Source organism: Anopheles marshallii, chromosome 3 (genome assembly GCF_943734725.1).
Source record: "Anopheles marshallii chromosome 3, idAnoMarsDA_429_01, whole genome shotgun sequence".
Lineage (NCBI taxonomy): Eukaryota > Metazoa > Arthropoda > Insecta > Diptera > Culicidae > Anopheles > Anopheles marshallii.
Window position 1 is genome coordinate 84,064,177 of NC_071327.1, and position 136,904 is coordinate 84,201,080.

General features: G+C 44.7%; 23 protein-coding genes and 1 non-coding gene across 24 annotated transcripts in view; 11 read left to right on the top strand and 13 right to left on the bottom strand.

Moving 5' to 3' along the window:
• Positions 1–3,071: 3,071 nt before the first annotated feature.
• LOC128712173 (vacuolar protein sorting-associated protein 35) lies at positions 3,072–5,934 on the bottom strand. The gene is made up of 6 exons (XM_053807068.1): positions 5,875–5,934; positions 4,578–5,776; positions 3,842–4,511; positions 3,567–3,781; positions 3,306–3,489; positions 3,072–3,233 (listed from the first exon to the last, which is right to left on the bottom strand). The coding sequence occupies exons 1-6, from the start codon at positions 5,932–5,934 to the stop codon at positions 3,072–3,074; spliced, it is 2,490 nt and encodes an 829-aa protein (XP_053663043.1).
• Positions 5,935–7,781: 1,847 nt separating this feature from the next.
• On the bottom strand, positions 7,782–9,630 carry LOC128714127 (tubulointerstitial nephritis antigen-like). Its single transcript, XM_053809002.1, has 7 exons — positions 9,468–9,630; positions 9,218–9,395; positions 8,835–9,127; positions 8,590–8,773; positions 8,330–8,529; positions 8,093–8,250; positions 7,782–8,006 (listed from the first exon to the last, which is right to left on the bottom strand). The coding sequence occupies exons 1-7, from the start codon at positions 9,619–9,621 to the stop codon at positions 7,782–7,784; spliced, it is 1,392 nt and encodes a 463-aa protein (XP_053664977.1). The 5' UTR covers positions 9,622–9,630.
• An 18,024-nt stretch (positions 9,631–27,654) lies between these two features.
• LOC128711491 (uncharacterized) lies at positions 27,655–44,496 on the top strand. Its single transcript, XM_053806369.1, has 7 exons — positions 27,655–27,700; positions 39,013–40,630; positions 40,695–40,889; positions 40,968–41,133; positions 41,409–41,705; positions 41,782–41,998; positions 42,077–44,496. The coding sequence occupies exons 1-7, from the start codon at positions 27,655–27,657 to the stop codon at positions 44,494–44,496; spliced, it is 4,959 nt and encodes a 1,652-aa protein (XP_053662344.1).
• A 1,369-nt stretch (positions 44,497–45,865) lies between these two features.
• LOC128712238 (epsilon-sarcoglycan) lies at positions 45,866–47,571 on the bottom strand. Its single transcript, XM_053807134.1, has 5 exons — positions 46,825–47,571; positions 46,512–46,759; positions 46,326–46,388; positions 46,066–46,209; positions 45,866–46,001 (listed from the first exon to the last, which is right to left on the bottom strand). The coding sequence occupies exons 1-5, from the start codon at positions 47,569–47,571 to the stop codon at positions 45,866–45,868; spliced, it is 1,338 nt and encodes a 445-aa protein (XP_053663109.1).
• Positions 47,572–51,811: 4,240 nt separating this feature from the next.
• On the top strand, positions 51,812–55,097 carry LOC128713752 (oxysterol-binding protein-related protein 2). Its single transcript, XM_053808618.1, has 7 exons — positions 51,812–51,861; positions 53,371–53,493; positions 53,564–53,777; positions 53,840–54,180; positions 54,253–54,478; positions 54,557–54,909; positions 54,992–55,097. The coding sequence occupies exons 1-7, from the start codon at positions 51,812–51,814 to the stop codon at positions 55,095–55,097; spliced, it is 1,413 nt and encodes a 470-aa protein (XP_053664593.1).
• A 1,457-nt stretch (positions 55,098–56,554) lies between these two features.
• LOC128713289 (PAS domain-containing serine/threonine-protein kinase) lies at positions 56,555–63,117 on the bottom strand. The gene is made up of 6 exons (XM_053808150.1): positions 63,109–63,117; positions 62,657–62,910; positions 61,004–62,591; positions 59,053–60,931; positions 58,823–58,981; positions 56,555–56,907 (listed from the first exon to the last, which is right to left on the bottom strand). The coding sequence occupies exons 1-6, from the start codon at positions 63,115–63,117 to the stop codon at positions 56,555–56,557; spliced, it is 4,242 nt and encodes a 1,413-aa protein (XP_053664125.1).
• Positions 63,118–63,597: 480 nt separating this feature from the next.
• Positions 63,598–64,972, top strand: LOC128714482 (nuclear receptor coactivator 5). Its single transcript, XM_053809356.1, has 2 exons — positions 63,598–64,088; positions 64,162–64,972. The coding sequence occupies exons 1-2, from the start codon at positions 63,598–63,600 to the stop codon at positions 64,970–64,972; spliced, it is 1,302 nt and encodes a 433-aa protein (XP_053665331.1).
• A 1,277-nt stretch (positions 64,973–66,249) lies between these two features.
• On the top strand, positions 66,250–69,765 carry LOC128713342 (cell division cycle protein 27 homolog). The gene is made up of 4 exons (XM_053808201.1): positions 66,250–66,273; positions 66,576–66,651; positions 66,723–66,870; positions 66,933–69,765. Exons 1-4 carry the CDS (start codon positions 66,250–66,252, stop codon positions 69,763–69,765), a joined length of 3,081 nt encoding a protein of 1,026 aa, XP_053664176.1.
• Positions 69,766–72,899: 3,134 nt separating this feature from the next.
• LOC128713290 (serine protease inhibitor 42Dd-like) lies at positions 72,900–74,114 on the top strand. The gene has a single exon (XM_053808151.1). The coding sequence runs from the start codon at positions 72,900–72,902 to the stop codon at positions 74,112–74,114; it is 1,215 nt and encodes a 404-aa protein (XP_053664126.1).
• A 391-nt stretch (positions 74,115–74,505) lies between these two features.
• On the top strand, positions 74,506–75,930 carry LOC128714892 (serpin B5-like). Its single transcript, XM_053809774.1, has 3 exons — positions 74,506–74,557; positions 74,696–74,757; positions 74,872–75,930. The coding sequence occupies exons 1-3, from the start codon at positions 74,506–74,508 to the stop codon at positions 75,928–75,930; spliced, it is 1,173 nt and encodes a 390-aa protein (XP_053665749.1).
• A 1,779-nt stretch (positions 75,931–77,709) lies between these two features.
• On the bottom strand, positions 77,710–78,943 carry LOC128713291 (serpin B10-like). Its single transcript, XM_053808152.1, has 2 exons — positions 77,914–78,943; positions 77,710–77,843 (listed from the first exon to the last, which is right to left on the bottom strand). The coding sequence occupies exons 1-2, from the start codon at positions 78,941–78,943 to the stop codon at positions 77,710–77,712; spliced, it is 1,164 nt and encodes a 387-aa protein (XP_053664127.1).
• Positions 78,944–80,583: 1,640 nt separating this feature from the next.
• Positions 80,584–80,655, bottom strand: Trnaq-cug (transfer RNA glutamine (anticodon CUG)). Its single transcript has one exon. It is a non-coding gene; the product is annotated as a tRNA-Gln (tRNA).
• Positions 80,656–81,917: 1,262 nt separating this feature from the next.
• LOC128713292 (protein extra-macrochaetae-like) lies at positions 81,918–92,920 on the top strand. The gene is made up of 2 exons (XM_053808153.1): positions 81,918–82,351; positions 92,899–92,920. The coding sequence occupies exons 1-2, from the start codon at positions 81,918–81,920 to the stop codon at positions 92,918–92,920; spliced, it is 456 nt and encodes a 151-aa protein (XP_053664128.1).
• A 2,171-nt stretch (positions 92,921–95,091) lies between these two features.
• On the bottom strand, positions 95,092–102,920 carry LOC128713293 (syntaxin-1A). The gene is made up of 8 exons (XM_053808154.1): positions 102,897–102,920; positions 102,473–102,653; positions 102,325–102,398; positions 102,058–102,241; positions 101,902–101,975; positions 101,630–101,767; positions 99,672–99,782; positions 95,092–95,169 (listed from the first exon to the last, which is right to left on the bottom strand). The coding sequence occupies exons 1-8, from the start codon at positions 102,918–102,920 to the stop codon at positions 95,092–95,094; spliced, it is 864 nt and encodes a 287-aa protein (XP_053664129.1).
• A 14,523-nt stretch (positions 102,921–117,443) lies between these two features.
• On the bottom strand, positions 117,444–118,164 carry LOC128715645 (GTP-binding nuclear protein Ran). Its single transcript, XM_053810556.1, has 2 exons — positions 117,736–118,164; positions 117,444–117,659 (listed from the first exon to the last, which is right to left on the bottom strand). Exons 1-2 carry the CDS (start codon positions 118,162–118,164, stop codon positions 117,444–117,446), a joined length of 645 nt encoding a protein of 214 aa, XP_053666531.1.
• Positions 118,165–120,198: 2,034 nt separating this feature from the next.
• Positions 120,199–121,175, top strand: LOC128713295 (N-acetylneuraminate lyase A-like). The gene is made up of 3 exons (XM_053808155.1): positions 120,199–120,260; positions 120,321–120,709; positions 120,778–121,175. The coding sequence occupies exons 1-3, from the start codon at positions 120,199–120,201 to the stop codon at positions 121,173–121,175; spliced, it is 849 nt and encodes a 282-aa protein (XP_053664130.1).
• Positions 121,176–121,215: 40 nt separating this feature from the next.
• On the bottom strand, positions 121,216–122,567 carry LOC128714613 (protein CLP1 homolog). The gene is made up of 2 exons (XM_053809486.1): positions 122,466–122,567; positions 121,216–122,385 (listed from the first exon to the last, which is right to left on the bottom strand). The coding sequence occupies exons 1-2, from the start codon at positions 122,565–122,567 to the stop codon at positions 121,216–121,218; spliced, it is 1,272 nt and encodes a 423-aa protein (XP_053665461.1).
• A 286-nt stretch (positions 122,568–122,853) lies between these two features.
• On the top strand, positions 122,854–123,379 carry LOC128713000 (uncharacterized HIT-like protein Synpcc7942_1390). The gene is made up of 2 exons (XM_053807865.1): positions 122,854–123,150; positions 123,218–123,379. Exons 1-2 carry the CDS (start codon positions 122,854–122,856, stop codon positions 123,377–123,379), a joined length of 459 nt encoding a protein of 152 aa, XP_053663840.1.
• A 293-nt stretch (positions 123,380–123,672) lies between these two features.
• LOC128712999 (E3 ubiquitin-protein ligase HACE1-like) lies at positions 123,673–124,632 on the top strand. The gene has a single exon (XM_053807863.1). It carries the CDS (start codon positions 123,673–123,675, stop codon positions 124,630–124,632), a length of 960 nt encoding a protein of 319 aa, XP_053663838.1.
• Positions 124,633–124,773: 141 nt separating this feature from the next.
• LOC128712159 (spliceosome-associated protein CWC27 homolog) lies at positions 124,774–126,351 on the bottom strand. The gene is made up of 2 exons (XM_053807053.1): positions 126,310–126,351; positions 124,774–126,246 (listed from the first exon to the last, which is right to left on the bottom strand). Exons 1-2 carry the CDS (start codon positions 126,349–126,351, stop codon positions 124,774–124,776), a joined length of 1,515 nt encoding a protein of 504 aa, XP_053663028.1.
• Positions 126,352–126,559: 208 nt separating this feature from the next.
• Positions 126,560–127,622, top strand: LOC128713296 (THUMP domain-containing protein 1 homolog). The gene is made up of 2 exons (XM_053808156.1): positions 126,560–126,615; positions 126,689–127,622. Exons 1-2 carry the CDS (start codon positions 126,560–126,562, stop codon positions 127,620–127,622), a joined length of 990 nt encoding a protein of 329 aa, XP_053664131.1.
• A 107-nt stretch (positions 127,623–127,729) lies between these two features.
• On the bottom strand, positions 127,730–130,552 carry LOC128711584 (kinesin-like protein KIF23). The gene is made up of 4 exons (XM_053806466.1): positions 130,542–130,552; positions 129,741–130,466; positions 128,261–129,671; positions 127,730–128,194 (listed from the first exon to the last, which is right to left on the bottom strand). The coding sequence occupies exons 1-4, from the start codon at positions 130,550–130,552 to the stop codon at positions 127,730–127,732; spliced, it is 2,613 nt and encodes an 870-aa protein (XP_053662441.1).
• A 482-nt stretch (positions 130,553–131,034) lies between these two features.
• LOC128714196 (glycine receptor subunit alpha-2-like) lies at positions 131,035–133,317 on the bottom strand. The gene is made up of 10 exons (XM_053809072.1): positions 133,295–133,317; positions 132,971–133,068; positions 132,818–132,885; positions 132,477–132,724; positions 132,326–132,408; positions 132,099–132,251; positions 131,786–132,024; positions 131,523–131,705; positions 131,265–131,443; positions 131,035–131,191 (listed from the first exon to the last, which is right to left on the bottom strand). Exons 1-10 carry the CDS (start codon positions 133,315–133,317, stop codon positions 131,035–131,037), a joined length of 1,431 nt encoding a protein of 476 aa, XP_053665047.1.
• A 2,304-nt stretch (positions 133,318–135,621) lies between these two features.
• Positions 135,622–136,904, bottom strand: part of LOC128715469 (potassium voltage-gated channel subfamily H member 7) — a 23,282-nt gene continuing 21,999 nt past the window's right edge. The window contains exons 24-27 of the mRNA XM_053810372.1: positions 136,362–136,656; positions 135,929–136,291; positions 135,745–135,856; positions 135,622–135,660 (exon numbers count right to left, since the gene is read on the bottom strand). Coding sequence (XP_053666347.1) covers positions 135,622–135,660; positions 135,745–135,856; positions 135,929–136,291; positions 136,362–136,656 — 809 coding nt within the window. The remainder of the gene's footprint in view (positions 135,661–135,744; positions 135,857–135,928; positions 136,292–136,361; positions 136,657–136,904) is intronic.

A 136,904-nucleotide genomic window follows, 5' to 3' on the forward strand; every position in this document is an offset into this window, starting at 1 on the left:
CACATGTTACAATGCAAAGTAAGTTTCGTCAAAAAGCTTTCGATTTGCTTTTTCTTTACTGTTTGTTTTGTTATTTCAACTCCAGCTAATCCAAATTGATCAAGATTTTATGTGCTTCTTATGCACATATACCTATCGATGGTACTGTGCTGATTTTTATATGATTTTCCTTCATATGTTTATCTGTAAACCGCTACTACTGCAAGAAAAAACGGTCAGGAATCACAGTGACAGTATCTGGTTTGATGAACCACCATCATCACTAGCATAAACAGTGAACAATAAAAGAGAATTTATCTTAAGATCAACGAAATGAAGTGAAAAAGATCACTACAAGCAACAAGGAGTAGCGTTCTGGTTGAGCGGGAAAAGTGCCTTTTCTAAGTTGCCCCGTTTACGTTATAATTGAACGACCTCGTTTAAGCTTACTCCTAAAGAAATCCCGCTGTACACGATGAATTGGTTGATTTTTTAAAAACACCTTCCGAAAGGAACGTTATTTGTGGGCATAAGATATATAGATTTGAAATTTACCGGGGTACTACAAGATGATGGAATCGCATACAACGAAATGCGAATAAATCGTAGCTTTCAATTGATGGACGGCTGATAATCAAATCGGCATACAGAGACACATACGTTGTTAACAATGTTTCAGGTTTTGCTCAGTCAAGGCATCGACTACGGTGGACTTGGCATCTCACTTAGCTGCTGACTTAGCGTGACCAAAAGCGTCATTTTTCTCCAATAGTTACAATTCTTACTCGTTTTATTGTCCCATACGTTCGCATAAAGCGCACACTTAGGGATTTCAAAGTTTTGTTAGAACGATAGTAAGTTTTGCATTCGTCCAAGTTAATCAACACATCGCGATAGACGAATTAGACATATATTTCAACAAAATATATATGAAACAAAGGGGCGTAAAAACGCACAATTGACCAAACACGAATCATAATACACCAGAAGTAACTGTAGGGAAAGTAATAACATTTTGACAAATTGCAAAATTGATTGATAAAATTGATAACTGGTCGTGTGTAGTTTTACCAGCGACGCGCACATTTGGAACGATTTCTGGCGCAAACATCATTCGAGTTCCAGCTTCCTCCAGGGTAGTTTATTATACGTAGTGTTAGTAGGGTAATCGGATGAGCGTTTTGAAACAATTACACATGCACATCAGTACCATTTCCTAGCCCGAGTCCTGCCTTGTTTTTTGTAGAGAGTATTACATTGAGAAGAAACGAATCAACGAGCGGTGTAGTTTTTTACAGTGGAATCAAACCGAAAAATAAAGGCGTTTCCATTAGTAACATTAGTATACACAGACATAGTGCGATGAATCAGTATTTCATTATAGTGTATATCGAAAACGCATTGACGAAATGGGTGAGAATGCCAGTAAAAAAATCCTAGAACGCAATAGATTTTTTTCGATAGAATTTTTACACCGTACCAAGGTTTAACGACGATCAAAAAAGCGTTTACAAGTGCTCGCACTACAAACATAGATAAAGCGTGAAAAATAGAGAAAGAACATAAGCAGAAAACGTACATATTCAACCCAAGACGCGTTACAACACGGGGCAAATAGGCCGTTCTCGAATGAGTGTAGTGCAGTAAGGCTGCAAAGGTACAATAATTCGGCGTTAGTACGCGCCAGTCTTATAATATTGACACAGTATCAAAAGCAATTGTATAATATGTATCAGTGGAAGTTTCCTTGTGTCTCCCTTCGATCCTTTATCTTGGCGTGTTTAGATGTACGCACAATGTATGCACAATATCAAACATCATCATTCCCTTTACGCGTCCCATTATCAGATTGTAGTAACTTAAGTCATGGCGTTTCAACGTGTTACACAGTAACACTTGCGCATCTTAGGTCGAAGAGAAATTTCCCACTATCGATGAGTTTGATAAATTCCCTGCAACTCCTTTTTGCTCCCATCTCGTATATTATGGTTGAAATCTGGACATCTTTTCCCGACAATTTCCCTATCCAATTCCAGTTCCCTTAAATCGTGCTGCTCAAGAAAACGCCACGAATTAAGTTTGCAAATCTAATATGGCTCGACGTGTTGTAGTTCTAGCTTATTTTATCATGTGCCCCCACGCTTTTCCGGACCGCGTGTGCGTGGTGCAGTGATTAACAATAAGCTCCATAGGTACTTTCTATGTCGAATTTGCGGTGACTGTGGTGTAAGCAATATTCAACGTTGTTGTTTCATTATCAGATGCTTAGGGAGTTCTCTTCATATTAACTATAATCAGTTTCTCTTTATGTTACGTCGTATCGTAGGACACTTAAGAACGCGTAAGGAGCGCAATCAAATACAGCACATCATTTGGGTATCTGAATGTGATTTGCACTTACATGTGGACAAACGGGACAGTGCACAGATTAGTATGAATGCGGATATACAAACATATATTCATTGTCGTCCTTCCTGTGTGTGTGTGTGTGTGTTCCAGCATGTCGTCCGGGAAGAGCAAACAGACAGACGAAGGCGGAAGTAGTGTGTTTGATAGTACAGACGCAAAGGCGTATGCGAATTTACGAGTGCGAAGGTAGCTAGGTTAGGCAAGCAATAGCACAACAATGCATATTGTTCGATGCGAATGAATCGTGTTGGGTCCAGCAGCAAAGCAAAAGCGAACATACGAACCATTTTTAATACAACACATCATGGATTCTTGCTGTTTCTAAAATAAAGTTTAAGGTGTAAACTACTTCATTACATTAAGCAATTCCGGTGGTAGTCTTTTCAGATATTAGATTTGGCCCTGTAAAGAACTTAGAACTTACTATGAAGAACTTACCTATGAATCAAAATAGAAGCCAAAAAAGAATCTTGCAGGTTAAAGAAAAGCTTTTGAGAATTGTTTTGTATATTGCTATTTAGTTGATTATTGTAACAGCATCGTTATGGTAAGTTCCGTATAAGTCTATTACATGTCTTCAATACACTGTTTAAATATGTCTAATATAGATGATCGCTTTAACGTCGCGATACTTGTGTGATATCGCGCACACGAGGAACGGATAATAAAAAGAACATTGATGTCTAATTCAACGTAATGCCAGCAAACGACGCTTCTAGTCCAGCGTCGGTCGATTCCATCCGACTGCGAATGTGTGCCAACGTGTTCTGATAATGCATTTCGATTTGCTTGGTTTCTTCCGTGGGTTCCAAATTTGGTAGCTCTTCGTTGATTTTCGCTATCAACTGCAGAGGAGGGAGAATTTGCCATGTAAGTTAAGTGCAAACTTGTGAAGAAACCTTTCTCTCGCCACTTACCTGATTAAGCATTGATACGGTGATTTGCGTATTTCCCCGGGTGAAGTAGAAAATGTAATGATTTAACAGCTCCACGTACAACTGAAGTTGCACACCCACGTCCAGGCACTGTGATGCAATCTTGGCCGCTTTTTTCAAACATTCCAGCGTTCGTTTTTCGTCACGCAATTCTTGACCACCTTGCCTGCAAGAACAACAAAAAAAAACGTTCCGTTAAACTGTGACATCTTGGTGCCGTACATCTTTTTCGAAATCACTTACTTTCCACTCCAGAACAGACTGGCACATGTGACCACCGCTCGACATTGGTCGGGTTTTTTAAGCAGCTTCGATGCGGCCAGAGCACAACTTGTGCGCAAAGGTTCTGCATTTTCTTCTGAAAAGCAGGTCATTTGTTCGACCGTTGAGATGATAAGCGTGATGGCAGCGAACTGGGACTTCGAGTCGGAAATTTCATCCTCATAGAGAGAAAATGCCTAAAAAATGTTAAACCAGTGAGCAAAATGCCATTTAAAAATAGCCAAACAATCGTTTACCTGTGTCATAAAATCGTACGCAACGGCTTCATGATTGGTGTAAGCGATCTGCCCGATGCACAATGCACCCTGCAGGTACAATCGCAGCGCCAGCTCGGGCAACTCCGATTTCGCCAACACGGCAATCGTGCTGTGACAAAATTGTAGAATCTTCTGGCACTTTTTGTCCCACATTTCGTCTTCCGCCGCAATCGATTTGTATTTGTACGCCAGCTGGTATGCTTGGAACACGAGAGGCGGTAAAACGTACCGAATGCGTTGCTGTCCTCCCAAACCGAAGTGCTTGCGGGCGGCAATCAGTATCTTGTACTGCGTGTCGGGATCGTCCGAGCGTAGCAAATGCACGAACCTTCCAACTATTCCCTGATCTTCGGCAAAGTCTTCCATGTTGACACGTACGTCCGCTGGTTGATCGTCTTGATCGCGAATCAGCGGGGCTATGATCGCCAATACGCTGTCGACCTGTTCGGCCGTGGGAACTAGCGTCTCATTCTCGAGGATGTTCATCACGATGAACAGGGCGAGTGCCTTTCGGGACGTGTAATCGAATTTTTCTAGCAACGGCGTAAAATATTTCAACTGCAGGATCGTCAAAATGTTGTTATAGAAATCTATGCATAATCGCAACAGTCGCGATAGTTCCTGATTAACCGACAAGGAATGTGAAATACTGCAAAGAAGGGTTTACATTATCAGCAATTCATATTGCAATAATTGTCTTTCGTATAATACTCACTTGGATAGTTTTAAACGGTCTAGAATTTGTGCCGTAGTTTCGAGCACTTTATCCACGTAGTCCACCCGATCGGGATAAACCTTCTGTGCCAAACTGATCAGTGCTACCTGTAGCGAGACCGTATCCTCCATCGGCATGTCTGTTCGAAGCTGAACAATGTTCGCTATCTGCGTGCTGAACACCTCAAACAATTGTACCTCGGCCGGAATAGCGGAAATTACTTCCGTAGTTCCCGCCGATGTCTGCGTGACCTTGCCGTTGCGCTGATTGTACAGTGCCAGCCGGTCAATTAGCGAAATGATAATGTTTTTCACATTCACGCCCGGTTGCAGCTGGGCGCATGACTTCAGGAACGGGTCGAGCGTCTGCAGGTGGAACTCGTCCGGAAACACTTGTATAATGCACTCCATAAGGTACTCCTGTGCGATCGCATCACGACAGCTGACTACCTGCTCTAGAATTCCGGGCAATATGAGCCGCTGGTAAATGTCGAGCGTAGCCGATTCGAGCTGTGACAGTCGGACCAAATTCGTCCCCACTAAAATCTTTAACTCTTCGCGCTCCTTCTCGCGCCGTGCCTTTTCACTCGAATGGCCCTGATGCTGGATCCGCACCCACAGTTTGTTCATTTCGGCAAAGTTGGTCAGTACAAAATCGATCGCATCGATCACTGTGCCCTCGTTTTCATCTCCCGAGGCACCCACCATCATCGTGTCCGGCAGGATGTTGCGCGTACATTGCAGCAGATAGTTACGCAGGAATAAACCTCTCAAGGGATGCTGTACGCCGCGACACATTTCCACCAAATCTTTCAGGATGCTGCGCTTCAGCGCACTGTTCGTCTTAATATACACGAGACCGACCGTAATGAGCAGATAAAGCCGTGGAACGATGTTGCCCGCGTACTGTACGTGCTCGTAGAGATCCGGCACCTTACGGCCCTTTTGAAATTCGTCCAACAGGTAGTGCTCGAAGTGCCGCAATTCGTCCGTAATGGCCATGTACAGCTCGTAGTAGCTTTTGGGCGATAGTAGCGATGTTCGCAGTTCTCCTAGCATCGTTGAGGCACAACGCATGGCCTCCATTAGCCGGTCCTTGTCCAGAAAACGTTTCATCTGGAACGATTGTGCCCGGACCACTGTCATCGCTTCACTCAGCAGCTTGTCCTGCTCATCGACAGAGTTTATCGGTGTTTGAGGCTGTGGCATAGATAAAGTGTTGCGATTAGTGCTTGACTATCACACTGTAATGGTGAATTGGAATAGCGATAAAATGAGTCACAGGATCGTAGAATAACCTGAGCAGATCGACGATACAGTGCCGAGTTGTCGAGATTGGCCGAATTCCAAAGGTACATGGTGCTAGAGCGGATTGTTTACTTCTATCCCTATTTACACCCGGCAGGGGTTGGTGTTGTTTTCAGCGAATGGTGACAGTGTGTGCCTCCGGGGGAGGGCGGTTTAATGGCTGAAAAGGTGATTATTACTGATTTGCACTTACCATTATTTATTATCTTGCCACTCTTGATTATCTTAATTGCTTCTTCTGCGATTGCGGTTCTTATTTTCCTACGTTCTGTAGCTGTCAAATGAGACCTATCAAACTTCGGCAAAAAGTCATCTTCGGCTCGTTTCGTTGTACTCGACGAACGCGCGTTGAGTTCATACATGATTTAACGAAACAGCATAACGAATGTGATCTAAACGAGGTTTCGTTAAATTATAATTCGATTAAAAAAACCGTTAAAACAACAAAATGAAACAGTATATCATTAGGAAAATAGAACACGATCATTAATTCAATAATATGTTTCAATAATCTTCTTCCTGTTTTTGGTTCACTCATTGCTGAGTCGTAACGTCCTGTTGACATGCCCAGATTCCAGGTGTATTCTTAATCGTAGTAGATTGTGGAACCCATATTTAACACGAATCTCTATGACAATCATTGTTTCTGCTTTTGTCCGAAATTACGATCAAGTATCGAATTTTTAGCTCAAGATTGTCGCCGTCATCTAATACTGATGGTCCCCAGACATGTCCTCAGACATCGTGTCTGAGCCTTCAGCAAGCAGATGCTTTGTCTTTGTCGCATCGATCCTCGATCTAATCTTTAAGGCTTCGGATTGATCCAACAATATTGTTGTAAGGGCTGGCTTATCCACATGTTAAAATAAAGCAACTCTGCAGTGGATAGTTTAATTACTTTATTATAGAAACAACATCTTCACATGTATTTCGTTTACACAGTTTCGATACCATTAAACATGAGAAAACTTAACCAATACACACACAAATTCCTTACGAATGAAAACAGCAACAATGATCCAAAACGCGGGTGTGTTAGATTCTTGGGTGAAAATTTGTTTGATTCACAAAGTTTGGTCGATTTGCTACCGGCTGACAAAACGACAATTTCGAAGAGCTACGGAGAGTTCTCTTCTCCCGGGGGGCTAGTGAAATTCGTTTCGATAGAAATATTTGTTCGAAAGGAAACAACTGTACAGTATCATACATTCAACTCGTGTACCTTACGCTATTTCTTTTTTTTTAACCAATCTTGAACTTACAGAATAAAACAAAAATATGTATGCTTTTGTTTTCGCTATCTCCTAACATGTACAACTTGTTCCAAAACCGGGGTAGAAACGGGCCGCAATACGACGCAGTACGTGCGCGATACTGAGAACAAGGAAGATTTCATTAAACGTTACATCAACGTTTGTGCACGCTATGAACACCATCAAAAGCAGTTTTGGTTAATGTTACAAATAGATTGCTTCAGAGCAATGGCAGCTTTTTATGGCAACCGATACTAGCGGCCATTCCGGTTTGTCGCTTAACTCACTCCTTCCGCCTCTTGCTTCCTCATAGTAGCGCTTTGGCTTTTCGTTGGACTAAACTAAATGGACTAATTTTGTCGAAGTTTCAGTAAAGGTAAAATTGTCGCACACGTTCGATGACCGACAAGCGCTGCGCTAATTGTAATTTCGATCTCTTGTTTCTGTATGGCTTCGTGACCGGAACGACGACTCGCATGCTCTTTCTGTCTTTAATACTGTGCATATCTTCACAGCTAGATATGGAAAATGAAGAAGTTTGTGCTAAGTGTTTGCATCGAGAGCAGGACAAAATACACGCATCAATGATCACGATAGACGTTACGCTGCCGGCAGTTACGGGAAACTACTACCGGAGGATCACTCTAGCCACGGCCGTACGGTGGGTACCGGCGACTGGGGTGTGGAACGTAACCCGTTCCGACAAAGAACTCCTGCAGATCGCCCACTTTGCGTATTGCCTGCACATGTTCGTGCACGTACGGGTTGGAGCTCAGCACGTAGTTCTCGATTCCACACTCGTTCGATCCACGTAGAATGCGGAAGCGTCCATTCTCGCCCCACCATTGGCCCCAGGAGTTGATAGCAATCTAGCAGGATAGGACGAAAAAACGAACACGAGCATGAGATCGATTATTAGCAACAGCAACACACCGGAGTCCGCGTAGCGCATTACCCAATATTTCACGACCTCGTAGCCAACGCGTTCCTCTCCCCAGCCGATCAGACGCACCGAATGATAAGCGGAACGTTCATCGGCAGGAGTGGCCGCAGCCGAATGACGGTAAATTCCACTTCGGTAGGAGAAGAAATCGCGATACACTCGCATGATGGCTGCAAGGAGAGGAGATAAGGAAAAAGTAAACCTTCTGAAACAAATATCCCCCAAAATTCAAAGCACAGCCAGACTCACCCTGCACCGTTCCGCGATCCTTAATTTCAGACATGATGTCAGTTTCGTTTTTCAGACTGAACGCCGGTCCCATTCTGTACATGTCGGTTCGGTTCACCTTAACCGGCAGTTCGCAGTTGGCCGTGATCAGTGTATCGCTGGACCGGATTTTGCACACGTTTTGTGCCGCAACATAAGGATAGCATTCTTCGTTGACCACACTGCAAACGAAAGGAGTGTTAGAAGCACCACGTGTGACAGATGTGGTCCGCATTACGTACCCAACTTTACGCAGGTACTGCCAGGCCGTGTCCAAGTGGCCTCCCTTGCATCCAAGCTGGCGGCGCACACAAGCGAGCATCTGCTGTGGAGCGAGTTGAACCATTTCGCGTCCCTTCGAGAGGATGGCGAAACGATCCGATGCCATCATTGCCGTGGAGAATGCCCAGGACGAACCGCACCATCCTGAGAAGTTATCATATTAAGACGCACATATTAACCGCACAGACCACTCCGGAGTACTTACCTTGATCACGAGCCTCTGTAACCAGTCCAGTCCAGTGCTCACTTGCGTCGAAATGCTTCGGTAAGGAGCCACCTCTGTTGCTGAGCTGCTTCATTGACTTTACACGAAAATTGGGTTCCATTGTGCCAAGACGAAGCACCTTACCATCGTCATACGTGCGTCCCCACCATTCGCTATAGTTGGTAGCCTTCCATCCAACGGACCGCTCCAGATGGTTCAACTGGCGAAGAAGATCTTCATCTACCAAGCACACATCTTCCGTACAGGTGACAGTACCGTCGTAGTTGCATTTACTACAACGAGCGGAAAATCAAAACCAAACCCCTGTCATCAATTGTTCAACGCCCCATCGCCCCACAAACCTCAAACACAGCTTAGCTTACCAAGTATTGCAGTTGTCCACTACGGTCTCGCTGTACGGTGTGAAGTAATGGTTCTTGTGTACGCACGATGTGGCATTTCCCGGTTCGGCGATGATGCCTAAGCACACTTCCTCGTAATCCGGGCAACAATCTCCGTGATCACCTCGTTGGCAGAACTCATCGCAATAGCAAAGCGTTGCTACAAACAGGCGACATGACGTATGGACATTAAGATCAAGTAACAACAGACGAGCAGAACCTCACAACTTACTGGATATTGGTTGTGCGCAACCATCCTGACGGTTGCGACAACAGGCATCGTAGTTACGCGCCGCACAGTACGGCCCAGGAAACTCTTCACGGAAACGGTTGGCTTGGACCCCGGCAAGGGCTGCAAACGCAAGAAGGAGCAGCAGATACTTCATTCCTGCTGTGTTGTCAACTGCAACAGAGAAAGAAAGATCAGTTAACTTGGATGCCATAGTTAATCTTTCCTGATCGTATCATCTGATCAAATGGCCCGCCGCACAGAAACATTATACAGCATTTTGTGAAACTTTATATCCAACATGGGCACATTTTGGCTAAACAAATGCAACTAATTAGCATCCCAATTCTCGTAATGTTAGCGAATCTTCTGAGGAACAAAGCAGAAAAAATAGCGTCATATTATCGTTTACGCATGTTGTGACGTTTATTAGCAAACGGTGTGCTAAACGCAACTGAACCAACTTATCGGCCCAGCCCTATTTTTTGGGGATTTTCCCAAAAGCTCTTCAAACAGTTGGGCGAAATGCTACTGTTGGTGCCAAAATGGTGGTCGAAAACGGTGAGCTAAACACTGAAGCCATCTCGTGAAGTAGTGAATGTGAACGATCTTTAGTACGGTAGCACAATTGTCTTGTCAGCAGTGTACACTGGCGGCGACAGATGTACTCGAAAAGGCCAAATGTTGACATTGTTTCTAACGAGAAATCGCAATTGAGCTGGAAGATGGCACGAAGAAGCACCGTGGAAGTTGTGTTGTGCTCGACGTGGACGAGAATGTTTCGATTCCGTAGTAAAAGACGGGCATATTCGCATTACTGCCCACGTCCGTTACGTAGAGTACCGGGGCACTCGATCGGTACTAAAAGTGTGTCAATTAGCTGTCCAACCACAGCAGTATTCAGACTGGCGTCCCAAATGTCCTGCCGAGCGAACGGCGATGACCCACAGCTGTACCATATCGTCGAACCAACCCCGGCTCGTTCGCTCGCTAAGCAACAGTCTCAGCGTAGAATTCGCATCAGTAGCATATCTTGAGCCGTTTTATTTTTTTATCCTGGTCGCAATTCGCTGGCCCTCGTCATCGGTCTCATATCCGGCAACTAGCTACAACGCATCACATTCCAACACACAGGTAGAGCGCGCGAACCGATCACCTCGAGTGCGTCGAAAGCGAACGAAAACAAATGAAACGGAATGCCAACGACGGAGGGAAAAAATGGCAGTGGCTCAATTTAACACCGGGGTGAGTTCATAAATGTGGATAAAAATAAACATCATCTCATGTTTGCATGCTGCGCGCGCGAACCGCCGTTCGACGATGGCTCCCCGATGCCGAAGAAGTGGGCATCCGGTAGGTTGTTGATTAGAGACACGGTGGCTTCTTCGGCGCGAATGTCTGCTTTTCTGCGGTCCTCTCCTGCTGCTCTCCGTCCGTCGTGGTAGGTGCCGTTTTCGGTATCGAAAGCACTACACTGCGCTACGCTCTCCATACGACAGGATGACCACTTCCAAACTGGGTGCCGTCGAGTAGGTACTGGCATTGACATTGACAGACAACTCATATACCGCCCGGCGGTTGCTCCGATCGTAATCGCGATGCCCCCATACCGTTTAGCCAAATTTTGCTCACACTCAGCAGAACGCAAACTGCCGCCACCGCGCGCGGCCACTCGGCACAGTGAGCGGAGTAGGTGGTGGAGGGTGATGGTGAATGTGTCATTGTCCGAAACGACGCAGTTTAGGCGGAATGATATGTGAGAGTGTGTTTTGCAAACCACCCGAAAGTCGCCACAAAACTTGTTTGCTTGCGTCGGAAGATCAGCGACCGCGCATTCCACGCGCTTGTTTGATCACGGCGGCAGGCAGGTTGCGGGTGATGGGTGCGATAATTGCATCTGGTCTCGCACTCCTACCGTACCGCCAGAACTGCACTCGAACCAACGACAAACACACGAACAAGGTGTGAAATGTGACAAACCACTGCTAAGCGATGCATCGTCAAACAGCCTTTTGCAGATTAGCCACCGAAGGAGGACGTGATGCGTGTTGGTATAATTGGGAACTTTTTGGTGCAAACTGTTCGATTGCATTAATGCAACACAATCAACGCTAGTGGAACGCTACGGTACGATTTTCCGGCATTTCATTAATCATTCTACGATCACCCGGTTGAACGACTGATCGACTGGCTTGTTTTTTTCGTCATGTGAATTATGTCGATCCCAGCCCGTTCTTGCACATCTGCTAGACGCCCCCGAAAAAGCGACACGAAACACATTTGGTGTTGCATAACTTTTACACGATCACACACAATGTCGAGCACGTGCACGCATTCACCCATAGAATGGGCCTCCCCCCTTACTATACACGGGGCGTTGCACACACACGGCTCATCGTTTCGGAAACTTAAGCCGAAATGCACCTACCGCGGACTGCAACAAACTACTGCCACACAACACATGCACAACCTGCGCTCGTACGGTGCGGTCAAAGAGATTAAACGGCAGGACACACACGGTACGGGAACAGAATGCTGAATCTTCACGGCGGAGCCAAGAACAGTTCGTACGGAGTCTTCGCCGTTCGCGTCCAAACTGACATCCGCTGCGAGGAAGACGTTGCCGACGACGGCTCTGACCGACGCTCGCTCGCACACACATACTTGTTGTCACCGGCTGCTAATGATGCAACCTTATCACACTCCGCGCTACCATCCGCCCTCGGGTGTGTGGGTAAGGTGGAAGCTATCTACTGTTTCACGCTCCCGGGTTTTATCTAGCTTCACTCTAGCTCCAAACGCATGCTACGGGCTGGTCGCGTGCGGGTGACATTGGACAAAAATCGGTTTTAATCTGCTCATTAGTGTCCAAGGGAAATCCCTTGACCAATGATTAGCCTAATGAATCCTTTCTTCTAGCACCACTGTATGCGCCACGTGGGGGTGAGGGCGTTCAACAAGCGATTCAACGAGTTTGTGTATAATTCCAAATGGCCAGTTCCGGTGACGAATTACGCGGCGAACATGCGTTTACGCATCTGATGGTTACCGCTCTCGAATTCGTTAGAAATCGCGTCTTGCAGCTCGATGAATCACACTCCAATAGCATCGCGCTCAAGAAGTGCATCAGTTGTTGTTTGGCAAATCGGCCCATTAATGCCGACCGCACTCGAACTCCAAGGCGATTAATCGCGCTCTGTGCATTTGTGGGGAATTATTTCCGTGCGATGAATAATCCTGTAGCCGCCCAAGGCATGAGCAGTATCGCTTTCTTGGAAGGGTGAAAACGTAACCATGGAGAGGCCAACTGCCGGAAACACAATATGGCCGATCAGTGGATAATAAATTTTGGGACCCAATGCAAACAGGCGTCGCGCTTTGGTGAATAATGCGATCGCTTCATATCACCACACGGGATAACGATCCCTTTCGCTTTACCTTTCACTTTAATCCGCAAGGATAATGGTGTTTGAAATATCAAGGACTCGGATCGATGTCGACATTAAAATTCGCCGTCGTTTTCGAACACAAAAGCAAACCGCCAGTGAGATGTCCGTACAATATCCCGACACCTCGTGTACACCTCATTGTTTTACTTGAGAAAATAGAGGCTTTAAGTGAGGAGGTAAATATACATCAGTTGTCGCGGTACTGTTTGTCATTTATAGAGCAGTACATTTCCTTGTTTATTTGCTCGTACGATAACGCGTGTCCTAGTGTCGCGTGGCCATTCTGTACATAATATTTGCACTACAAGTTCCCGTCTGTCATTGCTAACTGAGCGATTTGTGGTCGGGGAAGGAAATGGAATGGCATTTCGTGCGAACAACTTAGCTCCGGTATGTGAGGCGTGTGATGTGCGATTTGCTTGACTCACCAACGACACACTAAGCTAGGAGCACGAACCGGAATATCCGCAGGCTATCGGGAGAAAATCAAAACCAGTGGCATGCATGTGTAAATGGTGTTGCTCACCGCGAGGCAAAGATGCTTGTGGGAGTAGCGCGTACGTATCAATTACAGACTGTCACGCCTGCTGAGAAGTTGCTTAGCAACTCTGGTGCTTGCAGATGAATGCGTGAAGATCACAGCGGGCGCTGCTGTCCGTCGTTTGCGAATTGATTAATTTGGGTATAAATTGTTGCCAACGTACTTCAACTCGTACTCGTCAACCGGTGGTACGTGGAAGAAGCAGTTGAAAGGACTTTTAAACGCACCTCGGATCATTTTTCATTTCAACGCAACGAGTATGTGCGAATGTCCCAACAGTCAGGTGATAGAGTCAGAGTCAGATGATGATGGCCTGGATCGGTAGTGTGGCCGTCTTACAGTGGGAATTGTAACCAGTGCCACTTTCACCACGATAAGAACTAACCCACCTCCGAACGGCAAACACCTGATTACGATCGGCCTTCACGTGAGGTCGTTCTCGAGCTGTCGTGTGTCGTGTAGGTTGCCATTTTTTTTACGGGCGTGTTCATCATGTTTCTTTCACTTAACAATATTGTTAGCAATCTCCGTTACCACGCATTCCTATCCCGAGCTCGACGACAATGTTCACGTGCCGCACCCCGGGTTGGTTGTTTCCTTTTTGCAAGAAGACCCCGACCTTCGCCGCTAATTGCTCACAATTTGCCCGATCTTGATAAAAGGGCGCGGAAGCACGGGAGTCCCACACCCGGCGGAGAGGGGCGATCACATACAATCAGCTGTGTGATGATGATCTGACCGCGCTATCGCCTACGAGGAGACCTTGCTTGTATTAGGTGGACGACTCAGTTGGGCTTGCCTGATTGAGACTCCGAGACCGTACCGTACCGTCACTTCACAATCAGCTGACGGGAACGATTTGTATTCCTGCTCTGTTTCTTCTGCACCAGAACGCAACCATATGCAATGCGTTGTGCTCTGGGCGGTAAATAAACCACTCGACTATCGGCGCAGGCCAACGTGCGACGGGTGACGGCGGACGTGGAAGGGCGTGGAAGCACAGCTAGCAATGAATCGCGCTACGGAATTTGAAGTATTTTAATTGATGGCAGATAGCAAATGGGTGGTTTGCTTGACGGTTTACACTCGCAAGGTGTGTATGATGTTCTGTATCTCGGTGCCCGATCTTCCGCCCTTTCGACGACGCCTCGATCGCTCGATCCCGTACGGACGGAACACGATGCCAAAAATTGTGCGTTGGGTAGGGATTGAATTGTTTCTATTTTTCCAAACCCCACACTCGGGGCTCGGAGGAAAGTGAAACGTGTGGCGAAATTATTATTTTTAGTCGCTTAGTACTTACCTTCCAAGCCTTCGCAAGGCCAAAGAAAGGTTGTTGTTGTGTTTTATAGTGAATAGTTCGCCCACAACTGATTAGAAAACGGAACGTTTGCCCAGCGACCCGACGAACCGTACAGGTACACGACCTGCTGTTGCGCACTGCCGTCCACAATGGCACTTGATTCATTTCGTGTGGTTTAATAGTGCAAACAACAACAAAAAAAACCGAAACATTCATCCCATACTGCGCGGTGTTTGGGATCTGTGATGATCGTATAAAGATATTTTAGGACGATTAGTCACCTCTGTGCCTCCCATAGAGCGCAGCACCCCACACTCATTAGCAGTACATCGTAAGGTACTTTTATCGTTACTGTTAGGCTAGGGAAAACCATTCGGAAAACCATTGTGTGTGTGGGATCGGGGCAAAATTAAAAAGCAAAAAGGCAAAAGAAAAGAATATTTCTGCACCCCTACGTCAAACGGAACGAATTAAGCGATGAGTAGCCACGCCGGAACTGCGCTTTCTGTGCCGTCGTCTGTGCGCTCACTTTGCTCTACGTCGTTGGGTAGCTAAATTTCTTAATGAAAGTAACATTTGGCAAAACGTTGCGCGTTCAGCTCCGTGGGTGGGGAAAGGGGGGGGGGAGGGGGGAGAAACACTCTCAGGGTCGGGTTCCGAATGGGTTGCAGTGTTTACCATCGAAAATATTTGCTCTTTGCCTAGAAGTAAACAAACAAAACATGGCCCCAGTCGGTCCGCGTTTGCCCGCCCGCCCGTCGATTGGCGGCAGTAGGTGGGCCAGCATAATGATGTAAACGGTGCGCGCCTCCGGGTTGTGATTAAGATGGAGAAAAAAGATGGTCGATATGGATGTATCAGGTATTAGAGAAACCTTCTTGGAGGTAGATGAGAGGACGGACGGGTTGGTGCAGGAGCTCCCAGCCGAGCTGTGAGAACAGTCCATTAAAACGAAGCCAACAAGGGGTAGCGTTTGAATTTCTCGTTGCTAATCAGTTTTGCTATTGCGAATTTCCCGTGCATGGTGGATCTTTCTAACCCTCAAAGACGACAAACAGGTATCTCCCTTGGGACATACTTGCGTTAAGATCACATCGTTTGACCAAAATGTTGTTTATTTTTATCCGCGCGCTTAACTAAACTGTGGTTCACAATCTGCACCTTTACGCGGGAAAGCCTCGGAGGGCCACCTAGAGGTTAATGGCGTGTAAGAGCGGTCCGTCCCCACCACCTGCCCACCCACAACATGTGGTGGAGGATTGATGGAAAATATGGTCGCGTGTATCGTGCGATCGCTGCTCAATAGCAACGCGCCCGCGTTGGCCTACTGGCGCCGGCATGATCCGCAGTATAATGATCGTTCGTCAACAACCGCAGGAAGCATCGGAGAGAAAGTCCGAAAAGGACACTCACCACCCACGGACCACCGCTTGGGGGTGGTTGTGTACGGCACTGCCTTACACAACGCCAGCACAGTGAAAGTGCAGCCAAACGATCGGAAGCATGCAAATGCCCCGCGAGGAGCGCACAAGAGGCCATAAGGCATCCGTGTCGGAACACACGACATGTACAGTGCCCCAGTGCAGCGCGTTGTGCACGATCGCGTCACGATTCTACTGCGGTGCTCATACCGACCGCCGGTAATGGTTAGGTGTTGTGCGAGAAGAGTGATTGAGAGGCGTCGCGATACCGAAACCGGAAGGCATTCCGGCCAACGATGGCGGGCTTCAGCGAGCCGCACATAAATCTTGCTGCGCATAATATACTTTATCCAGACCACAGTGCATCCGCGAATGGTGGTGGTGGTGGTGCATTGGTCATGCTGTATCGTGGAGATGATTTAGTTCCACGATTCTGCTGGCATTCGAATACACCGCCCGTACTGTCACAAGGGGCGGGAGGGGGGTGAGGGGACCTGCTGAATTGTGCCGCAATCAGCTGTGGATTGGGCAGACAATTACGATTGTTGTGATAAACAGCAACATGGAAGGCTTATATGCTGCCACGATTCCACGATGGGTGGATGGGCCGGCTGTTTGCGCGTATCGCAAGCGGAAAGCTTGATCGATGCGCCTGCAGACAGAATGCGAAACAGCCATTAAAACATTTCCTTTGCACCGCCCACCAATCAGCGCCGTACACCGTTTCGTTACGGAAAAACTAATCCGCTCACTCACTCACTATGGAACCCAGGATGAGCTGTGGATCCCGGGAATATGTGTGTAGACCGAGTGCTGTACAATATTTGCTACCGGTGAGCTACGTAGGAAACGCGAGATGATCACGCAGACAATGGTCGGGATCGGGCGTTCTGTGCGGGCCCGTCCTTGCACCTGCATTTCGTTTCGCTAGCCACTCGAATCATTAATTTCCGTCAAAAAGGAATCGTCTTCGAGGAATCGTGGTTTGCGGAAAGCGGACCTTAACCCTGCCCCACATCGATCGATGCCGGAATGAATTCCGTTCCGAGCTTAAACTAGCGAGCGGGGCCCGTCCCGGGTGTTAAGTGATTTATGTGTTTTCGATTGAATCGATGAGCATCGTCGTGTGTTCTAAATTTCCACATCCACCCAGACGCACGATCGCAATCTGGACGCGCAAGTCGCACAAAAGTACACATCATCATCATCCTACGTCGAAATGTTGAGCGTTTGGAATTTTGCGGTACTTCGCGTCTAGTTCTTTGATTGATAAGTCTCAAGAGCGGCCACCAATCATCGCACAGAAGTATAAATAGAGCATCCATGTTCGGACACACCGTTCTCGGAAGCTTTTCTCCGCCATTATAGCACATTCCATCACGATTTCTAGGAACCGAATAATTTCTGGCTGCGAATACTGATGGATTAGCGCTATAAATCTCGCAATTCGGTTGAAACTTGGCAAAAAGGTCCTAGCAAGCTATGCACGCTAAAATGGAATGTATTGCATGTGTCATGTGACCCATTGCTCAAAGGGTCCGTAATGTAGCCGGACTGGCTGAAACAATACGGTAAACAACCCTTATCCCATAAAATAAACACATTGCATTACGATTGCACGTAAGTTTCGAGGAGAAAGAAAAAAAAAACTCCCATGGCAAATCCCTATGCGTTTTGCTGACTCAGCAGTCCCATCTAGAGCCTAAGCTCGGCCGTTCTTGCCAGAGTTTGCTCAGTCCAGTTCGGCCGGCAAAACCTTCATCAGGAAGTCGTAAATATAACGCCCATGACTTGGTTCCATTGCTTAACTCTCGCGGGAGGCATTAGAAAGTGGTTGCCACGAATGTCTGGCGGGTTGTAGTACAACACACACACACACACACACACAAAAGCGCAAACTGCCAAACAAAACAAAGAATGCATCACGGCAAAATGCGTGAGCCCCCCACGGATTTGACATCAGTGTTGCTCCGTGATGTAGAATTTATTTCGACGATCGGACGATTTTATTTCGACCCACTTGCACGAGATCGTTTTCACGGCAGTACACGGCGTAAAACACTAGACATTTGTTCGGTGCGTTATGTTTTTATTGCATCAAAGATCGATGGTTTGTGAAGGGGTTACTAGATCGAGTTTGAGGTGTCCCGTCTCTAACGATCAATTTGACCGCTTTACGCGCCCATACTGGAGGAAGCTTCGGACTTCGGAATTGATTGCGATAAAACGAAATTTGCACATTCAATTTATGGCGTTCGGAGGACTAGCCATAAAAAGCGCTGGCCATAGAGAGGCTCTTCTGTTCGGCTGCTAGATGATTGGAAATGGTGGATGAGGTCGTAAAATTAATAGAAGTGATTGCGAGATCCCACTACCGAAACGATCGGACCATTGGTTCGAAAGGCAAAACCCGCAAATAAAACCGACAGAACTACGCAACACCTGACTGATAGAAATGCGATAGCGATCTACAATGATCAGTCGAAATAATACGCTATGTGATTGGTAATTCCGTAAGCAGTTGGACTATATATTGTGTCCAGCTGGAGCTCATGAATCTGGTTGGAGGATATGTTACGAACGCTGGAACTTCTCCGGAACGAACTTTGGAACTTTGGTTCTTTGGAACCTTTGGACAAGAATGTTTGGACGACATTGGCGAATTTGTTCCAAGAAACTCCATGTCTTTTTTTTGCTTTATCTGGTCCACCGATCTTAGGAGAACCGTGGTAAAGTATTCAATCCCATCATAGCAACGCGTCGCGCCGGAGACTCCGGGCGGCATAAATAAACAATCAATTATCATGTCACAACTTGCGGGGCGCGAACTGTCCGACCGGCGCCTGGCGTCGGTCGTTCTCTAATATGTGCCATTTTGCTAGCGATCTTAACCCGCTCAGCACAAAGTGACCATATTTGTACCTATTAACACCCTTATTGACACATAATCAAGAACGCGCCAAAGGCCGTACGTTTTAGAACGTTTTGAAAAATGGTCGTTTGTTGTTCCCCTGTGTATTTTTTTCTCTTGTTCCTCCTCCTTTATTCCTTCCCGCATTCACTGATGCGTACTGATTGAGGAGCATCCGCATGTATTAGAAAATGAAAGCATCCACCGACTCGGTACACATTTCCTCGTAGCCCTTTGACACATGTGCACTCGGTAGATTGTTTGCTTTTAATTAGGGTGCCGATGCTGCTGGCGCCGATACTGCCCTTTAAGCAGCTGTAGAGAATTATGGCTACGTGCGCGACAGGGCCTCGCCGCGAAATCGCATCAACCAATTGTCATAACGTTTTCTAGGTCGATCCCCCGATCACGCTGTTGGGGGAGTGGAAGAAACTGCGTCATCCGGCATTAATCATCTCCACGGCAGGATACTTCTCCCTGCGAGCGTTGAAAAGGATAGGTGGTCATGAGCGCACTTGAGCACACAGTTGGGTTGGGTAGATTGCAAGTTAATTTATCGTATGATCAAATGGCTTTGCTATTCGCCACCCTCGCCCGGTCGTCTGACTGCATTACCTGTCACGATCATCATGTTTACGGCGATGATCGCGTCTGCCATAAATCAATTAGGCCATTGAACCACCACCAACATCGCAGGCCTCTGATGTTGTGTTCTGCAGTTCGAAATCCGCACCCGCGCAACGGTTGTCCAGCAAAACAAACAATTTTTCACCATTTAGCCCGCTGGGTCGCCGGATTCGGTGCGAACGGTGCGCGGATTCAATGTCAGCGAGCGCAAGATTTATCGACGCGTTCGCCTAATGACCTTCTGGTGGGCCTAAAAAAGGGCCGCCGTAAATCATAAGAACCGGAATTGAAGGCGACGGGTCCCACAGCCCATATCAGCTGCTTTCCATCGATGTTATCATCGTTACAGCGTGATGTGTGTGGTTCTGCTATCTATGAATTGGCCATTCAATCAGCACCCGATAGATGGTGATAGATTGATGCTAGCGTGTATTCTTTGATTCGTTTACCAACCAGAGATGGCGTCGCGTCGTTACTTGCGCCGATATCCGAATGGTTTGAGACAGAAATAGCCGTCGGTGGGGAGAAACGAATTCTTAACCTTAAGCTGTTCTTCCCGGCAATTGGATACGGCTTACCAAATAGTCCAGAAGCGTAAAGCTCCACGGCAAGGCACGCGAGTGTTACGAACGAGGCGGCTGGCAAACTAGAGCGAGATGTGATGCAAATAACACACGCGCAAAAACCATCCACCGATCCACAGGCGACACCGATAACGATGCAGCTGTATTACTAATCACTTGGAAAAGGGGTGTCATAAGGCTTCCGCACATCTCGCGTTAGCTACCAGGCCTCGATCCCATACCGATTGCATGACATCATAATTTTCAAACCGCTGCAACCCAATAAACCACTTTCCAGTCGCGGAGCTATAAAACCATGGCTTCGAGGGGGCGAGGCGCTCGGTCCGGTGGACGGGTGTCGGGCAACGGAATTAATAATTCATCGCGGAAGGTGGCCACCAAATCGATGAACAGCTTGGAAGCCAACAAAAAAAAAGCACACAATGATGCCCGATGTTGTGCCCGAGAAGTATTTTTTGAAGAATTAGACCGCACGCAAATGTGTGCGCCGGGGAACGGCGCTTATCATAAACATTTATTCTGATCTGCCCATGTCCCACCGGGCGATCCCGGTCAAGTGGTGTGTATGTTTGGGATTGGAATTTTGAACCCGCGCTCGAGCACACGCAGTAGTACGCGCACCGTCCAACTTCTCACATGGTGTCAAAACATGAAGATTTCCATGTTTCGCTGGTGCAGAGCTTTGGCAGTTTACACCACAAGTGGCGCATACAGAGAGATGATCAGTTTCACGCTAGCTCCCTTGCGATTAGGCGCGCAGGAATGTTGTACGACGCCTGCGGTACTTCCAATTTGCCGCCTCGCTCGTCCGACGTCCGGGTAAGGACAACAGGGGGACCCCGGGAAACAAAACTTTCCGGTACGTGGAACGATGAGGTGATCTATCTTGGAACATGACGTGCGCGTGCTCGGACAATCGAATTCACCAGCAATTGACATCAATCAAAACATTCCAATTCCAAATCTTCGCTGTAGGTCGTTCGCGGTTCCATCGCCCAACGTCCCGATAGTGACCCAATTTTGGCAACAGCAGTACTCGTATATCCTCTTTATTTGATCACCCAAAATCGACGATATCGGTGAAGCCGATACAGCCTGGCCATGCACGTAGAACGACCGTGAACAGCAGCTTGTTGCGCTGCCTTCTGTTACAGCCCCACACCCTCTTACGCGGTAGTTCGCCGACACACGGATCGACCACAAGGCGGGTGTTTCATAAACGGAGGACCATTTTTCATGCCTCCTCTCCATGGCTGGTAAAACTAATGGCCATTAAAATTAACTTGTTGTACCTTCCTTGCCTTCAATAAACATACGCTCCCAGATACAGCCGACGGTTCCCCTCGACTGTCCCTTGGCGCTGCTCAGGAAGATTCGGCACAAGCCGCTAAGGCATTCGGTCGTGAGGGAGGCTTAATGTGAAATGCTTGTTTGAGAATTTTGCCGATTAGAATATGACCTTTTTTAGCGGACTTAGCTCATTGTGGACGCTGACGTTGAAGGGAGCGACGCGTACCTGTGGCAAGCCTACAGCCAACCTACCATAATGATCATGCTTAAGCTGGCTATAAACCGAGAACCGGCGATGTTTCAGCGATCGATCATCGATCGCTGTGGTCGATTCGATACGATGACTTTGTGGCTAATGATACAATCTTTCAAACCGGACAGAGCAAATGCGGTGGCAGAATGCTTATCAAGGTTGGGGGTTTGGACGTAATTTTTGAGCCTCCGTAATATGATTTGGATAAAAACACGTACGAAAAGGCTTCAACCAATGCGCATTCATTAGCAGCGTGGGTTTAGATAGATTTTGTGTTTTTTCCACACGTTAAATACGATGACGGTTCGTAAAAGTTCTCCAATATAATGGCTGCAGGTTGCAACTGTTCCCGCTTGTGGGGAGATAATTGCAAATTTGTACCGGAGGCGCTGTTCGCTTATCTTGCTTTGCCACATTTTGCCGATCATGTCATGCATATAAAAATAGACTGTTGGCTCAATTGATCTTTTCGGCTTGTTTTCTGCGCTTGAACGACTTAATTGGATGCGCGCACAACATCGCACTGCTGGTACAAATCGGTACTCTCAGTGGCCACGACGAATGGGCCAATCGATCGGCAACTCCACAGTACGGATGCTTGCCAGAAAACAACAACCGAGAACCGAGTGTATGTAAATCAAATGTACTATTTTACACAAGTCGCCCATTATTCGGACGCACTGCGCACATTCCAGCCCACCATCGTGGACGACGGTTCCGGCAAAGATTTGAGTGAGTCATTTGAAGTCCTTAGAAACTGTGAGTGTTAAAATTTAAATAATCCACCGCTGGCGGAATGTAAAGTTCGCAGTGTCTGTGTTTTGATTCTTTGTAAATAAGTGAACGAACAGGAATTCCGTGCCAATGGCATGGATTGTTTAGCATTCAGAAGTGTTTCTGTTGATCCATTTGCTAAGAAAACATAATGTCGTGTCCCGGGGGTGATTTTCTTGTTAACGACAGCAGCTTCACTAAATCCATCCATATCGAATGGCCAAGATGAGTCGCAAGTACATCCTGCACCATGATAACCTCACGTACGTTTGCTCTCAACATTGGTTTCCCCAGGAAATCGGAAGAAATTTCGTGGAACTGTGCACCAATTCATCACATGAGTAATAAATGAGGCCCATTCATGGTACTCTTCGGAAGCTTGCGAACTTACCGGTTCCGCAACCGCATAGATAACCTAGCGTAGTTTGTACAGCCACACCACTCCTGAAGTCCATGACTTCAGCACAATCGGAATGCAAAACGCACACCCTCGCACACGCGGAACCGCATGGCACCGCGGTGGCGTCATACACCTTTAAAAATAAGACCACCAGTGTCACCACAATCGCATCGATTGTCAATGATTATGGCACACACAAATTGACCTCACAGAATTCCCTTGTGGAATATCTCTACGGCCAATTGAAACCGTTCCGCACCACCCCCCCACCCCGGTTCCCGGCATGCCCGGAACCAATCGCTCGCGATAAGTCGAATGTTACGAGTCGGTGGCCCAAAAGTATCTACTAGTATCTAATCAAATTTGAGCAACCTGTGTGCTGTTGTGAGCCTCAATCACACGGAGGCCTTCTCGTGCATGTGGATTATGGACGAAAACAAAACACCAGCGAGCGCTTCGTCTGTCCGTGATGCGTCTTATGGCGAATTTCGGTGATCAAACCCAAATCGATTTGCCACGATGATGCTGGTGTGAACATTGCTATTGCCTTGCCTCGGCCATATCCAAAGCTCTTCTGATCGTGCCCGATCGCGCAGTGTCTATTTTTTGCGCTGCTAATTCGAATTCCGGCTGCGAAATCAAATGAAGCAAAAGAAAGAAATAGCTATTTTCAGCCGAATAGCATATCGATCTGTAGCTGCATATTATTATTCAAAGGTTAACAGAAGTTCGATACATGCGCATGAAACTGAGTCTGGTCGGAGTCATGAAAACTGGCGGAACTGGCGCGTTAAGTTAGTTTTCTTTCTCTCCTGAAGATGTCTCGCGAAAGGTAACGAAGAATGTGTTGTACGAATAATGTAATAGAGGATCGTTTTACAAGGTTGCATTTCTTTATGTACTCGATACTGATCGTAATCCAACCTCGTATTAAGATAACAAACAGTGCTCAAGTAAAAACTAGCGCTCTTCCTTGCTTACGGACGGAGTGCTCGTAATCGAAGATTGCCCCACCTCGCTGTGCGTCGGTTCTCGATTCGACCATTCTTCGTGCCCGTTTATCTTACCGTTCGGTCCAACAACGGCACAATCGAAAAACAAAAACGCTAACCCACCTTTCTTCGCCGGTTGCGTACGTTACCCAGGTCGTTAGATTATTTACAAGCCAAAACACTGGGGCACCAGCAGCACCAGACATGTTTGAATTGCACATTCCAAAGCCTCGTGAGGTGTTCGGGCGCGCGCGAGCGCGATCATCCACACACCACGCATGTGTTTGCTCTAGTTGGTGTTGTTGTAGCGGAGACACCACTTGCACGAAGATGTGTGTGCATCGAGAAGAGGCCCTTGGCTGATGCGCCGTTCTGCCCTCCCGTGTCTTATCTTATCGTACATTTTGTCAACCGTGCGTATCACACTAACTCTCTTCCAAAAATGAGAATTAAAGATATCGTCCAAAACGCCACCATCAATGTCACCATCTGCCGCGGTTGTCGGAGTGAGCAGGTTGCGGTGCTTGCTGTTGTTGGTGTTGGTGTTGGGGAGAACTCGCGTTCCAGAAACTGCATGGTTTAATTTCGGCATGCTACATGTGTTTCCTGGCCCATGCCAGACCGTGCATTCGATCTTGGGAAGCGATCGGGGAGCGTTGGCGAAGAGCAAAAAAAACAAAAAATAAACAACACACTTTTGTCGGAGCACGACGCGAATCCTTGGCCACGTGGGCGAATCTTTGCGGTGCGAAGCACTCCGATACCGGACGGTGTCTTTTTGGTAAGGCTACAACAAAAAAAACACCACTGCTAGGATATAAGTAAGGGGGTGGGGGGGAGTGGGGGGGGAACAACAAACTTGATCATAATGCTAACGAGGTTCGAGTTCGAGGTTCGATTGTAGCAAACTTCTTGATTCGCCATCATTGGCACCCACGCATGGCACGAAGTGTTTGAATCATTATACACTGCCGTACACTGCACACGATCCACTTCCGATAAGACCAATAAGATTAGGCGCGTCACGCAAAAGCACGGGCGGAAAACGCAGTGCGCGGATGTCCAAAATACAAATCTCGGTGTGTGCCGATCGATAATAAACTACAAGCACTCAATCTGTTCTCGGCCGTCGGTACGGTTCCATTCGCTTGTGCTGCTATCCCACCTCAGTGCGGAACCTGTGGACACCGTGTCGAATTTCCGCTTACGGAAGGAAAATGCTGCTTGCTAGGGAAGAAAACACACGGCTACTCACACGAAACGTTGCTGTGTAGAGGATGGCGCGCAACTGACGGTACGTACGAGTCGCGTATCGAGACACAGGCGCACGGGCGGCAACGGCAAATCGGCAAACTAAGCGTTTATTTCTCTTTTGTTTCTTTTTTCCGCAAAACACCGCACACAAAACTAAAACCGCAACGGTTAAGGCCCGACAAACCGACGATCACGGTAGGACGATGCGACTAGGAAACGGATCGCGTTTCTAAACGCCCAACTTGAGCAAACTCACGAACCGCCACGCAGCGAGTACTACGGCTTCCTTTGGTTCGCTGTCCGCTGTTGCTTTACTTCCGTCCGTCGGGACTCTGGGACTTCTGGATGAGTTTCGAGTCTCGCCGAGATGAATGCGCGTACTGGCGCTTTCTGCTCGCTGCCAGCTGTTGATATTGCCTTGCTGCATGAACAGCAGCGACGACAAAGACGACGACGACGACAGCGATCGGAGCTTTTACTCTTTCCGCCCTCGCGCGGTGAACGCGTTCTTGCAGACGCGCAACGACCACTTTCGAGCATTTTGCGGTTCGCGCACACGCGCGTACATTACTAACCGCGCACAAAAGTGACGACATTGCACACACACACGTTTGAATGTTACTTGTCACTTTAAACACTTGTGAATTGTGGGGTTGTTTGAAGTTGTCTTTTAGAGATATTTGCACTTACTATTGCTTGTTAAAGTACGAAATCTTGGAGTGTTGGGTATTGGGTGATGTTTTACCGTAAATTTTACGATCGGTTGAGTGATGTGTTATTGGGTTAGTTTGGAAGATATGTAGCAATTAGCATATAAATACGAAAAATATGTTAGTGAATTGAGCGAGTGCTGAATACCGTTCCCAGAGCTGCGAGGCGATAAATATGTTGCGCACTATTGTCCGCTGGGAATTTCAGTTCAATTTCATGCACGCACAGTTGCATACATCTGGGCGCTTTTGAGTTGACCGTCATTTGAATAATGCAAAGCATATTTCCAAAAGCCAAAACTGATTTGAGCCAAAACTATTAGACTGTGGGAAAGATAAAAACTCTTCAAAATTAATTTCAATATCATTTGATGCCAATTACGTTGCAATCAAACCGAATATCGTAAACGTATTAATTTAAATACATTGATTGTGAATTTATTCCATTATAATCACCTGTAATCAATTGCAATCATTTATGGAAATCCATGATCGATATTCAACACGAATTGATCGTCGGTGCAAACCGATCCGCCAACAAATACGCAATTGAAACATTTCAAGAACTGTCAAAAATCGGTGCCTTCGTTTCCCAAGCAACATTCATTTGTTACGGTTCATCGAAAAAAAGAGATCTAAAATATAATTTTATATTTAGCTGATTAATACTTTGTTTCACATTATTTCGAGTATTGCTCTTCATAATGTTTCACATTTATTTCAATTGACATTAACATTCGATGAAGAATAATAAACAAAAAATTCCGCACTGGATGGTTCATTTTGCATGAACCCTCGGTGCTGGTGGTGGTGCTGGGGTTGTCTGAAACTGAAAGATCAGTGCAGCATCGGTGATCGTCAACAATAGCAGCACAGCAGGAAAACAAAGCACATCTCTTTTCTTTCGCATCGTTCTGCTGTTGCGTTTAGCTTTTCGATCGTTTTTCCCTTGCCTTCCAGCAATTCACTTGTTTGGGCAGTGCGCGCGATACACCGTGTCGATGAGTGCGTGTCGCGGGTTTAATTGCACGAAGTGTTGGTGGTGGTTCCGTTGCTAGTCGGTGTAGAGATAAAGATTTTACTGCCCCGTATGGTTGATGCATAGGACCGTGTAACGCGTGACAACTTTGTCGTTTACATTTGCTGCTTCTGAGCATTGAATATTCTAGTGCGCAGTGATCTCGGCAAAGTCGTCTTGCAAGCTCGCGAGATGTGATGAAATGGTTGCGACATAGCGAGTTCCTGGTTCCAGATTCAATCTCCGGAATCCCAGAACGTTGTCTAATTCTGCTCCCATATTACACTTCATTGTGCGGTAGGGCCGTGGTCCATTCGAGGGGTAGGGGGAATGAAATTTGTGTAGTGACGAGTGAGCTACGTTTAGTTGAATGATCGTATTTACGTTGCAATGTGCTGGAGAAGGCAGTGCGTGCGCTATAAATGCAATGTTATCTAAATGCTATTTGCTACGGCAATCAGCTGTCCAATAGTACGGAAACAGTTGAAGTGGAGTGAAGCAATATACTTGCACGACGACCATCAGCGTTACCGTAGCAGCAGTTGGACCGGAGCAGTTCTGAGGCAGTGCATGGATTCGGTGTGGTGCGTTTAGCGTTCGAGCACAAACACACCCACACCCTCAATACACACAAATACCACCCCCCCACCTTGGAGCCCTACAATGGATGTGGAATCGGACGGATCGGAACGGTGGGAGGATTTTTTCGGTAAGTGAGCTACGTGTGATGTAAAATTTACATCCTCAACTTTCGATGCATCACCGTCCCCGGGGCGACAAACCAGTGCAAACGATGGAAAATTAAGCATTTAGAATCATATGAATCATTCCGCCCTGGCACCGAGCTTCACTCTAGCCTTGTGAGCTAGAAGCGCGAAGCAAAAACACGCTTAAATGCCGCTCGCTAACCCTCGCCGCGATGCACTAGAGGAGAAGGAGAGCGAAAGATGCACGTACAGACTCTGTGCCTGTGCGCGAATGAGGGAAGCTGACAGAAGGTAGCGGACGAACTCGAGTTCGATCGATCTCGTGCAGTATCTTTGTGGGGGCCCGCGAGCTCCGGGTTCTCCGTCCAACCAAAACGGTGTCGACGAGACTCCGAATGGTGAAAAAGCAGAACGATCGTGCGCTCCCTTGCCTGCTGCCGGTGACGGTACGGGCTCCGTCTTCTGAAAAGAAAAACCTGTTGAACCGTTTCGTCTCGACCCCTTCGTCTGTCACCGACTGCACAATATCTTTCGACCCGGTGCGAGATGTGCCGGTGCTGTGCGGTTTGCTCGTGATCTCAATTTTTACACATGGATCCCAGCACACACACACACACACCCCACTCAACCGATCGCGACCATCGGAAAGGGGCCGCGCCAGTTTCTGCGGCAACAACATTTACCCGACCGGTAGCTACCCCCGCGGGTGACGATTGTTGTGTCCAGATTTCCTTCCCGGGATGCTCTCCAAGTAAACGCCCACCGCCCAAGATAGACTTGGCTTGCCGGAGTTCAAAAACCGCGGCCCGAACTCTTCCGTGTGTGGCTTGGATGTATGTGCTCGCGCACTGGACTGGTGTGCGGGAAGCGCCCGAGTGAACAGCAAACAAGGTCAGCCGGTCAGCCGGCTATAAATCGCGCATATGATGTCTGTAATTAGTAAAAATCAAAACCGCTGGCTGTACTCTGGAGCAGCGGTTGTACTACGCACGTTCACTCGATTGATAATCGGCCAGACGACGAAGATGTCGTCCTTCGTCGGCGAATGATTGATGATCATCCTCAATCGCCCCGAGGCCATCGTTTCGGACACACTCTCTGTTGTCGCCAGCTTCAGGCTGCAGCCAAAAATGTATTCCTTCGCATAATGGTGGTACGCGGATCACAAAGAAGCAAGTTGTTCATTTTATGCCGAAGAATCCATTTCTCTCAAGTGCTGCGATCGAGATGGTATTAAGAAATGAACAGATGCAAAAAAACAAATCCTGCCGTTTTGAAAATAAAACATGACATCGCGGGTCAATATCAAGCCACCAAAATGCGTCGAATCCATCACCTCAAATGTTTATATTTTCGTACCATTCCATCATCTCAGCTGGATTCCCAGAAGTCTCCAGCCGATCCAGTGGAACCGCAGAGTTGCGCCAAAGCCACTCGAGACAACGTTTATCAACGTGATCGTACGGTAGAAATTGTGTTTGCCTGCGATTTACTTCAATCGTTGGGACGGAAGAAGGAAAAGCTTGAGTCATTTTCATACGGTGCTGCGCATTCAAGAGGATCGCTTATCAGATGATTTGTGATTGGAGGGCTGCTTTCTTCGGTGCCAGACAATCATATCCACTCCACCCTTAAAACTAACACACACACACGGTGCGTCTTGGGGTCGTTGTTCAGTTGCTGGGTGTGTTTCTGGGCTGTATCGTGCGGTACTCGAGTCGGGTTAACGTAACTGAGGTCTTGTTTGCATTTCCGGCTGTTCGATTAAAACCATCGCATCGCATTCGACAGTGACCACAAAAGCTGATAGTGGTTGTACAAATTTCGTCCATAAACGACACGCAACAAGAACTCATGTGAGGTAGAAAGGCAACGGTTACATAATGATAGCGTTCATCGGTGTGCGATAAGAACTTAAGATTTGGGGTTTTTTTATGTATTGGTCATGATCATGTTACTAGAACTCCAGGTAATAACAGTGTATCATCCAATTGTCGACGGTCTGGTTATTGAATAACTTGCCAATTAGTGTCCACCATAGACGAGAAGGACAATTTCGGGGGATGAAAGAAACGCACCCCAGTCACCAGGGTGTCAAGAATGTCTACGAGCGATAGAGATAGAGAACGAGAATCGGCTGTCCGCATCGGCTCCGTTTTACTAGTGCAATATTTACAATCACATGGCCCAGACGGACTACCGCATGGTGTGTTCTGGCCGTCTGTTCTCTACCGTGACGGCCATTCAGCCCAATCCGAACGCGTCCCATCAGCTCACGTTGTTTGCACGTCTCTATTTCCGGTGACTTTGCGTACGTCCGGAAATGTTGTCGCCCGCATGAGATAGATGCTGTCGAAAAAACAGAAACCCATCAGTCGTGGGATTTCGTAATGTAAACAACGGCTCCACGATCTTCAAGGGGAACATTTGGTAGGACTTCTGATGCTAGTGTCGCAATATAATATAGGATCCCGTACCCCAAATCTCGTAAAACGGCAAAGCGGTGTAGCCATGGAGAAGGGCATGCATCATGATAAATGGCCAGTGTTTCACTGCCCTTCTGTGCGTGATGATGGGATGACGAGGAATTATGCTAAATAAATGACACTCTAATTATGCTTGGGCGCGTGAAAATCACTATCCTACAGGGGCGGGCCGTTTATCAACGCACTTCCACATACGCAGCGGAACGAATATTGAGCGATTAAGTGTGGTGAAACCAGTAGCACAGACGACAATCTCTAGACGTACTCGCATACATCGGTCGTCTACACTCGGAGGGGCCACATGAATGATGGGAAGATCGGGAGAAGATCGAGTGGCGTGGGGTTGGTCGATGGTAATGCATGCACAATCATAATCAGATTGTCGCACGAGCACGAGCGAACACATACACAAAAACGGTCCCACGGATCTTCCCGAGCGAAATTATGCAAGCGCGGGGACAACGACTCAGTGGCCAAAGTCCGCGCCAAGTCCACCGTTGCGGCTGTTCGACGCCGCAAAGCGTGGGTTGCATTTGCAATACGTCGCCTCGGTTTGCGTGGCCCATGCTAGGGATATGCTTTCGGTGGGTTGTGGTCGCGGTGTGGCGCACGTCCACTGGCCACCGAGTAGGGTTTCTCCGTATCGGTTTTCTTCGCCGCGTGCGGAACTCCCGTCTGTTGTGTTGTGTTGGCCGACTGGTGACCGGGGGTTCCATTACCATCGATCGTCGATCTTGGCGCCAGCTGTTTCAAAGTGATAAATAGCCCGCTTAATTGCAATGTCGCACAATGTTAAGGAGGAGAAGTGTTTATCGCAAAGGTATCGACAACGACACACACTGCGTAATAAAGCTGGCTGTTGGCTTTACTTTTATTGCCGCTGTTTAATTTGTTCCCTGCTTGCCAGCAGCTAATTTAGGAAATGTAGGTCCAAGAACACAACTCCATTGATGTTTGCTGATCATGTCTCTAACGATTATTTTGTAGAATCGGTTTAAAGATAATGAGATAGTTTTTTTTTCTATGCCGACGTTTAATAGATAGCAGAAATGTACACCTTTAAAGGTTGGATCGTCTCATTTGGAATGCTTTCAACTAGAATTCCAATACCTGTACTTGTGGCAGCAGTTAAGTAACCAAAACTTAATGATCATGCATACAGACTGCCCCCTTCCAGAGGCTCCCCCGGGGCATACGGGAATAGACGAACTTGATAATGCAGATTCATTCACCGGTCGAGCGAAAACGAATCGACCCTCATTCGACGTCCGAAGTACGACGTCAGCTCGAGTTTTATGGTAAATGACTCACGATCGCGGCATGCAAACGAACCCATGGGGTGGTAAATTCACGCCATCTGATATTCTATGCAGTTCCGTTTGCCCCACGCTTCGATCACCACCCTGCATTTACCTCCTTCAAAGTAGATTAAGATTGATGCAGGCATGCACGAAGCGGCGGCGTCACCATCGGTGCACTACTAGAAGCTAGTTTATGCCAGTGTCGCGAAAAAAGGGCCAGAGATCTGTTATGCGGAGGACAGGAGCGTGTTCGATGGGTTTTGTCGCGACAAGCCATTGGAGCCCGTGACCAACACTGGCAAACTGCTGGTTCAAGAAAGCGTCGGACACAAACGTCGAACACTGAAGGGAAGCGCACTGGAAACATGTGATACATGATGCTGGCGCTGCCATGGAGAAGAAGGAGTGTTGGCAGTAGTGGTGTAGTAAAGAAGGTGGCCATGTACACACTGTAGCTAGTATTGGTGCTATGTTGTGATTCTATCGCCGAGGGAGTTTCAATATGTCACCGGTGCCGCGGAAGTTACACGGGGCACAAGTGTGTGCGTTGAGCTTTATTAGGGCTCCTATAGCAACTGCTGCCGCCTGCTTATACAGACCCGCCGTGTTCTGTTTCAAAAAAAAGGGGGGAAGCTGTTGATCGCCGGAAAGCCACGATCGACACATACGCGCGAGGGAGTAAACGTGTGTGCGGTGCATTGTATTATGTTTGCGTTGCTTCCGCGCATTTGAGCCAGCCGGTGCGCAACGTTAAATTGTTTAAACGTCACCCTTAACGATTGCGCTCGTTTGCTACCCTTATAGCGCGAAGCGGAAGCAGAGATACAGCAGCTAGAAAGAGTGCGGTACGTGGCTGAATGAATGCCATTTGCAACGGCTGCACCCCATGATCATCATCATCATCATCATCATACCGCAAACGCAAAGTGGAGTGAGAGAGAAAGTGATGTTTTAGCTTGAGAGTGTAGTTTAACCTCCAACGCGATCGCATCTCCTTTCTGCAAGTACCTGTGCTGTGTTGGAACAGGGCAACTTGGAATTTTTGCATGGCAGAATGGAACGACATGGAACATCGCTGATAAGAACATGGGCGGCAAAGTTGAAACGCAAAGGCAAAGAGGCCCATCTCTCACGGATCTCTGCACAACATCGGCGGCGGTGTTGGGTGATCCTCCAATTTCTCAAACATGATTTTTACAAAGCGTGCAAATTCATTCTTGCCCGATTCAGCCTGCAATAATGAACCGTGACATTGTCAACTGTCTGGGCCATGCAAATTAGATTAGGAGGGAATAACCCAACCCGCCACTTGGTCGTCTGCCATTCAATTTGTATGATGTCTTGTGGTACGGTAGAAATACTTTTGGAGTGCAGTGATTTCATCAGCGAATTGAAGAATGTAGAAAAGCGTAGCTTCCCTGCACCATCTGTTGTAATCGAAAGTCACCGTTCCCTAATTCCGGTTCTGCTTCGCTGACTACCGAGTAATCCATCCACCCAGCTGCAGATATCCTGCAGTATAGCAATAGCGCAATGTGTAATTTTGTTGGAACAAAATGTTATATTGGCGGGACCGGTAAGCTGGTAGATGAATTTACGACTGACAGTTACGTTCCGTAAGGTTACTACACATTTACATTTACAGACAATGTCCCGTCTAACGGGTAAGTTCTCCTGACTTTAAATGCCATTATCATCACAGGGTTAAAAGCATACATTCGTCATCCTACCCGTCTCTTGGACCGTCTGTACCGTCGCTTGTTCAATGCTCAAGAATGCCCAGATTGTTGTCTTAAGAAGCGTGATTTATCGCTTTTCGAAAGCTCGATCCTCTTCTCAGTGGTGCTTGTGCGCTGTTGCAAGTTGAGCGGGCGAACGTTTCACGGACTGAAGAATGCAACTCACAGTGGCGACCTATTTATGCATCAGCCATATTACTGACGAGAATGATTTCCCTTTTAGCATTTCACTCGCGCCCATTGTGTCCTGTTTTTGCAGGGCCATTCTCGGGCAAACCTACTGGTGTAACAGAATATTCTGCAACAAAGGAAAAAGGAAAAAGCTGTACGAGCTAACATTTCACTGGAAACTCTTTTTTGCACCCTTGCTTTCGTGGTGCGTCGGACATATCAGAATGTTTTAATAATTAAAGCACACGAAACTTGCGCTTCCCGCACATTACAGTGCCCAGTGTGCTTCTTGTGTGATGTTTTGGAAGTAATTCTCTACATGGGGGTTGTGGTGTTTGTGTTGGTCGCGTGTTGTTGCGACGAACCCAACACTAGCCGATGCGCTGATAAGAATATAAATCATCAGCGCCATACGGGACGGTAATGTTTGCGGGCGTCAACGATATGAGTAAGCGACCGTGGTCGACACACTAGTCGACGTTTAGTGGCCGTGTCAGTACTAAGATACGAACACACACAAGTACGTGCCACAGTATGACACCGGAACCATAGCGCTAAAGCCGCCAGTTGACGGTGGTCGATGCGAGTGGCATCGCGTGACGGATAGGCCTATAGGTAAGTTTCAGTTTCCAGCGTGCCAATTCGGAGACACTGCCAGCTAACCAACCGAAGGCTGCACCGAGCTGCTAACTAAAAGAAAAGGGTGTGAAATGTGGTTGGCCGTTGTGCGTGTTTTCCATCGACTCACGACGCCATCCATCGATCGCAGTACCACCAGTACAAGATGTTCTTGTTTATTGCGCATGCAGACAGAGTCGTGGAGAGTTCTCAAAACAACTTAAAAGCAAAACATTGATAACAATGTGAAGCAATGTCAAAAACATTGGACATTGTGAAACAGGCTTCGCATTTCCAAAAGGTAGAAAAATCAATCGACGCTGCATTAACTTCATGGATATCTTATCGCTATCGGCAAACGCAACAGTTCCCATAGATGTGCATGTTTTGGTACAATTGTGAACAGTGTTGTACGTTGTCTCTGTGTTGTACAGTGGAAGGCCACAAGCCCTCTGTGGCGCTAGAGACGTTTCGAAAATATATCGGTGCAATTCTTATACTTTAAACGAGCGTACCCATTTTATATCAGGTGGCTTCCGGAGCAGTCAGAAGTCCGTCTTTAAAGCAGATAATTAAATTAGCTCGCCAGTCGAAAGTGTTGTGCCTATGGCCGTTGTGTGATTTGTATATTCGTATCGCGTGTGTGTCACAAATTGCTGGTAAGGAACGGAGGGGGGGAGATGCGACACTTTGTTTGCCATTTGTTATCGTCGTCCGCTATAAGGTTTGCGCCTATACTGCTACTGTCTGCCTGTATTGTCCCTCCGCTCAAGAAGACGCGGATATAAAGTTCCCGGGGAATTATGTAAAAACTTCAAACCCCCCTACACGGACAAAACCGGAAGAGAGTGCTGCAAGTGCTTCGAATGTTGATTTAATGAACTCGTTTTGCCCACAACGGCACCCGCGCCTCCATTTGGAAGACGACTTTCCATTGTCCGGGCCTGCAAACTGGAAGTAGTTTCGGACAGTTTCGATAGCTGACTAATGAAGGAGCGGCTTGTCAGCAGACACATTCGACACCGGGTCCAGATGGTCCTGCGTCCTGTCTTTCACGCATCCACAAACCTCGTCAACAACAGCATCTGTTTAATCAATTCCAGCGCGCGGGGCTGGAATTCTGGAGGTGTCCGATGCAAAGTTTGACATGCCCAACATGACACGAAACACGGTGAATTAGTTCATCGCTGCGGCACATATCAATCAGTGAGCGGCTTAAACAGATCCACTGCACAATCTGTGTGTTCGCGTGAAGAAAGGGCGACACCATGAAAATCACCAAAACACACGACGACGGCACGGCACGATCGAAAGGAGACTGTTCCACCGGGTTTTGGGGTTTTTTTTTTCTATTTTCGCCGAAAGCAAGGATACAACACTACACCGTAGCGATAAAACCAACCTCACCCGCCTTATATGGTACTTCGCCAATTTATCATGCGCTCCGACGGTTTGTTGGTGGAGCCTTTTCGGGGGGGCGCTACGTTTATTGCTTGACCTTCGGGGTCCGTTTTGCCATTGAATGGAGTCATCATCATTGGCGGAGATGGTAGCAGCCGCACATAATTACCCAAGCCAGCCACCCAGCGTCCTTTACTCAATGGGTTTGTGGTAGCTTAATCGAAACGGTTTCGCATTGTGTAATATCGTGACCATAGCCTGATTATCTCCAATAACACTTTCCCTATGGAGTGCTTTTGATGGCTCTCGAAAACAAGTGCAGTTGCTCTGTTTGTTTGTAAAGGGCAAGGGTGGTGGGAGACTTGGACAAATGGGACCGGTTTAACGATATAAATTTTTAACAATTAAAACAAGAGCTGCACAACAAAACTCCATTTTCACGTGTCCTTGCGTATTGAAAATAATACACCATGCGCTATCGGGCTTACGTGATCAAGCAATAATATTCAAAGAGGTTACGACGGTTACGACCCTATTTGGTAGGAAAGCGAACAAACTCAACATATTGTCGAAAACCTGGACCCAAAAGAAAAAAAAAACACTCCAACATAACTGTACTGATAAAAATGCACCCCGTGAGCAGTCAGGGAGTCATACAATACCCAGCGATGCTTTTTAAATGCATAGCTTAAAGAAAGCCATTTTTAGTCACAGATGGGGTTTAGAAAGAGATCTTTAAGGTTTTCCCTCACTTTATCTGTCGTTGATTGCGTGATGATGGTTATGTTCGGGCGGTTAATGACTACGAAATAGCCACATGGTGTATGTGCACTCCATCGAAAGTCCCCCAACATCTGTGGCCTTTTTACACGAAACAAATGAGCGGTGGTTTGTAAATGGATTGATCTTTGGAAAAGTAATGATGAGTGTTTTACGATTACGTACGGAACACTCGTTTCGTGCCTTGCTCTGTGTGTTGACTTTTTTTGCGATAAAAAGAGTTTACTTCGGTCAGACTTTTGGTCTTCTGACTTTGAGTACTGTGATGGACGAGATTTTTCTTCATACCCCAGGGAGCCATCTGCATCATGACCGAGAATCGTCTTCCTTCTTGGACATTTCATAATATATTGCGATGCTGCAGTTTCGGGTGCTTGTGTTACGATCACAGTAAAAAGGCGACCTCAAATTATATAGCAAACCATTAAAAGGTACTACATAAATGCATTCGTCAACTCCCCAAAATACGCTCAGGGAATAAATCCTCCAAAAATGGTGGTGTTTTTTGTGGAATTTTAAGTGTGACTCTCGCATGGAAAGGGCTAGAAAGAATCGTGTGATAGAGGAAGTGGAAGGCATCGTGTGAAAGCGGTAGTAATACTATTAATCATCGGCTAACAACAAATAAAAACTATATGATTTGATTTGTCATGATTATACGACCATGAGTATATGAGCTGAGGTGACTAAAACTTTATACCATAGTTCTTCAAGCTTGGAACTTCCGTTGTACCACGCTCATTGCCCTGGATCGTGATAGTGGTTAATTTCAATATTTTTCTAATGAAATCTAAAAAGTTTTGCACATTATATCCCCTCGTCCGTTTAGCGTTTAGCGTTTAGCTTATGAGTCTCGTTCTCTTTCAAGACCCCATGCAAGTGAACACACTAGCTCACTAACAAATTATCGAGCCGGAACTGTACAAACAAACAACATCTTCCAAGAGGTCTAACGTCCCAATGAGTGTTCGTATCGAACCGATCGGGTGTTCTGTATTTGGGAGGGAGAGATACATTAGATATGTTGTCGTGTTTTATTCTTAACCACTGCGCCATGACAATGCCCAGCACGTGCCTGTGATGATGGTTAAGTGGAGTGCGTGTGTGGCTGTGCTTCTTTTAAATGGCAACATAATGCACACCCCCGATCATGATTCTTATGCGTTTCCGTACAATGATGATGCGCCGGCACACCGCACCGTTCCATCCAAGCAATTCTACCGTCTGTAACCTCCAACCTCAATATGCCCTGTCGTCTCGCAACTCTGGATGCTCGGAAGCATTATTGGGCGAGACTGGTTCGGATCAGCTATTTTAAGCTTTTACACTCTCACGTCACGACAATCGTATGCTGAACTTATGCGTGGTATATGTATTTATGGTAAAAGACAGTCGTTCAGCCGGGGGGGGGGACCGATATCGTGGTTCGGGCTAAAAACACATTATGCAAGTGTTGAAAGAAATAGCCCCCAGCTGACAGTTGGACCACCATCAAAGGGATTCCATTCTTCACTATCTGCAGTGCGCAACTACCTTACAGCAACTAATGAAATGAACGTTTTCGTGCGTATTACTCGTGGAGTTGGGTTTTCATTTTAATGGCACCCCCGTTTTTAATTTGTCAGGAAACGCGTCCAGCTGAAAATGGGAGTGATTTTTTTTTTTTGTTTTGCTGCTTCCCACTTCATTTAGCATTTCGATAATCCTCGTTTAATCTTGCGACGGCGGGTTAATGTTTTTTGGTGGGTTATGCGCCATTCCGTCCAGCGCCGCCTCCGCGACCTGCGTTATCCGCCACCAGAGCTGCCAGCGTGTGGGTTATGGGCGTGTGCAGCAAGCTGCATGACTGTAAGCGACATTGACATACACTCAGAGCGCGTTATTTACATACAGTTCACGCAACCGGGAACTCCGAATGCATCGTGCAGCTGCCGTGGTGTAACGGTGACACGCGGACGGTCGTTGTCACCGTGATGGTTGAAACTTTTTGGTGCTGCATTTCACGTGGGAAGAAAGTGAATTAAAGAGTTAAAAAAACGGCTCCTACAGGGTGAGACAAAAAGAGGGAAGGTTGTGTTTTTTTCTTTTTTGGTAATATAAATTTCCATTTGATGAATCGAAAGAGACAAATACATACCCACTGGCCACGAGTACTGAGTGTTTCTTCCTTGTTTTCTTCGTCACACGACATATACATAAGAGTTCACATATTGCCGACTGTAAGCCCCGCCACAGACTAAAGGAGGACGAGACTCGCACGTTAGTGAACGACGATGAGAGAAAAGCTTGATCCATGAGGGCACACCACTTTTCTTTACCCGGCCACCGGCCACAAGCGGAGAATGAAGGTGTAAGAAAATGGTATAATGAATGTGACGTGTCTACAAAAATAAATATCAATAAAGTGCCGAAAAACGCGTGTTTCTGACCGTTCGTTTCGTCCGCTTCGTTGTTCATCCTCTTCGGGGAGACATAAGGCGTAGATGAAAGTGGCAGCGAGAGAAATAGTGCAAACGATGAAAGAAGCTACAAATTATGCATCGGTACGCAACAACTTATAAGACACACAACACTACGTGGGCCTACTCTGACCACCCACTCACAAACAAAAATCTATTCGACATTCGAACCACTTCCCGATAAGATGCTCGATATTACGTTTAAATGTTGAACAAAACACCTAAATTTATCAATTTATCTTCTGCTCCAGGTAGACTGTATCTAGTGGTTGACCAAAGAGTTCAGGCAGAACGTTCGATCCCACATGATTAACTCGCTGACTGTATAAACTGTACCTGTTTGTTTGTTTGCTTTGCAGGAAGCAGCACTGACATCGGCCCATCGGTACTGGGCTACTTGGATACCCTAGCCAATAACTTCAGCGAAGAAGCTAAACAACTAGTCGAATCATCCAACAACAAACCCCAACCAACACCGCCCGAAGTATTTCCACTGAAAAGCGTTGCTCATGTGATCGGGCACGAAACATCCGCTGCCATATACAACAACGCAGAGCAACCACGACCGACTGACTGTAAAGCAGCTAGTAGTGAAGTACCCCAACGTATTAACGTATTCAGGTCAGCTGCAGCTTCCTCCAGTTCCGATTTAAGCACTGGACGCGTGAAAAAATTTTCCGAAAAGTTCTTCAATCTGGTGTCACCAAATGTGCAACGGATGGTGTCCAACACAGCGGACACGAACGGCACCATCGTAACTGGTGGTAGCAACGACGAACAAACGGTACCATCCGTACCATTCGTTCGCAACCATGTGCAGTCTGCTTCATTTAACGCCCCTAGTCGAAAGCCTTCGAGACACCCGACGGCCACTGTACCATTGCAAGTAATTCATCACAAGCAGCAGCTACCGCTGTCGAAAAATATCGCCAAACTTAGACACGTGGATAGTGAACTGATCGATAATATAACCTCTTCTGCCGAACGGCAAAGGCACCAACGGACGGCGACTGTCCTGCGGGAAAGAACAGGCTTTGGAGACATTTTAACCACTGCAATGGAAATGCTGGAGACTGGAACCGCAGTAGACAATAATGGAAACATTGCTACCGAAAAACGCCTTACTCCAGCAGTGGACGAACTTCAGAACGTATCTGCATTGCAGCTAAAAATTCAGTCACTTACGGTAGACTTAGAAAAGGGCGATTCTTCCGTCGTATCTCCCAAAAGATCGACGGACAGTGATCAACAGTGCAGTCCTGTTGTAACCCCAGTGTTCGATCCTACCGAAGGTAGTGGTGTTGTCTTACGAAATGAAACAAACGGCAGCATTAAAATGGAAGATGCTTTCGTAGAAAACTGTGTCGATACGACGGAGCATCGAAACACCGTGGTGGAAGCGGTCAATTACTATCCCAACTTTGGTCGAGACGTACCGGCAACCGGCGGTCCTGACGATCGATTGACGACGTTGGCCGATGCGCGGGCCAAATTGCTCGATAGCAATAAAAACTGTAAAGTGTCTGTTCCTAACTCACCCAAATTGACAACGCGCGTCAACATTGAGCACTGCACGTCTACGTCGACGCCAAGCTTGGATACTACCGCCAGTGGATCACCGTACTCTAGTAAAGCGTCGCTGTTAATTCCACCAAATACACCAGTGCTAAGCTCGAGACCACTCTCGGCGTCATCCATCTGCTCTTACTCGTCCAGTACCAGCAGCTCCGGCTCGGAGCATCATCTGCCCGGTGGCAAAGGTAGCGCGCCAGGTTCGTATCAGGCCAGCGTGGAAAGTTTGGCCGATCACAGTGAACCCGAACACAATGGTAACGCCTTGCGTCACTGCGAAGGGACAGGTGAACTAGGGCCGGTCATTACCTTTGTTGCCGGTATGACGATGTGCGAACGTGCTGTTCGGGAGATCATCGATTCCGAAAGCAGCTACGTGAAGGACCTAGGTCAGGTCATAAGAGGGTAAGTTGTGAGACCACGAACGCATTCCACAGTTATTCCAAATTTCATACTCACTTATGCACAGCTATTTGGAGGATTGGAAAGAACGGGCCTGCTTGAAGCACGATCAACTGAAGGTGCTGTTCAGCAACATTCAGGAAATTTATGATTTCAACTTTAAGCTACTTAACCGACTCCGTGAAGCGAAGGGTGATCCGGTTACGATATCCAACTGCTTCATCGATCTCCATGCGGAATTTAGCTGCTACACTACATACTGGTACGTTTACAAAGACGTTTGACGAGATGTTTGTCGAGATCCGACACGTGTTAATGTTGAGTTTTTTTTTTTTTGTAGCACTAGCTATCCGGAAGCCATTTCACTATTAACGACACTGCTACAGGCGACGCATACGAATGCGCTGCTTGTGTCAACTCAGAAGATGTTGAAGCATACTCTCCCGTTGGGCTCCTATTTACTGAAACCAGTGCAACGGATTCTAAAGTATCATCTACTGCTCGATGTAAGTATGCGATCTACAATAGAAGGCTACTGGTAGGGTGTGAGAGTGGCGGATTAGACACCGCTTTGAAGGACGTTTGCATTGATTGGAGTAAACAGGATTGCAAATGCGCGATCACTCAAGATCATAAATCATTCGGTTTAAAGTCTGTGCAAACAATGATTACTTCGTCTATTGCCACTACTACTACTGCCGCCAGTCCAAAGAAGAAAGAATATAAGATTCATTTGTCATACTTGACCACTTTTCTTTCCATCTTCTTCCTCCCTACCCAGAATCTGCGCAAGCACTACAACGATCAACAAGTGGCGTTGGCCCACGAGCTGATGAAGAAAGTCGCGCACAACATCGATCAGGTAAAGACAAAGCTGGACCAGGCGCGGTTGGTAAAGGAATTGGCGGGTATTCTGGACGGGTGGCTCGGGCCCGATCTGTCCGTGTTGGGTGATCTGTTACACGAAGGTCGGTTGATGGAGCACTCCAAGCCTCGCATCGTGCTGCTGTTCCAAACCATGCTCATCATAGCAAAGCCAAAGGAGGACAAAAGACTTCAATTTCGCGCTTACATACCGGTGCGTGGAAGTGTGCCTTTTTAATGCCCATTGGAAGATCACTTGCTTACGTTTTTGCTTCTCGTTTGGTTTTCAGTGCAAAAATTTAATGCTGGTGGAGCATCTACCGGGCGAGCCGATCAGCTTCCGTGTGATCCCGTACGACGACCCGAAGGGTGCACTGCAGTTGACGGCACGAAATCGTGAAGAAAAGCGCCTATGGACGCAACAGATTAAGCAAGCGATGCTACAACACTACACCGACATACCGACAAGGGCCAAAGAGCTGGTCTTACAGCTTGGAGATGAAGATGGTGCGTTAGCGCAAAGGATTCAAATAGTGATCTTTACCAACACACATTAACCTTTTTTTTCGGATGGTTGATCTGCAGAACGATTTACAGATAAGCAGTACTGGAAGCGGCCAGCAAATAACTCCCCGATACCGGAGTACCTGGAACGGCGTCAGCAGTTTCGCCGCAGTGAGATGCGAATGAAATCGAAGAAAAATCTGCTGAAAAAAGATGCTCCAACAACAACCTCCGTCAACGTACTATCGACTCCATCGTTCCGGTCATATTCTAACGATTTGGAGACCCCTGTATCTGCAATTGTACCGATCGCCAAACAACAGCACCATGAGTCAACTACCGAGGATTGCAAATGTGATGCAGTGAAGCAACAACTGAAGGAGGAAATAAAAGCGCGTCCAGCAGCATCTTCGACAAAGTCTTCACCACCGCCAAAACCTGCCCGAAGCCTATCCGAAACACGCAGTGGACCGGCAGATGATGAGGAGGAACGTTTGCTGAAATCGTTGTACGAGCGAAGAAAGCTGTCCGTACCGACGAGACGCGGTACGAAGGTTAAGGAGAGCTTTGCCAGCATTCGCTCGTACAATAGCACCATGATACCGAAACGGATCAGTGAAATGCGCAAACGTCGACCGAAGACTGTAACGAGTAGTTCGACGTTTTATACAGACCTGGAGATCAGCAGTGAGACGGGTTTAACGGATCCGGAAACTGCTGCTGAACTTCCGGCTGTAGAACTTGCGGGAAGCAGATCGAACGATGATGAACCAACGGCTGTACCAAAGGTAACCGACACAGCCATACATGTCGTCGAAGATCGTCATCAACCCACTCCGCCGCTGAACACTAGATCGTGCTCTATCGATGGCAGTGGATGTTGTACTGAGCAGAAAAAAGATTCAGAAATCATTTCCCAGCTCATTTTGGATGTGGAGCAGTTCAACAAAGTCCTGAACAAACCGGTGATGAAAAAGAAATCGTTCGATGCATCTAGTTGCACCCGTCCGATCGGTATGCTGAATCCCGACCGAAAACCTGAACCGCCAAGTACGGAACCACCGTGTGATGAGGAGCTGGGCGGAGAGACTACTGCCGCCCGAGAGAATAACTCAGCTCAAAGTCCTAAAGAACAGTCACGAAATCTTGCACTAGCTGGATTGGACGAATCGGAACCGATATACGAATCGTTGCTCCGCAACGTTCACGTACCGTACAAGTATGCTCCGCCATGTTTGGCAAGACATTCATTGCCGTGCGGTGAAGGTTCGAGTAGCATGGTTTGCAATGGGGTAACTTCGGGTCAAAAAATAACCGACAACCAGCTGGTCAGCAGAACACGTCCCGAATCGGACTATGTCACGTTGGCGTATTCGGAACTTGGTCTACTGAATGGGATTGTTAACGCGGATGCGGTGAGTTTGCATGTTACGAAAGCTGCCGGTCAACACAAAACACCTCAGCTGCTCCGTAACAGTGATACCAACATAAGCTACCATCGGGAATCGAACGGTATTGGCAAAGAATCGGATGAAGAGGAAAAGTCGTCGCAATCTTACTGTTCTCCATCATCACCCAATGGACCAGACGAGTCTGGCTCGCTGAAGCAGGCATTTCTCGAGCGGCAAGGTAGTCTTAGCATGAAGACAACGGCCCACAAAAGCTTCCTGCAACGGTTCATCTCTCTGCATGCTTCAACCTCGACGTCCATGGCGTCGGAGAACACGCTGGGCAGTGAGGGCAATCTGCTGCATTCGCTGCAGCGCAAACTTTCCGAACCAAATGGTGGTGGTGGTTCGTTCGGTCACATCTACAAACAGGGCAGTATTGATTTGGGATCACGCATTGCGCATTTGGACTACGCCGATCCGAAGACGCTATTCTTTCAGCCTTTGTCTGCGTCTGCGTCCGCTACGTCGACCACAGCTCTCTCGGTTGGAACTAGTGGAACGAACCAGAACGTGCTCATCAACCGTGCATCGATGCAATCGGTGAATAATGATCAGCAACGGGACTCGGTGCTGGCATCGAGCTCCTCCAGTGACAGTGTGTGCGAGGACACCAGGAACACAGGAATGTTGCAGACGCAAGAATCCATCAGCAGCAACGTGTATGATGATGATGATGAACAGTGCTGCTTCTATGAGCGTACGGTAGAGGAGTGTCTCGAGCATGATTTCCGCGATTCGGCCGTTTATAGTGGCGATGACAATGAACGCCAACGAGCAAATATCGGCACATCATCCTCCGACCAGCATCATTTGTACGAAGCCCTGTCTCCGGTTGCCTCTCCACGTACGAAACAGCGTTCCTCCGTGGGAGAAGGTTCTCAGCGGAATTCTGGACCTCCACCCCCAATCCCAGCCAAACCGGCGCATCTCGGTCAATGTAAACGGCAACCGGTGGCTATCATTTCGACACCGGCTACTACATCAAAACCGGCAACCAACACCACCAACAGCCGAGGCTGGGTCTTGCAACAGGTGCGGCGATTTCAGTAACGGCCACGTCAGCCAGCAGAATGCAATTTCAAAAGCTGGGATTTGCATTATTACATGTTTTAGTGTAAAAATAAAGTGCCTCTACGAGCATCATGTATTTTTGTTAATAACGAGAAAGAGAATGTGTTGCTATAGCAACGGTTTTCAGCAACATGGGATATTCGATCGAAGCAGGCAACTTTTGCCTTCAGATTTCTAGAACCGCTCTTTCTTGGAAGTTGCCAAAGAAATGTAATTTCAATCAATTTAATTGATGTAAAGAAATGGCCGTGGCCCTAGCCGCCGGACCGGTGTGCTTTGGGGTCGTCTATGTGCGCGCTTCCACAAGTGCAATAAAGATTAGTAACAACGCTGCTAGTAGAATTCTTAGTGCGCAAATAGTGGGTTACGAGCAGCACTAAATACTTTTTCGTAGGAATTAACCAACTATGTATGTTTCAACATTGTATTTATCGGTAGTTTCATGCAATTTTTATCATTCAATAGATTTTAACATGGTACCATGCGCAGGCACAATTTCTGCGAACGCTTTAACTTAATGTGCAAAACGGAAAGTGGACATTGTGCCCCGAAAAAATACGCATGCGAGCAAGTTTTATATGCGATATTTTAATTGTAATTTATTCTGTTCATTCATCATCATCATGTATGGTAGTAGAATATGAAATAGAAAATGAACTAAAGCAATAAATAAAATAAATTGGATGGAGTTTTACGAATGTATTTATTTTATTTGTACGAGAAGCACTAGAGAAATGAAGCAATCACAGAAATTTCAATTTGTCTGATCAAATGGAGTACCAACTCGTGTGCACACGTAGAAATGCGATACAAAATAGACTTCCCGTTCATAGCAAAAATGTTCCGTTATTTTATTTTAAATCCTACAGATACGAACCGTTTTAAGATTTCTAATCACAGGACAGCATCCAACATAGAAGGTGACATCCACTCCTCTCCATAGTGCATATAGCTGTGCCTGTTTGGTGATTATTAGCCATTAGTGTAATTAGTATTCGAATGAACCGGATAGAATCCTACGCGATGTTATTTCTTTAAACTAGTTTTCTAACAGAAAGAAACAAACCAACAATTGTACTCTTGTATTTGACTATTCCTACTATTACTAAAGTATTACTTTATTATCATGTTTTCCTTTAACTGAATTTGAACGATTAATACTTATCTAGGCGTGAATCGTTATTCCTCACGGGGATTTGCTAAGAATATGCTGCTTTGCTTTTCGCCGTCGGTTCACAATCATTGTCGCTCGCCAAACCTTTTGTGCCGCGATTGTAAGACAAATGCCATTGTCGACGTTTTTTGGGAGTGAATTGATTTAGCAGAACAGAACGCGTGGTTCCGTTTGTCATATCTCAAAGTGACCGTTGCGCTTCAGCGTTGGTGAGTTGGCATTACCGGCCAACTTGTATGGTGGAGGTTTCGGGCGCATGTACATGTTGCCGATGTGGGTCGCTCCATCGCGATAGTAACTTTCCGTGGGACTGCTGTAAGCAAAGATAAGTGATTTAGTACGCTTCAACGTGTGTCGCCGTGTGCGATACTTACCTAACCGAGTGTGCATCGTCGAATGGTGCATCTCGCAAACTTTTCAACTTTATCGTGGAGTTTATGTCATCATCCGGTGAGTACTGGACCATCTGCACGTTTGGTGCGATGGGGCTGTATTCGGTACGAGAGGATTTTTGCATCCTGACCAAATGGGAAAGTAAAGGAAGATACAATTAGATCTAGCAGACGTTTTTTTTCCCGGGACAGAAAACAATGCCAACATCTTGGTTCGCTTTCGTCATGTCATGTTCGTTTACCTAAGGAAGTCAGTGCAAATGTAGAAAACATAATTGAAATAATATTCTGAATCGTCGTCATGCCTGTGGCGCAAATGAAACATACGAAAAAAAATACAGATTAATGTTCACAGAAAACATAAAATGCAAATTTAAAATGGCGTCGAAAATCAAGGCTGAAACCATGGCGTCGGTTGCTATCCTTACAGTTTTTCGTGCTGAAAGCAGAGGATGATGGTGAGACCGCAAAGTAGCAGTGCGAATATCATCCCTGGAATGGCAAACGATATGGCGATCTCGTCGCTGTAGTTGCGCTCTGGTACTTCCGACTTCAGCGGGGCATCCCACTTGTCGGGAAAATGGGACACATGTTGATGATCCTTCCGAACTCCGGCATGTTTGTGGCTTTCGTTCGGATGATGTGGTAACGCGGTTATGTCGTCCTCCGTTGTGACCTGCAAAGTAAGAAGATTCCATGTGGTATTTGCTCATCTCTGCCACCACGAAACTCGCAACGCACCAGTCGAAATGCACACCAATCCAGCTTGAATCCCGAATTTTCAAATGTTGTCTGCACCGATGTTCGTTTATACGTGCAGGAAGATATTTTGTACAGCGGTTTCACTTCCTCCTGCAGCTCAAGCATCCTTGGCGAGAACTCGGTACTGCTTCCGAGATGCACCACCACACCCTCCCGCTGCTGAGGTCGCAAGGGTAAACGGGCACCCAACTTGACGGCAGAATCCATAAAGATAACGTGCAGATCGGAACGGCTTTCCGGCCACAAATCGTTACGGAAAATGTTTTTCAAATTTTCGATACGCCCCGGATCCATCATGTGGACCCAGTTCAGATTGTCGATTTTCATCTGGATGATGTGCTTCGCCGGTTGTTTCCGATGCACGGCCAGTATCAGCACGAGCCGCTTTGTTTCGTAAGTCAATCGATTCAGGGCGATGATTTCGATCGGTACCCGCGTGTCAGCATTCCGCAGTGGAGGTGTTCCGTACAAGAAGCCGGAATGGTATTCCGGGCTGTACATGTAGCGTACCCACGACGGTAGATCCGGATAGCCTTCCAGAGCAGATCGGTAAAGAAACTGCTCGCTCAGTCCTTCGTACGTCCAGTTAAACATACGCGGTTCGATACGCAGAGAAAACAGCTCCGACACGGAAACATCGTCCGTGATGTAGGTCGTTTCCTTCCCGTGAGCCAACGATGCGGCCATCAAGAAAATGCTCAGCGTTTTCAGCACTGTTGCCATCATTCCACGGTACAGATCAACGCTCCGGGCGTTCAGTGGCCTACAAGTGCAAAATAACGATTCCGAGCGAGGTTTGGACAATAACTTTTTACTGGTTGATTCTTTTAGCTGATGCCATTCTACGATTTTTCGTCAAACAACACAACACATCCCCTGGTGATTCTAAATTTGCTCCTAATTTGACACACTTTTATTGATCAGATGTATTTGGGATTAATCAAAACCTGCGCATGCGCTCCTCTTCCATGCTCTTTGGTTCGGGCAAATTCGAAAAATGTAAAGATGCAAACGATGCTTTGCAAAACCCGCTGTAAACATGTATCAATTATAAAAACAAAAAAAATGATCTTTCACATCCATTAAAACGAAATGAACAAGTGCATTCAAGATGCGAAAATAATATGAAAATAAGATAAAATTCAACGGTCAACTCAAATCCAATACATTTTCCGACACGTGTTTCGAACATAAGCCTTCCAAGTATTCAACCCCACATTTTGCACTCTGACATGACAGTGATTGACAGCTAGGGTATAAGCGGAAATGGAAGGAGAAAATAAAACAATTCCTTTCGTACATGCGTGCCGTTTGGTGGACACCGGCGGCGGCAAAATCAGTTGTTGAAAATGGAACGATTTAGATTACGGGATGCCATCTATCACCAACCAGGCTAGCGCATCTGTTGCATCTCCCTGTTGGATCAATAGTGAAATGGATCGAAATACCTACACATCGGAGCGGTGATTAAGGTTAGGTCGGTTCCCGGCAAGATATGGCGCATTCCGGTAATGGCTTGGTAAGCCATCGAAATGTTAAAATTTTGACCAACAGAACCGGGAAATGGAAATCACAGGTAAAGGCTCTAGTAACTATACATCCAGCTCATTAGATTATGTGATGATTAAGATAGCTTTCTAATTTTCTGACACCTCAAATGAATTCCCTTTGATTTGTAATGCTTAACGCCTGAAGTATTATGATCAACTTCCAAAGAAGTCGCAATTAGGCCCCAATCCTATAAAAAAACCTTTGCTTTCTCCCTATAGATGCTGACATAATACTCACTTGATGTGCGGCGTTCTTTCATGAACATGTTCAACCCACCACAGACGCTACTAGGGACGGTAAGTCATTGCAGATACAGTTGCTGGGTTCAGTTATTTCCCAGTTAAAACGTGACTATGCAATGGAGACGTTTTCTTACAGCCAAATCGTTATTACTTCTATGATGATCATAACTAGCTATTTTCTGACACCTCTTATGAATTTATAATGATTCATAAAGCTATTACAAACTACTGAAAAAAATAAACGCACTATTGTTTCTGATTATATAGGCCAAACTTGGTAAACTACAATCTTGCTTTTGTACATTTCAGACATTGAACTTCATTGTTGGAAAGGAGAAACAAATCCATATCAAAAGTCAAAAATCAAAACTATTGCGGTGTGCGGAATTCAGACGGCTACCAGAATAATGTAGCCCGGAAAGCTTGTAGCGCTTTCTCCAGAATCCGGAGGAGTTATGGTTAACAGCGTCGGTTATTGGAGACTACAGGTAAAATGTGAATCTTTTTTTTTTCCTATCGTCATAGTAAATTCTTCCCTGATGATCGTTACTGGCTATATTTCTGACACCTCTTATGAATTAAAAATGATTCGGAAAGCTAATGTGAAATACTGAAATAATATAACACACAACTGTTTCTCGTTGTGTATGGTTTTACACGTTTAACTACATTTTCATTTTTGTTATTTTCAGATGTTCTGCTTTACAACTGTGGGGGTCTACACTGTACGAAGCTCAACAGAATTGGACCGTTGGATTTCGAAAATGAATACACTCCAGTTTACTTTCGCCTATCGGCACAATCTTTCCATTAAAAGATGCTATACATAAAAACTATCCTCTCTCTCTCTCGATGCTCCCCGGGACAATCCCCGGCCATCGGGATTCGCAATTTTTAAAACTTGATAATAAGAACTACTATTTATGCTACAATCTCCTCGAATCAAGCGTTTCATTTTGTTTAAATATGGATGATGAAAATAATGAGATTCCTGTATGGAAGAGATGAGAGACTACGACCATAGAGCGTGGGCGCATATTCACTAAATGCTCATTATAGCGGGTGATATCGGTAAAGGAGAATTTGCTGCTCATTCTAAATGCCCCGCTCGTGTTTTGCGGTACATCAGCTGCAAACAATTTCATTTTAAAGTGAATTGTGACGTTCCCAGTGTACTTTCGACAAAATATAAGGATTTGATCGCAAGATATCAACACAACACGTAACTGAACGTGAATACGGAGGCAAGGACCAAACAATAACCTTTGCCCAGAGGACCTACGTCTTCCAGCTCCAACATGAAGTGGTTACAGGTGAATTTTTGAGTACTAAATTTAGTGCAACAGACAATTAATAACCAAGTCCATAAAGCAGCTTCGCCATCATCCGTATGCGTGGATCCAAAATCACATTCCTTTACAAGGCATAGGTAGTGTGAAAAAGAATAGGGATGGAATTTGTAGGGCGTTGGTGGTGTTGTATACACAGTTCGATGGCCACTTGTTCACAGGACTTTGATCGATCACTGGAGAAAGAGAGATTAGCATACGATAACAGCGCGCATGCGTGCGATTTTTCCGCCACACTTTCCTTATTGCACACATACACCCGCGCAGTTATTTCCAATTGCTCGTCCTTACCAATACACGCTCAAAAAAGGTCTTCATAAGGATGAGAGAGAAATTTTTGCATTCCGCACATCGTCAGTGGCAAAAATTCGGCAAAACGCACCGATTAGACATTAGCTCGTGATAGTGAATGGAAGTGGGTTACTACTGGTGGTGTTCCGAATAAATAGGTCCCCATGGCTAGTGGTGTTTTGCTATTGCACATTCAGTTTCTGACGAAAACAATAGCGATACAGTGGAAGTAAGATCATTCAATCATTTGGAACAATTTGGTGAGACAAACGTAATATTATTCAGACTGAAAATGTGACACGGTAGCCTTATTGTATGGCAAGTGCAAATCCACGGATACGGAGGATTCGCCGTTCCAGGCTTAGCTTGCAAGCAAATGCATAGAGTGCTAGGATTGTATGAGGCGATTGTAAGTGCTACACATACACCCTTTTTGTCGTTGTCACAGCATTCGATCCCAATGCGAAACCACCACCCCATCGCCGAGATCGATGAGAATTTGCCCCATGCTTGACGTCTCCATTGCAATTGGTAGCAAAAGCATAGCCTACTGAACATGACATACGTAGGGCTATCGCAACTTCAACCACCTCACATCTCTCCACTCTGTCTTGAATGTGTTTTTTTTTTAATTCATTTCGTTCATCATCTTCATTGTTAACAACTCTCACTCACCTAGTCTCTTCGTGTATCCTATACTGATTGTATATTGTTTGGTGTGTCCATATCGTAACCGTAATCGGCAAGTCGACTGCTCGTTATGGCTGTACGCGCGTCCGTTACAAGTTCGTGTTGATATCTCCTTCTCTCCATTATATACGCGCGCACCACCCTTTTGAGGAAGTCTATATAGAATGCAACATGCTGCCGTCAAATGCAGCGCACAAATATGGCACAAAAACGTCAAGGTCGATTGCATATTTTGTTCGATAACTAGTGTTTCTATCCAGCAGTATTATTCTGCGATAATAAACTACAGTTTGTGCAAAGCTATTGTCTTTTTGTTCCTTTATATTTTTGGTTTATCAACAGGCCCATTTTCCCATTACACGCTACGTAGCGGTGAGATAAAAATAAAGTGCAACATGCAATACCTAGTTATGTTACGGTTTTGTTTTAGTTTTGAAGCTGCTGCTGCTTACGATTCTTGGTGTAGAATTTGTTTGGCTTACACAGTTCCTCAAGTGTGACAAGAGCAACCACCAAAGCACACACACAAAAAAGTATGAACGAACAAATAATTTGAACTATTCTTTGTTTTAGTTTGCATGGAACCGATAGTGACCAAATGAAAGCGTCTATTGGACTAGAAACATCGAAACACGGAGTATAAGAGCGAGTACGCGCGTAAATCAAGTTACCGAAAGTTCGAACAAGCGCAACCGAAGCGTTGATAATAAGAGGAGCTAATTACGAGTGGGTTGTCGAATTGTTCAGAATTTAAAAAGGCGTTTGCGTATAGATTTGTTTTTACCATTATTTTGGCATTTTAAATCTGCTCATATACTGGTGAGAAAAGTCGCTCAGCTAAATATGGCAGAGAGAGTTGTTAATGAAAAAAATGGCCAGTGTGACAATCTCAGGTAAATATGACGTAATGATATAACAAACTGCTTGTAATGTACCGTTCTTTTGACTAGCTCGCAACCGAATTTAGCTGCATAAGCTATCTCTTTACACAATATGCCCTCGATATACTACTACTCCAAAACATAATAACCCTTATAGCTAACAATATACATATATGTATATCCAGATACAATTGCATTGACTTCATTGTTAATACTCCCAAACAGAGCAGACTTTTTGCATTCACACGCATCTCTAACGCAAACCACCCAACCACCCATCCACCCCACACATACACACACACCGAAGAAAAGCACGCTTCCCGGGTGTTGTTATGGTTTTCCTGTTTTTCCCTTGTTCGTTACGATTTGTTTATGTGCTTCAATGATCAAAGATATATAAACGCAGAAAAGTAGTTTCTTATCGATGTTTCACTATGGACTTTACGTTTTAATTCATCATGTCCCTTGTCTCACGATCTAGTCGAAAACCAACGTGCGGCTTCCCTGTACCTAGTGCTGTTTGTGCTTTCTTAACTGAATGTAAAACAAATTAATGTTGTGTCAGTTAAGTGAGCAATTGAGCAATGCGTCAGCTATCGAGCAACCGGCGGTGAGTTCTGGCTCAGAAGGAACAGTCGTACAGCTCGTCGCTCATAATATCGTTTCCAACCATTCGTTGAAGTCTCCGTCATTTATAGTTTTACCTTTCCGGCTTCAAAGATCTACTTGGTGGAGGTTGGTGATTCTACTTTCACACTTTTGAACGAAGATGAAGCTATCCTTCATTTCATTGAAATAACCACCGTCGTTCACCAGGACTTTAGCGCTGACCCAACGATACTTCCTTCTGAGCGAATGAACTCAACAGCTGACTCGCCGATAGCTCGTGTCAGCTAACTCTCGCTCGGCTCTATCAAGTATACGGTCTCGACACAACACAAAACTGTACTGAATGTTGTAATTCTATGTGTTTTTTTAGATTTAAATCCGTTAATCCCTGTTCCTAACACATACATTCGCCTTCAGTACCACCAACCTAGCCGACGTAAGCTACACGATCAATTGATCTTACATCTACACATACTGCTGCAAAGCTAGCTATTAGAGACAACATCGGCTCGAAACGAAGATTTCTAAATGATCGTAAAGGCATTGTATAGAATAAATCAACATCTAACTTATGTAACGCATGTCTAAAGAAGATAAGACAGCAATGTCTTCCTCCTTTGCGGAATGTATAGCAAAAAGAGTCCATAACAAGCATGAAAGGTTAAACACTTTACTAACCAAACGTTGATTTGTGTGTGTGTAAACAGGCAGTAATACCGAAAAAATAGACACTACCTCCACTATCAACAGTATATCTACGTTTGAGCACTACACATGTTTTCGATACGATTAATCGCTCTTTGCCATTATCACATTTATCACATTACATCGCACCATACCACCATGAGGCGTCTGAGCTCTGGTGCCGGGTAAAGCGGTAGTATAGCATCATTCGCATTCATGTACTTCCAGAACATCGCTTCCGGTTCCTATGTTTTCGCGCAATGACTTCAACATCTGGTCAGTACTAAAGAATTGTATCGGAAAGGAACTTAGCAAAATCACAATGCCGGTTGTGTTTAATGAACCGCTAAGGTAAAGCACTAGGTTCGACTGTTCTGTGCGGCTACCTGTTCAACTACTCATTCCTGTACGATTTGTCCAGCTTTTTGCAGCGTATGACCGAGTACATGGAGTATGCAAAACTGCTACGAGTGGCTTCCGAGCAGGCGACTCCACTGGAACGATTGAAGTACGTCTCCGCGTTCGCGGTCTCTGCGCTGGCCTCCAACTGGGAGCGCCTTGGGAAGCCGTTCAATCCGTTGCTGGGTGAAACGTACGAACTCACGCGCCCTGAGTTTCGTATCATATGCGAGCAGGTAAGTTGGGCGGTTGTACCGAATACAACATTGGATCGGTCACACACTTTATCGTCCTCCAGGTATCCCATCATCCACCGATATCCGCATTCCATGCCGACTCGGAAAGCTTCCGATTCCATGGTTCGATTCATCCGAAGCTGAAGTTTTGGGGCAAAAGTGTCGAGATACAACCGAAAGGTGTCGTGACAGTCGAGTTCCCAAAGCTCAACGAGGCTTATTCCTGGAGCAACGTGAACTGCTGCGTACACAACGTGATCGTTGGCAAGCTGTGGATCGAGCAGTACGGAATGATGGAGGTCGTTAGCCACCAGCACGGCTTGAAGGCCACACTCAACTTTAAACCCTCCGGATGGAACAACAAAGATTTGCACCGCGTGGAGGGATACATCACTGACCGGAAGTAAATGCGGCTCCGGCAAGGCGGAACCAAATGGTGACTAAAATTGATCGATGCATGTTTGTGTCATTGCAGCAAACGCAAAACGCATTTTCTCTACGGCAAATGGACGGAGTTCATCAAGTGTACGGACTACGTTTCGTACGAGGAATACACCAAGGAAAATGCTCACAAATTCAAACGTAACGCGGACGAACGTAGCAAGAGTCCCAACGAATCGCCGGGAAATACTCCCCGCAAAGTGCTGTCCAAGCTAAACAGCTTGAAGATGAGTTCTTTCAAAAGTCTTTCGATACAAGAGGTAAGCGGACAAATCTGCGACTGCCACGTTTTTGACCGTTAATGATGGGAGTGCTTTTGTTGCATTTTCTCTCTCTAGCCGGACGACCCACCGGAACCATCCGAAGGAGATATTCCCAAGAGTGATTCCACCTATTCGATCGATATTCCAAACTCCGTCACACTTTGGGAAGCCGAGTCGCGTCCAGCGAACACGGCCGAGTACTACCAATTCACCAACTTTGCGATGTCCTTGAACCAGCTGGAGGACCACATGAAGCAACCGCGTGCACTGTGCCCGACGGACTCCCGTCTTCGGCCCGACATCAGAAAGCTAGAGCAGGGCGATATGGATGGTGCGGCGGCTGAGAAGACGCGACTTGAAGAAAAACAGCGCGAAAATCGCAAGAAAAGCAAAAAAGGAGGACAAGAGGAACTGGTGATCTTTCCCCGGTAAGTTGGGTAGTCGATGCAAAACTTATGTTTTCTTTGAGATTATTACAAACTAAACCATATTGCCTCGTTTGTTTTGCAGCTGGTTCAACCAGACCATCAATCCGCACACGAAGCAGGAGGATTGGATCTACAAGGGAGGCTATTGGGATCGAAACGATGACAATCTGGAACTGGATATATTTTAAATGCTCTTCCAAACTATGTAACGGTATACTTCATGTAACGAGACATGAATACAACAGGCCCAAAAGCGATCGTCTACCACTATCCTTTAAACACTCACGATCATGTTCCGTTCCATTTCCTGCAGTCAGAGCGAAGCATAATGAATTGAAGAACTGGAATGAGTGTGAAAATATTCTTTGCATTGCTTTCCTACTAGCTATACTCGTTTACCCCAATTTCCGCTCAAATGCAGCTACATTAAGTTATGATAAGAAAATACGACTAAAAAGCGCGTACAAGCAACAATGTACATTTCCGGGAACCAATACGGAAACACTTGGGACAATATAATTTTAGAATGTAAGACGAACCATTATCGTGGGAGAATGACGCTGAAGCTGTATTTAAAACCTACTCTCAAACCGCAAAAAAAAAAACAAACAGTTGCAAACGGGGGACTAGTTATTGGGTCAATTAATGACATATTGCAAAAAGGGTCGCTTCAAAACGGGAACGATTTGAGCAGCATGCATAATATTTGTTTTGCGATTTCAAGTAGTGGCAACCAGTTATTCTGTAGCACTACCTACAAGGTCAGTGAAAAGCAGTAGACAGAACGTATGCTTGCAAAGGAGATGGACATAGAGCATAGAGAGTCTTAAGCAAGGTGTATCGAACTGTAGTAACTCATTAAACATAGCATGGTTTGTTGAAATGTCTATAAAAAAACAGGAAAACTGTAACGTAAAGTTACTAAAGAGTATCTATTACTAGAAATGTAAATGTATCTCTCAACTACGCTGAGAAATGTTACACTGTATAAGATTAATAAAATCTACATAGCCACTGCACTCTAAGGCTTTACTCATGCACTACATTCGAAATGCTCGACAGATTGTATGTACTTGGTTGTACTTACTCTTCGCTGTTTTGAAATCCAAAAACATACACCAAGAGTCTACTATCAACTTCCTACTGATCATCATGATCGAACGAAGAACAGCGACAACGTTTGGTTTTGTTTTCTTATTTACAACTTGTTAGTGCCCCACAATTTTAATAACATTTTCTTGAGTATTTTTTATACATTTTTAATCATCCACAAGTGTTTTGTAACAACGGTATAAATTATATCTCTTCTATGTAACGTGGTACGTTTCTTTTGCAGCGACGATTAAAAGATAATGTAGAAACAGCATACAATTGGCGGCATTGTCCTAACATCACCAATTCCAGCAATTGTGCTAATTAGTCTACACAGCATGATTAGCATGACTGTATTTGTTTGGTTTTTTTCTCGATGTCGCAGCTGCGTTTTCCTCTCATTCTAAAGACCAGCTAGCTCTAATGTGAATGTGATTGTGCATAGGTGAAAGAATTCAGATAGTAACACTTACTATAACTAAGTATTCACACGTTTCCGTTGTAAAAGGCCGTATTTGAACGAGTCTATAGCTATTGCGATAAAAAGCATTCGTTAACGGTCATCGATGTCCTCCTCTTCGAATGTGTCATTCTCATAATCGGTATCAATCGTGTGATTGCTCTCATCCATCCCCGTTTCGTCTTGTATCATCTGATGCAGAGCACTACTATCACTATTGCTCTTGTCACCATCATCATCGTGATGGTACTGTTGTTGCTGCTTTGTTTCCATTAAGTTTTGCCTCACCATCGCCAAATTGCATTTCGTTCGTTTCGTGGACGTTGGCACTTCATCACCCTCGCTTAGCTCGTGTTGTCCGGGCGGATGATGCTGCATTTGTGTCTGATCTGATTTAACAATGATTGAAATAATCTGTTTTTCTTTATCAAGGCGCGCTAATACATCTACACTTTCGCCATTGGAGTAGCGAGAGATGGTCAATTAAAAAGTACACGGAATCGTGAAAGCCGTTCCGGGCCCAGAAAATAAAGGATAATAGAACAGAGAGCCGAACTGCATTGGACAAATTGTGACCAGGACATGTAGAACACACATTTTTAAATTTAAAAAACAAATCAAACTAACATACGATTACAACTCAAACTACATAAGTCAAACTAACACCGTAAGTTGTATTATACATCAAGCAACGAACAAAGGTGAACATAGTATTGGGGAGTTGAATTTTCATCCGCGTTCCTTATTTTGAACTCTTGTGGAACTAGAGTCACTGTAATACTATCGATCCAAAGCTGTAAAGCAATTGTTACCTCCTTGTAATACATCTTGCACCAGTTCCCTTGGCAAACGGTATCATTAGGTTAGATATAACTATTTTACTCTTTACAATTAGTTCCCTTCGATCGTTATGATCTTGTTTTCAATCCAGACGAATTTTGCAGACTGCAGTTTTAGGTCCAATTGAATTTCTTTCTCAAACACACATGTATATGCGCACTACGAAAAATTGCCCATCTGCAGTGCTGAAAAACGAAAAGGATCCACGCATAAAAAGTTTCCACCAACGCATCATCGGCCAAAAAAGCTAACCTGTTTTGTAGCAAAAAAATAATCATCAAAAATTGTGTCGTTGCAAATTGTTACGCCTTAAACTATTGCTGGGTCGGCGCAGAAGAATGCAAGCAAATGGCTGTTTCGTGGTAAAAAAGATCACAGATTCGCAGGACTTTAGAAAACTGCAGATATTTCAGTATACTAAGTAGATGCTTCAAATACGCCGTACGAACGTTAACTAAAGTTCCACCTACATGTTTGCTATGTGCTACCAGGTGGAATTTTAGATTAATTATTCAGACTATTTCTTACCCACACGCCAACGGCCCGGGTCGATCTGTCCGACGTTTACATCTTGCAATGTGGCCGTGGGTGGAATCGGAGGAGGCAGCGAAAGATCCGCAATAGCACAGCCATGGAATGGAAGCATAACCGACAGGTCTGGTGCCGTCACGTTGCCTGCATCGGTAACGCTGTCCATGCTGACAACGTCATATATCGAGCTGAAAGTGGCGAAATTTCCATCGAATATGTTGTTCTCCGACTTGGACGAAGTGAGCGAGCTGCAGGGACTGGTCGAAGAGGACGAGGCAGCATAGTGCCGCGCGTCCAAAAGCACCAAATTCGAGGATGAATCGTCAAAAGTACGCTTCCGTGGCTGCGTAGACTTTGTACACAGCTGCGGTTGGATGAGCTCTTGCGAACAGCAGTTTGTTGGCGTGTCGGCAGCACTACTGCTAGTGCTGTTATCCTGACAATGAAAATGTAAATGATGATCCTCAAAGCTGCAGCAGCTACTCATGGTAGTGACGCTGCTGCTACAGCAACTATCGCCACTATTTAACACCGAGTAGGGCATCATGGTGCACATCAGCACAGAAGAAGCTGGCAATGTGAACGATGGCGTAGTGGAGCAACTCGAGTCACACAAGGACTGACCATTGACACGTTTGTTCAACTGTCTAAAGTTCTCCTCGTTGCTGATTCCCTGCAGGGACAACAGTGACGGTGTGTTTGTAATCATCGCCGCAGAAGGAGCAACATTCGCTGCTGCATCAACATTGCAATCAAACAGACTGGGCTTATACACATAATCGGTAACACATACAATGGGACTATGGTTACTGGTGGCGGAAATAGATTTGGCGACCGTTTCTGCGCGACCCCGCTCACCATCACCATCAGCACAGACTGCCTTGGGAATATTTACAAAGGAAGATTCAGACAGAGAGCCTCCACCACAGCACGAAACAACGACAGGAACAGAATGTTCGTGATACGAGACGCAAGAAGGATTGGAATTACCTGCTCTAATTACGTCGACAACTGTGGTGGAATCCTTTGGGTTGTTGTGATAGGTGGAAGAATCTGTAGATGTTGGTTCGCTACTTTCCTGCAGGGACAGATTATTAATTCCTTTGGCCAACATAGCACCAGCATGAGTATCTCGTACACTGTATATTTCTGAAAGACATAAAATTTACAAATCATTTCCCGTTTCTTTTTGAACGAATGTGCTGGTAATGGTTATATACCGTAAGAATGTTCTAGTGGTTTTTCATCGTCGTGGGACAGAGGACAAATGTCATCGTCTTGCAATTCTTCCGGATCAACAAATGAATCATCAATGTGAGCATGAGGCTCGTCATCCTCGTCATCACCTTCATCTTCATCGTCCACTAACGACAAACTATGAGGCGACGTGGAAAGCCCGGTTTGACTAGAATAGATCTGCCCGTTGTAGTATTTCTCCGGGTTCACCTCATAAGGCTCGCAGGGCACAATCTGGGCAAAGTTGAACGCACTTGGATTGATGTCTTGAGTCAACCACTCGGTACCGATTAATTGTTTCATCGTTATTCGCGTTTTGGGATTTTTGTCGAGCAGCGCAAGCAAAACGTACTCCAACTCGGGACTGATCTCCTGCGGTATTATTAACTCCAACTTTAGCGTTTCTTCGATGTCCAGGAAGGGATTTTCGAAAAACATAAGCACGTATAGCGTCACTCCTAGCGACCACATTTCCAGCTCCGGTCCAGCATACTTATTGCCCGCCAACACCTCCGGACTGCAGTATTCCGTCGTACCATAGAAAGTGGAGAACAGTTTTCCTTCCTGCATAAACGTGGCCGACCCAAAGTCGATGAGCTTCACGTGGAAATGCTGATCTATTATAATGTTTTCGTCCTTGATATCACGGTGCAAAATGTTCAGCGAGTGCAGATAATCGACCGCGTTAGCTATCTGGCGAAAAATGTAGCAGCCAAGCTTTTCCGTCAGCGCTGGCCGTCGATCGATAAACTCGAACAGATCCATTCCCGAGCCGTGCACCTCCATGACGAGCTGGAAGAATTTCTCGTTTTCAAACACATCAAACACGGTCACGATGTTTGGATGCTTAACGTGCGTCAGTAGATAAATCTCCATCGGAATCTCCTTCTTATCCTCAGTGGCGATCATGAAATTGGAGCACAGTTTCTCTTTCAGTATAAACTTCGATATCACCAACAGTCGGTCCGTGTTGCGGTAGCTTAGCTTCACATACCCGTAAGCACCTTTGCCGATCTGCTTTATCGTTGTGTAGTGTTTGTTGTACTCTCCGAACACTTGCTCTTCTTCACATTGTGACACCAGCGAGACAGAATTCGGTCGGCTTTGACCTGCAGCAGCTGTAGCGGCCGCCGCGTTTGTGCTCTTCCCTGGTTGACCCAGTGAGTTATCGATCGTACTGGTAATGCTGTTAAATGTAAGCGTGACGTTTGCCTCCTCCAGATTACTGTACGACGATTCGGGATCTCGGCTTATCCAAATACAGTACACCTTACGACCGCAGGGAAGCATCTGGCTGGAGATGGTGTAAATAATATCAATCACGTTTCCATCATAATGGATCGCTTCCCCGCGGTATTTTCCATCCACATAAGACATTCGCTTTGCAGAAATACCCATCTGCCGGATTAAATCGTTAATACCTCCGGCCGAATGCCGTTTGTGCTGATCCGGTGTGGAGGTCACAAGCGAACACGCTCCTCCTTTGGCAAGTTCGTACGGTTTGATGAATCGAGGGGTGACCATAACCGGGGGCGCACTAGCCGGTGTGCTGTCCTTCATCAGGGCCACATTTATATCCTCCGAGGTGTACAGAGGACTTTTAGTGACATTGATTGACACATTTTTCGAATTTAACAAATTCATACATAAGGAATTGTCGTTGACTGGCGTGAGCAAATCGCTTTCCGATAAATTAACATACTCTTCCGATGCTAAGACACTATTAAACTTGTTTGCTACCTCTTCCGCATCTACCAACGCACCAGATGCTGATGCACTATTCGATACAGATGCATTGTTGGTGGATGGTGTTATGGATCCCGATACTGCTACTGGCGTCGGCGTTAATGAAGAAGTGCACGGCTGAAACGATGGCAAATCGATCATTTACTACATAGAAACTGTCAATATCGCTACTACCGAACACGTTCTTACCTTTAAGGCATGGGAGTTTTGTGCGTTTGATACATTTGCAAAGTTTCGATTATTTTCACTATTGTCCTCTATGTAGATTATCTTTTCCGAGGTTACCACAATACTGTATTGGTTTCCAGGCTCGTCGGTAGCGCATTCGCTACCAATAACAACTGCTTGTTCGGCATCCGGACCGTCTACCGTTGCTCCACCGGGTTGTGTGCTCGTTACAGCAACCGTACTACTGTTGAATGATCGTTTCCCGGTGTTTGAGACGTTTGTAAAATCCAGACATACCTTGCGCGGCTCCATCACAGGACTAGCGTTATCGCAATGGGGTGTTTTTATATCATTTAGAGCACTTTGTAGGAATTCCCCCTTGTTATTCTCCAATTCTACATGATCCGTTTCCGTTTCCGATTCGTCGTTGTCGAGAGAGGACAGTGTAGCGTTCCGGCTTCTAGTCAGACAATCGCTTTCCTGCCCAAAGTTAGGTATCAGTTTCGTGATGTGCTCTCCGATCGTCTTACTCTGCGGGATGCCGAACATTAGCATTGAAAAGTGATGGTTGCACGATTCGATTACGGAATTTTCATCGATAACCAGCAACCCGGAAAGGTTGGTGTATACCCAGATGGTGACCATGTACAGTAAAGCGTTCGGGTTGGATAGCCCACTGTCCGTGGTGTCGGTGCCAGTTTCATGGTGCGAAATCATCAAACACAATGGAAAGGAAACGCCGTCCTGAGTTTTTCCGGTTGCCTTCTGTTTTCTGATATGCTTCGCTATAAGACTCGAGTCCGGATCGGGCAACTGGATGGCCGGTATTAGCAGCGTGACATCCATTCCCCCAAATTTATCAATCGAATCCAGCTGGAAAAGCATCAAGGCCTCGTTGTCGGCGGACACAATGTACCCGTTCTGATCGATCACCACTTGGGCTATTCGTCGTTCGACTGGTTCGGCCACAGCTAGACATCTCTGTCCTTCGGTGTCGATCTGTCGAACCCACAGCGAAACGGCTACATTCTTGTCGTATTTGGTGCACAGCTCGACCACTTTTCCGCTTAAGATTATCACCGTACCATCCTCACTGTTCAGCTGACCTTCTGCCAACGCCGACACGTGCATCTTATTTTTGTTCAATAGCAAACTGGTAAACTCCATCTCGCACAGTTCCTTAGAATTGTATCCTAGCAGCTCGCAGGCATTCCGATTTACAATCAGTATGCGGGACGTCTTCGAATCGATGGTAAAGACGGCCTTGTTCGGGTTAATATCACTTTTTGGAAGCCGGCCAATCGATTCCGATGTGGATGCAATGTAAGAATTGTTGTACGGTGACGCCACACCGTGCGGATAGCAGTTTCCCTTCGGACGGAAGGCCGTGAATCTAACGCCATTAGAGCCGTCCACTCGAACCCGATCCATGTTTGCCATTGAGTGCCAGCTCAGCCGTACTGGTGAATTTATTTGATCTACCAACGAAGCTCTATTGAGCTGTCCTCCACCGTATCTGATGCTCTTTCGCCCAATACGCGGAAAGCTTTGGTTTGCCTCGAACGAGTTGCACAAAGTATTAGGCCCCGGAACAATAATGGAGATTTGTCTGGAAAGTAGACCGTAGTATGAAAAAAAACCACGAATCACCACATCCCCTCCACAAAAACTTACCTTAATTCGCCTAACGGTGTGAATGCATTGTACGGCTTGAGTTTAGAAGATGATTCAGGTCTAGAAAATCCATCACCTGGACGGCACCGACGGAATGCAGTATGCTTTTTGCTAGTAGTACAACAGTTTACATTCAGCTGTCGCTTGTTTCCTCTGCTGCATCGTGTTGATTCTTTTCGCACTTCTTTTCCACTGTCTTCCGTATGAATACTGCAACTGGATAGATAATTAAGAAAACATGTCGCTGTACCTGTCTACATTTTCGTTCAGAAGCGTATTCGTTGATAAGTAGCACAATCGCCGCAAAACGTTCCCGGACTCGAATAACATCGATGTGAGGAAACAATGACAGTTGATGTGAAATCGAAAATCGATATGTCCCAACATAACACCATTGCGCATGTACTGTGCAATGATGCATTTCGGGTTACAAGAGTGTAACGGATACGTACATGTTTCATGTGTTTACTTTTACTCACCTGTCCATTGTACAACGTCGTGTCCTTGCTTGACTAGATTAACCGAATGCAATCGCACTCCGGCTTGTGTTCACTCTTTTTCTGTAGAATGCTTACCTGTGCCTGTTGTTCGCTGCAAATTTTTAACTTTGGAATCGGAAAGATGCGGATGTACAGTTCCACACCATGGCGCGGGCTACTGTTAGCTGCTAGCGAGACGGAATGATCGCTCTCATTAATACTTTCTGATAAGTATGGATACGGTTGCTTACCAACAATTTTTACCGCCAAATTCAAGTTTTTAGACAAACAATTTGATTTCTATTGTCACTGGTCAGGCGTCATTCTGAGCTGTCATCGCATTGTTTACGTCGATCTTCCATTAGCATTTGTTTGGTGCCCACGAAGTGTACCGCACGAGTGACGATACAACATCTTTCCCACGAGCGTACTATCTACTATTGATATTGCAAACAGCGAGTAATGGCTAATTTTCCACCGGTCAACTCCAGAGTGTATGTTGGAGGTTTGGGCGAACAGGTGAAATTGGAAGAATTTGAAGAGCTGTTCAAAGACTTCAAGCCGTACCAAGATTTGACGCTCTTGCGCGGTTTCGGCTTCATACAATTTCACACCGAACAAGCGGCGCAAGCTGCCATAAAAGCTATGAATGGCAAAATGTTCAATGGAAGGAAGCTGATGGTGAAGGTGGCTAACGATAACCGTGCGAAAAAGGGACTGCTTCCCCGGGGAGCTGCAGGTCCGAATGCGAAAACAAACAACGCTCCGCCAGCCCCTGTACGGGACCGTTCGCCTGTTGAAATGCTACATGCGCTGAAACGCGGATATCTTCCACTGCAGTACAGTGTTGCTGATTTGAGTAGCGTATACCCGGAAACACCGATCGGCCAAGCTCCGCTGCGAGGAATCGAGAGCAATGATTGCGAAATTATAGTCGTAAACAAAGAGCTGACGTTAGTAATTTATTCACGTCTTACAGCATCTTCCCTATACTAACTGGTACTCTACCATTACATCCCACTACAGGCCATATGCCGAGCTTATCGAGACACGTTTGAAACGTGCGGGTTTGAGTGTCGATCTACTGTTCCCCAACAATGATGTTCCGATTGGCAAAGTGCTGGCCAATAGAGCATCTCAAGGTACATACTACTGCATAGTAATTACGCCGGAAAATCAAGAGCGTAACAGCATCACCGTAAATGTTTTGCACGGTATTCCTGCGGAGCATCGTAACATGCCTACGGATGATGCTATAAATTTCGTTATAAAGAATTTTAATGAAAAGATTAAACATGAACACAAGCCTCACAGTGTGTCTACTTACCACCATGTGGCACCGGTAACTTCCCCGCCAATCCAGTCCAGGCCAATGCATGTAGAACCATCACAAACACAGGACAAGCACCCAGAGGCGGTACAAAACATGATCAACCTGCTGGCCGCAAACCGTCCACTAACCGTGTTGCAATACGAAAGACTGATCAAGTACCTCACCGAACGAAAGGAGCTACAGATAAGGCTGGAACTCGGTGAGGATGTGGATAGTTCAACCGCAAGTTCACTAATACCGCCAATTATAACGCCTGCCGTTCCGGTAAAAAGCAAACAGGAAACGGAACGCGAACTCCAAAAGAAAATATTGGACATAATGAACAAGCCATCCATTATAGGCGTTGCGAAGTCGGAAGCTTCAACCGACAACATAAACAATGAAAGCAGGGTAAATTCAAATTTTCTACCGACATCCCGACTCCTTCACGATCCAAAAGTACAGCGCGCGCTCGACTCCCTGCTACAAAGTCAGCTGCTTTCTAATGTTGGATTCAAAATGTAAGCAGAATTATTATTTCACTAGCACTAATGCATTCTTACCCCAGATAGGAAAGTATCTTGAAACGTTAACCAATAAAGCGTTTTACTTCTTTCGCATCGAATCGAAAAGATCCGTTAGTTTTAACATTAAAGCATTGATAACATTTGCTATTCTCCTGTCGCATGAACCTGTTCGAAAAGCTCGTTTTGCAAAGTGCAACTGAATATAAAATATAACAATTTACTATTAGCTTTAGTTCAACGTTTTTATTTGAATTTTCATGCAGCACATTGAATGTAAAAAGATGGGTGTGTAGCCCACCTCAGCTGTCATCAAACACATCGCATGGGGATGTTTACACGATGTTTCTGTTTCCGTTGTAAATTTTCATTTTCAGTTCTGTTTATTATCATCACAAACGGCTAAATATTATTTAAGTTTGGCGATATTGTTGCTATTTTTTGTAAAGGTAACATAGCATAAGCATAATTAAATGCCAGTGCGCGTAAACATTGGCTTGAAAAAAACGGTGAAAAACATAGCCAATTACAGCTGTCAGTTTTCGTTTGACAGATATCAAATAAGCAAGCGAGGGGAGTTTGTACTTCCTAGAAGAGAAAAACTAAAATTTTTAGATGAAATCAAAGGCCAATGTAAATAAAAATACCACTAGAATCTAGAACGGCTATCTGTGCATCGTAGTTTAAGTGTTTTCGGTCGTGTGACTATCGCAATCATGCGCAACCGTAGAAAATAACATGCAATATCTAGTGAGTAAACGCCAGAAACTGATAGGAAAAATAAGAAGAAATGTCTTTTTGGTTGAGTGAAAAGTTCGTATACAAAAAATGCACAATCAGAAACACATTGTAATCTAGTTACGGCGTCGTATGATCAATGGTTTACTGTGTATACACTTCATAAACAAATACGAAATCTTCTATCCCATCTTGTTTCAATACGCGCTTCCAGTTTGCTCGTGGTTCCTAGGGAAGTCGTCCAAAATCTGCCCCAAGCCCAAAGAAATCATATAAACAGATCCGGAAAGGAAACGGACGGAAGCGTAAAGAAGAGAACGGACATCGGCTAAAAGTACACACTGGATGAAATGTCCCGAACCCTGCGCTAGGCGTAGTACACCAGACGGTACTGCTATTACTACTGCGATTTATGAAACAGGCTTGAAACCAAAGAAGCTGGACGTGCGACTACCGTACATACCGTGAACATCCAGTTGATTCCCGGACGAAACCAGCCACATAAACCCACAACAAAGGAGTGCGACTATTGAAATTGTGATGATTGTCCAAGAACCAGTGCAGGTAACGTCTATCACCTTACTATGGCAGTGTTTGCTGATGTGCCTTTGTTATCCGTCTGATGAAGAGGTTGCAAAACAAATCGAAGCTTCGTGAAAAATCAATCATTCTTTATTAATAGACTATCGCGCATCACAGATGATCCTTCTTGAGCGTTCCTGGGATGTAAACCAATTGATTATGCTTCGAATTACATTCCAAAACTTGTTTGGAGAAAAAAGCTTACAGCGTCTCGCATAGTCTCCTGCGCTACATATGTACATTGGTTGAGACTCATTATTTCTTCATTATCCATTCTATTACAGGCCGCAATATGGCACTGCCTAAACCATTACCATTACCAGGACGCTACATTTCTTGCTGAAAGACTCTGTGCAGAAGGTAAGTAGACATCGGAATTCGATTCAATTAGAACCATTGTAACTCTACTAAACTAATGTTCTATATTCCAGTCGATTCTGAGGAGAGCGTTTTTCTACTTGCCACATGTTATTATCGCGCGGGGCAAAAGCATCTGGCACATTGGTTACTTTCAAAGAAAAGCGTTCGTTCGACTCAATGCCGTTTTCTTCTCTCAAAATGCGCCTTTGATTTAAAAAAGTAAGTGACCCTCTGGACTAATACCAGTTGAGATGTTTACTATGTTCCACCCCCATTCGTAGATACTCGGAAGCAGAAAACGCGCTGGTAAACGACGACCATCTCAAACCAAAGCATTTGGATGAGATTGTTAAGGAGTTTGGTGATATTGCGTGTTTCGCGTTAGAGTTGGTTTCAAAAATCTGCCTAAAGACTGAACGATCTAAGCTTGCAAACGATGCCAGTCGAAGAGCGATCAAGTTGAATCCTTTCCTGTGGCAAGCGTTCGCCGATCTATGCAGCAGGGGCGAAAAACCGGATCCCGATGGTGTGTTTCAGCTGACCAGCACTGATATCTTCCAAACCAGCCAAGCACATCATTACAACTCGATCGTGTGGTTTGGTGGAACAAATGGCTACCACAATGGTCCATTGATAGATTCCTCGGCAGGCGCCAATGAAAGTTCGGATCAGATAGGTGAAAATGTCGATAATCCTTCAACTCCGGTTGATCAATGCTTCACGCAAATCATTAACACACCGAACAATCACCATCCACCTGGAGCGCCGCCTGGGATGGGGCTCGGGAATGCTCCGTATGTTCCTCAACAGCAGAACCTGAATTACTCGTACTTTAACAGTTCTGTCGGATCGATACGCTTCGGCAGTGGGGCCAATCCAAACGCTGGCGACCAGACGCCAACACACGTATTCACGGAACATAACACACCATTCCGTAAGCAACAGTTTAAGTATCTCTCCACGATAAGTCCCTCAACGCCAAGTTTTGGTGTGCTACCGATCATACACACACCCAATGAACCGATAGCGTTTCTTATGACGCCTTCTCCACAACTGGTGCAAACGGGCACGCCTGTCGGACAAACCGGAACGACGGCACTAATACAGCAGCAAGGCTCACAGGTAATGCAATTTGCAACCGGCATGCAGCAGACGCCACAGCAGCAAAGCCAAGGTATCATTGGCGACGGCACATTAGGAGATCAGCACGCTGTAGCCCCGAATCGGAAGATCGCACTGTTAAGTAGTAACAAAAAAATGCGACGTCATCACCATAACAACCTAGGCACCATGGGGAACATTATTAATCGCAAACACGACTCGCCTCACCATCCTCAACAGGCGGCTATTCAGCTGCTGCAGCAACAGAGCACCAACACCAAACCTATCGTGTTCAGTCAAACCGGAAATCAATTGACCACCACACCACGCACACCGATCACCACCGGCGGTCCGCTACAGCATGGTCCGAACGTAAGACGCAGCTCACGGTTATTCAGCAACAGTAATTCGGTGAAAGAGAACGCCAAAAGTCCACAGATAAATAACAAATTCGTAGCGCCACGATCACCGCCTCGAAGGACAAAGCAGCGTATTTCCAAGACGATCAACAATAGTGTCACAACGTTGCTAGAGAACATACCGGAAAAGAAGTCGTCCGTGTGTGGCCCCGGTGGAGATGCACCGGTGAAGGAGAAAATAGAAACCATTACTTCCACCGTCAACAACGACACCACACCACTGCTAAATGAGAAAGTCATGTTAAATAACAGCATAAACAGCGCGCAGAAGATGGCCCAACAGGTGCTGCAGTTGAAGAAACAAAGTGCGGATGGGTTGATGACGCTGTTGCGTGAACTAGGCCACGGTTATCTCCGGTTGCAGAACTACGAATGTGACAAAGCAATCGAACACTTTTCCAACGTTCCACTGCATCATCACGAAAGCAGTTGGGTAAAAAGCATGATCGCGCTGGCCTACCACGAGATGCGCGACTACGAGTCAGCGGTTCACATTTTCCACGAAATTCACGAGCGCGAACCGTACCGACTGCAGTACATGGAAATCTACAGTACCGATCTGTGGCACCTGCAGAAGGACGTAGTGCTGTCGTCGCTGGCACAAGATCTGATGGCCCAGGACAAAACCTCGCCTATCACCTGGTGCGTGGCGGGTAACTGCTTCTCGGCACACAAGGAACACGAAACGGCGATCAAGTTCTTCTTCCGTGCAATACAGGTTGATGAAGACTTTGCCTACAGTTACGCCCTGCTGGGGCATGAGCTGGTGATGACGGAGGAACTGGAAAAGGCCCTTTCCATGTACAGGCTAGCTGTACTGCACGATCCGCGACATTACAATGCCTGGTTTGGCATCGGTACAGTATTTTGCAAACAGGAGCGGCATGAGCTGGCGGAACTACACTACCGGAGAGCGTTACAGATCAATCCGCGCAATTCGGTTATCATGGTGCACATAGCCGTGATGCAATTCTTTCTAAGGAAAACCGATCAAGCCATCAGGACGCTGAATGCTGCAATCGCACTCGATCCACGGAACCCTCAGTGCAAATTCCAGCGGGGTTCAATGTTCTTCATGATGGGGCGCTATCACGAGGCACTCAAGGAGCTGGATGAGCTGAAGCAAATCGTGCCAAAGGAAGCGATGGTATACTATCTGATGGGTAAAATTCACAAAAAGTTAGGTAACGTTGATCTGGCACTGATGCATCTCAGCTGGGCCACGGATCTGGGTTCGAAGGGTGCGAATAATCAGATAAAGGACAATTTTGACTCCATTATCCGGACCCACGACGGCGATGGCGGCATGGAAGGTGATGGTGGACTGGCGGGAGAATCGAGCAGAGCGGGAGATTCCACCGGCACTGGTGCAACCGGTAGCGGAGCCACAGCGCACGGCGACGGGGACGGTGTGAACGACAAAATTGGCAGCGTTGGTAGCCTAGATCCGGAAGCGGGCAGTAGCAGTATCGACCCTGACTATTCGCTCGGTATCGAGCAGGTATCTAGCGACGATTCTACCGCCGCAGTTAGTATGCGTAATGAGTCGCTAGACATAATAGCAAACAATTTCTACGACAGTGACAGCTATTAGACGGATGAACCACCGTTGGTCCGCAATGAATCGGCACGCGTCTATGTGAGCTAGTCGCACATAAAAGTCACAGCAGTCCTTCTACCGCACCCGTTGTCGTGAATGCAACACCATACGAGCGCGCAAGTCAGTCGGTCGCAGTCAGTCAATCACACGCTTCAGTAGCCGCCTCAACATGCGTGAGATCAAATGTGGAATATTAAGCTTGGTACATGATACAATTTTTCTCGTCTCTTCTGATATGCCTTTCGCTCCTTAACTCTGGTCTATCACAAGGAATCTGTGTTTCTCTTTGATAATCGATGGTTCATGTAATTATGAGTCAGGTTGAATCGTTTATAATTGCGCCCTTTTTTGTTATTCCATTTATACGCCTAAGTAGCAGTTTATTTTGAATTCATTTTATGGAAACCCACCAAACAAAAAAAGAAGAAGAATAAAGAACAGGAAACAGCAGAACATACAAATAATATGACTCAGACGTTCGTGGTTTAGTGATGTTCTCCGAGAAACTCACATCGCTGAAGTCGTTCTAGGTTTTGCGTAATGTTGAGAACGAAGAACGAAGAGTTCCGAAAACCATTGGACGAGCAGAGCTGCAAGCTTTATCTGAACAGTAGGAGGAACTTAGCATATGAAGTAATAGTGGATTGATCACAGCAGAAGTTTGAACAGTTCGTAAGGATAAAGAGATTTGATGGACTTTGCTTCGTAGTCACATCCGCCTTTCCAGGCCCTGACAACATCGTCCAAAACTGCGTATGATCTCAGATAAACAAGTAAAGAAGGGTTTGAATCATAATTTCTCCGTTGTTCATTAGAATTATCCTCTACCATTACCGAAACATCCTGTCAACGGTTATATTTACTCGCATAGAAACATTTTTACTGCTTTGACCTCCAAACGAGCGTAGTTATAATACATCAGACATTGCTATCGGCACAGGATATGCAATCGTGAATCGGGCTCTTTGTGTAACTATAGTGGAGCACAAGGAAACCTTACGACATGCTTCCATTTGTTAAAGTCCACAGCAAAAGGGAAGAACGAAAGCCAGTGCACAACCGTTATTCATCGGCAAGTTGAACGCACCTGAGAATTTTATTACCATATCTTGAAATAACCGAAAACTTTCTACGGGTCTAAGCGAAGAAAAAAAAAGGGCGAAAAAGAATTCTCAACCTATCCTATTCCGAAGAATGTGTTTGAGCAATGAGTGAAAACATTCAAGGGAAAGATCAAGAAGATCATTCAAGAGACAGCCCTTTACCCTTGATGGGGGCACATCGTAAGCGAAGGTTTTTATGATCTGCACGTGTGCAACGTCGAGAAGCAGGCGAAGAACAAGCAAGTGTTAAGCCACGAAGATGTTAAACACATAAGAAAGTTAACAACATCTCCAATCTCGGTATGAACATGCGAAGGACCAGGCGAAGCAACACGGAAAGAGAAGGCCGCCCGACAACCAAAACCTTCATATCTTTTGCTCAGGTGAAGTGATTGAAAAAGGCAGAACAGGATTCCGGTCATGCAAGGTCATAGCCATCATGGCGGGGTTTTGGATGGTGCACGAACGAACAAAACATACCTTTAATGCAATATGCTTCACCTGAACCGACGATGTTTCAGGGCGGCCTGCGGGTTTTTGTTTGTCTGTCTTTCCTTCGCGATCGATCGGGACCGGGTCGTACCGGACACTGCAGCGAAAACCATAAAAAGGTTAATTTTACGACCCGTTCCCACGATTCTTGCCGTAGCTGTGTTTAAAACCCCTCGCTCGAGAAGGTGCATTTTTTCGCCAAGGAAAAGGAAGCGCCTACCATTGAGGAAAAGGCAGCGAAGAAGGCAGGAAACAGGTACATGGGAACGGGGATATGTTAAGTGTAATGGCAAACAGCACACTTGGGTGGACTGAGTAAGCACTTTTTTGCTGGTGCTGGTGGGTTAATTTACGTGTCCTAGCGAGGTAGTAAAAAAACCTTCTCTACACTGAGGCAATTTTCGTTGATGTAAACTTGTTTTTACAGAACAAAATAATATTGGGATCGTTTCTTTTCATTCGTTCAGCTCAGCCGTGGCCAAACGATCTGCCAAAAACGAACCATTTTGTCATGTCGGTCAACAAGGGCTGCCATTACATAGAGGAGGTTTCCCCAATTCCTGTGGATCCACCATTTTAGTAGTTCATATAGAGTTGCAGGTTATCGAAGGTCATGATAGATGATCTACTTTACAGAAGGTAATATCACACAGATGGAGACGAAAATCTGATCTGATCTCTTCCCATTCGTTTACGTCCTTGACGCTTGAGACAAAATCTACTAGAAACGAACAGTTTCACCATTTCGGATACTAAGCTATGTTCCATAGCTATCAGCGGATGGCTACAGCTCGTTTTCGCTTGTTATCATTGATCAATATAGATGATCTTGTATTTAATGATGATCTGGTCTGGTGCAAGAGACCCGATGCGATTCGTTGCTCATTGTGTTCCACGAGACCCTAACCATGAGAACATCAATCCACAGTTGGGCAAATTGTTTGACAAACTTGACCTCATGAGGAGGGTTTAGTAAACGATCACAATCAGAGGCAGCTCTAGAGAGAGAGAGAGATTGTACGACTGATTCCGATCGTTCATGCATTCAATCACATCCCCACACCCGTTACACGACACACCCTGCGTGTTCGCGCGGCCATCATCAACTTATCAGCGGTGAAATGAGTAGAAATAGCCAAATAACTTGCTGCCCACTGGCGATGAACACCGATGAACGATTCTGAGCCGGGTTCTCGCCGGAGTTGGACAATAACTGCTCTCAGCGTATCAACCGTAACAGCCGCAACATAAACATAAAATCCTCGGGGGCAAAGGACGGACGGCATCATCATCATCATCATCATCAACACGATCATCTTCCACAGTCGCGTCACCGTTAGCGGACGTCGTACCCGTCCGTAATAATCGTACGCGCCCGTTGCGCTGCATCAACAACTGCGCCCGATCAATTGTGTCAAATTGTTTCTATTTTGAGGTGTTCATTATTTTTAAAACTTTCACCCTTTTGCGTGTGCGGGACGGAAACAGCAGTCGGTGTCCGACGCGAGTGCCGAAACGAGGTGCGTGCGCGCGATGTGGTGTGCGGTTGGGGTGCTCCTGTTGCTGTGGGTGCAGGCCGAATCCGGTTCCGGTGTGCGGGCCATGACGCAGCTCCGATTTCCGTACGGCAGCACCAACTTCAGCCTGAGTCTGTACAAGGCCGCGTTCAGTGCGGAGCAGAATGTGGTCGTCGCACCGTTCACGCTGCAGAACAGCATCGCCATGCTGTACTCCATCGCAACCGGGACGACGCAGGACCGGTTGCGGGAGGTGTTTGGGCTGCCGACCAACTTTACCGAGTTCATCATCAACCAGAAGCTGCTGCACTACACGATGACCGATGCCGGCGGTTCGGAGGGGTTCCGCATGAAGAACCGCATCATCGTGAACGGGTTCCGGGAGGTTGATGGCCGCATGCGGGACATCATGCACGAAGATCTGGACACGGTGCTGATGTACTTTGACTTTAGCCAGCGGGAGGGCGTCGTACGACGGGCGAACCACTTCCTCAGCATGCGCACGAACGGGCTCATCCGGGACACGCTCTTCCTCGGCGATGTGCCGAAGCATCTGCAGCTGATCCAGCTGAGCGCCGGGTCGTTTCGACCACCGTTTGCGAGCAGTTTCGATGCGCGGGACACGATCGCACGCGACTTCCGAACGGGATACATCGAGAAGCTCTACCAGACGACCACCATGTTTAAGGAGGGCGATTTCCGCTTCGCCCGCATCCCGGAGCTGGAGATCGAGGTGCTGGAACTGCCGTTCCATGCGCGCAGCGATTCGGTGCTGTGGATCATGCTGCCGGACCGGGACGCGGAGCTGGACCGCATCGTGAAGGCACTCGAGCCGGAACACTTTGACGCGATCCAGGCACACTTCAGCATGAAGCGGGCCGGCATCGTGGTGCCGGTGTTCTCGATCAAGACCGAGTTCAACGCCACCGAGTTCCTGCGCAACACGGTCGGGCTGGACGCGCTGTTCCGGATGCGCGAGTTGCGCTTCTTCGACGATCACGATTCCGGGCTGGACGGTGTGATGCACCGGGCCGCCATTTCCGTGCACGAGCAGTCAGCCGAGGCCGGCGGGGTCGCAACGGTGCACAGCTTCAGCAAGCGCAGCGCGCCAGTGGCCACGTACCAATTCTACGTCGGACGCTCGTTTATGTTTGCGCTGCTGAAGCGATCCTCCAAGCAGCTCCTGTTCCTCGGGCATCTTTGCCGGCCACACGATCTGGTGGAGGTGTGATGACGCGCCGGTGCGTTTGTTTTCGTTGTATGAATGTAACGCAGAAATAAGAGAGCGCGACGAACGCGATGGCGCGAGAGTACCTTTCCTTTCCACCTTTCGTTTTCCCTCAAATGACACTCCCAAAATCCGAAACGTTCCGCCCCAAATCCGCTGCGGCCGCCCGACAGTCCCAAGCTTGTTGGGCCATGGCATTTCGAGAGCGTTCTCAATGGGTTCTCAAGCACTGAGCGAATATTGTGTGCACATGTGTGTTTTTTGGTCGGTAGGCGTTTTTTTTTTTTTTTTGGATGGCCGCCGGAGCATTATTCGCAAACGAAGAGAACTGATTGTCGAACGCGAGAGTTGCCCCAATGATTCGCCGCTAACAACCACGACGACGAACATCATCATGGTGTTCCCGGCGCTGTTGACCTCCTGTGTGGCCATCGACGTACCCCCCGGTAGGTGTGATTGTCCGTCCATTACATCACTGTTGGGGTTAAAAGCAAGTGTGGCACAGCCCCATGGCACGTGTGTCTGTCGCGGAGGTGTGTAAAAGTCCCGGTTTGTTGTATTGTAAGGTTCTGCAACTGTTTCAGATCCAACGACGGACGGTGCGATTACTACGGCAAACAACAAGTTTTCGTTCGAGTACTTCAAGGTGCGTGACATCATCCGGTTTCGCGGGTTCATCTCGCGCTCGCTCTCTCTCACGGCGCTCCGTTTTCACTAGTGTGTGTGTGTGTGTGTTTCTGCTCTTTCGATTCGATCGCAGGCGTGTTACGATGAGAGGTGCAACTGTGTCGTGTCGCCGATTCACGTGCGTCTGGCACTGTCCATGTTCTATCCGATTGCCGGTGCGGCAGTGCAGGAAGACTTCCAGGTCGCGTTCGGACTGCCGGACGATGTGGACGCAACGGTCGAGCAGCAGAAGCGACTGGCGCACCGGATGCACGACGGCACCCACCTGAAGGCGCTCTCGTTCGTGCTGGTGGAGGAAACGCTCCCGCTGACCAGCACCTTCCAGCGGTACTTTACCGGCACCTTCCAGACCACGGTCGAGCCGGTCGATCTGACGGACGACATCCCGTCCGCCCTGGCCGTCAACTCCTTCTATCAGCGGGCAGACACCGAGATCGAGGATTTCATCAGCGAGGGCGATGTGTTCTCGCTGCCACCGTGCTTCAAGCTGATGCTTTTTAGCGGTGTGTCCGTGCTGGCGTCGCTCGGCGTGCGGTTCAGTGCCGCCGACACCGCGCTGGAGGTGTTCCGGTTCGAGAACGCGCCGACCCAGCGCATCCCGCTGATGCGGACGACCGCGTTCGTTCGGCGCTGCCAGCACAACGAGCTCCGCTGCACGGTCGTCGAAGTTCCGTTCGATGCGGCCAGCGGGCTGTCGCTGCTCGTCCTGCTACCGTACGACGGGACCGAGCTACGGCAGCTCATCGCCACCATCGGCCAGGCCCATCTCGCGCAGATCGACGAACGACTTCAACCCGCTTGGACGAAGCTGCTACTGCCGAAATGTTTCGTGCGGGAAAAAACCGACCCCAAGGCGATCCTCGGCAAGCTTGGCTTTGGTGGCGTGTTCGAGATCGACGATCTGCGCGTGTTTCGCGACACGGGACGGACGCGTCTCAATGGGTTCTTCCAACACTGCTACCTAGCGACGAGCGAGAGCGGTGCGGCAATCCCCGTACCGACGGATACACCCAACCTGGCCACCTTCAATGCAAACCGGCCATTTATGTTTCTGGTACGCCGCACCAGCGATGGGTGTGTGCTGCAGATAGGCAACTTTTCCAAATACATCGATCCGGACGAACAGTTCTGAAACGTTGAGAAACCCTTCCCTTTCTTTTTGTTTTGCCCCGGTGAGGTGTAAGGCGTCGGGGTCACACGGGCTCAACGGTTTTTATGCTAAAAAGGGATACTGGAGAGGGGGGGGGGTGGGAAGGACGGAAGGACGGACCTTCCTGCGAACGGAAGGTGCGGAAATGCAAATGTTGTCTATCCCGTCGTGTCCGTGTTTCCGTTGGCAATAATTGTCTTCGAGTGCTCCGCTAAGAAATAGCCGCCCCTTCTAATGCGCTGAGCATATGTGCTACGGAACGGATGGAAATTAAAACAAAACCCCATGGGGGTGAATGGTATTAAGCACTTTCCCCTGCAACCAAACGCTCGCTTGCTGTGTTCGGCGATGGTTTGCTCGTTTCCCATGAGGAATTTCCAGTCGGATAGAAACAGGTGCCACCTTTGCCCGCTCCTAATAGCCTTCCCTTTCCAGTGCGGAAAAGCGGCTGATAGCAGACGGTCTATTAATGCAATGCCCACCACACGGGCTCTCAATTGAGAGATGAAAATCAAAGTCGGCAACCCCCGTTTGGCACGGTAAAACATTTGTGTGCCGCGGCACTGGCAGATGCTGGCCCATGTGTTGTTTGCTGCCGATAACGGCTTTACGTCCGAGGGGACACATGCATGGGCTGGCATGTGTGCACCTCGAGATGGCGTCTCGTTTGCAGCGCTGAAAGCCGGAAAATACTGCCGCGTCGCAAAATCAAAACCATTCCAAGCAGTTTGTTCGCAAGATGGCGAGCCGCCGAGCGGTTTGTGACGCAGGACGTCAAGGATCAGGGAGCGCGTATTGCCATCAGCTGGCGAGACACGCTAACGAATGCGCGCGCGGGTCCTTGCACCGGGCAACAGCTGACACAGTGGATCTCGTGAGAATGCGGTCCCCGTGTGTCCTTACGAGACCGTGCAGTCCCCTCGTACACCTTTGCTGCCGGATTGTCTGCAGCCGGCCTGCACTGCTCGTCGAACCTCAAACAGTTTCAGCTGGTTTTCACAAAACGCAACGCGCGCAGGGTTTCAAAGGGACGCCGTTTGGCAATGGGCGCTGCTGCCCTATGTTCGCGAGCCTCCGCATGTCACCGCTCCGTGTGTGTGTGTGTGTGTGTGTGTGTGTGTGTGTGTGAGAGTTTTTTTGTTGGTTATTACGTTGGATAAAAATATCCACTCAGCCAGCGCATTCTTGGATGGGTTGTTTGACAGTGGGAAAAGTCAATGCCTACGCGATGCATGTGCGTGAAGATGTGTAGCCGCGCGCCGCGGCGACTCATCTGCGCCTCTATTAACGTACCTTTGCGCTTTCCGCTTCGGCAGCAGCAGCCATCTGGGCCTGTGTGCGTACGTTCACCGAACGCTCCCTAGGATGCGTCCCGGGGCCTAATAATAATCTACACGGCTCGATAGATTTCCAGGGGGTAGCCCGTCTACCAGAAGCGGTTAGTTCAGTTGGCAGCAGCATGTGCGCCAGTTGCAGTCGATGCGCAAACGCAATTAGCATCTGCTTTTCCTTTTTTTTTCACTTTGCTTTTCCCTAGGGTGCGAAACAAAAAAAGCGACTGTTGGTAATGTTTTCTCGCCTTTTGCAATGCTTCGGTGGTACATATGTTTTCCCTTTTTTCCGGCCTGGCAATGTTATCGCCGAGCTGATAAGAAAGGGACGCTTCTGGGGCACCTGTCGGAACTTTAACGACGAAATGTACACACTGAAGACGAAATATTGTTTTTATTGATCCATTCTTTGACATGATCATTCCATCGCCTACGGCTCTTCCTTGCGGTTAGAGTAATGTCCCACGAACAGGATTGTGTCTATGGACAGCTTTTTGATGATGAAAATGAACGGTTTGTCCGCCCGGAACTGGGTATTTCGGAGGCGGAATTTTGTCCCGACCGCTGTTAGAATGTAAGAACACGATTAACAACACGATTCTCCGTGCGACGACTTGACTTTGGGTACACTTACATGTAACGGCGGCGGCTTCGGTTCCCCTTTCGTCGACCTGTATGAAGGTGGTCTGCTTCAGCGCACCCAGCATCGATTTGTGGCTTTGGAACACGGCGAATCCCTCCCGATCGAACAGCGTCTCGTGGCCCATCCGCGACAGTACCTCCCGCGCGTCGTGACTCTCCGTAATCGTGAACCTTGGCAGCCATAGATCGACCGTCTTGGGCATGGCCGAGGTCTCCAGCACGTCCAGCATATCGGCGGTCAGCAGTTCGAAAAGCTCGTCAAACGTGCCGTCACGGTGTGGCAAGAGGATCCACATGGTAAGATCGCTCTCCTCGCTGTACGGCAGCTGGACCGCGTGGAACTTGGGCTCGGCGTGGTACAGCACCTCCAGCGAGATGCTCATCATGTCCACCGAGGCGGGTCCGTTGCGGAAGTGGAACATTTCGGTGACGGTGCGCTCCACTTCGAACTGCTGGGCCCAGTTGGCGCGCATCTGCATGGCATTCAGCAGCATCAGTTCCGCATTCACGTCCACGTCCGATTCGGTCAGATAGTTGCTGATGCGCCCATCGGTGACCCGTGCCGCCCACTCGTTGACGTCCTCCACGACCGCTCTGCGATCAGCAAACCGGACCGTTCGGGGCTTCACGTGGAAGATGGTCCGTGTCGCTTCCTCCAGCTCTGGCGAAAGCTGACCCTCTGTCTGCAGCAAGGCGAACGATACGTTCAGGAACGGGCTCTGCTCCAGATCGTTCACCAGTTGTTCAGCATTGGAACGGGCGTTGGCCGTGTCGGCCGGTAGGTAGAACGCACGCTGTACGGCTTCGCGTGTACTGCTGTCCGTCACCTGATACAGCGCAGTGAATGCGAGCCGGACGGCCACCGGCGATACGACCAAGTTGCCGGAAGCGTTGAACGACCGCTTGAAGTACTGGAGCGAAAAGTCCGCATCGCCAAAGCTCAGATCGGGTCCATCGGTTGCTGCAGCAGCACCCAGCAATAGCAGCAGCACCACAAAACTGCTGGCCTTTTTCAACTTCATCGTTACGAAAGATCACACCCGTGGTATCCAAATGCGGGAATTCTATCGCAATGCGTTCCTACTGCGGTGTGGCTTCCTCGCGTCTATATGCAGCGACCGTGAGTTTGCTCTGTTTCGCCGGACGGAGGTATTAGACGACCCCGAACGAAGAACAACTCCGCCCGGGGGGCAAAATCAAAAACCTTCCCTGCCGTGCTGTGATGCCCACCACCAGAATTGATGGTGGTGATATCCTCTCCCAAGCCGGTGCGGGATCATCCCGGTGTCTTGCACCACCAGCAAAAACCTGTTTGACCACTTTTCGAGCGAGTTCTTGTGCGTCTCATCCGAACGTTCAAGAACGTTGCATTCCGCAGAGGTGTTGCGCTGTGCGGTCGAAGTCACAAGAACACACTCACATATTCGCTTGGCGTCGGTCAAGCAGGGCGTATGAAGATGTGGGCAGTAAATAACAGAAGAACAGAGATTCAATCAAGCGTAGAGTTTCTGTTTTATATGACAACACAAAAAAAACCATTGGTCTTTCTAGAGAGACTGCAATATGGACGCGTTGTATATTACTAATACAATTCGACTCCATTCGCCAAGATGGTCCCGGTTGGCTTGGCGAACAGCTAGCCCAAAACTTAATGATGTTTGTCGGCGTTGGTCGCCCGACCCCGAATCTCCAACGGAAATCGATAATCAGCACACGTGCGTAAATATGAACACGTGTCTCGTCGTCTAGATAAAAGCCGGAATCCACCAAATCACCCACGAAGCGCGGGTTCCCAGCTTGAGCTAGGGGACCAATTGGAAGGAGTTGGGTTACACCCGATGTCCTCCTCCCTTGCCATGCGTTGTGGCTAGACGTGTTTCGAGATTGTGTTTCCGCCTGCTTTTCCCAGCTTTCCCACACGGAGCTCGTCATCTCCCGGCAGGCAAACCGACGTGCATCCCGTGCATTTCGAAACCCCGGTACGATTCCCACAGGAACGTTTGCAGCTGCACGAATATTCGCAGCGCTTCGAAACGTGGGAATCGAGCGAAGCTGCCCGGGACGGGAAATGGCACAGTGGTAAACAATGGAAACAGAAAACAACTGTACGAAACCTACCTATTCTTTTCCTGCAATGTTGTGGTACGTAGAAAGGGAGTTTTTTCAATGTGTGCAATTCATGCAATATTATGCACAAGTGTTGTTTGCTAACATTTTTAACTTTTAATTTTTTTTATTCAACTGCTAAATATTATCTTCTAATTTACCGACACCGATTTAAGCAGGCGCAATTTATAAATAGTTTTTCCCAAAAATAAATTCGGTCGCTCAGCACAGTCGGTGAAGCAAGGGATTTTTAGCCCAGCAAAGTCATGAGTTCGAATCTCACATTTTTGAGTGGTTTATTTTATTTTTACACACCCTTCATTGAATGCTCTGATAAGCGAAACATGAAGATAAGTTCCTTTTAGAAGAGAGCAAGTATAATAAACGCTGTTCTTCTGTGCTCAAAATAAACATTCTGATATAGAAAGGTAGAGCCCGCTAATTAGTAATTGTTTATCTCGTAAAAAATACTATCGTTAATGCAATATGCAATAATTTATGAAGAAAACAGCGAGTTTCTCCTGGAAAAAAGTCAGCAAAAAGAATTGCCGCTTCTAGGTTCCACCGAGATTTGAACTCGGATCGCAGGATTCAGAGTCCTGAGTGCTAACCGTTACACCATGGAACCCTCTTACCCATGCGCCGCTAACTAGCCAACATCAACACCAATCGCAACCGTGGCCGCATACGAGTTGTACCCTGCACACAGGTATTCGTATCGTCGGTTTCGATCACCATCCCGAGACTCGCTCCACCTGACCCGGCTTCTTGAGTCTCGGGATTCTCTCTCCCCTTCCCATAATGATGCTGCGAATCACTGCGTGGGGTGAATCGAAATGAACAAACGAAGCACAAACAGGAATGCAGCTGAACAATACCACACCAACGGGCGGGGTGTTGTTGTACGCCTAGAGCTGTTAACGACCAGAAAGGAAAGGACAAGACATGCGGTGGCCCGTACGAAAGAGGCCGACGGGAGATATACAACTTGGCTTCATACTATCAGTGTGAAACTTTCGACACTTATTGACCTCGAATTAATTTTTACCTTTTACTTGTTTTGGCTTGTCCCCGGAACCCACCGTAGAAGGCACGTTTGGGTTTCTTTTGCCCACCGTTTACGGTCGCCACAGTAGATCGAATTTAAAAGATAATTGGTGACGGAACATGTTTTTTTTTCCTTCCACCCATTCATGTTCATGGGAAGCTACTTGAGCCATATTATTGCTCACAGTCGAGAGGCCTATCCTTCAGGTCTTCCGTTAACCAGCGCGGAGCATTGTTACCCACAGGCAGCATAAATGCTTGCCATGGCATTTTGGTGCCGTTCGCACGCACACACGTATAGCTGCACAAGAGCATACATCAGTGTACCACCCCTAAAGCGGTTAGTGCGCGTAACAGGAACGGCACGAGTGCGATGCTGCACGGAACAGAGCGAGCAAATGCATTGGCACCGACGGGAACCGACTCTTTCCCATGGAACCCGCTGGAGAAACCATCATGCGTAGATGCAGTTCTCCCAGGTCTCGCACGAACCGGAGACCGTTTTACAGTTGTGTCTTCTCTGATCTCTTCTCCGGAACGCACGCGAGCAGCCGTCGTCGTCGTCGTCGTCGTCGTCATCCACGTCCGTTCGTTCGTTGTTCGAATCGATTTTTAGCTGAGGGCGCAGCCATCTTACCAGTGACAAAACCCTACAGTGTCGGACGTCGTCATATTTCGCCCGTGCAAAAGTGTTCCCAAAAGTGAGTCGAAATAGTGGGCAACAATAAAATAAAAACACAGCACAGCAGTCTGTTCCGAGACACTAGTGCGAAAGAAGAGCAGTGCAGAACGTTTGGTGCGGAAGTTTGTTTGGGGCAATTTTGTGGGCGATCCAGTGCAAAAATGAAAGCCATCACAACGATGTGCGCAAAGAATGGGAGCGCTTCCCTGCCGGCAGTGTCGAGTGGTCGAGTGCAGCGTCACCGAGACGGGGAAAACGACGAGATTAAGCTGTACCTGTCGAAGCTCCGGGAGCTCGTACCGTTCATGCCGAAAAACCGCAAACTGACCAAGCTCGAGGTGATCCAGAACGTCATCGATTACATCTGCGAGCTGCAGAATGCACTCGACTCACATCCCGCCGTCAATGGCTTTGACTCGCTGGCCGTTCTTCAGCATCAGCAGCAGCAGCAAATAGGATATCAACCAGAATCAATGGAATCCGTTCCGGCGCCAACGTCCAGACAACCACTGGCCACCATCTTGAGCAGTAGTAGTACGAGCAACGTTTCCGGATCACATCTGAACGCTCTAGGCGATGGATTACAACAGCCTTGGTAAGTGTTTATTTGTTTTGCTCAATGTTGTTCTGTGCCCCGTGGAGATTTTGAGAACTGAACAAAAAAAACCTTCCCAAAGAAGGTCACTTAGGCGTCATTACAGCTCTGTCCCTCGCTCTAGTGTACCACACATTGGAGATCCACAATTATTCGCCATGATTCTACCACTCTCCAAATAAATTTTCAACGCATTGCTGATGATTAAATTCACTTTCCTTCGACAGATGGCAAATGGCAGCTGTCACTCACCGACCCACGGTGCATCGCCGAGAGGCCATTTACGCTATCGGAGGGCAGCGCTCTGCCGCACGAACATGTCCCAAATTGGCTTACAACATCTGTGATATTACGTCGATATGGTGGTCGCACGAGGATGCGTCACCGGGCATCGGGACGACTGCGCGCTACTGAAGGCTTCCTGCTGCTTCGTGCGTCTACTGGACGACATCATCATCATGAAGGCGCGGTGCGCGTTGGAGGACTTTCGCGACCGTCTGTGGTGTGTTAGTGTGGATCCCGGAAAATGCCGTGTTTTTGCCAGGGCCACGTTCCGGACGAGATCTCCGGGTGCTCCGACCCTAGTTGCAGCCGACTGACCCAGAGGAGCAAACGCGCGGCGCTGCTGTTTGTGTCTGTGCCGTTACACATTGTTTCGGTACCAACAATCCCGTCAGTCTGCACCAGCACCACCAGGGTCTGGAGCGCTAATTTGGTTGATGAATGTGTATTTAAGAATAAATAACGTAATTAACACCACCTGAGCAAACTGTTTGCCCGCAGTGCCGTTATTGCAGTTATTGGTAACCTCTTCATTATCTTTATGGCTTGATTGGGAACCATCGGACCAAACATCCTTCATCTCTTCCCATTAGTAAAACTCTGTAATGGGGCGAGAGAAAAAAAATTGCCTCTTTTGACTCGTTTCATTCCTTTGTTTCAAGTCGTCTCCGATCATGATTGGCGATCCTCCCCGCTGGCTGGGAAAAATGGAAGCTGCTCTGAAGTGTTTTAGTGTGAATGGATGAAGCCTGCTTCTAGACCTGCATCCATGCTTATCCGGCACTGTAACTGCTGCTGCAAGAGTCCTCCTTTAAAGCGCTCATGATCGGGGGGCCGGCGTCTGTCGATCCATTAGTGATCTTTACGAGCTGCTCGGTGCGATTCTAATGACATGGCCATACGGGACCAAAAATCCTTCTGAGCATCTTTCTTCGATCCTTCGATCTTCGATGTCCATGTCGATGTCTCCGAGGCATATATCAGTGGAGGAGTGGAAGGAGAACTGTTGAAGTCCTAAATAGCCTCACCACTTCAATAGTCGGATCTGGATCTGGATCTAACTTTAAGACATTCAGAGTTCAACGGGAATAAGGATTGAAGCTCAACAGGAACAAGACAAACGAGATGTTACCTCTGTTAACCAACTCCGTAACATCATCCGTTAAACATTTCTTTCCGTTCGTGTACTGCTCCCGCGCATTGAAAACATTCGCCCCCCAAAAACATTGCTGTTCGATTTGTCCAGTTTTATTAGTCTCGTTCTTTGACTCAATGTGTGTGTGTGTTTTCTTTTTTGTTCTGCTCTATTGTTGGCGTATCAGTTGACAAGCGTGTATATTATTTTATGATATTCACATTTGTGTTGCCGCGCCATCATCTCCAAGGTGTGGTTTTCCTTGTGTACGGGGCATTCCCCACATATAGCTTTCCTTTGCTTCGCTTTATTTTTACGTTACTTTCTCCATCTCTCCGTCTTCCGATCAATACTCTCTCCCCGATCAACTGACTCGTGTGAAATGTTTCGCCACAATCTTCCGATCCTGTTTCCGATTGTTTCCAGATTATGCTCAACCCAGGACATACTGCTATAGACGGTGCTGTTCGTTTTGCGCATTTGTTTTGCTTTATATATGTATATGTATATATATGTATGTATATATTGTTACTCTACTCTACACTTTAACTGTGTCCGATGGGTACCTTCCATGTTTTTTCGCTCTTTTTTCACTTTGTTTTGTTTGCTGAAGAACCCTACTATTGTATTATGTGTGTTTGATTCGTTTTGTTTTTGTTACGTGCTGTAGGGCTACGCTATGCTATGCCGGTTCAATTTAAATGCGTTTCACTTGTCGTTGCGCTAGAGTGTCAGCACTTGCTGCAAACAGAAAATGCATCCCATATGTGTGTATTCTAGTGCTATGATAGCCGTCCAACTCCTCTTGCATCATTTGACTATGTTCTCTAATCCTGAAATGTACGATGTTAATTGGTGTGTAAAGAGGTGAAAGTTATTTAACGATCCTACTTAGAGTCACCGGCAAACGCTACTCATTATCGGTCCGTGTTTGCTATATACTTTGCGCCGTAAATGTGTTTCCGGTGGCTAGTGTGAAATTGGACACTCACCATAATTTTGCTGCTGCAAACAGAATTGACTAGAACTCTCCTGCTTTGCACGGGAAGGTGCTTTGGTGCTAGGTAATGGTGCTTACATAAAAATGGAATTATTCAAATGAGATTGTTTGGAGCGTGGTTGGCCTTAGCTAGCCTTAGCGCGAGCTACTACAATTTGTCAGCCAGATAAATCTGATTTTTTTTCAGTATTGTTCAAAGTAATGAGATCGGGAGATAGTAAATGTAAAACTAGAGGGACAGAGAAATGATGAGGCGAAGGGGCAAAATTGCAAGCAACCAACCAAGGACAGTGGCAAGAATGGCTTTAATTTTAGTGCGGAATAACGGAATGTGATGATGACAGCAGGACGCCCAAAAGGGACGCGGGGACAGCAAATCTAATACATTGGTGTTGCTTGAAGACGTGTGTTTTGCGATATCGCAGTATTGTGCTTTTGTTTACCTATTTCATTCGGTTATTAGTAGTAACAACGGTGGGACTCGAATAAAAGAGGGTTTCTTCCATTCTTTTTCGCATCCTAAATGCGCCCTAAATGCAGCTGCTGCAACAAGACACGACTAAACAACTTGAAATGTGAATCGGAAGTAAGTTGGGACTTGTCTACCATTGCAAATCTCGATGATAAAGGGTAGATTCGGACCGTTCTTTGAAGTTTTATACACGCAATCGCAAATAGGCTTGTTTAAGCTTTAGGCAGACAAACGAAAGCCAGCAGGCCGGTCAATGTAATGACGGGTAGCTAAACAAAAAATGAAAAATTTATTTAACGGATCACTTTCGCCACGTTTTACTTCGAAAAGTCTACAAACTCAATAAAAAAAACCCTGCTAATAAACGTGCAGTTGCAGTTGATAAACATGCAACGGTACTGGGATCAATCGCTAGAAACGATGGGCCTGTGCGGTGTTCATCTGTTCTTTTATTGTTGCAAATCTATTCACGTTTGATTTGTTCATCTTTCTTTTTTTCATCTTTTTTTTTTGTTTTGCTTTATTTCTCTCAACGTTAAACATCAGCGAATGAATAATAAATGCAAAAGGCGATTAATAGTTAGCTTTTATCAACTTGTGTTTATTTTTAAGATCTTCCTTATATAATTTCGAAAGCCATCACTTGATTTTGTATCGTGTACACGTGTGTGTTTAGTTTCTCATGTGGTTAGGTAGTGTAGATTGCAGTTTATCCCTTATCTCTCCTTTGCCTTTCGTCCTTAGCCTCGTCACGTGCCCGACTAATGTTCGTTTTGTATTTTTTTTATACACCACCGAAATGGAATTGTACGTGAACAAAGCCCGTACCCATCTTTTGCAGGATTATCGCACATTTCATAACGAAAGAAACACAATTCAGGACGAACACAAACTCTGCTGCAACTATTGTTGCCCTAACATTGTAGCAGCAACTTGTAAGTTAAGAGCTTCTGAAAACAAATCCTGCCAGTGAAGTACCGAAACAGTACGATAAATATACGTGTCACGCGTCATATTAACAGCACACACACAACATAATGAAAAAAGAGAGAAAGAGGGCAACGACTTTACTCAACAAAATACCAAACGCATACGTGCCATTTACTATATATCGAGTGGATCTTATTGTACAGCTTGCTGATTTTACGTGCTCCTGAAAAGTGGTAATGACGACAGCGGAGGAGATAATGATATTCTGTGCTTGTTTTTTTTTTGTTCCATTTCTGTACGCGTAACATTGTGGTGGTGTGGTCTGTGTGTCCTTTGCCAGTGTCCTTTTGCCTGTTCTGTGTGTATGTGTGTTTGTTGTTTTCATATTCATAGTTTTCATAGCACTGAACGTCTAGTTACTGAAGAGAGGAGTTACTTTGCTCTCTTTTGTTTCTGTTTTTTTTTGTTTTTACTTTCATTTAACTTCGCAATAACTTCAAAATGGACTTATGATTAAATGCAACAATTTACATGTTTTTTTTTTGTTGTTTTGTTTTGTTTTGTTTTTCGTCGTCTTCGGCGCTATTCACTTTCACGATTTTGTTTGCTATATATGTTTCGACACGCTGTTTTTTTTCTTCTTGTTCGGAAAGTGTTATCTTATTACTTTACATCGCTACTTTGTGTTGTCCTATTCCGGGTGTTCTGTTTTACTTTTACCTTCTTTTTGCACAAGCTTTTGTACGCGTGAGGAAATTCTCTTTGTGTGTGCGATGCTATCTCTCTGCGCTTGTTGATGTGTTTGCGTGTATGGTGGTGGTTTGTTTTGGAATTAATAGCATTTGTGTTTTTGGTGTAACGATTCTAATTAAGTTTTTTTCCGTAGTTTTTTTTTACAGAGAACTTTAATAGAATCAAGCGCATTTTTGCTCCTCCTAGTAGCTCCTTTCTTTTCCATTTTATGGCTGCGGTTCGCTTATTACTTTGCTTCGTTTTTAATCAAGTGTCAACATCAAGATTTCAAAGTAAAATCAATTGCTTGTATTTAGACAGTATGGAATGAACAACAAGTTTTATTTGTCTAGGCGAAAATGGGAATTTTTGAACTCAATTGTATATCTGCTTCTGTATCACTTGCTCACAAGTACTTGTGTGACAGGTCGGTGTTAAGGATCCCTGTTACGGCCCTTATTCGCCTTGGGTTTTGCTGCTCTTTCTCAACTCATTTTATTAGTACAATTCAAGCACGGGTCACATATTCAACAAGTTCAGAAAGTGTATTCCTTTGCGTTGCCATTTTTTAAGTAGCAAACGGCCAGCGCAGCGTAAACAATAGCATGCACGACGGCGCGTAGCAGCAGTGTAGCACTTAGCGTGTTTATAATATGCAGTTTTACTCCTTTACCCACCATTGCGATCAACTTGGCGATCAGAGCGTGAGTGTTCACATCACGGCATGGGAACAAAAAAGAAACTTCTCAGCAATAGGTTTTTTGGCGATGAAAAACAATACCTCACAACAGGATTTTGGACTGTCAGCATCAAAATATGCCGCCACACAAGATTCTAGTGCACATGTGAAGTTCCTCTGTCAGCAAGCATGTCCGACGCGTACTTGTTTGTCGGCGTTTTTATTCCACTACAGTACCATTCATGTGTTTTGTTCTCTCTGAGCGATAACTGTGTAGACCATTCTCCACGAGAGTCTCATTACTCAATTATTTGTTCTAAGTTGTTGCTTTGCCTTATTGTTACTTAGATTTTCTTGTTGATCTTGTTGTTTGTTGAGATTGAGATTGTTGTTTTGTTTTGTTCTTTTAATCTCTCTAAATAAGATTGATTACTATCGATTTCATTTTGCCTCCTTTTTGTACATCAGCGTACAGTTCTTGAGTCGCCCATTTGTTTCTTTGTTAATTGATATAAGAGAAATAGAGAGAAAAATATATACTGTACAACAGGGTGCAGAATCTCCTCTTCTAGCCAGTTGGTTTCCATTTTTTTTCGGTTAGATATTTGCTAGTATTATCGCTTAAACCGGCAAAATTATGCGCGCTATGTTGATATTCCCGACCAGTTGCTTGTTTGCTTTTGTTTCCAACTGCTTTGTTTCCTTTCTTTATGCGCGCCTTCTGTCTTGCGCGTGCGTCTGTATATATGGCTTGGAATTTATCGCGATTATCATGCATCAACTCGATCTCCGAGTTCGATTTCTAACCGTGGTGTGTGGCTTCGTGTCTAAATCTTACTTTATGTAATATGCTGTTGTGTAAGAGCTGTGTGTGAGAGAGTCAGGTGGTCGATCTTTTCATCTGATACGTTGTTGTGACAATTGTTATTCATTTTCGCCTCCCAATGTTACTCCGTATCTCGTTCCTTCGTTCGCCAGGTGTTCATCGGAACGAGATCGACACGCTTCTTCTTGTAGATATATAGTTTGCATTAAATAACTATTTAAGTGAATAGGCTATATTTTTGTGTTTTTTCGCATTTTCGTTTTAGATGCTATGTGTACTTTCCTTATGATAATAACTATCAGCCAGGTTTAGCAAACTCCGGTTTTTTGACATACATCCGCTGCTTTTGTTTCTTCTCTCAACCTTTTATTGCAGGCAAGAACTATCCACACACGTGTGCTGGTCTGATTTCTGCTAACATTCTGCGCTACTATTGCCAATTTCTCGGGTTCGGATTAATTCAAGAGATGCAACTCCAAATCTAGCGAACTTTGTAATGTTGCAAACATTATACTAGTCGTCGCCGGTAAAATTGTGTTTTGATTACTCTACATTTTATGTCCACCACCACTTCTCGTGTCCAGTGCTCCCTCGCCCATCTAAGTTATCTCACTGCATGTAATGATTTTCACGTAAACTTTGTTACTGTTGTTACTGCCCTTGGCGACCATTGACTTGTAACGGACTTTCTTTACCACTATTCTACCACGTTTTTGCCCTCTCTTTTTCCTCAAATACATTATTGTTTAACTAATTATTTGCTTAAATATTAATGCCTTCCATTTCGCCCTTAACTCACAAATCTGATTTCAACTGTTTTGTGTGTGTGTGTGATTTTGTTCACTTCGTTTGTTTCTTTTTCTTTTGCTATGACCACCACACATTGCTCAGCCCTTTCGGTAATAGGAATAACAAATTAAACACAAAACTAAGATCTTGGATTTACGGAAACGGAGCGTTTCAAACTGATCGAAAATTATTCTACCATATTTTTCACACTAGCAATAGCAAAGTTGAAAAACAACTATCTATGCGCCATGCAGAGTAACGCCACACACACATGCTTCTAATGATCACGAACATAGTTTTTGCTTTTGCTCTCCTTGCATGCTGCATAACAATTGACGTAACAGTATCGTTTTCCTATCGCTTTTTTTCGAACATATCCACACCTATTCTTTGCCATCCAGCAACTCTACGTTGCACAGATAAGCCTCATACCGATAGCCTCGCTTCTCGAACTTTTCAAACAGGTTCGAAGCTTCTTCTTCTGTTGTGGAACGCAGTAAATAAAGTATGAACAAAATCAACAAATGTAACATTGTAAAAACTACGCATCAAACGCATACGATAACACACGTTAAGCGACCAAAAGTACCATCAGTATGAAGGAGCTTTTGTCTATATAAACAATGTGAAACATTTCCTAAGCCGACGCCGAATCCCGATAACCATTTCTTGCAAGTTATGAAGGGTTTGCAATGATTCGTACGCACGACTAAACGCAATTGCGCCAGTGCTTATTTTTTGTAAGCGTGTGTACATGAGTCCTTATCGCATTTGCATTTGCGTATGATGAAAGAGATGTAAATAGTTTGTTCTTTAGAGTTGCATTTACTTTGCATCGTTATTGGGCAGTATTCAATTCTTGTGTTCTGATTTCAATCCATTTCTGTTTTCCGTTTGGAAACGAAATTTGCTGACCTTCCGGACTTTGTAATGTTGCAAAACGAATTTAGTGGGAGGCAACGCAAAGACGCGCCTGGTCTGCACAGAAACGCAAAACGTAATTGTTCGTAACATTTGATACTCTTAACCATCTTTCAACTACAAAGAAAAACCGGACACAAACACGAAAACAAACTAGAAAAGCTAAACTACAACTCAGACTGTTTCGGGACGCTTCCCGAGGCGCGCCGTGGTAAGGACAGTACAGTATAGGATAAATTGACTATTCTCATGTGCTCATGTACCGAGAGAGAGAGAGAGTGAGAGTGCTGTTACAATCTGGAAGCGCATAATTGCACACAAAATGCAGTTTGTTCTGGTGAATAGGAAACAAATGGACAACTACAAACGATTGCTGCCTGCTAATTCTGGAAATGATAAACCATCTCTCATCTTCAAATTTGGGAGGCTCGTCAACTAAAGGTCAAAAATGTTACCGCAATTAGCGATCACTCCGTGTTTGCCGGCCCTAGCGCGCTCTGAATTGTCGGCGCATGTGTTCTGATTCTTGTTTCTTGATGCTTGTGTCAGGATATCGTGCGGGTTTTGTTTTCTCTTCTACACCTGAACTCCACGCCATGTACATATCGTGTGCCTGTATAGATTTATCGCCTACTCTAAAATATACTATTTGTTCTCTTAGGTAGTCCTTTTTGTATTTGTATCTTAGTTATTAGATTTCTGCTTCACTCAATCCTAACCAGTTTAACTCGATTTTGGGAGTAGCAGTGTATATATGTGTGTGTTTGTGTTTTTTTAGCGTGTACGTGTGTATTTGTTTGGGTGTGTCGAGAGACCTTTATCGAATTAATTATTATCACACATTTTCTTGAACAATTTACGTTTAATGGCGTTCAATTGCTGTTTCCCCGACAGTTGTTTTGTGTCCTAACATCGAACAAAATAAACGTGCCATTGCACCACCAGAGAGCAGAGCCGGGATATGCAAAGATACATACATCGTTCTAGCCTCACACACTAGTACAGCATTATCGCGTTACGGACGCGACATTGCCACTCTTGACTGCACACGAAAAACAAAATCAATACAATACAATCGTGGGATAATGTGATTATCGCCCTTCATCATGTAAAAGCATGAATACATTTCTGGTTACCGATATACGCACAGGATGGTCTCTTTGTTGGTAAGCTGGGCTTTTCATCTTCATGCACCTATTTACGTTCACATTTATTGCCATTGTTGTCATATTAAATGTATTCCATCACTCCCACCTATTGTTACGCCATTCTTGAAGAGAAGCAGTTTAACAGAATCATTATCCTATTTTCATTAGAGATCTTGACGCTCGTTGTTTTATGCAATTTAAGCACTTTGCTCAATCTTTCGCAACCTTGCAGAATTATCGGTGCCAACAATAATTTACGTTGTTTGAGAATTGCCAGAACGTAAGATTAAAGATGCCGTAGAGCGCAGCTAGAGGGCTCTCTAGTATTGCTGCATCAGATGTAACCACGACAGACGGCGGAACCTTTGGCCGAATTTATATTATGAACCTCCTTTCTCGACCGTACCGGGGAAGCAGAGAGGGAGGGTTCTACGTTACCATTTCAAAGGCATGTCCGATGGATACGATTGACCAGGCAAGTTGTAACTTAATTGTCTTCTGATCCGGATTGCTTCTTCTCCTGTCAGTGTTTCTGTTGTGGTGTTTATATCATGTTGAACACGTATTACCGAGCTTGTTTATTTTTGGTTCTGGTGTCATGTTAGTTATGTTGTGTGCTCTTTCACAAATAATTTCCCAGGTGCAAGAGCAACAATTGCGGTACGACACCTGCAAATAGTTAGAACGCTATTAGTATATTTGTCAAACATCCGAAAGCGGGATGAACGTGGGATGTGAAAGAGGAGTAGTAGTGGTATGAAAATGATCTTTTTGTAATGCGGTGTAGGTGATTGTAACAGAATCAATATACTCACTTTAATGTAAATCGAAGGTTACATTAAATAACATAAATCCAAAGGTTTTTTTTTTTTAATTCCTCTAAACCTATAAAAAACATTGTTGGAATTGAGTGTAATTGATGGGCCTTTGGAATGAAAAAAAAAAAACATAACTAATACGTAAAAATAATAATTACTCTCGTGGTTTTGCGACAATTTTTCGCGTCTTTGTATGTTTTGTTGAAATTTCAGTTGAGTTTAACAGTGTATTTTTGCATCTAATCCAGTTGTGCTCTGTAGAGCAGCGTTATACCACACCCACTTCGGTATATGTAACGATAGCAAGTTGTAGTGTTTAATAATATGCAAGCACAACCGACTATGAATATACCGTCCGTTTCGTTGTCATTCTCGAGAACGATGACACAGTTTTTTATTCACTTGCATTTTGTTCGTCCTTAAGGCAGAACGAACTGGCTTAGAAACCGAAGTATCCAGTAATGGTTGATGCAACCACGATCAGTAGAATGCTGAGACATACCAGAATAATGATCTTCTTCTGCTCGATTCGAATGGATGGCCGTCGTTTAGGATCGATGGATCACACATTAGAAGATGACGGAAATGAGCGTATCGGTTGGCGCAAGAAAAGAAAAATCAAGGTAAAATAAATAGAACACCAAGAATCTATTCCATTTCGCTACTTATATCTTGCACTAGTGAACAAAACACAATACAGAAAATTAATTTCTAATATAATAATAAAACCGTATGAAAAACAAAATCCCACTTTTAACTTAAATGCAACGTAATAGTTTGTGTTTCGCAACGTTTGTTTGTTCTCGCATTTACAGTACTACATCGCTCCACAACTAAAAATGAGAATAATAGCAGATACGGCCTAATCGTCCCTCAGGAGTGATAAAAAATAATATAATAATTAACACGCACCTAATATTATCACATGTCAAAAAATGCGTGAGTGTGTATTTAGCTAAACGAATTTATTTACATTTGACCCAACTAAAAAAAATGGGAAATAAACATTCCTCTATGTTACAATCGGCATTTGTTGGTAGCGTCGAGCATCTAGCAGCTTTACTAGGTCCCTCCCCCTATCCACGGGAAAAGGCAAGTGCAAAATCGTATTATGCAATCGGAAATCCTCTAATCGGTTGATAGCCCTGTACACGAGAAAAGATCAACCATAAAAAAAAGTAAAAAAAACACATGATGTGACCGTGCGACGGACGTGATTGGACTTTGTGGTTTTTGCACACTACAACTACGGCTGTATTACTGCTTTAGTGCAAACATACACTTGCTGATAATGGTTTCATTCTTTGGTCATCTTTTTACAATCAAATACAAATTCTCTTCCACGGTACACTGTTTGTATAAACGAGTAAAATAATATAAGAGAGTTGTTTCTGACAATTGGAAAACAATCGAATATTTAAACACACAAATAGAGCACCGCAGAGTTCTTTCACAAAAACTGCATGGTAATTAATTCTAATAAGTGTTAAAATATAGTAATGAAAATATCTTATCTAAGACCAAACTGTTAACGAAACGAACTCGTCCAATTGTAGTCCATTTTGATGAAAAACATACTTTTGCTCAATAAACAGAACCAAACTTAGAAGCAATCTTATGAAACTTAGTTATGTTTTGTGTAATGTAAATGGAATATTGAATGTTTGAGTGAGTAGGGTTGAAGGGTTTATGGTTTTAATTTGACATTAAAATGTGTTATGTACCTGTGACAATTTACACAATATTCAAAAGAGATAGAGACACTGTTGTGCTGAGGTGAGTATTATGAGAAAATTAGAGCACATATGAAGAGGAGTTATATTGTTTTCTATCTTGAATTTGGTTTCTTTGTGGCTTCTCTCTATTTCAGGTCCGCTGCTCTGTGCTGCTCTGGGCATTTAATTGTTCCTCTATTTTAATAGTTTTGATTGCAGCGCTTGTTTGATTGCTTTTCGTTCTAACGTCTTTGCTGACAGATTGCCCGCCGAATAATTTCTGCCCCCGACGGGGATGGTTACTCGCCGGGGAATTTCGTGGTATTAGCAACGAATACTCTCGGTTTACGCAAAATGGTGATGGTTGTCAATTGATCATTGTATCTTGCATCTAAAGCCCTGGTTCGTCACGCGTTGTAGAAGTAAGCAGATTGACGAATGGAGAATAGGCGTCGTTCGAAATGAATTGTGGTGGCTCGTTTTTTAAACCGATGCATGGCTTACCCGGTATTTGTTTGACAATAGTCGCACATAATTTGCTGCCCAAAACATTCCTTCCTCCTCACCTCATTTATTTTGCACCTGGCACAATCAATTCTGCGATCTGTTATCCAAGTTGTTCACACGCCATAATTGTTAACAGGAGAATCTACAATGTAATTGTTTGTTGCCATTGCCACACATTGCTTCAACAACATATTCATTACCGCTCTTCATCATTACCGGTCGAAAGCAGCTGCGCTGAATGCATAACGAACTAAAGACAAATAAATATTGGTGGTATGGATTTCAGAATTAGACTTGTAATATGCTGCCTCAGAGGCGCCGTTTTTACTCGTTTGCGGTACGCAGTGCCTTTTTCGCCGCAAACTTCGTCTTAAAAGCATTGATGATTTGCCGATAGGCGAATACTTGAGTGGTTCTCTCCTTTGTCACTGTGTTTCGCACAGAATGAACAAAACTGTTTGGTTGAGTTTCCATTTCTTGTAGGCAAACACATTGTTTTCAATAATCGTCTATAAACAAACATTGTCTACGAAATTATCTGCTCTTACTCTCCCTTATTTTTCTTTGACGAAGCGTTTTTGGTCATTTTCTGTTATACGCAATGCATTAGAAGAAACCACGCGGATCTACTATTCACCTCCAGATTCATTCCGTTGTTCTCGCCGTATGTGTGTGTGCATGTTTCAACATTCACTTTGCTTTTGTCTTTTTTCAGAATCCAACCGTAGCACTTTTGCATGCGCTGTCCTGCGGAATCCGCGCTTCAATCTCATCTCTGTCTTTGTTTTACATGAAGTAGCTACTAACGTACGATGCCACAATCAGCCCAAGCACGGTTAAACAGATCAGGATCATAATCTTCTTCTGCAGAGATGAAAGTGCAACACATCAGCAAACGTCATTAGAGGTGTTCAGTGTGTGAGTTTGTGTGTTTGTCGGTGGTGGATCAGTGTAGGGAGAGAGAAACAGTTTCAATTTAGTGATATACATTGTATTGCTGACTACCATATGTATAACAACTACCCCATAGATAGATACATTATTTAAAAAAAACTGTAGTATTATATATATAAATATATTTATTGACCGAAAGCATAAGTTAAAGGTATAGTATTTAAAAAAAGAATCTCACTAAACCGTACACAACATATACTACCAAACGTAAGGCAATTGAGTGTAATAATTAACATTCAATCATCAGAGAAGAGAATCATTTAAGCAAACAAAATAAAACATTTCAAGAGGAAAGAATAGGGACAAATGCATTGAAGTGAAATATTGTGAAATATTTATTAATCGTGCTAGTGTACAAAAACAGCGCTTAAAAGAAATGCATTCAAGACAAACAATAAAAATGTACATTATTAAAACTAATCCGATAATATACTTTTTTGTCAAACTTTGTTTTTGGTTTTACAAGACGCGAGAGTATTTAATATTAAATAAAAATACACAATCGTAAGGCCACAATAGTATGCAGCCACCAGTATGATAGTATAATACGAGGTTAAAATTTTACATCATGCACACTTTCATTCATACCATTCATACCATTTAAGTTTAGTGTAACACTTTCAGATGAACAAGCTTCCCTTTACAAACATGAAGCGTGGTCCATCAGACCTTTGTAAAATGAACCTCTCTTCGCTCAAGTTATTCTCCCCATTATTCCTATGCCAACGATGATATGACGTTTAGACCATATGTGTGATCTTTTATAGCACTGTCATTTGTTATAATATTTAAAAGAATGTTGGAAGACTTTTTGAAACAGCATACTTCATTGTTTTGCAATCGAGAAAACAAAAAGCGAAACATCTTTCTCGCGGGATATAAGGAATAAAAACCCATGTTCGGAACTGCAAGCGTCGATACGCTTCCAACCGCAGAGCAGCGTTTATAGTGTTTTCTTACGTATAAAATGCATTATATTGTTCAACATATATCACACGACTATCAGTAGCAGTTATATTAAATCAGCACTATACTATCAACTATTAAAATGAATAAAATTATCTAAATCAACCCACTTCGCACATTTCAACCTCTGCATTAAACGCTAGTGGCCTTACAAACATACCTGTGTCAATGTCAACTAGTTAATCGTTTTGCTTTTTATTGACTCAGTAATGATATGGGTTTTGGGGCAATAAATAAAGTAGTTACATTCCAATTGCCTGCACTGTACTATGCCAATTATAATACCTTCATCTTTCTATTTCCCATATACAGCTGGCAAAAATATACGTTTCCCCTTTCTTTAGTGTTATTCACATTTCTTAACTATGTGCATTACTTTCGAAAACTCTATTTAGTACAAGTAAATGACAATTGTCTGTTTTGTTTACTTTTTTCCTACCCAATTCCTAAATCTTCATATGTCAAACAAATCATAGTGGAGATGTATTTAGTTTGCGTCAATCAGAAATAAGCTTTCATTCTCCTCGTTCTGCTAATTAGCAAATCGGTAACGTTGATTTGCTACACGTATCGAAAGTTAGGCGAAATATTGTAGTCTGGCCACGGTAATCAACTTGTCGTAAATTTAACTGCTGTATGCTAACCATAAATAATTATAATGCACGTTTTAGGTTACCGTTTCTATATGTATGTTGTTTAGTTTTTTAGTTCAGCTCTTCACTAAACTACACTAAGAAAATGAGTAACAGAATGACGAGCGTTACTAAGAGGCAAATCGCAATCATGATTTTTTTCTGGAAAATAAAAAAAAACAAAGTAAGGTAATGTTTCATTTTACACATGGATTAATCATGTCCAGTCCCAGCACCATTTGAAAAGTATTTTGTTAAAAAAGGCTAGTATTATTAATCGTATTATTGGAAATATGACAAACGTTAAACAATTTGCATGCTGCTCAATGTTAGATAGAAGGAATGGCTTGAAGAGCCGAAGCCACATCGAAACTAAGTTTAATTTCAAACGTTATGTTCATGACTTAGACAATCATGATTTTTCATTTGCATGTAATCAGATTCTTTCTATGTTGTGTTCTAAACTGGTATCTTATCTTGTGTTGGTAAAAACATTTCATTTCATTTCATTTTAAACTTGCCGTGATGTTTCTATTTTTCAACTAAACACATATATCGCGACATTGTAGACAATGGAATATCGTCAGAACCTACCAATTTTCAATTGTGAGCACTTTGCTCTCTCCGATGTAAAATCGCACTACTAGTTATGCACGATACGTGGAGTTACGTAAGGTAGATCGCCAAGAATACTACTAATATAATGATCGCTATTAGAACACAAATAGCGATCCAGATTTTTTTCTGGAAAACAACAATAAAGGAAATAGAAATGAATAAAATGTATTATTATTCCACAGAGACGTACAGAAACAAGCAGTTTTATTACAATGCATGATTCACCATTTCATATGATGGCTACAGAAAATCCGATCCCAGTTACCGATTTCGGCATGAGTATTCTCTTACACAAATGACACATAAAATTGGAACACATGAAAGTATGGGATAGACAATGACAAAACCCATCCTCACAGTAAACCAAACAAAATTAAAACTAAATCCAATTTTTTTTGCACACCGAAGCAAAACAAATTGTACATTTGCATACTTAATACATCACTTTGATTAACCTTCTCAAAATGCAATAGAGCGCATAATATTTTCATTTTCTTATTCAAGCACCCGAATGTTTTCAAGCCAACCTGTAAAGATCGATTCCACACAAACACAACATTTTAACAGCCCCAGACGACAAAAACAGTAAAAATAAGCAACACAAATACCTGTCTGAAATTGATTAGTAAAGACTAGTAATGGTTTAATATTCACGTCCGTTTCTTGTTGAGTTTTTGAGGTATTTTCAAGTCATTTGCGCATAGGATGTAAAGAATCATTTGAGATATACTGACTAACCGGAAAACCCAATCAATACGAAGGTCATTATTAGTATGCTTAGTTGCAGAAGATTTGTTTCAACATATACCAACCGGCAATGAACCAAAGTCTTGCAAACGTACCTTTCTGGCTTTGGCCATATACTTGACGGCTTGGACCAAATCTTGTTGGCCCGTTGTAACGTAATCCCGACTGTTTTCCACATGGTACTCAATTCGGTCCACCATTTCCCCCTTTCGTCCGGAGAAGACGATGGTTGCGTACCAGGTACACGACGAACGGCATCAGCACGATACAGGTCGGATGTCGAACGTGCCAAGATCCCCATACCATCACAACGATCATGCAGTTGCACACGCTCGTCAAGGATTCGATTTGGGGATTGGGTGCGTTGGTACCAGTTTTTATTCACATTGGTTCCATTGACAGGAGAATTGTATTCGTTTTCGTACAAATGTAGCAAATCGGATGAGGATTTGGATTTGGCATGGTTCATAGAGGAACAGTGGGATTGGGAAAGACCATTTTTGGAGTAGAATGGTTGGTTGGATAGGAATGTGTGAGTAGTTAAACGATCACCGGTGTAAGCAGAATAAGCACAATTACGGGAAGTAGAAATACCGACAGTCGACCCGGATGCGGATGCAGTATCGTTGGTGGCATTGTAGTCGCCATATTTCCGCAGAGAAGACAAACTCGGCAAAACCCGCAAAGGGAAAAGAACATAATACATAATTGTAGAGAGATTGCAATATTAGAATTTCATTCGAAAAAAGCCAGGAAGAAACCGGAGCCATAGATTATCCGTTAGCAAAGAGTGTAGAGAAGATCCAGTATCACGAAAGTGCATCATTACATTTGGTCGAATGTGTCGATTAAGGTCAGTCGGTAGAGATTAGTAGTTACAGGAATTTATTCACAGTACACACATTCATTATGTCATGTTTTATCCATTCACACACACACACAATAGTTAATAAAAATATAATATTCAAGCAGGTATAGAAGTAGCAAACAATAGTCACAAGTTAATTATTACAAGTATTAATATGCAAATAAATACAACCGAAGCGTTAAATTAGTTACAGATCGATAGCACATATAGCATGTGCGGTTATAATAGAAGCATGATTGTTAAGTGCAATTAGATATTTTGTAAATAAAAGCAAAAACCAATTAAAGTTATTTCCCCCAATGACATTGATACGAAATCGTATTTATAATCAATAAACAACATACAGGTAAGTAGAGAGGATCAAATGAACGGAGGGGTTGCACGGGATTGATAAGGGGGGAGGATCGGGATTTTACACATGTTTGTATGTCACAGCAGAAAACCAGTTCAATTTTCATGACGTGAGGCATACAAAACAAACACGATGTTGGAGAGATCACAGGGATGAAATCAAAACAATGTATGGAAAGAAAGAGAAAAAAACACACAACATTAGTATAAGAGTCGGTAGATTTACTCACCCGGCGGGCTTTGCTTTGATATTTAAGCGCTTTCTTTGTGTCTTGTGTCGCTGTTTGAACATAATCCATTGCATGTTCGACGTGATATTCTATACGATCAATCATTTCACCCTGAAGGAGAAGGAGGTAGTACGTTTTGCATGACATTTTGTTTCACAAACTTATCATAACCAGTGAGCAAATTTGATAATTTGTATATACTACAAGTGTCTTGCGATATATTAACTATTGCCGTTTGTTGGTTTGTTTTACACATGGTTGCTGGTCACACGTGAACATTCTACGATCACACGTGAACTGCTGTGGAATGTGCGTATGGGATTTACTCTGTATGGTTTGACAAAATATTATCAGCCATGACAATTTTTTACATAAATGTTTGCAGTGACCTTGATTCCATAGCTCACAGGATAGAAAACATACGACTATTAAGTAAATACACACACACACACACAGAAAGAGAGTGCGCCATGGTCAGGTGAGTCAGAGGAAATGCAGCAATTCGGTCAAGAATTACACAAAAATACAACACTGATGTTCCATTGATATACATAAATATTACAGGGTACACAACATTTACATAGACCTAGTTTTGTCAGTTATCGATAATTCGATTTTACTTTTACACTAGCGTTAGATTTGAGCTTTGATATTACAGGATAGTGAAAAATGGCAGATGAAACAGACAGGTAGAGTGATAGAAAGAGCCACAGAGTTATAACTATCCATCCATCAAATGCATTACGTAGCAATACAACACAATCAATGTAAAACAGATAGACGAATCTGTTTTGAAATTAATACACAACAGTGCAACATGACCTCTTTCACATGTTGCAAAAAAATATCCGAAATCAGGCAGTAATTGCCAAAACACCTTAAACGGTGTTTCTCCTTCCTATTGTTTTGACATTTTGAAATATAGCATAAACTCAGGATTACTTCGTCGATGATTCTCGGGCGTGTTTAGGATTGTTACACTACTAGTACTATCATTTTCAGTAGCCTGGTCTGTACGGTCTCTAATCATTTCTAGCAGCTCCTTAGCCTCCAAAGTAGCGCTTGAGGATCAACGCAAAGTCCTTATGTCAGCTGATGCACTTTGTGCAACAGTTTAACCTATATTTCATATAACATCTGCAACTGAGAGCTGTATGCAACAACACCGTCGAACCGGTTTAAAGTTCCACGGTGTTGGAACAGCTGTCAGGCGATATAAGGGAACTCGTCGGAAGCTACGGTAAGCATAGCATACTATATTCATTTCATACGTTATAAAGGGTGATGTAAAAGTTATAATATTCTATCCTAGTGGACGGAATTAAATGTATTGAAATGACTATTCAGGGTGCATTACTTAAATGGTTTAAAAAAGATTGTATGATCATGCTGAATATGCTTTGCTGAATTGAAATGATAAATATTCTAATTATTTTCATAATTTTTTTATCCGGTTGATTAGACTAACAAATAATGACCAAATCAACAATTTCTTAAACTGCAGAAAACAAATCGATTCATTGAATTGACATAGTCAATAATTGCTTAAAACTTCTATATTTTTGTCATTTTAAAGATGTATCTAAATGAGATGAATGATTGCGAATTAAATATTGATCAATGGACGGCCCGGTGGCATGATGGTAGCGGCGCCGGTCTTCACACGAACGGACCGGACCAAAATCCCATCCGGGCCAATCCCCCGTAGCAAGGACTGACTATCCGGCTACGTGGTAAAATAAGTCGATACGGCCAGGCCGTTCTAACGAAAAAAAAATATATTGATCAATGATGACGTTGGAAGGCTGGAAGATCCTAATGCGAATATACGCGTTGATCACGGCCATAAAGAACGGATATGTTAAGGAGCTCAATACGAAATCGAAGCTAGTGTAACATAGAATAAACAGACACGAGCAGGTGATATGTAAAGCATGCATATAAATTGTCCACCTTACCTGACTTTCAACCAACATAGCCATATCCATGAACATATCATGCAGTTCCCTAATTGAATTTTCCAATTTTATAATATCTGCATGTCGAGCTTCGATATCGGCCAGAGTTTGCTTGGCTTGCTGGGTCTCCATGATGATCTACAGAAAACGTCGGAGAGCAAAACATTTCGTTAGAATCGCGTAATTACAACTGTCAACTGTTACAGGTGACTGGAGAAATGCAATGAACTGTATCTAGCACAATCCACGAATATTCGGATCAAATCGTTTACCCCCTGCGTGAAGACGGCCGAATTTCCCTGCTCCAACATTTCCTCAAGTTCTTCGTTTGTTGTTGCTCTACCCGCTACAATGAAACAGTTGTAAAATAATCGATTGGTTACAACCTCGGTACTATTTCCGCTGCTGTCTTTGTATGCGCCACTAACTAATTTCCAGTTGTCGTTGTATTCTTCCTTTGCAACGCTCTCGATAATCGGTCTGGGTCCGGTTATACTCCGTCATGACCTCGACGAACTTTCGCGACAGCGCCGAATGTTGCGTTTTTCGTATCCTTAGATCAGCATTCGACTTGCTCTGCTGCTCTTCCTGCTCAATGTTTTGTTCGATTCCCTGTTTCAGTACAAATATAAGGAAGGACAAATATAAGCCATCGTATGTACGTAAAGGCGACTAATGTAATTTTTATTCCGTACCTTAAGCTTCCCTCTCACTCTGTTGGCAGTTTTTTTAATGTCGGCCATGAGGTCCTCAAGTTCCTGTTTGGTTTCTGAAAAAAACAACAGTGAAACAATTTATTTGGCTACTGATCGTCCTCCACTGCACCATATTTCACAAGCTTACTCTCATCTGACTGTGGAGCCGACAGGATGGCACTGTGTTTCTTCTTCACTTCTTCGACATTTGCCTGAATTTTGTCAATCATCATCCGTATCTCCTCCACCTCTTTAAAGAAGTCTTCCATGAAGCTGCCCTCCACCGGCACAGCCACATCCTCGGGCATATCCTCATCATCGCTCTGTGCCTGTTATAGCGTAGATAAACAAATCGGAAAAGAGAAAACATATGTATCATGTATGCGTGATTGGAAAACATTTTATACCTATAAACCGTCGTAAGATTATAGCCTCATACTACCAAAAGAATAGAAAAATGCATCAGAAATAGAGAGAAACAAAAGTAAAGATTGATTTGAATTTATTAACGCCAAGCAATTCCCGTCAAGTAGCATCTTCATCACATGTACGCCGAACCAATGCCATCATACCAAGCGCCTATGTAGCGCATCCATGATCATGTACAGATCGCAACGAGATAATTACTACAAAAGTACAACCCCCAACCATTTATCCGTACGTATTAATAATAAAACACTCTAATCAAAAAATAATACGTTCGCCTTGTACTACCCAACCGTTTTTACTTTCCAAAAGCCGCACCCTTCTCACGGCGAAGAATACCACAGAGTCCATATACATTTACATTAACGTTCAACATGCCCCCCACTAGCCTTTTAGCTGCTGCCCACCTAATAAGCAGCGTGCGAGCGTGCGTGGGGGGCGTTCGTCGGTAATGTGTCCACAGAACAGCGATCTGTGGAAAAGGCTTCTTTCATTGTTCCCTAGCTTCAAAGTGTCATGCGCGCAAACGATTTGCAAAACTTTATCTTCCTGCCTATGACGGCTAAAGGGGTGGATGATAATGTGGGAAACGCGAAGGGGTCCAAATGTCATCGCGTGCAGTCGCCTATATTGGTCGCCTTGTACACAAACAACAACAAAAAAACAATGTTACGAGGCACCAGACGCCTCCATCGATAAGCGACACATTTTTTATTTAATTATACCTTTTTGGTACATCGGTTTGGAAATAAATTCTGCGGCTTCTGTACAACAAAGCGCGTGCGAAATGAAAGAAACATTTTGCGATTCCTCGAGAATTGTTTGTACTAGCACAAAAATATATTTATTGCTGCGAGATGTGGAGAGCTTAGTAGCGTGGCTGAGGGCAGTCACCGCCAATCCTGTCCACAAATATTGATTTACTTTTGCCAAAGTTGCCAAAGGACATGTCCTGGGAGTGCATAATCGATGACGTCAATAACCGTTCAGTATATGCGTTAGTGACTGCTCTAATGACGTCGGTTGATTCCGTTGGTTTGACAATATCAGCCTCCCGAACCCCCAGCCACAACCATATCAATAACTTCCCACACATACACACAGCCACACATTGCTGTCTCTTTGCGGCAACTTTCATAGAAAAAGGAAATAATAGTTAATAGCAAACATAGCAACAATAGCAACATCGCAAAGCAAAATGTTCATATTGATAAACATCAGGTCACAATATACTACTCACTTTACAGCTGCTTGTTGGAATAGGATTTCCAATGTGTATAACGCAGAACGCAGCATACTAAATTGTTTCTTTTTTCCATGTAAAATTGAGATAATGCCAATTAATATCAATATCCTTCTTACGAAGTACCAGGCGTCTCCATCGCGATCTTTGTCACAATGTTTATGTGTGGATCGTTTGCTAACATGAATTTACTTGTCATTGTTTCTGTTAAAGTAAAAAAACCTTAAATACACTATACTGAGATGTACACTTAAACAATAGCAACGGAAATGTTGAAATTATTTAATTGTTTCAGTAAGATCGTTCATCCCAAGGCTCATGAAATGCCATTTTCACAATCCGATAGTTCGTATATCCTGCTAATTCCTTCTTCTATCATCCTTTTTCTCTCATCTAGAATACTTTAACACACACATACAAAAAAGCATCCTCATTCATTGCATAATGATAAAGTATCCTATAAATAGCTGACATACAAAAAAATGTCTCTTTTTCTTCATTATAGCCGCCCCGCTGGTCAGGGTAAATCGGAGCGTACAGTTTTAGAGATCAACTTAATATTTTATGAGCTGCCACTCCTAGACCAACAGCAGCATCGCTAGCAACGTTTTGTTTGCTGCATGCCTTTCCGCTTAAAGCAAAGTCACCATTTAACACCAAGACTTCCACCCCTGCAGTGCTATTTTTTACATACCCGATGTTTGATGAGGGTTTTTTTGCACGGCCAAACCTTATTGCTTTTATCGTGCGAATAATTAAACGATGAAGAAGCACTGAATTTTTATTTTCATCCGTTCTTCAATGTAAGGGTACGACGCGTGTGTAAACATCTACTGTAAGCCGTGTTTTATTAATTTCTGTGCTCATTCATTAATTGGTAGCCAATTTTAACCACTACTTTAATAAAACAACAGTTTTAGCAATTGTGGAAGAGTGTTTATGAAACAGCGTTTTTTTTGTTAAGGAAGTCGCGTACCGTTAGATGAATCTTGCTGCTCGCCAGTGCTATCAAGCGCATCCACATCATGTGCAATTGAGACAAACAATCGAAAGAATTCATTCGTCCGATCTCAGGCTATTCAGCTTCCCACGCGGCATTTCATTCGTGCATGTTAACCACAAGAGCACAATCAATACACTGTTCTTGCTTGACAATTTTCGAATGCAAACGCGGTCGTAATTCGATTCATAAAGCAACGCAAATCAGACATCTTTTAAAGCGTATAGCAATTGTGAAACATTTGACTCGAACGAACTTTACCAAACAGTTGCAAACACATTCATTATCATTTCATTGATAAATGTTAAAATTTGTTAAATAATTGTTAAATAAACAACATTACTTACTAAAAAGTAAGATTGTTAAGGAAAACAGGACGTTAATGATCATCTCTATCGACGACACATCCAAACAGACAACTCAAACAACTCGCTTCTAAAACTGCAAAACCGACTCTAAAGCTCCAGAACACAATTATTCGCATCTTAAAGAAAAGGAAAGTGAATATCCAGCGAAGGAACAGGAAAATCCTCACCGGAATGGACATAAATGCTGTTGCATTAAGAATCTGATCTACTGATGGGTATAAACAATGTGGAAGGCATAGAAAAGCTTCGGAAAGAAGTCTCCCAGATCAAATATCGTATAGTTGCTCCCACGTGATATGGCGCGTTGTATCATTGATGATTTTTTTTATTAATCTCCGCGACAACACTACATTTACAACAGAATGCTATAGCATGCGCAGTGTCCAAAATCAAACGCTTGTGTGTGTGCGATATAGAGAAAGAGAAAGAAAGAGAGAGAGAAGGATAGAGAGAGAGAGAAAAGGAGAGAGAAAGAGAATCACACAAACCGCGTCGACGATCTTCATTGAGGGAATGTTGGCGTTCATGGTTCCACCTTTGAAATTAACCCCATATAACCAAGTAATCAACCCACCGCTTCAGTACGCGGCATGGGGGCCCCCATTCCAGACCAAAGACGGGAAAATAAAATAAATAACCGTCGACATCCCGTCGAACTTTTTTATCCGGCTTCAATTTCGAGCGCCTTCCACACACCAATACACACCTGAGGCGCCCCAAAACGGAAACGCACCTTAACGCACCTACTACACCTACCACCACCCGAGATGTGTGTCGGCAGCATCATGCAAGACCGAAAAAGCAGGTTCACGCTACCACTGCGCATGATCGCTGACGCGGATAAGTGTTGCAGACCAATTTCGCTTCTTCATACACACACTCACACACACACCACGGACACATGCCATTCTGTCGTCCTTCCGCCCACCGATCTATAACGCATTGCGGTATTCCTGACAAACGACTAAGAGGGACTTCTTGTGTTTAGGGAAGGAAACGCACAATTCGCACGTCACGGCTATTAGAAAGTTGACTATGACCAGCTCCAGCTTCCTTCCTGTGTCATGATGTGTTTATTTACAAAAAACAAAAATCCTTCCCAAGACGATTCGATTTCCCATAGCCCCCCACTTCTCAACCGCTCCCATTGCCCGTTCGCACAAGCTGAATGTTGCAACCTTGTAACGAAAGCGAATATTGACAGTAACGAAATACAATTCCGAGAGAGTTCCGCGTACGATCTTGAACTTTGTTCGCCCTTGACCGTTACGGGTATGGCGGATAGCTCTCGGTCTGAATCGGAACCGAAAAGATTCAAAATTTTGGACAATTCATTATTGCTAACCCTCTCTTCGTTAACCTCTCACTCTCTCAAAGCTAAACATTTTGAAGGGTTTTTTTTTGTTGCTTTCGAATTCCTTAAAATACAAATAAATCAATTAATTTCCCCCAAACAACGGCAGCCGCAGGAGATTACGGTGCACAAGGAGGGTGTAGATGGAGTACAAATTACATCAAGGGCATCTGTGAGGTCGTTTGCGTATATATATGGAACACGATGCAGAATGCTCCCCTTACAAAAAAAAAAAACTCGTAATGTATGGACGATGTGTTCAATGCGTTGAACGATCATTCGATAGCCGGTTGAACTCGAGTGCGAGCACTTCTTTACTGTGAATTCTCTAGCGATAGGAATACTTCCTTAGCATCGCTGCTACAGCTGCTCTGAGTGAGCCTGTTCTGCCCCAGCACTCATTTTTTTTCAGTGATTGTTATTATGTTACTGTTCGTTTAAGTTTCACGCAGATTGTTGGCATGCCACACGATTGCAAAATTCGTCTAAGCCTCTTCTTATCACAATCTCGCCATTTCACACACTCAGGGTGTCATTTGCTCTGAGCTCTGACGCTTGCTGTGGAGCTTTGCTTTATTTTTTAGAAAAACTTACACATATAAAACACTTGAACGTATTGTTCGGTGGCTATCTGGCCTACAGACACCCACCCATTCATTGCACTATTGCCCATACATGAGCAACAAACAGAGCAAGTCCCGCTGCGTTTGTTCACTCACGCCGGCCGCAATGATATGGACAGATAGCGCGCTACGAACCCGCAAAACGTAGTGATATGAAGTCTATCAGTTTTTTTCAACACCAACAACACGTAATCTGTTCACAGCAATGAACCTAGCCATGGCATGTTGGGGAGTAATGTCAACACTACAAACGCAACACACCCGTAGAATTGCGACCGAGGTACTGGGTAAGTGTCATATCAATCAACAAACAACCAAAAAGCGAATTCCCGAGACTCACGGCTGGTGGTGATGACAAGTGATGTACGGACACACGCAGCAAAAAGCTGGAAGATGATTCATTGGGAGCATTTACCTACGGGCGCGGTTACATTTCAAGGTTTGAGATGGTCATGCAGCTTTAAACCTGTAGATGGGGGGGCTTTTAGCAATAGAGGTCAGCAAAAAGCCATGGACGAGCCAACGGAGCCGGTGCATGAATCACCTTCACGTTCAGCTGCATCAACCGTTTAGTGTGTGAGTAAGTTGACAATAGTTGACAAGTTGTGTATGAGTAAGTAAAATCGTTTAACACAAGATGTTGACATCAGTAGGTTAGTCACATTCCTTTTCTCAATAGGAATTTATCATCTCATATTACTGGATGATCAACGGGGACGTACAGTAGAAACATAATCAAACTTTACAGTTTTCGTTGCAACACATGAGGGACAATCACTATTAAAATTACATTTAAACGGAGCTGAAACACATTTGTTTTAAATGTTTGGCGTAAAACTGTAAAATCTACTTGATTGTTCAATATTACACGGATTCAATAATAATTCGCATGCATGCAAAATGTCATTTTCATCAGGCAAACACATAAGTTTCAAAGCAAACATTTATAGTAAACTCACCTTATTGCTAAACACCTACCATAAACAAACCATGTTGCAAACAAAAAGAGGTACAAATGTACAAAGCAGAGCAACAACAACAACAAACCAATAACATTTTCCCTCAAATTAATCCAAACCAACGTCTTAGGACGGTTAACATTGCCTGAAATACTGATAGGTTCTTTTGTGCAAACGAAAAATGCGAAGAAATATAACCTCACAAAACCTTTAGCATGCAAAACAAGACAACAACCAAAAACAAAAAAACAAATATCAACAAAGATATGCAACGGAACCAAAGAAAGGAAGCAGAACAAGAGCAAGAAAATGGTTAACTGTTTACACAAAATCGAAGGTGAACTAACCTCTATATCCTTTAGTTATTTATTCACATTGTACAATACAGTGTTGATGGTGGTTTTTTTTTATTATTATCATTTTGGTTTTTGTTTCCATTAGATTGCACAACAAAACACATCCACAAAACCACAAACGATTACACACATTCAGATGGACACGATAGCAGGAAGATGATTCATATTTGGTGGTGGTGGTGGTTGATGGTTCATTTTGCAGTACAGGTAGAAGTAGTAGTAGGAGTAGTAGTAGTAGTAGTAGTTGTAGTAGTAATAGTAGTTACAGTAGTGGCAGTAGTACAGGAGGTAATTGTTGCAATTATGATGATGATGGTGATGGTAGTAGTAGTAGTAGTAGTAGTGATGGTAGTAGTAGTAATATTAGTAGTAGTAGTAGTAGTAGTAGAAGTAGAGAAATACAGAAATAGGTATGAAAATAGAACATTAGAAAACATTTATTTGTACATTTATTTACAACAATCATCAAATAGGGGTGATTAGACAAATGATTATTAGATCTCATAGCTAAGCAAATAGATTACAAACTAAAAAGGAAAAGGATTGAACGATGTAATACACTGGGATATAACCTATGGGATATTCGATTTAAAACTACAAACATGACAATCGATGCATTCCAATTCCATGAACAGATGAATCGGATAACAGCTGAAAGCTAAGTTTCTCCATTGCCTTCCGAAACTACTATTAGGAAAGGTGAGCTTTTCTTCATAGGTGCTGGATAATCGAATGTCAATCTTATTTTTTTTTCGTCTAGAAACATGTCGCTGTTTTGCTAGTGTAATTTCATGATTTATATCGGTTATTTGATGTTTTATGCTCAAAAGCACAATCTACAATCACTTGTTTTGTTTTATATTAAATAGATTATGATATAGGGAGTAAATACATGGTTAAACGTTGTCATTATGTCTGTAGTTCTAGCATAGATCCACACACATACACTGACCCGTGTCTATTCGTTTGCTTAACACACACATGCCATCCGACATACGTTCGTTTAAACGATCAACACACATTTCAACAACGACAATAAAGTACAACAACTTATACCACATATTGGATTACACATAGAACAACAACAAAATTTACAACATAAATACACATATATACTGTTATATATGAAGCCACCAAAACACAGCACATTTATATTACAAAAATAAACACATTCATTCAATCGGATGTTCCACTATTCGTACAGATGAAATGATGGGGAAATATGTATCTCGTCAAGGAGATCACGACATAACGTCTAGAAAGCTGAACACGTGAGGGATAGTGTGTCTTTAATAGTTCAATAACATCCAGTTAATTAGCTTTTGCACGAATCCCCTCTGCACATGGTTTATGAAATAGTTTTAACTCCCCAGCTGTAGCTGTTGCTACTTTGGTGCTGCATAATTTAAGTCATACATACATCTGCCCTCAAAGAGAGTCAGTGTAACACATCGCGCATTGGTTAGTACACATTATCCCCTGTGGCCATTGTTGCCAATGGCGTTTGTGGCTTTATGCAACCACTTCTTCCATTGCTTTCGCTCTCATCTCTTCGAGCATTGTACTGCAATGGATATGTTGGGCTAAAAAGTATTACTTGCATCACAATCGTATTAGGGGCTAGGGGCGTTGCAGTAAATCTGATCTGCCTGTTTCTCCGTCATATAAACGATTCTTCTTCTTCTTCTTGGAGCCTTCCATACCACTGCTAGGAAGTCATATACCTGCCAGTGTTGGGTAAATAGACTTATTTTTACCATGTACATGAACAGTAAAAAATAAAATGTGATCTTCCTCGGGCGACCCAAGATGGAAATTTCGACCGATCCCCTACTGAGGGAAATACGGGACCATTACCACCTTCACATAATAAAGGGTTACTACTAATCGTATGCTCACGGATGATCACAATCGTAGATCTACGCGATCCACAAAGAATCGATCCTACGACCTACGGTGCGCACTGGACCGAACGTCGCACCACAAGGCCATGGAACTGTCCGTCAATGAGCAACTAAAATTTACCATATGATCGATGGTTGATCAAAATTCAAAAACATTTACGAAGGGGCAATTGGTACAGACATGAGGGTCAGATGTTATTCGATTTTCTTAACCCACAAAACTCAAGACCATGGAAGGGACTGCTCCAGCATAGTAAAAAGAATCAATAAAAAAACTATTTTCATTTGCATTTGCAATAAGCAAATGTCCCGAGACAAATGGTAGGGCACGTGGTGGTGGCAAGTGACGTATGACAAAAAAGGGAAATTAGTTGTCGAATATGCATATTTCTGGCTAGCTACTGACGCGTATTGGCGTACATACGGCCAACTCTCGCAGACGCCTGCCCCAACGATAGACCCATTTCGACCCAGCAGCACTTGACTCTTCGTTCGATAAAGGTCTACACACCCTTGTTGGGTAGGCAAAAGGGAAGAAACACAGTCCGCGGCGATGAGATCTGTTCATTGATTCCTTGCCGGAAATTCATTCGCACATTCGTGCACATGGGCACGGGGGAGCCAATGTCTTTTTCTGCAGCATTTTCCGCCAATACGCACTCGCACAAAAGCGTTTGCTAAACGCCAACCGGCCAACAATCTCTCAGTTCGTCCGCGTGGAAATCTCCTTATCGCGTGTATCGGAGTGACCGGAAGAAAGGTAGCGTCGAATCGGATTCCATACAACAGTATTGCTACACACACCATCATCCATCGTCCTGGTGAATTTTCACCGCCGATGCTGCGGCAGTACCACGTCAGGAAAACGATAATCTCTTTCGGGTTCTTTCGATTTTCCTCTTATTCCTATCCCTTGCTTTCTCTCCTTTTCTCTCGCTCTTTCTACTTTCAGACTTTTTCATGTCAAACCTTCCACAAAAACATCGCAACACTGCGCAGTCGCAATGATAACACACCAAGAGACAAACAGTGTATGTGCTTTTTAGCGAATGAAATTCATGTCCAATAGAATTTCTTCTATTGTTTGCAACAATTAAAACTCCATTTGGGTGCATTTTTTTTATTTCGCCAATTTTTGACATCATTCTCCTTGACGTAATCTACATTCGCCTTTAAGTCTTTGTGTAGTGCAGTGTTTAGTTTTTTTAGTTAGTTTTTTCACTGTTTAAGCAAATTTACGGGCAGCAAATTTTTGTATAAAAGAACTAATTTGATCATTGATTGAACGATACACGTATCTATGTACCTTCGCAACAGGTTCTAAATACCACACTATCACCAAATAAATCATCTTCACTTCCCGTAACGTATCAAAAGGAATGATACGCTATTGGAAAGCCACTAGAAAATCACCAGCATATTAGTCTAACGATTCATATTTGGATTTGGAAAATACGTTACAAAAACAAATGGGTCCTTACTGCAGGAAATTCCCCGAAAGTCATCCCATTGATAAGTGGAGAGAATAATTGATCGATCAACACCCTAATGTGGACAAAAACACTGCATGATTCGCCTTTTTCATTCATGAAATAGTTCACAATACAGTGTCGAACCGTCTGTTTCGACTGAAAAGAGACAAAAGGGCGATGTGTGTGAGTGTGCATGTAACAGCAGCTTCGATGATCCCGATGGACAGTATGAAAGGATATCCTAGAGTGTTTTACTTAGAAATACCGGTGGGGAACCAAAAAACGGCCGCTTTCGTCGCCTGAAACACCTTTTCGGTTGGTGATAATCTTATTCACTGTTGACCGACCTGATTCAACTTTTGAATGTCTTGAATAGTACCAAAAAATCTTCATTAGACAACAGGAAAGAGAGAGAGAGAAAGAGATAGAGAGATACAGTAAAAAGTGCACCAAGTACTAAACATTCCACATATCAAGCAGCTTCCACTCCCATCAACGTTTTCATTGCTATCAAAACCAGCCAGTACCGAAAGGATTCCTATTTCGCACCCGCTCTCGCATTTGGAAGAGCGTTTCGAATAGAAAAGGCTTTTCGAGTCTCGCGTCCCGTGTCTTGGGCTTCTGCAATTTAAACCTCCTAATCGTGCGGGAATAAAAGGCACACAGGCAAGAGGTCCTTGAAGCAAGAGAAACCGCACTGAATTGAAAAAGGGAATCCCGATGAACGCTCGCAAGCGCAAGAGCAACCACACTCTGCTACTAAGCCGCATTCATGACGATGCATTTGTTCGTGGAGGGAGCGTGCTATAGCACGGACGATGGGTGTTAGTTCCTTCTGTTATAAGACATGGTCTGAGCGGAACAAGTAGGGTTTTCTTCACCTTAGCTAGCCGTCCGATTAAACTTCTTTTAGCTACCGTTCAGTTTTTCCACTTCCGACTAGTATTAAAATGGAGAGAAAGAGTGCTAAAAAGAGCAAGTCTCTAGGCAAGCCACAAAAACATGCTCACCCACGAATCGGAATTACGCGGCGAGTGGCTTTTACCGTGAGCATCACAAAACACGAACGCAACAGCATGGCAAAGAGCGCATATTCTCACGCCGCCAAGTGGCGTATATAGACGCTGCTGGTTTCGGGAAAAAGGAAGAGTTGCTTCGAATCCTGTGTGTTACGATTGGGCCGCCACCTATCCCTGCCCGCGTCACTTTCTCTTTTCGGTTCTGACCGAGAGTGTGTGTCCGCCTCCCCCCACGGTAGTATTCGGGTGGGGTCGATTTTCCAATGCGTCCCTAGGAACAAAATCCGTTGGCGAGGATGAACCAAATGAACTTTCCGATTGACATTTAACTCCCCTAGCACCTATGGAATTGTTGACAGCGCCTAGTAGCGTTTAATGGGTAAGTATACTAGGAAAAACTATTACATTCGTACTAGAGGTACTAAAATGCGAGGAAAATCATAACATGATATGTTTTGATTGTTTCTTTTCCTTGTATGAAAACTTATCAGCCAAAATCTATATCACAGAAAGTATGTGTATGTTTTTTTCTTATATGCTGAACGTTATACACTGCAATGGATAACTAAAGAAGAGGTGCTTCATAAAGGGATAAAATCAAGATCTAACCTAAAGCACGCTACTAAAGAATAAAATTAAAGGAAGACCTACCGCTTGCAGAGCTGCTAATCTGTCCTTCGTCATTTTGACCGCTTCTTATCGCCGGTGGCTCCCTCTACGCACTTCCTGCTGGGGGTGGGGGGGAGTATGTGTATGTACGGGCGTAAATATGTTGTGTCGCTGTGTGCGTGCGTCGGAATGTCCGTCTGTTTGTCCTCTAATATACTGAAGCGGAGATTTTCTCGGTTGTCTGCGTTGTTTTCCGTAGAAACCAATAAACTTCTACCGATTTCGGCAAGAAAAATCACCCGCTCGTGCCCGAATCCACCGACTCCTTTGTTCACCTACTCCACCAGACAAACCGGAGAACCACCACCCGTTTTCCTGACCGTCTCTCCGATCGATCGACAGTCGCGTGTGCTCTAGTTTCCCGTTTGGTTGATGCGGTGAACAACGGTATATTGGGACTGCCGGACGGGCCGTGACATAGGGCAAGGGAAATAGGGTACAGTAACACCAGGATATCTGCAGGTTTGCGGTCTCCTCGTCGTCTACAGTACCGACGACCTTTACTGTGTTAGCACCACTGTTAAACTTTCACACTCTTTCGCACCTTTGCACCACTCTGCACCTACACGGCTGATGGAGAAGATAATGGATAAGAATTCTGGCTACTACATTTAGGCGAGCTACTACAATTTCGACCACTGCACATGATGGTGATTGGCACACCCTGCCTTTATGCTGTATGCTGTTGCATTGTTATGTTCGAACGGCCACTTTTTCAGCTACACGCCATCTCGACATCTCTCTTTGCACCAATGACACATCGTGCACGAAACGAAAGAGCACCACCCTCACCACAATGGCAATTTCAGCGGCAAACCGTGCGGGGGTGTTGCCATAAAGTGGCCGTCACGAAGGGGTGTGCCCTTTCCATCGTGCTTTTCTTTTTGGACAGAAAATACCACGAGACACTAGTGTTTCCAAGAACAATTTTCACGCCACAGAGGCTGCACTTTTTCTAGTAACTAATATTACAAAAAGAAGAACTTTTCAGAGACCGATTGAACAGCACAGGGCGTTAATCAGTGAAGGAAGAGGGATGATGTGCGCGGCAGACCAATCGAATCGGGGATTTAGATTTTCAACTTCCGAGGAGGATCACTCCCTGTGCGTCATCACGACGGCGGCTAGGGCAAATTTAGTTTGTTTCAACAGGCACACTGCATTTTCTTCTTCAATTCGCATCAATTCTACCTTTCATTGCCACACTGCTGCGCTACAGTATTTAACAGTCGCCGCCACACAAGGGCTCCGGTGGAAAAACTAACTTCTTATGGTGAAAATCGATATCTTCACGCGACGACGACACCACGCGTACTCGTCGAATGAACTGCTCGAATGTCGTAATGCAGCATTATCAAGTGTTTTTCTCACCGTCCAAATGAGCCTGCGTGTGTGACATTACAGGGTTTTCATTTTTGGTAAATTTTGACATAGTTTTAAACGTGGTGTTGATTTTTCCGCACTGGACTACAAAAACACCATTTTTTTTTCTCTTAAACCATGCGAAATATCCTGCAGCATTTTTAGCGCAGGCTATACCAGTGTGATGCGTTATTCTAAATGATATACAATCCAAATATAACCGCTAGGCATGACTCATATGCAGTTGGCACAACTTCTAATTTCTGTATTTCTGTTGAGATCTTCTTCGTTTATTCTTCTCATCCTGACAATACTGCAATATACTGCACTGCAACTGCAATACTGAAATACAATAATGCAGTGTATTTCATCGTTATTTTCGCATCGAGTATCACTTGAAAAGTGGTTATTACAACAAGAAACATTCACCTTCAGGTCCAATATTACACACATTTTTTTGGGAAACATTTCATATTTCGTGCTGGGTAAAGGGATTTTAAAAAAGATGTCTCAATAGTAGTAACCCTGTACATTGTATAAAATGAGTCGAGCAATTCTCACTTTCCTCAGCGCTCTCTCTCGCTCTCGCTCTCACGCTCACGTGAATTCACACCAACACATTTGTCCTCTCGAATATGTAGGAAAAAATTAGCAACAAATCGCGAGCAATTATCGATTTTTTCATCCAGCTACCCAGAACACACACTTCCAATCACACTGCATAGACTTCAAAGCGGAAGAATCGTTTGTACGGAGAGCCTACGCAAGGAATTAGTCATCAAACACACTTGATTTTCCACTTGCTGCACTTGGTGCACTTGACCAATCTTAAACTCAGTTTCTGGTAAAAACACTAGCCAAGTATCATGGCTATTCCTAGACGCTCACTTTTCCCCCGAAAACGCATATAATTCGCAAATCAACACCTTTTATCGCGGAAACATCAACTTTTCATGCTACCATTCCCACAGAAATACTTTTAAGGCCTTCGCCGAATGCAAACTTACACACAAGCAACAGCGACAGCGCTTGACAGCAATCGCTAACGTCTGTTGCAAACGTCTGATGTCATGCGTGGTTTAAGCATTTTTAAACATGTTGAGACGGTTGAAGTTCACGAAAGCCGTTCCGATGCGAACAAATTATTATTTATATGACTTTGTCCATTCAACGTGCTAATAATAGTAATATAAGTAAACGATTAGCAGGTGCTGGGAATACTACATTATACGAGAACAAGTAAAATTTAAATTCGTTTCTTCATACGCACCTAGCGAGCATTAATTCTATCATCTTGAAGAGATTCCCAAATGATACACAGGTTTGCATTTACATGAAACAAAATCTCAAATATGAAAACATACCGATAAAACAATGTACATGCTCATTTCAAACAAGAAAAGAAAACAATATGTTCAGTAACATTGATCACGTGTCACTACTACGTTCGATGGACTTAAAACAAACCAGCTTACGTTGCTTCTTGTACGGATCTTTATTATAATAGAATCAACCTTTTCTTCACGACATCCGAGCTGCTCACTCATATACGATATAAGTTTTTCCTACTTTCGCCTTTCGACCCACACACATCAGTTCAATCGTTCAATACCAATGCTCGTAAGGTTTGCGAATATATCGCCAGTATGCTGTATTAAATGGTACATGCTCTTTGCGGAAGCATTCGGGAAAAAATACGATCGCTACACCACACTCGTGGCACTTTGCTACACAAGATCTTGCGAAACAAAAGCACATTTCTCAAATAACGCCAAAACTACCTCGCGTACTTATTACATGTTGTTTGTATGTGGAATCTTGCATGAGCTTCTGTATTTCCAATCTCCATTATATCTCCTAATCCTTGCATCGATACAGTAATATTAAAATTAAAGGGAACTCAAACATTCCTGCTGTCTCGTACGCCTATATGCAAAAAACGGTGTAAAATGTACCGTTTCCAGCCCCTACCGAACCAATGAATGATGAACGTTCACAATATCGCATTTCTGCACTAATCCTCCCTAGCTAATGCCGGTTTGAACCAAGCAAAATGATGCCAATGCCGATGATTAGCTTTACAAAATATTCTGTTGTTTTCCACAATGCTGCTTTCCAAACCATGATTTATTTATCTGCTCAGCTCTTGACACGTTCTCGTGTGTCTGTTGCCGCCGTTCACCTGTTGCGTAGTTAGGTTCATTCTATTTTGGGATTAAGTGTACGCATCGTTTTACCTTCCTGTACGTTACTTTGCTAGCTGGATTTGAACCATGTAAGAGACCTAACTGAAATTTCTTATTATGCAAATTACAAAAACACGATGGGCCATTTGTGTAACACCCGCTTTGCGAATTGAAAGGTTTACAAATCTTCGTCCTCGTCCGGCAGTGCCGTGGCCTGTGCTTCCTCCAAATCCTTCTCGATCTGCACTTGCCAATCCTTGTCCATTTTCACTTCCGGCGGAAGCAGGGCAGGCATTGCAACGAACTCAAGGTTAGGATCGCCGACAAGTTTGCGAGCCAGCCACAGGAAAGGTTTTTCGAAGTTGTAGTTGGACTTTGCGGAAATATCGTAGTACTAAGGAAAACGGAAGGAAAAAGAGACCCGAGTGAGTAAAAAAGCGTCTAGTGGTTTACACCGCAACACAACTTACCTGTAGATTCTTCTTCCGGTGAAAAACGATCGACTTGGCCTTTACTTTACGATCCTTGATGTCTACTTTGTTACCGCACAGTACGATCGGGATGTTTTCGCATACGCGCACCAGATCGCGATGCCAGTTGGGGACGTTTTTGTAGGTTACTCGAGACGTGACGTCGAACATAATAATGGCACACTGTCCCTGGATGTAGTAACCGTCGCGAAGTCCACCGAACTTTTCCTGTCCAGCTGTGTCCCACACATTGAACCGAATCGCACCGCGGTTCGTGTGGAATACTAGCGGATGCACCTCCACACCCAGAGTGGCGACGTACTTCTTTTCAAACTCACCCGTCATATGCCGCTTGACGAATGTCGTTTTGCCGGTACCACCGTCACCAACCAGCACACATTTGAAAGTGGGCATATCTCCTTCCGCCATTGTTGACGATTGATTTTTACTAGTTGCAAGATAATGAATTCAATGCCGAGCTTCCTGAACAATGTGTCCTGTCTATGGATCGATCCGTTCGCTTTGGTATTCCACCAAGATGCTGAGTTCTTCAAGACGTTATGATGGTCTTTGGACTGCATCCGCGAAGCAAAGAAGACGAATATGAAAGGTAAATAAAATAAGTTGGCATGAATAACAAGTTTTGACAATTTCCAGAGCTCATTTTTTTAAAGATAATATACAACTGTTAATTGTTATTAAATGTGCAATTTCGGCAGTGAATCCACAATGAAACAATATCCATTTTTTCGTATTAATAAACACAAGCTCGCAATGCGAAAAATATTGCACCGGCAGAGACAGTACAACTCGAGAAGCTTCTTTGAAATGACAGGCAATGCGGAGCCAAAGGAAACAATACATTTCCCCTTTGCTAACTTCATCCGGTGCTAACAAAGCGAATGAGATCATGACGGAAAAAATAATAGCCTGCTTGTTTCACAATAAACGCTACCATTGCGGTCACCAAAAAAGGATTCGGAGCTGGATCTTGCTACATTTTTTGATTGCAAATTCTATGTAAAGTCTATCCGAAGCCGGTAGTATCGAATACACAAAACGGACAGCTTTGGTGACGCGCGTTTTAGAACGCTATGCAGGGTTATTTTTTTTAGCAATTAGTGCGCTCTTTCGTCGATTGCGGTGACCCTGTCAAAGCGAAATACAAATCTCGCACCGCTAGCGTGATAAATGGTGTGCTATGATCGGAATTGACCTTCCAATAAATGATCTTTGAAAAACCAATCTAGGATCTCTAGACGGTATAAACTGCACCAATAGAATGAGAACTGCTACTACAAGACGTAAGCATTGAACTGCTATAACCGAAGCAAGAGATGGTTGTCAAATTTACGGCACGCTTCTGTTTCTGCGCCAATAGTCACCCGGTTGCTGCCGAACGGTGCATTTTGCCAGATGTTCGTGGTAACGAAATTCTCGTTCTCCAAGCGACACTCCAAGCATCACACACATGTATTCGACGCGCGACCACATATCCGATGCCCACACGGCTACATATTGTAGTCTTTCCGTCATCTTCCAATTCCATCACATATCTGCATTGCCACCACTTCCCGACGCTAAAGCCGGCGTATAGAGCTAGGGGCAATATTTTACGCAAGAAAAAATGCCCAATTTCGATGCACTTGCAACATCCGCTTCGCACTTGCAAACTTGTGTTTTGATTAATAACTGCTACGAAATGATCCTAGCACACATAATCTACGGAATTACACATCATTTGCACACTTTTTCGCAGTACTTACAGAGAGCAAGCTTGGCCACACGATGGAAAAACGCTCTAGATGACGAGAGGAGCCCGGGTTCACAAACGAAACGATGTCAGGAGGCGCGAAATGTGCGGCTATGATGACAGCTGTCCCGTTCTTGCCGCTCGCGGGAAATAACGCCGACAGAGAGGTACACTACAGGCGGAAATACAGCAAGCAAATTTCTGCTGCCAAGATAATCGCATTGACAACTGCCGGTTTGTTCAATAGAAAATAACGGTTTTCGAAAGCATTTGGTTTTGTACATATTCAGCACGAGTTCTGCGCTCTTGCTGAACTAACCCGAACGTTATGCTGTTTTGTGTAAAAACTAACAAAGACTGGATGAAATGAAAAATAATTTCTTGTATAAATTTTATGGAATTACTAAATTTCTCAATATCTTTCCTGAACCAAAGGAAATGCTTGCTGAGACTTTAGCCTCCTGTTATTGTTTCTTAGTTGTTCCGCGAATCCGTCTTCTTTCAGTAAAGCCATTGTTTGTGCTTACGCTTGTTTACGATGAGCCTGCGTTATCATTGTGCGCTTTACAAACTTAATGCATGTAAATAAAATACCAGAGATAACCGAAATAGCTTACAATTGGCTGTATCAGCTTCACTATTCATTGCGATCCAGAGACGGCCAAACCTACTCCAACCGCAGCAACAACATCATTATTACGAACATAATCATGAAAACGTTTAACTTTACGGGACTAATGGCACCGGTGTTTACACCGTACCATAACGGCAAGTAAGTTATTGAATGGGATACAAGCATTATTATTTGTCTACGATGCACTATTCATTCCAGTGAAACACTGAATATCGCTGCTATTGAACCGTATGTGGAACTGCTGAAAGCCAAGCATGTGAATGGTGTGCTCGTAAATGGAACGTCGGGCGAAGGTATGCTGTTGAACACCGAAGAACGTATTCTTGTGACAGCGGCTTGGCAAAGGGCCTGCAAAAAACATGGCATCACTGTGATGGTTCAGATTGGTGGTGCACCATACCCGGATGTTGTGCAGTTAGCACGCCATGCCTTACAGATAGATGTAGACGCGGTACTGTGCCTTCCCGAGCTTTATTTTAAGCCTAAAACATCCGAGCAGCTTGTGGCCTATATGAAAAGTATAGCTAAGCATTGCCCTACAATACCTTTCTTCTATTATCACATCCCGATGTTTACTGACGTGAATGGTAAGATCGACATGAAGCAGGAATCGGACATAGAAATTGTTTTTTCAAGTTGCCATTTTTCCTCCCAGTTCACATGCCAACGTTTTTGGATGGTGCGGAGAAGGAGATACCGAATTTCCGAGGAATTAAATACACTAGCGGAGATCTCGATCAAGGAAGCGCATGTTTGAAGGAAGGACGAACTATATTTCTTGGCGCAGACTCCATATTGTGCGGTGCAGTAGCTGCCGGATTCGATAGTTTCATTATGACGACACTTAACATTTGTCCAGAAGTTGCATTTGAAATCATCACCGATGTGAATCGTGGAGCGGTTAAAGATGCTAGAGATAAGCAGCGCAAGTTAAATGCGCACATTTCCACAATATTAAAGCATGGAGATTGGGTATCAGCAATGAAAAATGCTTTTAGGGAAAAGTTTCCTTCCATCGTGGTTGGTAGTACTCGGCCACCGTTGAACAAGTAAACCTGTGTGTTTTATTAGTCAATAAAAAATACATTTTTGTTTAATGACTGTCCATAAACTGAAGATCGGAAACGAGCAGTATTGTTTGAGGCAATGGACGCGGTTGTGGTGATAGCACCGTCAGAATTTGTTTCTCCATGTTGACATTCGTAACGCAGATAAAGCCGGCCACGTTCGTCTGTATCACGTTTTCTTCGGTACTTTCGGCAAAACTAACCGCCAGTATGTGATGCAACAGCTGAGGACCCGGCAGGACGGCGACAAGTTTTGTATAATTGTCTTCCGCTTTCATTCCCAACGGTAAGCACGAATCCGGTAACGGTGGTGATCCTACTTTGAATATCTTTATGTCCGAAAACTTGACATCGAAACTGTGCGGGAAGAAAGGCATTTTCGAGCCGTAAAAGTATTCTCTAATACGCTGATCTCTTGCCTCGGTGCGTTGCGATTTAGTACGCTCCACAACTCCGCCACTCTTCGGCAGAAGAATCACCTGCACGTTTGCCTTCGCATCGCGCAACAATTCGTTGTACAACCGTTCCTGATCCAGCACAAATATGGCGCTCACTTCGAACGCTTCCACGGTGTGCAGTATGTGCGAGTAGCCGGACCCTTTAACCCATCCGCAGGTGTTGATGATCATGCCAGACGATTTTGCTTTTTTGTTTGCCTGCAAGCGTTCTAACGTAGTTTCGGCCAGTTTCGAAATGAGCACATCGTAAAACGTGCTGTTAGATGACGGTGAGCTGTGACCGTAATGGTACACGAGTGGAGCCTGTTGAGAGAAACCTTCCGCTACCGGCGCTGGACGCTCCACGAGCAAGGCGCCAATCGTGCCAGGTATAGCGATAGCACCCTGGCCAACATCTAAGTCCACAAAGATTGGACGCCTGCCAAGGCGCACCGCATAGTTCAGGAATATGCGGCAGAGGGTGGTCTTTCCGACGTCCGTCGGACCCACTACCATCACGATTGGACCTTGTGCATCTTCCTGCTCGGCTTTGTTTCGCAGATGCTCCAGAGCAGAATTCGCATTCAGGTACATGACCATTGGCGTTTCTTTCGCCACGTACGCCACATCTGGTTTGCCTCGCAGCTCGATCGTACAACCATGGTAGGTGAAAATAGCAACCTTCGCACCGGTGACGAACTCGTACGGTTTTTTCACGACTAGTTCCGTGCCAAAAAGTTCCGCCTGTCCGTTGAGAAGCTACAAGACCAGGAAAAATGCGTCAAGAAATACACGAGTTTTTCCATTTGAGATTAATGCGACTCTGCCGGATTACTTACCACAACGGACACTTTTTCGTTTTTATTTTCTATCTCAAACCGTAGCTCACAATCAGCCTCAAGCTTGTAATCTGTCTTTGGAATGGTTTTATCGTCGGACATCGTGCGAGGAGTTCTGTTTTATCGGAGAATGCACGCTCAAGCTTGCATACTCGTTGGATAAGCTTGAAAATTTATGATCGTACGCTCCGGATTGTTTACCAACTTTTTACTGACAGATATGCCAAGACCTACTGTCAAAACACAGTTTTTTTTTCAAATCATATCTTTTCTAGATTAAAAACATTGGTTGCAAGTTGGTGCCTTGTACAGTCGACCGTACAGTACAGTCGTACAGACGGTTTACGAAAAAGCCGTGTACTATTTACGTGCTGGTGTAGTAAAAAAAATGATAGCAGCCACTATTCGTCCCTTTGTGGCCCGGACACTGCAGTCCGTTTGCCACATGGTGAGATTACACAGTCAAGATAGTGCTGGTTTGCACAATTCACCCAAACCTGGAGTGAAACATCCGGACACGATATTCGACAAGATTATTAAAAAAGAAATACCTGCAGATGTAATCTACGAGGACGAGAAATGCATTGCCTTTAATGATATTTCACCGCAAGCACCGGTTCATTTTCTCGTGATTCCGAAGGAAAAAATTGATAAGCTAGAAAATAGTACAGTCGACCAGGTGGAGGTACCAAGCACTGGCGAAATAGCTCACCTTGAAAAATATTTATTCTCAAGTTCTTTTCATATTTTAGTTACTAGGACATCTAACGCATGTTGCCGGCCAGTTGGGGAAATCGAAGGCGCCGGACGGATTCCGATTAGTTATCAATAATGGTGATAACGGATGCCAAACGGTGTACCATATACACCTTCATGTGATCGGTGGTCGCCAGCTCGGCTGGCCGCCAGGATGATTGAATAATCATTATTCCGTGTAGTTCGTGAATAAAGTAGGAAGAACACCCATAGGCTTGCTGGTTTTGTGTTTTCGTATAAATGAGTAAAACATGTATTCGGGTGTTTGGTCTTCGATGACAGTTGAAATGAGTTGACAAATGCAAATTAGCAAAAAAGCGCAACCTGTCAACAGAATCAAAAGCAAAACAAAGCACGGACAATTAACAAACGTACAGGGCTGGTAATGAAATCAACAGATAAATACATTCTGTGCATAAATTTAAACTCTATTTCGTAACTTTAGCTCACAATGAGTGATCATACAACCGACACGTTGGGTGTTTCGGACGATTCAGAAACACCGGAAGCTTCTACAGTCGGCAATCAAACAGAAATGGATTCGACCAACAGTTGCACTAGACAGGCTACCGAAACAGAAACAAATGCTACCATAGATCTCCCGAAAACATTTCTTTCATTCCGCCCTACCTATGCTCAAGACGGGCCGGAAAGCGATTCGTGTTGCTCCACACGCAATAAGCTGAAAGTTCGCAAAGACCATCGTACGGAAACTCGCCCGGCACCGTACCTCAAGGTGCGACCGTCAGCATTATTTACATCTCGATTTTTAGAAGCTGTCTCATACAATAACGCTGATAAGGTGAAGGAAATGATACAGCAAGGAATGTCGCCCAACACGTTTGAATGCTATTTCAATCGTTCGGCGTTGCATATTGCCTGCAGCAGAGGTTACCGGGACGTCGTTCGGGTTTTGCTGGAGAACTCGGCCAATCCGAACATACGGGATAAGAATTTAAGCACACCGCTACATTTAGCCGTAAGTACGGAAAGCGTAGAGGTGGTACAGATGTTGCTCGACTACGGCACCAACGTATTGCTGCGGGATTCAAACGGTATGCTGGCGTTGGACTTTTCAATCGGTAAATTGCGACTCTCGGAGCGTATCATCTCCAAAATGCAAACGCTAAGCCAGACCGACATACATAAGCATCGGGAAAAAACGGTGGACATTTGCGAAAGAATCTTTTCTGTTTTCAAGCGACAGATTAGGAATCTCGATGTACAGAGTCACGGCATAGATCAGGAAAAGCTGGAAGAAATGTTGAAAGATTTCTCCGAAAAGCTAGATACAGTACGTCAGCGGAATATCGATACGCTCGTTGACCAAATCACTAACATGAAGGTAAAAAACGAAATAGATAGCGACGTGAATTCACTACTCTCAAGGCTGAAAACGTTTACCCTGTAGGCTGAGATACATTCCATTGGGCAAACCTTGTACATTCTTTCGTTACTCGGTCTTTTACATGCGATGTGTATATTCCATTATGTATATAAGACTTTCATTGCAATAAATATCGAGTTCATTTTCAGACGATAGGTCACTCTTTTATTTCCGTGGCTTCTGAGAACGATCTATTTTCTCTCCGCGCTTTCGTTTGTTCAGAGGATTGCGAGGATCGTACACGTCGTACCAGTCGTCGTCTTTCGTTGCAGCATCCTTCGCCAATATGGGATCCTTCCTCTCAAACTCCAATCGGTGCGCTAGCCAATTGTCTCCACGGATGTCTTCCTCTTCGTCACGTTCAGCCGATGCGTTCCCGCCGTTCGGTGTTTCCGTATCCCGTTCGTGAGCGGAATGGAGTTTAGTTTTAAACTTTTGCAACAGCTCCATGGTAAAGTTTTCTCTCGAACTACCTTTCTTGGGAAGCTGTTTGGTTTTCTGCGAGTATTCTTCCTGCACCCTCAGCACCTCATTCATCACTTCGTTGCGGGGTGCCTTTTTAGATGCTTTCTTCTGTTCGCTTTCCTTGTGCTTGTCTTTGGCGCGTTTATCCGAGTGAAAGTCGCGCTTGAGTTGGTTTATTTCTTGTCGGATTTTTTCAGCTTGCTCTTGTTTAGCTTTCTTCCGGTCGCTACCTAGTCCATAATCGGAATCAGAATCAGATTCCTGACCAGCTGGGTCCAGTGCTGGATTTTTACTCCGCTTAGGATCGTCTGGTTTATGCTTCAATTTTTCGCGGATGCTATTTACATCATGGTTCAGAGATCGTTTCGATGATGAGTCACGATCACCGGACTCTTGGTCACCATTAGACGAAGAATCTTCTTGGTTACTGTCGATGGAATTTCGTCGCTTTTTCACTTCGCTAACCGAAGTAGTACTTGTTTGCTTGCTCAAATTGGGGTCATCCAGTACGTCGTGTGAAGACTTTCCACGTCCTGGTGCAATCTTCTGCACGTACACTTTGGTTTCTAGCTCTTCCTCCTCCGCCTCATCACCGAACGATAGAAGACCAAAATTTTTAACACCTTTCTCTTTTTTCTTCTTTTTCTCACCATCTTGTTTCGATTTATCTCCAGCGGCCAGTCGCCGCGGCACAATGTCCTCGAATGGGTTGCTGAGCACATCGGTACGAATTATGCGATGTTCAAAGTGAGGTCTTTCATTTTCATACACTTCGCCTTCCTCCAATTTTAGCATGTTGTATATGGTGTCGCCCGCCACCTTCCCGAAGATTGTGTTCTGATTCTGCAGTTCCGGTGTGGGCCCCAAGGTGAAGAAGAACTGTGAAGTGTTATCATTTTTGCCAGAATTTGCCATACCGACAAGTCCCCGGCGAACATAACGCAAACGGGAATGGAACTCATCTTTGAACGGATGGCCGTACACCGATTCTCCTCCGGTTCCATCTCCATTTGGATCGCCTCCCTGTACGATAAAGCCTCTCACGACCCGATGGAATATTGTCCCGTTGTAGTACCCTTCCAGACACAGTTGAATAAAGTTCCGGCTAGCTAATGGGCATTCCTTTGACCAAAGCTCTATATCGATATCGCCCACCGTTGTTTTCAGGAGAATCTACAAGAATACAGCATTGAGATCAAGAAACATGATAATAAACAGTGGATTAGATGGATTCACCTTCCCCGCCGTGGGTGGTTCTTGGATATAAATGTTGCTCATTTGAACGATGAATCTATTAAATTAACGATTGAATTGCAAAACCCGAACAGCGCTCGCAAAACGTAAAACACTACAACCAGATTGTTTACAAAATGACTATTGTACACCGAGCGCTCTGACATTTGTTTGACGTTTGCTCAGCCACGAACGTCGTTTGGCAACCATCGAAAGCGCGTTGAATGTAAATTCCGAGAACCGGTGGTGTACAATGTCTGAGGCAAAGAAAATTAAGCTGAATTCCTCTGGAATGGAACAACGCAACAGGTACAGAAAGATATAATGTAATGTAAGAAAAATTTAAGAGACTGAAACTTTGGGTTTTTTCATCTCTGGTTAGGTTTCGCAAGATGGGCAAGCGGAATTATTACGCCAAGGCGAACGAGCACGGTACAGGTGAAGGAATGAGAGATCGCAACATGAAACCGGGCCATCGTGGGTTTCTGGTAACGTGTAACGGACATGTTCGCGATTGTGTCCGTGATAGTTACCGCATCTTGAATGCTTATGCAGATGAGCTGTATGGTGCATTGGACAAAACCGCTCCGGAGGATAGTGAGAATCAGCAACAAGCCGATGCAGCAAGTGATGAAGAGGACATTTCGATTAAGCTGCAGAAAGAGGCAGAGGCGGCCGGTAAACCGAACAACAAAGCTTTCCGCTTCCAGAGCGTAGACAGCGGAGCCATGAATTGTCTTTTCATTCAGACATCTTTACCGGATCCGAATGAACTGACGAGCAAGATTATGAAGGATTTGAATGACACCAAACAACACAAATCTCGCTTCATACTGCGAATGTTGCCGATTCAGGCGGTATGCCGCGCCAACCTTAAGGATATAATCGACGTTGTTGGTAAGCTAAGCGACCGGCACTTTCTGAAGGAGCCGAAAACATTTGCGATCTTATTTAACCGTCGGCTAAATAATGATCTCTCCCGAGACGATGTAATCCGCGAACTGGCCGAACTTATCACAGCCAAGAATGCGGGCAACAAGGCGAATCTTAAAAACCCGGATTTAGCGGTGATCGTTGAAGTGATCAAGGGTCTGTGTTGCATCGGAATCCTGCCCGAATATTACCAGCTGCGAAAGTACAACCTGGTTGAACTGGTTGTCTCACAGGATCCAAAGAAAGCGCCAGCATCGGAAGAGGTCGCAGTAGCTAAGGCGAATGAATTGGAAGAAGAAACTACCGAGAAACATCAACCGGATCATGTGCAGAGTGGACCAGAGGAAAAAAATACAACCTTGCCGGATGAAGTAGCCGAGTAAGAAAATATGTATTAATAAAGAAACAATGATACTGTAAAATAATGCATTATGTTAGTGAATACAACCAAAAAACGATAGCTTGGTGCATAAATAGACAGTCTCCTCTGTCAGTGCCTTGAGCGCTTGTTTTGCCCTTCCGCATGTCCCTCTATAGCTGTGCTGCACTTTGAATTGGTGTTCTGTATCTCGCTCAAAGGCGGAGCACTAGGAGTGACGAAGTTGTTCGAGCGTTTCCGATTTGGGGGAGTTTTCGTGGGGGAGAATTGTTTCAGAAACTCCACATCGTTGAAGACCACCTGCGCTCCTCCGCCACTGGTCGGGATAACGTCACCCTTGTACAGTTTTGTTTCCAGTTCACCCTCAGTGTCGGCGTCTTGCGAAATCAAGCAATATTTGTTAGTCTTCTGCGCGAGGATGTCCTTATCGGTGAGTTTGGTAACAGATTTTGAGTTGCTATAGTACGGCTGCAGGATGGTTCCCAAAGGAACGGGATTGGCAGCACGATGTTCCAGCCAGCGTTCACCAGTTGAGCGAGACCGACGATGTCTACTATTTGCGACTGCTGTACCGGGCTGCAATAGAAAATGTATGGGAGTTAAGAATGTTTCAAGAATCCGTTATTCCTACCGATTACTTACGCGGGAAACTCGCGGTGTGACATAAGCAGAAACGAGTGACTTTACATTGGGGGTTAGTTCTAGCTTCTGGAAATCTTTGTCTACACTACTTGAACGAGGTCGCGCTATCGGTGTTCCTTGAATGATCTCCGAAACCATTCGAAGCCGCTCCTCTTTGTCACGCATTTCGTCCTTCAGTTTATTCTTTTGCTCCATCAGCTTTATCTCCAGTTCACGGTTCATCTTTTCCGATTCGACTGCTATTTTGGAGGTGAACTTCTTTCGCTGACGTTCCTTTTCCTGTTCCTTCTGGCTGACAAGCTGAGTTTTCTGGTTCAGTTGCGTCTGCAGCTCTCGTACTCGTTCTTCCAACACACGGTTGCGGCGATTCAAATCATCGATCGAACTCTCGTAAATCACAATCTTGTTCTCTAGTGCGGTAATTTTCTGCTTGCCCTGGGCAAGGACACCCTTAAACGAAACGTTTTCGGTGCGCAACGACACATTCTCGCTTTCCAGTTTATGCAAATTCATGCGGAAACGGTTTTGCCGAGCGTTAAAATCTTCGCCCAACAGTTTACGCTTTTGAATCCGTAATTCCAACACCTCGGACAGCTTTCGTACGAGCTCGTTGCTCTCCGGTGTGCCCAGTTTCATCTCACACAGGAACGGTTCTAAACTGTACACCAGTCCAAGATCGAATTCCATTCGATCGACATTGGAGTCGGCGGCGTATGGTGTATGTTGCTGGTGTCTTTCGGCCATGTCCGCAAGAGCTAACTTGACCAGCTGGTTAGCTTTACGACGGCCCGGCGTAAGACCCATGTCAATTTTAATCGGTGTGGGTCGCGCTATTTGTACGTCCTGAGTCATTTCGGCAAACTTCATAACTTGCGCCGTTTCGTCGTAATCCTCTGCACGTGGATTTACGCATACAATCATGCGCACCTGACCCTCTCCATCAAAATAGTTTTTGAATAGATGGGTAATTTTTGAATCTCGGTAAGGTACCTTCTTGCCACCGGAAGTCTGCTGATTTTCGCGCAAAATTTCCAAACAAGTTCGCAGCGTCATCAAACTATTGTTGATGTTGCCCGCTTCGCGCAACCGTTGCCCCGTATTGCCGGTTCGATTTGTTCGCTCACTTCCCGCCAAATCTACCAACGAAAGCTGACTAACGGTGATAGCGTTACGGTCCTGCACGACGTGCTCTCCCTGCACGTCGATTGGGGCTTGAACTAGTCGAATCGTGAAAACGGAATGAGAACGGCTCGATTCCGCATTAAGGATCGTGTGTCCCATGCGCTTCCGTTTTTGCCCAATCTGGAACAGTTCCAGTGCCTCTTCAACCGATTTCACTTCTACCTCCGTTACACCATGGACAAACATATTATGATGCGCGTCTTCTCGGACCATTTTGCTTTGCAGCGTTCTGTAAAGAAATGAAATTCAAATTAATCATCCGCTGGATGTAAAACGGATCAATAGGCTGTGGACGTACTTCTGTATAGTGGTTTCTTCCAGCAAATCGTACACACAGTTGTTATACACCTCCACATAGTTTATGAATACGGCGTAGATGTTATCCTCCTCGATACCGCTTATTTCCGATGGTTCCACCGAAGCCTGTGATGCCACCTCTTGGTCCAAATCCTTCTTTCTTGATGATTTGGTCAGTTTCGCGTTCAATTCTGTTTGCCGTTCGAGCAATACCTCTGCCTCAGTAAGAATATCGAAGCCATTCAGTCGATCCGATTTAAATGTGTACTTCTTCGCTTGATAATCAGCAATAGTGCGAAATAATGCATCCAAGCAACGCGGCATGATTCCACGATGTTGTAGATCTCCGGTCATGGTGTACGTTTTGCCGCTCCCGGTTACGCCGTATGTGAACAGCAACCCGTTTCGGCCACGAATTAACGACTCTACCAACGGTTGAGCGACCGACGTGTACACCGCATGCTGACGGACAGTGTCGTCGAAAACGCGCTTAAAAATGTACTGCGTTTCCTTCAGATTAGCCACCTTGTAGTTAATTGCTATTTCCGGAGGCGTCAAAACGACTGTATGAGCATCGGTGACGCGTAAACAGATAAGATCGGATTCGCAAGGCGGCGGACGAATCCGGCAGTAAACTTGTACAGGATCTTTTACCAAACTGTTGCCAGAATTTCCACGGCTTTTGATGACCGACCTCGGTGCTATCTTCAGCGGAGTTTTCTGACGCCTGAAAGTGTTAAATCGGAGAACCCTTATTTGCATAACCTATGTATGGAATGGAACGCGCGATTTGGGAACTTACATCGTCTTCATCTTTCACACACTGATATCCGCGCAATATGAAATAAATTGCTCTCATGAAAAAGCGCTCTTCGCCCGCGAATAAACGATTGTGTCGCGTGCAAATAATGCTGAGTGTACACCGAACAGAATGAACAAAACGCGGAACGCCTTCTATGTACGCAAAACAACAGCTTCGTTCTGAAAAGTCGTTCGAAAGTTCGTTACTTTCAAACAATGTCAAAAAATGACAGCACACACTGGGCGTTAATCGGCGATATTTGGTTAAAATTTTCAATTTCTGACATCATCAAGAAAACAATGAAAAGTTTCATTGAAAACAAATTTCTCGGAAGTTGCTTATTGCACATCAGTACGGAAATGCAACGGTAAAAGTTTCGATCCATAGTGCCGGATGGATTGCAACACGTAAAAACAACACACAGATTTACAACAGGCAATTCAGTTTATTACTAGATCAACTATAGGGTTGGGTTTATGCTCGAAAGAGAATGTTACTTGAAATTTTTTTTAGATTCAGTTAAATACATGGTCCAATATGAAATGGTGAATATAAGGAAGCTGAGAGGGAAAATAATCAAAGAAAGCTGATCCAATCGACCGCGCTGGGAGCCCGCGTAAAGAAGTGCTACATCTGCGACGTTGCGAAACCTGAAAGTCGTTTTAATTGTTTAGTGAATTTCATATGTTTGCTGTGAAGTGAAACCAATGGAATCATTCTTACCTTTTCCGTGTCATCACAGACGACACTTTCTGGGCGCTTTGTACAGTGTCTTGTATATTACTAAGCGAAGCCGATGTTGTCTTGCTGTTGTGATCTTGCGGTTGAACCTTGTTGCTGCCAGAAACTTTCAGAGTATTATGCTCAAGTCCATTTTCGCGTTGAAACGTAGCGGAGTTTATCTGTTTGTAAGTAGACACAAATGGTTACTAGAAGCAGACGGAAGGAAAGTTGCAGGAGAACCTCAAGGATCACGCTTACCGACGTATCCATCGTGCTTTGAGCCATCGTCACCGCCGACTGCAATGTTATGGAAGGGGGTATTGATGAGGCGTGCTGAGCTTTGGCCACACGCCAGTGCTTGTCGTATCTTATTCCGAACAGCACGATGAAGTACTCCATTAGCGCAAAGAACACAAACAAAGTGCAGGATATGAGCCACACCTAAACAGGGAATATTCGGTGAGTAGGAACAAACATACAGTACATAGAGCACAACATTAACAGTGGGGTTTTCTTCATACTTCAAGGCACTTCAGTTCCAACGCATCCGGTGAGTTATTCCTCACGGTATCGAACATCGTGATCAATGATAACAGCGTGGTGACTAGGAGCACCATCCGTCCTGGAACAATTTCTGGAACGACGACGAAGGAGCCCCAGGATATGGAAACGAATAACGTGGATGGAAGATAGTTCTCCAACAGGTAACTCTTTACTTCCCTCGATAGGGTTATCTCTAATCTAGCTGAACTATGATTATCTACAAAAGAAAGAATATTACTTATTATCAGTACGCGTATGTGCACAAATTGAAAGATTGAGGGTTTCAATTACCATCGCTGTAATTGACTATCTGTGACTCCTGCTCGGTGTAAAATGAAACCACATATTTTGGAAGCCGAAAAAATCCATCGCCAAAGTCATTCGGGAAAGAAAGCGCATTTTCCGATCGCCAGCGGAACCTTAAATCTTTTACTGGATATTTATCTAGAAGCACAAACAAATGTATCAGTAAAGGATCAATTAGTTGAAAAGGACGATCCAACAACGACGATACGTACAGCTGCTGAAATCGACAGGACATCTTTGTACGTCCAATGGGTAAAGCACAAAGTCCATGTCACACTTTATGATGATGGTAGCTCTAGAGGAAGATAAAAAATTGTATTTTTATGGGTGTTATCATAGACCATTTTCAGCGATCGATGTTACCCAATGCTTAAACTTATGGTGCTGTTTAAATATAAACGCAAACTGGATATTTCTTCAAACAAGGTTAGCATCTTCATTTCCCGCAGCTGTCGTATGTAGAGATCAGGAACCCATATCATGTCTCGATCGGCTTTCGTCAGTTCTACGTATTCGCCTACCCACGAATTGTTTGCCGTCGAATTGCTGGTTACTGGCTGGATTCGGGTATCTACCCAGGTGATTTGAAGGAAGACATCGAATGATATTTCCTACAAATATTTGGATATAAACAGAACCTCGCTGTGTGAAAGCTATCGCCCAGACACGGATGGAGTTTATATTAGGAACACTTGATTACTCACTTCCTTATTTTCATCCACGCCTGATATTCGATTAATGTACAGCGACACCGATACATCGGTGAGGGCTCCTATCGCGCAAGTTGCACAGAATGAGGGAGAGGTGTTTTTGTGTACAGATTATAATTACGTCCGAGGCATTACCTGACATCTTACCTGGCTTAACGTTTTTATCATACTCGGTGCCCTTTTCATATTGGTAATTGGAAGTGGCCGTCCTCGCAGGGAGACATAATTCGAAAACCCAGATCAAACTGCAACGAGAACGAGGTGCAGCCTGCCATTAGAGTAATTAAACACGTCATTACTGCTGCTGGATGACTCGTCCAAACCAGCACACGATTCGTGATAGACCATAGGCTCTTTTCCGAACCCTTGAATGTCCTGTTTACATCAAGGCTACAAGGCAGAACCTCACAGGATGTGTGTTTATTATGGTGGTTTGTGTTGGGAGCAAAAGCTAGAATTCAGGAGCATTACCTCGCTATGTATATGCAACGCATAGTCTTTGTATGCTGTAGATCACATTCATGCTTCACATTTCACTCTCCGAACTCTTGAAGTAGGTTGTCCGATATTATAATGCGAGACCCGTACGAGATCCTCGACGATACTAGCAATGTGTAGCCATACTCAGTTCGCGACACGATCCACTTTCAGCGACGCCATCATCAGGAATCGATAAAACTTTTCTTCTATTGTTCACCTGAAAAGCTCACACCATAGCACGTGTCCTGAATGGCATGCTTGAAAAGTCCCGTTTCGATTCACCGTTTCGAATCGTGTGTGTGGAGTTTATCTAACGATACGCACAAGCCAGAGGCTTTGCCACTACAACGACTCCGCACCGTAAGGTTTTAATGTAATACTGCTTCTGTATGATGATAGCACACACTATACATTAGTCGGGGAGATTATACTACGCACTATAACAGTTTCCTTGTTTGGTAGGTGTTGCGCGTTGCACAATCGATGAATTCAGATCCACAACTGGAAGCACCACACCAGAAAGCTTATGCCACCTTCGAATGCGACAGGGTGCGTGTTACGAAAGTAGTGTGTTCAGCTCATTCATTCAAGCCGTTATGAATATTCGTGAGCCCGCGGTAGGTGGTTTTTTTATTCGCTTTAATTTAATCAATAATAGCGAGCTCATAAACTTGAAAGCAGTCTTAGTGCTAGCGGCTGGGCTACTACCAGCTCCTCCGGGCGTACCAGGGAAAACAGGGTTTATGTTCACGCCCCGCGCACTCGGTGCGGGTCTCCTGGCACGCGGTGCCTTGTAAGACACACACAGCCCAACCAACGGGTAGAAGGTAGAAATGAAACGATGACACGCAACGGTATCATTACTTTTTTCGGTGTATGTAGCACATGGTCACACGAACACCGGGCCACGTTGGCCCGTGTAAGACGCCGTGTTTGCGGTTGGTGAGCTTTGTGAAGTTTACTTGTAGCTTCACACTATTTACTACAAGCATTCCTCTTTGTCAAGGTATTGGAATAAAAGCACCGCGATGTGACGTACGTACGGGGTTGTTTGCGTGGGGCTTTTCCGAGGGCACCCTTAATACATGCAGGTCTCCCCTTTCTTCCCGCTACCCGTGTTAACACGTCACCACCGTGGAAAGGGCAACTAGTTAAACATCCGTAAGCAAGCAAGCGTTGGCCTGCTGTGCGGAAACGGAAATAGTATAAATGACGGCTACTTACGCTGACAAGGTGTTTGGATGCGCAACCCATACCCGCACCTGGAGGCTGACGTGACAAATGATGAATGATAAAATACCGGAGCTCCACATTGTCGGAAACAGTGTGATATGTCGCGGTGCTTAATAATGAGGCCATCAATCAAAAAGAAGTAAAGTAGTATAAATCAGTTCATTAGCAGTAACTTTATTTGTTTGTTGTTGTTGTTTTTTTGTTTGTTTGTTTCTCGTCTCGTTCTGTGGTTGTTTTTCTTTTGTGTTCGATTTAAATAAAGGCAATGAGCTTTTCCAATATGCGCTGTTGATTTTGTTGCTGACTTTGTATTATTTTCATTGATATTTGTAAGTCTCTATGTGTTTTTGTGTTTTTTGCTTGCACTAATTCTATTCTTCCGTCCTTTTATTTGCTTTTTTTTCTCTACATTTCCCCACCCGAAGTTTTCCACTTCGCGCATCTACTTACTTACGTTTGCTTGCTTCGTACTCATACTCTACCGCTTTTTTCTTGTCCTATCCCACAAAACCCTTTCCTGTTTGATCGTATTAAGTTTGAAATGTAATTTATATGAAAAAAGATTGCTATTTAATTTTCATTATTGCTGTTTTTTTTAAAGACTCAACGTAGTCACTCAACACATAGCGTTTGGGTTGTGTGTTCTTTTCCTTTTTTTTTGCTGCATCGATTAATATAGAGAGAAAATGACAAAACTAAACACATTGCAGTATATTGCACGCCTTTTTGTTGCTTTGGTGAAGGATTCTATATCAATATCAATACGCAACGATGGATTCTTTCTCTATAAGTGGTGAAAAATTGCCATAAACCTTCCAGTGGGTATGTGTTGTTCGTGTTCGTATGTTTAGCGAGTGTCCGTGTGCTTGGGTGTGTTTGCATTTGTTGTGTGTGTGTGTTTGTGTTTATCTTGACTTCATTATGCGTAGAGAAATATATACAAACATTAGATTTTTGTCGTTTCGTTTTTCCGTTTTAGAAAATAGGTAAAGAAAACCAACATTCACTATAGAGCTTATAAGAGACTCGGATCGGCGATTGTTGTTGTAATATACGATGAATGATGATACATTTTTTCCTCTTCTTCACTGTATCTTATCATGACTGGATGAAGCTTTAGTTTCCTGTAAATGGAATGTTGGGAATAAGTAAGCTGTATTGCAACCCTGCAGACTTATTGATTTGCATCCGAGTTTGTTCCACTCTACCTGATCGATTTCGTCTAACGATTCCAGTTTAGCAATAGGGGCAAATATGTTCCAATTTTGTTGTTCGGGCGTATCCTCCAAAGGATGATTGAACGATGAAAACTTTGAACATCTGCAATGAGCAAAAACCGTCACACATCATGGGTTATTTCCCGAATTACACTCAATGACCAAGGAGACGTACTTAAATAAGCTACGATCATCGGAGCACTCGGGCTGGGACACGGAACGGGCCACGTGGATGCGTTGCTGCGATGACAGTGGTTGCTGGTGGTGCTTAACCTCCCGTGGATCTATCGGCGCTCCGCACATGTCAAAGGAAAAATCACTTTCGGACGGTTGATACGAAGACATTGCTGTCTTCCCGGTGTGCATCTGATGCATTTGCTGATTGTGCTGTGCATAATCATGCTGCTGTTGCTGTATTTGCATCTGCAGCTGCTGCTGCTGGTGTAAAATTTCCAGTATGGTTCTAATATCGTGCTTCAGGCTCGATTCCAGATTGCCGATTCTATTCGTCAGCTCGGACAGCTGATGCACCATTATTCTGTGCAAGAAGTTTAATATTAATCCCTTTGACAAATACCTACACCGCCCACATAATATTCCCTGCTTACCCCAGATTATGTTTCGGGTCCGTTGGTTTGCCCACATTGCTACCGTTCGGTGCTGCATGCTGAAAGATATCGTCATCCGGGCTACTCTTCAGCGAGCAATCGGCCGCCCGTATTGGCCCGCCTGGTATTTCCGGCTTGGATCCGCATGTGCAGGCACGATTACTGACCGCACTCAGTGTCACAGTGTCTGCCGCCCGGCCAAGAACGGACGAGGCAACCATGGCCGCCGTCTGATGCTCTTGAAGATGTGGTATTGTCTGCTTGTGCGTGCTTTTCGGGCTTTCATTTGGTGAAGCTGAAATCAGTAAACGATCGAAATTAAAGCAATCCATTTTTTCCATCAGCGTACAATTCGTTCGCGCATGTCTGCGCAATAGCGGAAGTTCAGTAAAGATTAAGGCAACCATGAACACGGGAAGCTTTTCCGCAAAGTAAAGCTTACTTTGGTTGTTGTTGGGAGTAAGTATGTGGAAACGGAAAGGAACGGCCATTCAAAACGCAATATTTTCAAGCTAAACGTACATTCACGTGCGAAAGTAATAA

What these genes read in the sequence shown, in the direction of transcription:
- LOC128713289 (XM_053808150.1), bottom strand. An exon ending in AAAACTCCCATGCCTTAAAG is followed by an intron (nt 60,932 to 61,003) that starts GTAAGAACGTGT and finishes CCATCGTTTCAG; the next exon opens with CCGTGCACTTCTTCATTAAC. An exon ending in ACCACTAGAACATTCTTACG is followed by an intron (nt 58,982 to 59,052) that starts GTATATAACCAT and finishes TATGTCTTTCAG; the next exon opens with AAATATACAGTGTACGAGAT.
- LOC128715645 (XM_053810556.1), bottom strand. Translation starts at nt 118,164, where the DNA reads ATGGCGGAAGGAGATATGCCCACTTTCAAATGTGTGCTGGTTGGTGAC. An exon ending in ACCGGAAGAAGAATCTACAG is followed by an intron (nt 117,660 to 117,735) that starts GTAAGTTGTGTT and finishes CGTTTTCCTTAG; the next exon opens with TACTACGATATTTCCGCAAA.
- LOC128714613 (XM_053809486.1), bottom strand. Translation starts at nt 122,567, where the DNA reads ATGTCCGACGATAAAACCATTCCAAAGACAGATTACAAGCTTGAGGCT. An exon ending in ACGAAAAAGTGTCCGTTGTG is followed by an intron (nt 122,386 to 122,465) that starts GTAAGTAATCCG and finishes CTGGTCTTGTAG; the next exon opens with CTTCTCAACGGACAGGCGGA.
- LOC128712173 (XM_053807068.1), bottom strand. Translation starts at nt 5,934, where the DNA reads ATGTACCTTTGGAATTCGGCCAATCTCGACAACTCGGCACTGTATCGT. An exon ending in CGTACGATTTTATGACACAG is followed by an intron (nt 3,782 to 3,841) that starts GTAAACGATTGT and finishes AACATTTTTTAG; the next exon opens with GCATTTTCTCTCTATGAGGA. An exon ending in CCGTATCAATGCTTAATCAG is followed by an intron (nt 3,234 to 3,305) that starts GTAAGTGGCGAG and finishes CCTCCTCTGCAG; the next exon opens with TTGATAGCGAAAATCAACGA.
- LOC128713342 (XM_053808201.1), top strand. Translation starts at nt 66,250, where the DNA reads ATGATTGTCCAAGAACCAGTGCAG. An exon ending in TTGTCCAAGAACCAGTGCAG is followed by an intron (nt 66,274 to 66,575) that starts GTAACGTCTATC and finishes ATTCTATTACAG; the next exon opens with GCCGCAATATGGCACTGCCT. An exon ending in TGCGCCTTTGATTTAAAAAA is followed by an intron (nt 66,871 to 66,932) that starts GTAAGTGACCCT and finishes CCCCATTCGTAG; the next exon opens with ATACTCGGAAGCAGAAAACG.
- LOC128713290 (XM_053808151.1), top strand. Translation starts at nt 72,900, where the DNA reads ATGTGGTGTGCGGTTGGGGTGCTCCTGTTGCTGTGGGTGCAGGCCGAA.
- LOC128713292 (XM_053808153.1), top strand. Translation starts at nt 81,918, where the DNA reads ATGAAAGCCATCACAACGATGTGCGCAAAGAATGGGAGCGCTTCCCTG. An exon ending in GATGGATTACAACAGCCTTG is followed by an intron (nt 82,352 to 92,898) that starts GTAAGTGTTTAT and finishes TCGCATTTACAG; the next exon opens with TACTACATCGCTCCACAACT.
- LOC128714127 (XM_053809002.1), bottom strand. Translation starts at nt 9,621, where the DNA reads ATGAAGTATCTGCTGCTCCTTCTTGCGTTTGCAGCCCTTGCCGGGGTC. An exon ending in TTGCGCACAACCAATATCCA is followed by an intron (nt 9,396 to 9,467) that starts GTAAGTTGTGAG and finishes GCCTGTTTGTAG; the next exon opens with CAACGCTTTGCTATTGCGAT. An exon ending in ACGAGGTCGTGAAATATTGG is followed by an intron (nt 8,007 to 8,092) that starts GTAATGCGCTAC and finishes CTATCCTGCTAG; the next exon opens with ATTGCTATCAACTCCTGGGG.
- LOC128713291 (XM_053808152.1), bottom strand. Translation starts at nt 78,943, where the DNA reads ATGAAGTTGAAAAAGGCCAGCAGTTTTGTGGTGCTGCTGCTATTGCTG. An exon ending in CGAAGCCGCCGCCGTTACAT is followed by an intron (nt 77,844 to 77,913) that starts GTAAGTGTACCC and finishes ACATTCTAACAG; the next exon opens with CGGTCGGGACAAAATTCCGC.
- LOC128713295 (XM_053808155.1), top strand. Translation starts at nt 120,199, where the DNA reads ATGAAAACGTTTAACTTTACGGGACTAATGGCACCGGTGTTTACACCG. An exon ending in ACACCGTACCATAACGGCAA is followed by an intron (nt 120,261 to 120,320) that starts GTAAGTTATTGA and finishes TATTCATTCCAG; the next exon opens with TGAAACACTGAATATCGCTG. An exon ending in GATGTTTACTGACGTGAATG is followed by an intron (nt 120,710 to 120,777) that starts GTAAGATCGACA and finishes TTTTCCTCCCAG; the next exon opens with TTCACATGCCAACGTTTTTG.
- LOC128711491 (XM_053806369.1), top strand. Translation starts at nt 27,655, where the DNA reads ATGGATGTGGAATCGGACGGATCGGAACGGTGGGAGGATTTTTTCG. An exon ending in ACGGTGGGAGGATTTTTTCG is followed by an intron (nt 27,701 to 39,012) that starts GTAAGTGAGCTA and finishes TTTGCTTTGCAG; the next exon opens with GAAGCAGCACTGACATCGGC. An exon ending in CTAGGTCAGGTCATAAGAGG is followed by an intron (nt 40,631 to 40,694) that starts GTAAGTTGTGAG and finishes ACTTATGCACAG; the next exon opens with CTATTTGGAGGATTGGAAAG.
- LOC128714482 (XM_053809356.1), top strand. Translation starts at nt 63,598, where the DNA reads ATGGCTAATTTTCCACCGGTCAACTCCAGAGTGTATGTTGGAGGTTTG. An exon ending in GTCGTAAACAAAGAGCTGAC is followed by an intron (nt 64,089 to 64,161) that starts GTTAGTAATTTA and finishes ATCCCACTACAG; the next exon opens with GCCATATGCCGAGCTTATCG.
- LOC128713000 (XM_053807865.1), top strand. Translation starts at nt 122,854, where the DNA reads ATGATAGCAGCCACTATTCGTCCCTTTGTGGCCCGGACACTGCAGTCC. An exon ending in GTACAGTCGACCAGGTGGAG is followed by an intron (nt 123,151 to 123,217) that starts GTACCAAGCACT and finishes TTCATATTTTAG; the next exon opens with TTACTAGGACATCTAACGCA.
- LOC128713752 (XM_053808618.1), top strand. Translation starts at nt 51,812, where the DNA reads ATGGCAGAGAGAGTTGTTAATGAAAAAAATGGCCAGTGTGACAATCTC. An exon ending in GTGTTTAATGAACCGCTAAG is followed by an intron (nt 53,494 to 53,563) that starts GTAAAGCACTAG and finishes CGATTTGTCCAG; the next exon opens with CTTTTTGCAGCGTATGACCG. An exon ending in TTCGTATCATATGCGAGCAG is followed by an intron (nt 53,778 to 53,839) that starts GTAAGTTGGGCG and finishes ATCGTCCTCCAG; the next exon opens with GTATCCCATCATCCACCGAT.
- LOC128713296 (XM_053808156.1), top strand. Translation starts at nt 126,560, where the DNA reads ATGTCTGAGGCAAAGAAAATTAAGCTGAATTCCTCTGGAATGGAACAA. An exon ending in GGAATGGAACAACGCAACAG is followed by an intron (nt 126,616 to 126,688) that starts GTACAGAAAGAT and finishes ATCTCTGGTTAG; the next exon opens with GTTTCGCAAGATGGGCAAGC.
- LOC128712238 (XM_053807134.1), bottom strand. Translation starts at nt 47,571, where the DNA reads ATGATGGCAACAGTGCTGAAAACGCTGAGCATTTTCTTGATGGCCGCA. An exon ending in ATTGGTGTGCATTTCGACTG is followed by an intron (nt 46,760 to 46,824) that starts GTGCGTTGCGAG and finishes CTTACTTTGCAG; the next exon opens with GTCACAACGGAGGACGACAT. An exon ending in TGCTTTCAGCACGAAAAACT is followed by an intron (nt 46,389 to 46,511) that starts GTAAGGATAGCA and finishes TTTGCGCCACAG; the next exon opens with GCATGACGACGATTCAGAAT.
- LOC128714196 (XM_053809072.1), bottom strand. Translation starts at nt 133,317, where the DNA reads ATGCGTTGCATATACATAGCGAG. An exon ending in TCCTGTCGATTTCAGCAGCT is followed by an intron (nt 132,252 to 132,325) that starts GTACGTATCGTC and finishes TTGTGCTTCTAG; the next exon opens with ATAAATATCCAGTAAAAGAT. An exon ending in AAAGCACGATGGATACGTCG is followed by an intron (nt 131,444 to 131,522) that starts GTAAGCGTGATC and finishes ACTTACAAACAG; the next exon opens with ATAAACTCCGCTACGTTTCA.
- LOC128713293 (XM_053808154.1), bottom strand. Translation starts at nt 102,920, where the DNA reads ATGGATGCGCTACATAGGCGCTTG. An exon ending in CTATGTTGGTTGAAAGTCAG is followed by an intron (nt 99,783 to 101,629) that starts GTAAGGTGGACA and finishes CTTCTCCTTCAG; the next exon opens with GGTGAAATGATTGATCGTAT. An exon ending in ATCAAAGCAAAGCCCGCCGG is followed by an intron (nt 95,170 to 99,671) that starts GTGAGTAAATCT and finishes TCATCTCTGCAG; the next exon opens with AAGAAGATTATGATCCTGAT.
- LOC128712999 (XM_053807863.1), top strand. Translation starts at nt 123,673, where the DNA reads ATGAGTGATCATACAACCGACACGTTGGGTGTTTCGGACGATTCAGAA.
- LOC128712159 (XM_053807053.1), bottom strand. Translation starts at nt 126,351, where the DNA reads ATGAGCAACATTTATATCCAAGAACCACCCACGGCGGGGAAG. An exon ending in AACCACCCACGGCGGGGAAG is followed by an intron (nt 126,247 to 126,309) that starts GTGAATCCATCT and finishes GTATTCTTGTAG; the next exon opens with ATTCTCCTGAAAACAACGGT.
- LOC128711584 (XM_053806466.1), bottom strand. An exon ending in GAAGAAACCACTATACAGAA is followed by an intron (nt 129,672 to 129,740) that starts GTACGTCCACAG and finishes ATTTCTTTACAG; the next exon opens with AACGCTGCAAAGCAAAATGG. An exon ending in TCACACCGCGAGTTTCCCGC is followed by an intron (nt 128,195 to 128,260) that starts GTAAGTAATCGG and finishes TTTCTATTGCAG; the next exon opens with CCCGGTACAGCAGTCGCAAA.
- LOC128714892 (XM_053809774.1), top strand. Translation starts at nt 74,506, where the DNA reads ATGGTGTTCCCGGCGCTGTTGACCTCCTGTGTGGCCATCGACGTACCC. An exon ending in GGCCATCGACGTACCCCCCG is followed by an intron (nt 74,558 to 74,695) that starts GTAGGTGTGATT and finishes CAACTGTTTCAG; the next exon opens with ATCCAACGACGGACGGTGCG. An exon ending in TTTCGTTCGAGTACTTCAAG is followed by an intron (nt 74,758 to 74,871) that starts GTGCGTGACATC and finishes ATTCGATCGCAG; the next exon opens with GCGTGTTACGATGAGAGGTG.